The 118,840-nt window shown below is 42.6% G+C and overlaps 4 protein-coding genes across 10 annotated transcripts; 1 reads left to right on the top strand and 3 right to left on the bottom strand.

Moving 5' to 3' along the window:
- Positions 1 to 8,004: 8,004 nt before the first annotated feature.
- LOC125713506 (rab effector Noc2-like) lies at positions 8,005 to 79,886 on the bottom strand. Of its 4 annotated transcripts, XR_007383606.1 has the most exons (11): positions 79,661 to 79,886; positions 78,269 to 78,323; positions 73,431 to 73,515; positions 72,739 to 72,882; positions 71,848 to 71,977; positions 67,396 to 67,482; positions 47,288 to 47,453; positions 34,630 to 34,743; positions 33,897 to 34,052; positions 10,656 to 10,869; positions 8,006 to 9,543 (listed from the first exon to the last, which is right to left on the bottom strand). XR_007383606.1 is itself a non-coding variant. In XM_048984708.1 (10 exons), the coding sequence occupies exons 3-10, from the start codon at positions 73,493 to 73,495 to the stop codon at positions 10,739 to 10,741; spliced, it is 993 nt and encodes a 330-aa protein (XP_048840665.1). In that variant the 5' UTR covers positions 73,496 to 73,515; positions 78,269 to 78,323; positions 79,661 to 79,886; the 3' UTR covers positions 8,005 to 10,738. The 4 variants fall into 4 exon arrangements, 3 of the variants coding, with proteins under 3 accessions (XP_048840665.1, XP_048840666.1, XP_048840667.1); XM_048984708.1 differs by having other exon boundaries at positions 8,005 to 10,869; XM_048984709.1 differs by lacking the exons at positions 8,006 to 9,543; positions 10,656 to 10,869 and adding an exon at positions 12,697 to 14,295.
- A 2,821-nt stretch (positions 79,887 to 82,707) lies between these two features.
- Positions 82,708 to 92,799, bottom strand: tmem248 (transmembrane protein 248). 2 transcript variants are annotated; one of them, XM_048982650.1, is made up of 7 exons: positions 92,500 to 92,799; positions 88,855 to 89,013; positions 88,132 to 88,417; positions 87,610 to 87,760; positions 86,784 to 86,967; positions 86,171 to 86,314; positions 82,708 to 85,592 (listed from the first exon to the last, which is right to left on the bottom strand). In XM_048982650.1, exons 1-7 carry the CDS (start codon positions 92,500 to 92,502, stop codon positions 85,566 to 85,568), a joined length of 954 nt encoding a protein of 317 aa, XP_048838607.1. In that variant the 5' UTR covers positions 92,503 to 92,799; the 3' UTR covers positions 82,708 to 85,565. The 2 variants fall into 2 exon arrangements, with proteins under 2 accessions (XP_048838607.1, XP_048838605.1); XM_048982648.1 differs by lacking the exon at positions 92,500 to 92,799 and having other exon boundaries at positions 88,855 to 89,025.
- Positions 92,800 to 92,947: 148 nt separating this feature from the next.
- On the top strand, positions 92,948 to 98,395 carry rad51d (RAD51 paralog D). 2 transcript variants are annotated; one of them, XM_048982647.1, is made up of 11 exons: positions 92,948 to 93,362; positions 93,665 to 93,808; positions 94,038 to 94,099; positions 94,269 to 94,387; positions 94,801 to 94,882; positions 95,159 to 95,293; positions 95,612 to 95,707; positions 96,231 to 96,321; positions 96,410 to 96,480; positions 96,585 to 96,749; positions 97,079 to 98,395. In XM_048982647.1, exons 2-11 carry the CDS (start codon positions 93,727 to 93,729, stop codon positions 97,184 to 97,186), a joined length of 1,011 nt encoding a protein of 336 aa, XP_048838604.1. In that variant the 5' UTR covers positions 92,948 to 93,362; positions 93,665 to 93,726; the 3' UTR covers positions 97,187 to 98,395. The 2 variants fall into 2 exon arrangements, with proteins under 2 accessions (XP_048838604.1, XP_048838603.1); XM_048982646.1 differs by having other exon boundaries at positions 92,949 to 93,362; positions 93,712 to 93,808.
- lig3 (ligase III, DNA, ATP-dependent) lies at positions 98,188 to 112,772 on the bottom strand. 2 transcript variants are annotated; one of them, XM_048982645.1, is made up of 21 exons: positions 112,628 to 112,772; positions 111,321 to 111,902; positions 110,614 to 110,742; positions 107,345 to 107,554; positions 106,890 to 107,041; positions 106,583 to 106,749; positions 105,649 to 105,726; positions 104,889 to 105,057; positions 104,641 to 104,796; positions 104,301 to 104,432; positions 104,123 to 104,202; positions 103,751 to 103,838; positions 103,466 to 103,543; positions 101,682 to 101,805; positions 101,397 to 101,539; positions 101,086 to 101,160; positions 100,785 to 100,931; positions 99,827 to 99,977; positions 99,542 to 99,645; positions 99,305 to 99,394; positions 98,188 to 99,115 (listed from the first exon to the last, which is right to left on the bottom strand). In XM_048982645.1, the coding sequence occupies exons 2-21, from the start codon at positions 111,868 to 111,870 to the stop codon at positions 98,882 to 98,884; spliced, it is 3,057 nt and encodes a 1,018-aa protein (XP_048838602.1). In that variant the 5' UTR covers positions 111,871 to 111,902; positions 112,628 to 112,772; the 3' UTR covers positions 98,188 to 98,881. The 2 variants fall into 2 exon arrangements, with proteins under 2 accessions (XP_048838602.1, XP_048838600.1); XM_048982643.1 differs by having other exon boundaries at positions 112,525 to 112,744.
- Between the last annotated feature and the right edge of the window lie 6,068 nt (positions 112,773 to 118,840).

Raw genomic sequence — 118,840 nt, forward strand, 5'->3', positions numbered from 1 at the left:
TCACATTTCTCCTTGTTCTCAATGACATTTCCAAAAAAACTCGAAATAGCCCTTTGCCTGCTGATTTTATAATTAAAAATATAAATGTCAATTAATCAGATTCAGCCATTTCTCCAGAGAATTTCAAGTGACGAACATGGGTATCATGGCCCCAGGGCAGAAATTGAACATCTTAGATTTATTTGTCATGCTGGAATGAACTACTGTACAGATAGCGGTAAATAATGCTGATCACGTTGTCTTAATATATTAAAGTGAGAAACCTTTTCTCAGCAAATAAACACATCCTCTCCATTACTCTGAGTAGCTGACTGAAGTAACTCAGCATTCTCATCACATGACAGACCATAAGTTAATTATATAATGTAAAGGAATATTACAGTGATGATATATAGTCACACACCTCCTCAACAAATGGTAATGTTCAGATACTACGCCTGTCCCTCAGTAACCTGACATTTTAATATTGCTCCCCAATCTTAAGAGAACGAACTACAATACGGACACTCCTCACTTAACCAATGAGGTCCGCTCCTATGACTAGTCGTTCAGCGAATTGGTCGATAAATGACAAGCCTCTCCTTACTGATATTTCAAGCATACTGCCCTGGTAGTGGGCTTGTGTGAACCATCTTTAGATATGGTTATAATGTCACCTTTGCGCTATTTATAACGTTTTCAGTATATTTATAAATGCTTATACAGTAGTGTACTGTATGCTGTAATACGTAAACCGAATAGCGGGATTCAGCTGTGATATACATCACTGATGTTTGCGTACTGTAAATACAGGCAATCAGAGATCGCGAACGTTACTGTAGTGAATGCTGAGCTACTGCGGGAATGAGGCTGACGATGGGTGATGAGAAATAAGATGCTTGACGCTGAGACGTCGCGCCGCCGTTTCAACGGCCAAAGATCTCGTACAGCGTAGAATACGTACTGGTCGGAGAGTTGGCCGTAAGTCCGGACGGTCGTTAAACAGCTAGGTGAGGAGTGTCCGAGGAGTGTGTCTGATACATTCTGATGCATAGCTGTCGTCAAAATGCACGAATAAACACTGACAAACATTTTGGACCTCTTCTGGCAGTGATCTGTTCCAGCCAATGCACTGTACCTAACCACTGACCCAACAGCTGGAAGCTGTGGTTCGCTCGTTTGCTACTGGGGTCTCTAACGGCCTAACCTCACCATGCTGCTTCTACGCCTCTCACATTTGGCAAACTCCCCTAATCAACTAACAGAGAGCTTCATGCAATGTACCCTTTAACGTCGTCTCCAGGTATTCTAGCAGCTAGCTGACAAAGGTTATAATCTGCAGGGTTGCCAGCTGTCATGCAACTGGTGACACTTTCAGACTCTCATACTCACGCAAAAAATGTTTCGGCAAATCTATATTATTGGATTATGAACCGAAAAATGTTGACAACTCTGATTTTGTCGCACTGGCAGTGCTTGGTGTGGAGTTAAGGCTCTCTGTGTCCCCTCATACTTGGGTGAGTTATTCCACAGTATGATGAAAATGTCCTTCAGGTCTAACACAGAAGACAACACCACCAAAATACCACTGTAAATAATCGACAAATAACATTGGTCATGGTTCTGACCTTGCCACTGTGAGAAAGAGCCCGAGTCACAAATTACATGCTCTCTCCTCTTTCATCTTACTGCTGTACAGTCAGGGCCACATACAGGGCTGTGAAAAAGTAATCACGGCCCGCGAAGCGTTTTATTTTATTCAAAATAATTTGACATAAGGATATCTCATTTTCATTTCAACAATATTGGTAATTCAATCATTAGTAATCTAATTTGACAAATAACAATGAAAACTGTGCTTTGCAGTCATTTATATAAATCAGCAGGGATCCAATTTCCTTGAACAGAAAAAGTTAGTGCAGCCCTTCCTTAATGATCACATCAAATGCCGAAAATTGGATTCAGGTGCACCAATGCAGGTGCAAATGACTGTAAGATCATTAGAGGAAACTGTCTTATATAAACCCTCCATAATGAGCCACTGTGATTACTGTACACTTTTTATTAATAATTATTCAGTTAAATTTATTTTACTGTATATAGTGCCTTTCACAACACGGAGAAATGCATTGTCTGGCAATACATTATTAGTTTATGCATATTGAATGGTTCTTCATATAATGACAAATAGGGGAAAAAATGTTAGCGAAACATTTAATAGTATTTTGAGTGGTTCTGTTTTCTCCGTTTAAGAGAATCTTCACCCAGGAGCCCAGTACCTAACCTGTCAATGAGATATTGCCTGAAATAGATCCAAAGAGTTTCAAAGCAGTGCTATCTAAGTTTTATTAACATGTTCCTTTTTCAGGTTCCACATCTCCTGCTCAGTTTTGGTTTAATTTAATGGCTGCATTTCTGTACTCAGTCACTGGCAGCTCTTGCATATCCAAGACCTATGAATTATGGGTAATACTTACAGGGGAGCGGAATGTATTTCGCTGCTTACTATGCTGGGGACAGACTTCCAAACTTTTCTAGGCTGTTTTTAATTTGTATCCCTTTCTTTGTCCTTCAGAAGGAAGCATTTGAGACTGCGGCAGGAATCCGTGGAACGAGGGAAGGAACCGCAGCACAATGTCGCAAACACTGCGGCGACTGTTCCGACTACAGGTGCCCCGAGTGCCCGCAAATGGACTGGAGAAAATGCCAAGCACCCTCCCTTTGAGGTGTCCTGCTGCTCCTGCGATGTGAGCCGTCCTAATCTCATTTGTACGCACCGTTGTCAAGGCAGCGTCTCGCCAGGTCCCGGCGACCAGCGGCTCTCGGAGGTTAAGCGCAGTGACTGCTCTGTGAAGGTATGTCTCTGAGATTTAGGGAGAGCCTGTTTGCGTCCCCCCTCCGAACGCCCAGGGAAGGAGAGGCACTTCAGGGACTCCCAATGCTTGACAAACAGACGCTTGACACACAATTTGGGTTGTTTTTGCGCTGCTACCCTTACAGCCCCCCTCCGGAGATTAATCACCCATCACTCTGTTTCATTAATATAATTCCACAAATATGAGTAATTAGGTGTATTGTGTAAACGTGATAAATCCTAGCGTTTCCTGCTGCCCTCTAGCATACAGCATCCTACATATGGGAAACTGACTACATAAGATATGAATTATCAAAATATTACTCTGGTGAATTCTCTCCTGCCCCTTCACCACCTTAGTTACTCTGTGGTGAGCGTACCGTGGCATCATCCAGGTGGGGGCTACACAGTGGTGGTGGAAGTGGCTCCCCACTGCTTCAGTAAAGTGCTTTGGGTGTCTTGAAAAGAGCTATATAAATATATATGTAACATTCATTTATGCTTTGTGATGGGCAATATTGGTACATAAGTCGATCCAGAATAACGACTGAGTAGGGAGTGTTGGAAATCCACCATCCATACTCACCTGCCCTTTGATGGGTTGTGGGGGGTCCGGAGCCCATCACGGCAGAGGGAGAACATGCAAACTCCACACACATGGAGACATGGCGGAGACTCGAACCCGGGTCCCAGAGGTGTGAGGCAGCAGTGCTAACCACTGCACTACCATGAGATGGAGAGCAAATTTGATAAAATGGACTGCCCAATGAACACCGTGTTGAACATCTTTTAAGAATGAAAAGAAGTTAAATAATTTTTTTAAAACCCAACAGTATAGTATTTTCAAATACGTTCACATCATTGTCAAAACTATTAAAATAATACACCAAAACATGACACTGAGGTGATCATGACAGCAAGGACAACTGTAATGCCCAGAAGCACAGAACTATTACCATGTTAATTGCACTTTTATTTGTGATCTATCTGCAAGTCAAATGTTTTTCAGAATCAAAAGCAAGAAGTGATAATATACTTTTTCGCATGTTACCGTTACATAATCACATCACTGGCAATCAGAAAAAGCCATGTCCTTTACAATACTCTGACTAAATATTTTCTTAACGTAAGGCAACATTTAGGTAACATTGCTAAATTATTTCTTGGCTAATACATTCCTGTGAATGCAATGATGCATACAAATTAATATAACAGCCAAGCACATTATACAGTCTAAAACAGGGTATTGCTATATTGGGACTTGCATGTGTCATTTCTAGCAAATGGGACAATTACTGTAAGCAAATGCACTCTTATTACGCTGGATTCCTGCAGTCTTTGTCTTACTACTGCCTAGCTGTTACCATGGCGATGGACACTAGCTTCCACAGACATCGAACAGACCTTTAGAGGAAAACACGGCACAAAACGGATGGATTTCTTTTATCAGCACCTCTGCGAAAGGCATTTAATCTAATCACAGGCTGAAGGCTAAAAACCTGCCCCCTCATCTGCTTCTCAGTTTCAAATCCCACAGGCTAAATGGATTCTGACAATGTGAAAACAACTTAGTCGTGCTACTTTATTTTGGAGTAAATATCTGAGGCTCAACCTCCCATCCAGGGTGTACCTTAGTCTTGTTTTCTGTGCTGTCTGGGATAAGCTCCAGACTCCACTGCAACTCTGACCAGGAAAAGCCATCGGAAGATGGATGGGTGGATAGATGGGTTTTAGGGTGAAATTTAATTTGCAAATATAGCAAATATTCCCACAAAAAAACATGCCAACAAACAAAATTCATCCTCATTTCAAAAGCTCCACCTGCCACAGATGCAGTACATTTTTGCCAACAGTGCAGACAGTACAGTGTTGTTCTTGTGGTCTGACACACATTCTGTGGTCTTTCATCTCGACCCTCGAACGGATTTCAGAAAATCATCCTTTGTGGCATCAATCATTTCTGTGAAATTCTGTCCCACCCAGATTCGACACACTCAGTTTGCCTTCCCTGCCTAAATAACAGCAAAGAAGTGAACTCGACTTAAACAATGAAGACAAGAGCTCAAGGCAAACAGCGGCGAAGAAAGGGACGGATCAGCAGGCACAACATCTTAAAAGAGGAGATATTGCGGATAAACAGGGTAAAAAAAGGATGTGGCAGGATTTGAAGTCTCATACATTTATTAAACATAAGGACACGCTCAATTTATATAGATTACTAACTTTTGGGCGTCACAATATGCCCCTTGTTAATAATTTAGGTGCATCACTAATATGCTGACCAAATTGTGGGTGTAAGTAAAGGCCCGTATACAGTAGTACTGAAAAGCCGGCATCCAGGCAGAATTTGCTAGGTGTAAATATGCTGGTACCCCCATTATCTAAAGCCCTGCATATCAAGATTATATCGTTATCGTGAATTCTTTTGGCCACTATAATCATGTCGGAAAAATGTGATATCATGACAGCCCTAAGCAGAACCCGGTGGCTTGTGAAAGCTTCCACTGAAGCACATGTAAAATAAACAAAAAGTACAAATTACCTTACAAATATATATTTTAGCTTAATTATGGTGTGATTTTTGAAACGCCATTAAACTGTTAGTGATTGGCTACTTTTGGTCAAATGACCATTCATGCCAGGAAATTGCCTTTAGATGTCAAGGGCCTGATTATAACGGTCTGAAGCACATGGTACAGCCCAAAACCACTTTTTCTGTCATTTTGAATGATCAAATTCAGTAATAATGGATCTGTTTAAAAGCGGAATATCAATGTGACAATGGATAATGTAAGGAAAAAAGGATATCTATATGCATTAAAGTTAACATATTTAAATATAAAGACAAAGTTTAATATTAATACAATAGGGCAAGACCATTTACTGTAATGTCCCCTGTTAGGCAATTAGAGATACTATCAAAAAAACTCAGAGGGTGTGGAGATAAAACACTTAATTTTATATAAAATATTAGGATATTTACTGATACTGTAAATTAATACAACGCAAGTCTTAAACTAGAATAGGAAATTCTGCGCATTGTGCTTTCAAAATGAAAACTCTGTGCATTAAAAGGGCAGCACAGTTGACATCCGGGGTCACAGGGTTACATAACATAGCTGTGCAGAACAGACTAGATAATCATCAGAGGTGATAAAAATCTGAGGCAAATATGTTATTTTTGTTTAAATGTTACTTAAATCCGCCAATATGATTCATGATTTATTTTTTGTAATTATTACATAATGTCTTTATACATAATTATTTAATTTAATAAATGTATTTAAACAGGCATTTTTTATAAGACTGAAAAGTGATACATGCATGTCATACAACTTATAATTTGAAACCTGCAGTTGATTTAGTTCCACCTGATTTGGATACAGTCTGAGCTAAAACAGGATTCACAGTTATGTCACTATGTTTGCACTTTATAAAAAATATATAATAAAAATTCAGCAAGTGTAGGGTGTGAGCAGAAGGGAAAGTCATTTTAATTAGAGAAGATGGGTCTCTTCAGATCTTTGTGCTAGTCTTACCGCTCATTTAGTGTATAATTAACACAGCCGATTTTTTATGATTAAGTTGAGGTGATGTTATTATGAACCCTGTCTCATATTTTAATATTCATAACCATTCATCTTAAAGTATCCACTATGTAAAAATTCAACAGGTGAAACAAAATAACACAATTAATTCACTTGAGGTTAGTTACTCTGACTACTATAAATTACCTAGATTTGGTTTAGAAAAAGCAACTCCTTCTTTACATATATTTAATTTTGGAAGAACTGCTGGTAAAACTTTACTTAAGGCCAAGTTGTTAGTAATTTACAAACACATTCATAACACATAATGATGCATTCATAAAGCATTAGAAACATTACTATAAATATTTACCAAAAGGCATAAAACGTTACACCCATGTGCATTATGCATTATGAATGCATTATTATTAGTTATTAGTGTTTATGAATTACTAAAATATGGCCTATGTCACTGAACTATTATTGAAAGAAACTTTACAAACAATGGGAATAATTGTCTCTATACGTATTTCTTTGAGTAAATCGCTGTGGAAAAATTAATATGTGCTGAACATTCAAGAGTTTTCTGCACAGTTTTGCCAATGAGACCCTTGCAAAGGAAATTACTGATAACAAAAATCAGGGATTAAAAATGACAGACATGCGGTGTACGATTATCATGACCGGCACAGAGGGGCATTCATTAACACCTGAGCCTTACCTTCACTGAGTGGCACACAGTTTTTTTTTAATGTGCTGTGTGTAGGCAGTTCATACTCAGGGCATTAATTGGCATGGTGGTAAAACAACCCCCCCAACACCCTGTGAAAAATTCTGCTGGCTGTTTATCATCCTGGACCATGACAACCCAGGGCTCTGTCACATCTTCCTGTGACATGCTTTTAGAGTCCAGGTTCCCAAACTATTCAGCCTATGACCCCCCAAAATAAGTGCCATGGACCCATGACCCCCATTTGGGGTGGGGGGAGGGGCTTTGGTACATTTATCGCAATCAGCCAGTTGCGGTTACTGCTGATAGAATATTTAACACGTTTTTAAAATTTCATAATCACCTTGTGGAAATGCTCTCGTCTCCTGCACTTCGGAACCCGTTAGAGGATTATGAGCTTCGGTAAACAATGGCGCGCAGCGTCACGCCACACTGATTCCGGATTCCCGATGCGTGTCTCACTCAATGGGTCATTCACTAACAAATGCATCATGCTAGACCCATCCATCCATCCATTGTTCAAACCACTTTTCCTACTGGGTCGTGGGGGGTCCGGAGCCTATCCCGGAAGCAATGGGCACGAGGCAGGGAACAACCCAGGATGGGGGGGCCAGCCCATTGCAGGGCACACTCACACACCATTCACATCTACGGGCAATTTAGCAACTCCAATTAGCCTCAGCATGTTTTTGGACTGTGGGGGGAAACCGGAGTACCCGGAGGAAACCCCACGACGACATGGGGAGAACATGCAAACTCCACACACGTGTAACCCAGGGACGGATTATGGGTTGTGTGGGCCCCTGGGCAAAATGTTCGCGAGGCCCCCCCCCCACTACCACCAGCACCACCACCAGCACCACCACCACAACCACTACAATTCAAGGGCCCTTGGCAGCCAAACGCCCTCCCTATAGGGTCAGGGGCCCTTGTAGGCAGAGGATCAAAGAATGTAGGCCCTCTAAAATAGACAAACGAAAATACATTGTTGATAAGCGTTGCAAATTGTTTTGGGCTAGGGGCCCCACTGGCCCCCTGCACCCCAAGGGCCCCTGGGCAGCTGCCCCGCTGGCCCGGTCCGTAATCCATCCCTGCTCCTGGGCTAAGAGTACGTTTGGCAAATATGCATAAGAACCTTGTCACTGATGTTTGCTGTGCAACATAAAAAATACAAGAGGTATTTCATGCGAATAAAGAAATTAGTAAGAACTAAATGAATGTACACAGAAACCTTTTCATTTTTGTATTGTTTGTGTTATTCATCAAGTAGCAGAAAGTGTTAAAGTGTGGTATATCAGAAATCATGATATTGAGATATACGTGGTTATCATACCAAGAATTTTTCGTACTGTTGTAGCCGTACATCACACCATAACAATTTGGGAAGTAGTAAAGAATTACAGAAATAACACTTTTATTCGTAAATTCATGATGTGACAATAAATACTGAGAGCAATCGTGACAAGAATATGTCATTTTAAGATGGATGGATAGAGTGAAAAATAGACTCTGCACCAGTAATTTTCTAAACTTTCACGGTGTAACGAACATCACATACTAATCATTTGAAAGCAAATGGGTCTTTCAAAGACAGTGATCAAAAAGGCGTAATCAGCGAGGCAGCAAAAATGAGCTATTGAGCAATCAGTGGGAGGAGTAATGGACAGCGGGCTTCGTTGGGAAGTTTGGAGAAAATCCTAACAGTTGAATTTCACTAGCAGCAGAAATATGATTGCAGTGCCTGCCTCTGTGTTAAAACGCCCAGCATAGCGTTACCCGGGAAAACACTCATTCTTAGCTCTCTATCTCACCACCTCTGTTCTTCAGTCATATGTTCCTTCCTTGTTAGAAAGTTGGCTGCTAACCTCCTCATCTGTGCCTCATGTTCTTGTCCAAGTAATCCACAATCCCATCAACAATTTCCTCATTGTTATTGTTATTTAGAGCATTAAAGTTGTGTCCTGTGATGGCCTGCCCCCCCATCCTGGGTTGTTCCCTGCCTCGTGCCCATTGCTTCCGGGATAGGCTCCGGACCCCCCGCGACCCAGTAGGATAAGCGGTTTGGAAAATGGATGGATGGATGGAAGTTGGACTGTTCACTTACTGACAATTTGAGCTTCATTACCACCTGAATATTGCTGGCATTCTTACAGCAGTGAACAGATGCGTCACCAACCTACTTATGAAAAGATAATGACACCCGTCTGCTTCTCTGCCCCTGTTTCTTGCATTCAGCAATTCCCCCAAGTCCACATGTGGATCAGCTGACATGCATGGGCATCAGTTTCTTACAGCCATGTGATCAGGGGTGTCGTTAGTCTTGGGGCCCCATGAAAGCGTGTCAGACTGGCCCCCCCAAACCACACCAATCATATTTACTTCCCAGTTTGTTATGGTTCCTGTCACTCAGGGACCCTTGGAAACATCCGGACTTTTCTCCCTTAACGGCGTCCCTGCATGTGACGGACACATGGAGAAAAAGTTATTTTCATGCTCCCTGTAAATTAAGTTTCACCGCCAGTTGAATTTGCTAAGATTAAATATTTCTGTAATTCGTGCTAGTTAACGTGCGATAAGGTAAGAGCAAGTCTGGCTGGCCAAAACTATCTATATGTAAGCATATATGGAGGAGATTAGAGAAGTATAACAGCTACATGAATACATGCAAATTGACATGAAGTAGTAACTATAAAAAAAAATACTTCCGATTTAAATAAAGCAAACTGTGAAAATCGTTAACCCCAGGATTACATGCAAGCTGTCTGAGATAAACGGCGTCATTTTTGCACCCAAAAAATGACTAACAAGCCTCTGTGTAATTTCTCTTCACTTGTCTACTTACATAAACGCCTCCTTTCAGCAAAGCCGACAGATCTCACTACTTTCATCTGTCTTTACCACAGTGATTCTAGAGGCATGAGGATACAGACCTGCCTGTTAGATATTTCGGCTACGTTAGCACCCAACACTTCTCATCCTCTGTGTTTTTAACTCTCTGCTTTGTCTCCGGAAAATCGGCTCGCCGAAGGCCCGCTAATCCACTGAGTCACTGACGGCAGGAAAGTGCCGTAAAACGGCCGAGCCGCCAGGATGTGGTGCACGCAGGCGGGGCTCTCGTGATACATTTAATTGCTGGCTCTCACTGTTTACGAGAGGAGAGTAGGTGCCCTTCAGATCTGCGGCCTTCACCAAGCTGTACTGTCAGATAGCATTTGCCACGCTGTGCTGCTCCATACCGCGCCAGTGCCGGTTCAGCCATACAGAGCCCCCCCCCCACTCCTCCACAGCTCGACTTCATACTGTGTAACAGGTTTTGTACCCCTACTCTTCAATTCTCTCTCCCACTTCTGCCAGCTACAGCGTTTCCAAAGAAACGAACTTCTGAGAAGTTCGACTCACTAAATTTTGCTTCAAGAAATGACTTTAACCTATTCAAAGGGTTTGCGCCGTTTTTACGAAAAGGATCTTAACTGATGTCAGATCAGACTGAAGGCGGAGACGTGAAAATCACATTTTGCTGCCGATCCTGTGACTGTGCGGCCGAAAATGTTCACGCTTGATTTACCAGCCATGGGTTGACATCCTGTCAAGGATGCACCTTCCCTCACACTGAAGATTTTGCAGGGGGAAGCAGGACAGCCCGAGCCTTTAAAGTCCAGGCCTTCTGTACACTGCGGTGTGATTAAACGTGGCATGTGTTGCTCTCAGCTCCGTGCTCAGTGAGAGCTCGCTGAATGGAAACCCACAGCCGGCCACAGGTCTCTGGGATACCGAGGAGTCTGAGAAAAGGGAAGGAGAAACTGCTGAGCATTAATGATTCTGAAGGCCCCTTATCTGCAGCAGGAGCCAAGCCCGAGCAGCGGCCCACGGACTGAACCATTTTTGCATTTTTCAACTAAATCAAAAGACCTGTTCCATGCAGGAAACACCCATCTTACAGGTAAATGAAATGCATTAAAACAATTTCACCATATTCGATCCACAAGAAGCAGCTTTCGTTTTATGTAACATTGCATGAGAACACAAAAGTATATTTTCGGTAGTTTGTTCATCGATCCGTTATTCCAAATGGAGACGCCCAAAGCCGCCAGGCACGTGTTTGTGCTCAGTGGCAAATCTGTTTTCTGTAATACTCGTCCCATACTAACAAATCCGATTTACTCTTCAACACTGTTACAAATTAGCAATTAAGGTGGTCAAGCCTGAACAGATTAATTATATAGCACCACATTAAATAAGATTCTAACACATTTCATCATTATTTGTCAAAAAACTTTCCTGGTTAGTGAAACTGTTAGCTGTAACAGGCGGTCAAATGTGCACAATGCTTAGATCATTAAATTGTAGACACAAATGATAAAATATTCATAATTAGGCTCCAGTGTTGTTTAGTCATATTGGTTTCTGCAGGACGAAAGGACCACCTTCTGTTTGAAAGTTATTATGCAGAGGTGGAAACTCATGGTTCTCATAGACGCATGTGAATTTGGACTGAAAAAATTTAAATCCCTCTGTTCAGTAACAATGTTCCAGACAGAAAGAGCCATCAAAGCTCAGAATTGTTCTCTACGGAATTAGAATAACTAGGAAAGCTGGGGAAGGAAATAGGCATCCCTACAGTAGGTGGTTTTGAAAATGAATATACTGCCAAAGGGCTTTTATGTTTATTTTTTATTTTAGCTGTGGGAGAGAATCTTACCTTGGATACGTTACCCTGCATTATATGTCACTACTGTATTTACATCCATCCATTTTCCATACTCACTTGCACTTGTGGCTTCCGAGATGGAGTCCCCGGCCGTATTTACACACATACGTTTTTATGTAAGCAATGGTGATGCATCAGCAAGTTACGTTTAATTACAGATTACAAATAAAGCGTAAGTGAGCAAATGCAGACTATTAGGAAATTTCACTTGTTAAAGCAATCTTCTGATATAACACACCATTCTCTTCGTGGGGGCAGGAACTGACACATGCTCGCTCTTCTAATTGAACATTTGTTATCCTAATGACCAGTCTGATACCACATAATTTGGACTTTGGAGGTGCCACAGGAAAAGGATTCCTTCCCGGGATCAATGAAGCTTATCTTGATATAGCTACAGAATGGTGATATTAAGAAAATCATCATACTTTATCTAGAAGAGCAGAATTACTTTGACATCCTTAATTTTCACCATCTATAAGCAGCGAGTATTGTATTTACAGGACAAAAAACACTAAGATCATAAACCACTTGATCAGATATTTTTTAGCATATTATATTGTCAAGCTATGTTCTCTCTATTGTGTGATTACAATGGACATCAATTCTATTAAGCTTAATTTAAAACGAGAATTATAGCGCGACAGATTTTGGGGAATGCAGTGCTAAGTATCACAAGACGGTCGAGCTCTTAAAAGGGTTTGACTCCATTACCGTTCAACGTTACAAACAATCCTTTGGCCATATTTTACATGCAGCTCTATTTTCGAAACAGTACTGATATGCACTTGAACTGAAGACGATGGAATGAAAAGCTACCCCACAAACCAGGAGCCAAAATAGTTCTTAAAACACAATAACATGCTACACCTTACAGCCAAAAAGAACAAGGCCACCTTTAAGCCGGAAGGTGAGAGGTAGAATAAATACTTTGAAGGTTTCCATGGTGAGAACAGTCAATGGCTTCGGCGTCATCAACTGCGCTCCCATTGGCTGAGGGAAAATTTCAGAGCGGTCGAGTCACTCGCGGACCCGTGGCATGTGGACATCGAAATTGCAATGTGCCAAAAGAAAATCTCAAATAGCCACCATAAATAGGTAAATAGAGTTCTTCATGTGGGAGAAACTCAACGTTTTCACGATGACTAAGTGACTAAAGACCAATGGGATATGACTCGAGGCTTATTATCGATATGGTGTGATGAATTTTAAGTATGGACTGCATCTAAACAGGCCTTGAAACGCAGTGTATGCAAAAGGACCATGAAGTTGAGATTCAAGCCTGCGGACAAGAATAACAAGTGCTTGTCTTTTAATGAGCTCAAAAGCAACTATTATTCACTTAGATTTTTTTTTCCACCCCAAGAATATGTTTTAGATAGAGCAAATTAAATGGATGAAATGTTGCTGACCCACATAAATATAAATATGATCAGTCCCATGACCCCCCTCCTGGATGCATAACATGAGGATGGATAGATGATTAATGGTCTTTAATGGGGGTGATGCAATTAAAGGTGTTAATTTGAATTTGTACGTTAATTGCTTTCTCTACGTTAAAACATTTTTTTTTTGCAATGAAAAGAAACGGAAATGCAAATGCAAGTGAAGTTTAATTGTCCAGGACATTACTTTTCACTGTAAACAAAAAAAAAACAATTTTGATTAACAATTTAAAGTGGCATAGTCCTTTTCCTGTAGAACAGTCTAGTAACTAGAGTATATACTGCTTTGGAACAATGGCATGTTATATACTGAACTGCAACCATGACTAACATGTTCCATTTGAGCAGGCGTAAAAAACAGGCCTTATTTACTGCCTGATAAATTTCATTAGTGTCATAGTATGCAGTAAACAACAGAGTTTAGTCTGTTATTAATTTTCTCATGTTTGGGCCATACATGAAACAAACAATAAATATAATGTATTACAGCAAATTTACAAATAATTGCTCCACAATGTCACCATTCATGCATATTGAATATTTTTTTTAATACCCACCAATATCAGTTAATTTTTTTTAATAAGACATCTGATGTGGTTTAACACACGCTTTAGCAAATACTCACCACACGCTTTAGCAAATACTCACCACATGCTATAGCAAACATTTTTGGACACTTCCCTAACTTTACATGCGCAACTCTGTTTTTTATTTCACTCTAAATTAGTTTTTTTTATTCCAAAACTCTATAAACTGCAAATCTGTGTTAGATTCGCACAGGACTCAACATTCGCTGGAAGTCATTAATTCAAAATGTCCCCCTCTATAATTAGTAAATTAACTATAGGAAATGAGTCAACTTCTTTCTTATTTTCCTGGTATAACACTGCATTCCAGTTATTGGTTATGTGCTGAAGATGGCAGGGAATTTTAAACAAAACTAACAAACGTGCAAATGCAGCCCAGCAAATGAAACCAAAATGAGTCACTGGGCTCCTTGCCGTTTAGACCCTGCTGACTGAAATGCACCTTACAGCTGCCTCCTCTAAGAACTGAAATGAAAAAAAGAAAGCGAATTATATTTTATTTAGAGACAAGAGCACTGAAGCCTGAAGCCTGTAACTTAAAACAAGGTAAATATCATTTAAAATGGGATACTTTCATGTATGAAATAAACTTTAATTAATCATTTGAGGCAGCCATTTATTTGGATTTTTTTTTACCTTTATACATGGCTGCTCTGTGACAAGGTACAGTTTCCCCTGTGTCTCTACTCAGGATAAACAATTTAAAGATGCTCTTTGCCATTACTGACGGAACCACAGGCAGAATTCTGTTCTGTACCAGATTCTAAAGGAGAATATCGTGGTATCTTTCTGGGTACTGAAGCTGCACTGGACAACAGCTACAGGTAGTGATTCGACCCAGTCACTGCAGATAATAAGGCAGCTTTAAAATTCAATATAGCCCTGAACTGTCACAATGCATTGTTCAGTATAATGCTGGTGTGCAAGAAAGACCTTAATGGATCTCCTTCACATTGCTGTAGGATGAGCCTGTTGCTGAAAATTCCCCTCATGCTGAGAAGTATCGACTGGAAGATTTGGGAGACAGGCCTGCACGACATGTGATGTTACTATCGACATCGCATGTTATATACAGGAAGTCATCATATCGCCAGGACCGCGATGGTCAGCAGGGCTGATCAATAAGTTATGCTGAAATGGTTTTACTCTGTTATAGAAAACAAAACTTAACAGGCTCTGCAATTTAATTATTTTTCCTTTTCAAGATTATCTAATATATGCCGAGATATCAGGGGATGGGGCGGCATGGTGGTGCAGTGGTTAGCACTGTTGCCTCATGCCTCTGGGACATGGGTTTGAGTCTCCGCCTGGGTCACATGTGTGTGGAGTTTGCATGTTCTCCCCATGTCGTCGTGGGGTTTCCTCCAGGTACTCCGGTTTCCCCCCACAGTCCAAAAACATGCTGAGGCTAATCGGAATTGCTAAATTGCCCGTAGGTGTGCATGTGTGAGTAGATGGTGTGTGAGTGTGCCCTCGTACCCATTGCTTCCGGGATAGGCTCCGGACCCCCTGCAACCCAGTAGGATAAGCGGGTTGGAAAATGGATGGATGTCAGGGGATTAAGGCTGCAGACTCTGTTCTGTACATGATATGGACTGTGAAACATATGACTGCAATATTTTACTGCAGCACATACTCATTACACATTCTGTTTCTGGTTTTCCTACAGTGTTGCCTCTCTCTCCACACACACACACACACGCACATGTAGGGTATACCTATCCTTATGGGGCCCGCTCATTCACTTCTATGGGAAAAATGCTAACGCTAACTATGACAATCTTAACCCCCACCCTGCCCTAACCATAACCATAAGTAACCAAGCAAAATACAAGAGTTTTTGCATTTTTAGATTTTCATACTGTAGCAGTCACTGATTTTTATAAAATAGAGTTTTCCCTTATGGGGACCAGGAAACCAGTCCCCATAAGGGAAAAAACAGATATTTATCACGTTATGGGGACATTATGTCCCCATAATGATAGGTACTGTATACCCGCTCACACACACACACAGTCATGTAATCATATTTTTTTGGGGACCGCTCTTTCATTTCTATGGGAAAATGCTAATGCTAACTATGACAACCTTAACCCCTTAACACACACACACACGCAGAGTACTGTAATGTATCATGTTATCTGTCAACAGATAACTTCTTTACAACAGATAACTTTAACTGTTCCAGCCTTTATTAATTATTAATATTGTTGTTATTATTATTATTGAATCACTGTACTGCGTCTGGCTGCTGTAACACTACAGCATCCCTAATGGTATTAGTAAAGTACCTACCTTGCCACCCACCTACCTAGTAATGGTGTGTCGCTTTAGATTTTTGCTTATTATTCTTTTTTTTTAGGTTAGAACTGGTGCTAAAGCTACATAAATCAGTCTCTCTTTTTCAAATCCAAAGCAAAACACCATTAAAACTTGGACGACAGTTGAACTAATTATCTCCCAAAAAAATGTATCTTTCAGAAGCCAGCGTTTACCTGAATGTCCCCTTCCTTTCACAGCCTGTGTGGGTCGATACTAATGGCGGCAGGAGTTGTCTGCCTGTTGCATTTATGTAAGGTGTTGGATTTTGCTGCTATTACTCTTCTGAGAGTTTATCTGATTGTCTGAGGCATGCAATGCCCGCGACTTATACAGAACTGTGTGTTCCTTCTACCAAGAGCGGGTTATTGACAAGTCATTGTCTTTTTCCAGCCCAAGAATGTGTTTTAAATTGAGCAAATGAAAAAGTTACATTCGCCCTCTCAAAAATTTAGCAAACAAATAATGGAAAGTCGGGGGTGCAGTGGTTAGCACTGTTGCCTCACACGTCTGGGACCCGGGTTCAAGTCTCCGCCTGGGTCACATGTGTGTGGAGTTTGCATGTTCTCCCCATGTCGTCGTGGGGTTTCCTCCAGGTACTCCGGTTTTCCCCCACAGTCCAAAAACATGCTGAGGCTAATTGGAGTTGCTAAACTGCCCATAGGAGTGCATGTGTGAGTGAATGGTGTGTGAGTGTGCCTGTGATGGGCTGGCCTCCCATTCTGGGTTGTTCGCTGCCTCCTGCCCATTGCTTCCGGGATCCGGACCCCCCGCGACCCAGTAGGATAAGGAAAATGGATGGATGGATAACGGATAGTCGAGTACAGGGTCCTGACAATAGATCAAGGGCTAAATGCTGTTTAGTTGTGTCCTCTACGGGACCAAAACATTGTCAGAGGAGTTCCCTTGTCACCGTTGAGTTCTGGCAGAACCCTTTCACCATCCAACCATGATATCGTATTTGAACTGCTGCTGAAATGAAGTGGAAATGTCATAAGAAACTGTGCCATGGGCAATTTTAGCTGCAGGAAGTCCAGCAGAAGAGGGATGCACTATATCTAAAATAAACGATGTCAGAAAATGATCTGACGGAGCACTTTGTGGAGACTGATAGGTCATCCCAAAAATATATGATCAAATTTCATTACAGTTAGAAGCAGCGGTACAACTTCCATTTCAGTCAGATATGAGAAATTGTTTTTGCCCAGATATAAAATAAATATATATACACAAACACAAGATATATCACACACAAACAAAGGCACAATTTTCAATGGAGTGTGTTGAAAACAGCACTAAGGGGAGAGAAGCTCCTTGATATATAACAGTTCAAGATTCCTGAGGAACAGCTTCAGACATTTCGTGACACTTTACCATTTCATCCCAGGAATGCTCTCCTGCTCTCCTGCAGCTGCACAGGGCGCACTAATAACGTGCGGAGAGACATGTTTTCAGTCGGTTCTATTTTTGATCTCTACCGGGACTGCATGTACGGAACTTGGGGGGAAAAAAAAAAATCACATCAAAAGAGAAGCTGAGAGCGAATAGCGTCTGGTTTATGAGAATGTGATCACCTTCCAAGATGATTTTAGGGAGCAAAAACGGGTTTGCAAATTGAGAAATGGGTGCATGGGTTACTTGTCCTGTCAGAAGGCCTAACCAGAATGCAATGCGGTTTTTGCAGCAGTGAAAACGTGGTAGAATGCAGCGCCAATGGAGATTTTTAATATTAATGCGCATTTGACATGGTCTTCATATGTTTACATAAGCTACTTTATCATTTTAATGTATATGCAAATAAAAAGTGCACAGTGCTCCTAATTTTATTTGCGGTTATCAATATAAGATTTGGTGAAATTATTTCAGTTTGTGTAGCAGTACCTTTTGAGCCTCTCCAGTGCATTTTGATAATACCAGGAGGATAATGATAATCGTTATATTAAATTTCCATATTCTTTCTCTAAACTTGACTAAGATGTTCTAACAGGACTTAAACAGAGATGTTGATGCTTGAGAACTTTTCCTGGACTTACGAATGTTAGGCTTGGCCGTACGTGAAGCTAACTAATGGAATCGCCATAAGATTCCATCATTCATGCTTACGGAGATAGTTAGTTTGGTAATACTTCACTTAAGGTTATGTCTTTAGTAATTTATAAACACATTCATTACAAATAATAGTGCATTCATAAAGCAAGTAATGTAGTACAAAGCATCCTTAATTCTTATACCCAGCATTATAATGCATTATGAAGTAGTGTGTTATGCCTTTTTATAAATATTTATAATCATGTTTATAATGCTTTATGAATACATTATAATGCATTATGAAAGTGTTCAAATCACTAAAAACATGGCCGAGTGAAGTGTTACCATTAGTTTTAATACATATTCCTCACTTTAAAGTTGCTATTAAACTATGTTTATATTATAATTTAGTGTCTTATAATGTTTTCAATATTTTCTCAATATTTCTTAAATACATCAGCATTTAAAAAAAGCATACTGTATATACCTTCTCACAATAACATCCTGGGCTGGGAACTGACAGGCACTCATAGATGCCCATGGCGCTGAAGATGTCGGAGTGGACAGGGGTGCCACAGCATCACCATGAAGGCGAACCCCCCCCTTGCAGGTTTCCAGCACCTGTCTCTAAGCAACTGACTCCTCAGAACACGCTGAGCAACACTGAACATGATTAGGTACATTTCTGAACAACGCGGCAGGGGGTCAGAGGCACTCATCACCGTCCAAATAAAACACAGCACTGGGACGTCACTCAGAAGGCTCCCTAAACAGCTGAATTCATTGCAGCATGGTCCTTACTAGACTTCCAGCGGTAACAGGCACCATGTTGGACATTAAGCCATTAAGCTGTAAATCTAAGTGCTAAGAGGTACCACTGAGCAAGGTAATTACAACAGCTCTATAATGTATCCACCTGTATAAGGATTTTTAATAATAATAATAAATTTAATTTCTAATGCACTTTTCATTAAAACAAATCTTAAAGTGCTACAGAGTAAGACACATACTGTAAGAACAAAAAAAACATTTAAAAAAGTATCAACAGTTAAAATAAAATTTGCAGCAAACGTCTGTCGGTAAGCTGACGAAAACTTTCAACAGGATCAAGTTTATTTATTAGACACGCCTTGATAATAGCAATATGATTAAGTGTCACGTGGTCCCCATAATGTCCGTGGGACGTTGGTTTTACATTGGCCACAGGGAATTGCACACATTTGCTTATCACTACTTGGTTTACTGCACGTTGGGACAATGTGCATTTGACGTTCGCTGCAGACGTTGAGTTGACGTAAACCCGATGTGCAGATGCACGTCCGGCCAACGTCTGCTAATGACGTTGGGCCGACGTTATGTCCGGCGTTCTACCAACGTTGGGCCAACATTAAATGTTAGCTGGGGCGGGGAGTGGTAGAGCAGAAGGCCCGATCCCCCGCTCTGCGGAGCGTAGTCCAAGGGGTTCTAAGGAGGTAGGAGGAGGAAGAATGAAAGGAACGTGAAGAGGTCTGAACAGTGATGAGATCTTTGAGGTAAGAGGGGGCAGTTCCATGAACACATTTATGGGTGAGGAGTGAGACCTTATATTCAATGCGGAGTGATACGGGGAGCCAGTGAAGTGTCTTGAGAATAGGAATGATGGGGTTGAATTTTCAGACCCTCATCAAAATTCTAGTAGCGCTGTTCTGGATGTGCTGAAGTTTTTGAATGTTCTTGTTAGTTGTGCCACTGAGAAGTGAACTGCAGTAGTCCAGCCTGGAAGAGACAAAGGCGTGGACCAATCTTTCAGCATCTGCTAGGGTCAATGAGGGACGAATTTGTTGAGATGAAAAAATTAGGTCTTACAGAGCTGTTGGATGTGGGCTTCATAAGTGAGGTGGGGGTCCATTTTAACACGTTTAAAAAATAAAAATTAGCTACTGCAAATAATATTTTTATGAAAAATTATCAGAATACAGCATTAGAAACCATGAAAAATTACAAAACTAAAAACAGCAGGGTCTAGCTTGTACTTAGCCTTTCCTAAAATACACTGGATGTTTAATAATTAAAATAAAATTTAAAAAAATAAGGGGGCGGCATGGTGGTGCAGTGGTTAGCACTGTCGCCTCACACCTCTGGGACCTGGGTTCGAGTCTTTGCCTGGGTTACATAAATGTTTCCATGTGGAGTTTGCATGTTCTCCCCATGACGTCGTGTAGTTCCCTCCGGGTACTCCGGTTTCCCCCCACAGTCCAAAGACATACTAAGGCTACTTGGACTTGCTAAATTGCCTGTGTGCGTGAATGGTGTATGAGTGTGCCCTGCGATGGGCTGGCCCCCCATCCTGGGTTGTTCCCTGCCTCGTGCCCATTGCTTCCGGGATAGGCTCTGGACCCCCCGCGACCCAGTAGGATAAGCGGTTTGGAAAATGGATGGATGGATGGATTATACCACATCAATTCAGCATATGACTGAAATGACATGATAATACTTAATATGTTTTTAGAAGCATACAAGGTCAATGTAGCAGCTAGAGAAAGTTATGTAACATTCATCTAAAAGAAATTCACAGAACAGAGTCTTTCATTAAAAAAAGAAAAGGTTCATGGGTCTGTGTAAGCAGCTTGCAGCCCCCAGCCCAACCCACCTCCACCTACCGCCCTTGTTTCTGACGTCTACGTTATTGTAGACCTTGACGGCTGAAAGCAATGCTTTCCTCCCAGCAAAAAAAGAAAAAAAAAACTAATAAACCAGACATTTCTTGACAAAATGAGTTAGTTTGCAAAACTTACAAATGCAGACTGTTATAGAAGCCTAACAGAAACACAAAGGAACTGAACAGCTGTATTAAGCTTTTGAAAAGGCAGAGTCTAGCTATGGTTCAGGATTTTTTCTCTCAGATATTCCTACTCTGGCATACAGTAGGAATGAGCTGCATACAGATTTATTAAAAAATATTCCTTTATTTATGTTTCTAAACTGTGCAAAACGTGTCCTCTTCTTAACAGTGCAACTGATATTCAATAAAATACTGTTTTAAAAAAATCACGTCAAAATAAATCTTCAAATAAAAGGTAACGCTTTACATTCACTGCACCTTCAAAATGCTTTTATATTGCATTCATAAAACGTTCATAATGTACTCATTAAGTATTCAGAAATCATTCATAAACATCCTCACATCCCTTAACAGCTGTAATATACATTAACAACAAATATTATGTAATAACAAACATTATAATTGTATAATTATGAAATGTTTGTTATTAATGAATATTAAAGCTGTTAAGGGATGTTAGGATGTTAAAGTGTATTTGAATGCTGTTTATGAATGTTCTATGAATGCATTATGAAGGTGCATTTAATATAAAGTGTTACCAAATAAACTAAGGCTTGCATGTGCAGCTTTTTAGCGTGGTTTGCCCTTTTAATAATCTTCGCTCTGGCGGTGTTAAATTGAGCTCCCTGTGGTGCCGGTGGACATGCTGAAGCATGTTCGTTGTGCTATTTGTGTATGTTATCAGTCTTTTACAATGTTTGCACACAGTTTTTGTCTCATCTGTGCTTTTCTCACTGTTTTCCTTTGTGATTACCGGAAAGCTAAAATGCTGCCACACCACCGATTTGTGTCCTTTGAAATTCGCTCACCATCTCGTGTTCGGTCAAACCAAAAACTAACATATGACGTCGACGTGAATACGCAGTGACATCTGCTGTTAAGCAAAGTACTGTGAAGTACTTTTAAAGTAGCAAACGCTGAGACAGGGACGAGGCAGGACAGGACGGATGGGCCCCACGAAAGCAAACCCTGAGATGGGTCCCCCCCGAAGAGTGATCGCTGAGACCAGGACGAGGCAAGATGCGATGGAAACTTCCTGAAGAGCGAACGCTGAGACCAGGACAAGGTAGGACGGGATGGATACTTCCCGCGAGAGTGAACGCTGAGACCGAGACGAGGCAGGACAGGATAGAGACTTCCCGCGAGAGCGAACGCTGAGACCAGGACGAGGCAGGACAGGATAGAGACTTCCCACGAGAGCGAACGCTGAGACCAGGACGAGGCAGGAGGGGATGGAGACTTCCCGCGAGAGTGAACGCTGAGACCGGGACGAGGCAGGAGGGGATGGAGACTTCCCGCGAGAGTGAACGCTGAGACCGAGACGAGGCAGGACGGGATGGAGACTTCCTGCGAGAGCGAACGCTGAGACCGGAATGAGGCAGGACGGGATGGAGACTTCCCGCGAGAGCGAACGCTGAGACCGAGACGAGGCAGGACGGGATGAAGACTTCCCGCGAGAGTGAAAGCTGAGACCGGGATGAGGCAGGACGGGATGGAGACTTCCCGTAAGAGTGAAAGCTGAGACTGGGATGAGGCAGGACGGGATGGAGACTTCCCGCGAGAGCGAACGCTGAGACAGGGACGAGGTAGGACGGGATGGAGACTTCCCGCGAGAGCGAACGCTGAGACCGGGACGAGGCAGGACGGGATGGAGACTTCCCGCGAGAGTGAAAGCTGAGACCGGGACGAGGCAGGACGGGATGGAGACTTCCCGCGAGAGCGAACGCTGAGACCGGGACGAGGCAGGACGGGATGGAGACTTCCCGCGAGAGCGAACGCTGAGACCGGGACGAGGCAGGATGGGATGGAGACTTCCCGCGAGAGCGAACGCTGAGACCGGGACGAGGCAGGACGGGATGGAGACTTCCCACGAGAGCGAACGCTGAGACCGGGACGAGGCAGGAGGGAATGGAGACTTCCCGCGAGAGCGAACGCTGAGACCGGGACGAGGCAGGACGGGATGGAGACTTCCCGCGAGAGCGAACGCTGAGACCGGGACGAGGCAGGACGGGATGGAGACTTCCCGCGAGAGCGAACGCTGAGACCGGGACGAGGCAGGACGGGATGGAGACTTCCCGCGAGAGCGAACGCTGAGACCGGGACGAGGCAGGACGGGATGGAGACTTCCCACGAGAGCGAACGCTGAGACCGGGACGAGGCAGGATGGGATGGAAACTTCCCGCGAGAGTGAACGCTGAGACCGGGAGGAGGCAGGACGGGATGGAGACTTCCCACGAGAGCGAACGCTGAGACCGGGATGAGGCAGGACGGGATGGAGACTTCCCACGAGAGCGAACGCTGAGACCGGGACGAGGCAGGAGGGGATGGAGACTTCCCGCGAGAGCGAACGCTGAGACCGGGACGAGGCAGGACGGGATGGAGACTTCCCGCGAGAGCGAACGCTGAGACCGGGACGAGGCAGGACGGGATGTAGACTTCCCGCGAGAGCGAACGCTGAGACCAGGACGAGGCAGGACAGGACGGATGGGTCCCCTGAAAGCGAACACTAACTCAGTCACAGTAAATTCAATTCCTTCCTTAACACCCTAGTGGTGCCGACTGGAAACTCTCATTTTCTCCCTGACTTCCCGCATGACCATAATTTGCTAATTTAAGTGACGAATCAAGAACATTGGAGCATCTTTACCGTTTTTCCTTGCAAAGGAAAAACATTCCTGTGGACAGCATTCCTTCCTGCCCTCCTCTTCTCGGTCACTCTGACCTTGTCTCCTTGACGTGTCTCTACAGAGCATGACAGATGCATGTAATATGTCACTATGTTTTACAACTGCCATCTTAACCTGGAACGGGCTCTGGGGAGTTTGTATGTATGTTCGTAAAAAGCGTGAAGGAAGTGTCAGTGGGATGTTTATATCGTCCCTGGAATCTTCAGATTAATAGAATGCTTATTACTGTGCCTTTTGATTTTAAATCAAATGCATGCTGTAAAACAGTCCGAAAGTGCATCTATGGAGACGCTTTGTTAAATCTGAACTGCATGTGTCAAAAGCATGAACCGTGGATGCTGTCAGGGTGATCCCCTCAGTGCACACTCAACGCTGATAATAATCTTTCCTTCTCTAGACTGTCAATGAACTGTTAAAGAACAAAAAAGATTTCTGATACGGAAACATCTTGCCTCATTGGCTTTGTTATTCTGTTAGTGTAATTACGTGTTCTCTTTATCCAGGGGAGGAGCTGACCTGCAGAATCTGCTGAGAATGGCTATCTTCAGTTCTCTTTTTCATACTCAGGAACTCCATGAACGGATAATTATGAACTGCTATAATAAATATAGTCTATAAAGTATACAAACAGCTCTCTTTGCTCAGATTTCAGTTCATTATTCCATACACAAAGGATTATACATTGATACAAACATTCTACCAGTTCTCATTCATTTTTGCTTTCTGAAACTGCAAAATACATCTTTAATGCACAATCGCCCAGGAGAGCAGGTAGTCTCAAATTCCTTTATATGCCTATTTTATCTTCCTCTTTCTGCTTCATGGCCACTGGAATGTTTACTGAGGCATCATCTGATATGGTCTGAAATCAAAACTGCATGAAGAAGGTATTCTGAATGGTTCCTGGGGGTAGGGGGGATACCTATTTCCAAATTCTGAAGAACAAATAAAAAGGAAATAAGAAGCATGCATCCAAGGGTGGACTGGCAACAAAAAGCAGACCAGGAATTTGCCGCTGACCGGGAGGTGGGGGGTCCCGCTTGGTATATTTTGCTGGTAACCAGTTGACTGACAATGAAATGATGCATTATCCATTAATCATCTTCTGTGATCGACCTGGAAACAAGCTGATATTGACTGATGGGACGGACAGCCCTGGCATATAGGAAATATAATGGCAGTCAGGGGACGAGAGACTGACCCCCCCAGGAATATCCCCGAAATTCCTGATGGCCAGTCCATGCCTGGATGCAGCAAACCCTGCTGTCCTTGTGTTTTTCTCAGCCGGCCTCCATGTATTAACTACAGGCCACAAACAAAAGCGAGAGAGAGAAAGGTGTGGATTCGATGGAACTCTTGGAAAACCCACAGCTCAGTGATCCCCATCTGTCAGGTACCTGCGAGTCCCAGGCTGCTGGCGGGATGGGCGGCGCCAACTACTGCACGGCTGCCTGGTGCCGCAGCTGAGGTTCTGCAGTGTGAAAACCCAGCGGGGAGATGCCAGGGCAGACATCCATGGCGTGCACAGACAGTGCGTTCCACTGCAGCACACCGCTCCAGACATACAAACGGAAATTCATTAGACCGGAGAATGGGAATCGACTAAATTATAGTGGTCGCGGTTTAAATGGACAAATAAATATTCGCGAATGAATGAAAACATAGACACTTTATTTAAACATCTCACGGCATTGAATTCCACAACAACATAAAGACACGTGGACATTCTGTCGGCCTGAATGATTACTGACTAATGGTGCCTCGTTTGCTTGCTGCAGTAACCGAAATGGCGGGCTTTGGTGCAGAGGTTGATCACCGAGTTTCTAACCAGGACAGATTATTTAAATACAGATTAAAGATTATTGAAATATATATAAATCACCATTTACACAGCCTGACAGCTTATTTCCTACCACCACACAACATTAAAGCTTCCCTCGTCTCAGACATACTGGGGTTCTGCGACTCCATGGGGACGCTGCTGTCTCTAACTGAGCACCGGGGGAACCACAGAACAGCTTTTAATTTTCTCGCTCCAGTTCACTCACTTACTAGCTAATTGCCTAATTAGTAGAGAGTGCCTAATTAGGGCCCTGTTTTTAACTTTTTAAGTTGTAAGTGGAGCTGCACTTCTTGCTCAGTCTTAGGCTTGTCTACCTGAGGTTTTGAGCTCCATAGTGCTACGTGGAGGTACTGCTTTATCGCTTGACCTCCATTGAGGATCTCGTTCCTTCCATAAACTTCTGTTGTGTGGAACTCCTGCAAGAATCATTATAAATGGAAGTTTGACTAACAGCGAATCCTTCTTAGAGTGGCCCGTTGTATGCAGTGAGATTCTGCATAACACTGGGAAGAGAGAAGGGAGGGAAGAGAGATTGTCCTGAAAAGCACGTGGCATGCAGAGCGTGTGCAGCCGGTCTGCAGGCACATTTTGTAAATCACACACGCATTGCAACACTAACATGTTTTTAGCCTCCGAATAATTAGAGCATTATGTATTAATTATTCAAAATTAATATACAAAATCATGCATTCTTGGTAGGAGATTCATAGCTCTTCATTTATTTTCGGGGGGAATTTCTTACTTATCTTAGACAAAATACAGATAATTGGAATTTTTCCCTTTTGTACTGTATTTAAACTACAGGTAAGAGGAAGGAAACATTAGAAATGGTGCCTTAAGATGGCATCGTGCCACCACAATATCTTCAGCGCACCTATGTGTACATTCTACAAAGAACTTCGGAACTCATCCAACAGACGTCGCATTCTTTGCCGTTTTGTTTAACGGTGACAAAAAGTTTCCTGCAGTTTTTAATTGGGCTGAGATCTGACGGCTGAGACGAGCATGAAAGTGCCTGTTCTGTCTGGCATATTTAATGAAATCACATTAGGAATTTATGCACTTCTGCCCACAGACAATGTCAGTCCGTGACAATGCCATGCCAATGTCACCCCAGCCACTGGTCCCTGTGGTTGGGCACCCAATGACATGCCCTAGCAGCCTCATATGTGAAAATCATTGAAGGCCTCAAAATGAGGCACCTGAGCCTGCCCAGCAATTTCATACATGACCCAAAGTGCAATGGAATGTTAAATTAACTGAAGAACAATGGGAAACCACCTGCAATCCATCCATCCATCCATCCATCCAGGATGGGGCACCAACCCATTACAGGGTGAGCACACACCATTTACACACATATACACCGACGCACAATTTGGTAACTCCAGTTAACCTCAGCATGTTTTCGGACTGTGGGGGGGAAACTGGAGTACCCCGAGGAAACCCCACGACGACTTGGGGAGAACATGCAAACTCCACACACATGTGACCCAGGCGGAGACTCGAACCCGGGTCCCAGAGGTGCAAACCCGAAACATTGTATTTATTCCTCGTTTACACAAATGTTTCATTTATTTTCATAGTCACCTATAATTCTCTTCATGAAAACATTAATGATCCACTGGCCCCAGTTTGATTTGTAGAAAAATCCATACTATTCCCACAACAACAAGCGAGCAAAATCATCCCAGCTTTTACCGATTGTGTGACTGATACACTTAAGCCATTGACACCGCTGATGCAAAACACGCAGAGGCTTATTAATTTGTCATAGTCGGATATCAACAAGCAAAATTCTCAACATTCTCAACATGTATTTGTATTGTCATTTGTTATGATGAGCTTGGATCAAGCTAATCAGGAACGTCTGGACAGTTATTAATTACTGTGATTAATTACAATCCCTCATTATCAAACCACCACCACCGAGTAATCCCAAACTTAAAAAAAAACAGCCTTGATTCCTCAATAGGATTCTTTGCAAATCTGCTCTAAGGACAGGCGAGGTCTTTATTCCGAAGAGCAAAACCCTTCATATCCTTCAAAAACAACTTAAGGATTCTTCTAAAATACTTTTCTGAGCTCTGTAAAATGCATGGGCACTGAGGCTGCGTCCTTTGGCAGATCTTGTCAAAAAAATGGCCTCCTTCACTACTGCACTCCGGCGTGTCACCCTTGATACTCTCAGTTATACTCCAGCATCGGACTACCAAGCCAGTCACCTCGGTCAAAATGGCCCCCTTCTCCATAAATGATTATCTCCACTTGACATATACATGCAGACTCTCCTTGGTAATTATCCTTCACTGTCACTCAATTGATTGTGATTTTTGCCTCATCAAATCTATTTGTTCATCCACCCAAATCTATTAGTATCTACCTATGCTCCAATAGGATATTTCAGTAGATCGCTCGTAGATAAAATCCTGGTAACCTACTGCCCCTGTTCTTCAAAATCAGATTAGCAGTTCTCTAATGGCTTCTTGAGGGTTTTTCTACAATAAATGAGATTATGGAGTTTCATTTTTATCCAGGGTTTTTCAGAAATGCAAGTGTCTGCCTGGTATCTTTCTGGAAGCTTGTGGGAGTTTTACTTACACTAAAATGTTCCGAAGGCAGAACGAAAAAATAATTGGTTCAGAGAGATAACCAATCACATTGAAGAGGAGGTGAGTCAAAGCAACTAGAGGTGCGACCAAGACATCTGATTGGTTGGGCTTGTCTCCTCTAGTTGCTTGGACCCACCTCCTCTCTACAATCTGATTGGTTATCTCTCTGAACCACTCATTTTTTGTTTCCTGCCCTCAGAACATTTTTGTGTAAGGAAAACTCCCCCGGGAAAGCATCGAAGAATCTGAAAAATCTCTTAAATTCTTAAAAGCCCAAAAGCTCGTCATCATCCTCGAAAGCACTGTGCAAGCCTTCTCCAAGAGCACCAAGAGCCATGGACAGCTTGTTTTATGGGAACAAGGGTCTCAGTGCTGGAACACTGAATCAAGACCCTTGTTTTCCAGTAAATACTTAACTGAGCCACAGCGCTTACCAACAAAAAATGCAGCACCTTTCTAAGCTTGTGAGCACATAGTTCCATCCAAATAATTTCTGCCTGACTAGCAGACACCTACGCGCACAAGCGTGCCTCCTAATTTATCTTCTCTCACCTCTAGCTACTGCCCATATACACTTCAAAAGTCTTGTACGGTGAATATAATTAACTAAACCTCAAGCCACAAGAAAAAGGAAGGCAGAATTTCTAAGTGATTATATTAAGCGGTGAATTATAAAGAAACATATGAGAAAAGAGCCCCGTAGTTTCACTGGCGAGCTGTAGAGACAGTGTAATTAATTGCATGAATATAACTAAAGTCTGCCTCTGGGCAACACACTGAAAAGATAATCAGCACTGATGTGCTCTGTGTAGTGCCAAGATTTCCAGTTTTTAATATACACAATATATGACTACATGAAAAACACTGCAAAGGTTATTTTGAGGGATACAGGCACAACCACAAATAGGATTCCCTCCACTGGGATTCTTGTGTCTATAAGACAGTAGTCTGAGGCTCAAGAAACAGCCAGGATTTCTAGAGAAATATTATAGTCAAGCAATATCAGAAAAGCTTTATCCCTGTTTTTTTTAAATACAGTTTAGGTCCAGAATAGATGCTGAAACCAGTGTCTATAATGTATGAAATCTTTATTTCAGTTTTTGTGAAGTCCAGTTTTAGAGCTACTGTGAAGTCCAGCCAACTAAACACCAGATGTCTGTTTGCAATGGTTTTGTGGCATGTGTGTCAAAGAACAGCACTCACAAATATTTCAAAAATAAGAAAATAATTAAAAATGTATGCTATTCAATGTCCTTTGTAAAAACCCTTACCATCAGTATTGGAGAAAATTGCATTTTTCAAACATTGTTTTAGAGTGTAGAATAATGATTAAGACAACCTTTCGGGGAGAGAGGGATCGAAAAGACCTCTGGCTACATTCCTTAGTACATTGCTTCAAAGCAGTGTTTCCGAGTCCGGTGCATGTTTTTGCTCCCTCTGTGCTCCCAGCCCAACAGTCCACATTTTTGCTCCCTCCCAGGAGCTTTAAAGCAGTGTTTCCCAAAGCCCTGTTTCCTCTAGACTCACTGCACGTGCCTCACTGATTCTTGCAGGTAACCATGCAGCAAGGACCACTCATGGTCCGCGATGGCATACATCCTGTACTATCCCAGGTACAGTACTGCAACAGCAATAACATTTTTATATTACCTCTATATTGTGGCCATATTTCATCTGAATAGAGATTTCCATGTATGATAGTATGACGTAGAACTATTAAAAGCTAGTCTAAGAAAGAACTGAGATAAAAAAGAAAAAATAAATAGATTTCATATATATTACACACACACTCACACAGGGAGATCGGCTGAAACTGAATAAAATGGTTTGTTTTAATCTGCTTGGCAGCTAGTCTGCTAATTTGACTGTCTGCACGTCAGTGATGTACTGAGTGGTTGCCATGCAAGTTTGGAGAATGACAGAATAAAATGACCTCATTAGACAGACTGGAGAGCAGCGATGATTTCAGCACAGCGTTTAAGGCACAAAACATGGCAGGTACCTACTGATCACTGTAGACACCCCTCTACTGAACTCTCTGAATACTGACCTTGACGGAGGATAGAAAAGGAGGAGGAGGAGAGTAATGGCTGCATCAGAGGATGTGGCCACACTCAGTGAAGCTCAGCGTAAGTAGGTTCAGTACATGAAAATAAATATCAGCTCCACAAGAAAACACAATTGTGCTTTGATCTGACATGCTTCCCACTGAGATTCAAATGCTAGACTACCTATTCTATCTTATACCATATCCTATCCTATCCTATCCTATCCTATCCTATCCTATCCTATCCTATCCTATCCAATCTTATACCATATCCTATCCTATCCTATACCATATCCTATCCTATCCTATCAATCCTATCCAATCTTATACCATATCCTATCCTATCCTATCCTATCCTATCCTATCAATCCTATCCAATCTTATACCATATCCTATCCTATCCTATCAATCCTATCCTATCTCTTATTTCTATCAGCCAACTTCCTGTAAGCCATCCAATACCGGACAGCCAGCTGTATCATAACACAGGACTAACAGTCAGCTGCTCAGAGTACATGTTTGCCAGTGACGGCATCTCTGCCCATTGTCTGCCTGGCGCAGACAGCAATGAATAGGCGCCGGCACGCATTCCCATACACGTAGATGATTGAGCTGCAATTACGTAATCATGCTGTCAAAGAGGAGAGGGAGCCAACTTCGAAATGTCAAGGTAAGCTGAATAAAGGAGCAAGTGGGCAGGGCGAGAGTGGGAGACAAATGAGCGTAGATGTAGAAGCGGAGGTGGTTGTGGGGGGGGGGGGGGGGGGCTTGTCATACAAGCCCCTCTGAAAACAATTTAGCCCCCCTTTCAGAAAAACCTTTTGAAAAAAAATTACAAAACATAAGTGCACTACACAGTCCCCCCCACCCTCCCCAAGTTCATGACAGATATGGTCAGAAGTACATTGTAAGGGTTCCACACTGTGCATTACGTAAGTGAAAGTGCAGAATACCGAAACCTACCTAAGTTAACGGGAAAAAAAAGTCAGGCGCTAGTTTTTCTAGCATTTGATGAGAAACACAGAAGGAGCTGCATCGATGCATTTGTCCTTAAGACCAACCAATGCAGCAAGTTTCTGTATGATGGTCAACTCCTCAGTAACCACATCTTTGTAGTTCTTAAATGTAGGCTTTTTGAAGCTACTGTACTGTTTCATTCGTAAAAAGCATCATACGATGGCAGCGTTGACGAGCAACAAAAAGACAAGAATCAAATTCTGAGGTTTCATCAAGGTATAGTAATTACAGAGATTGGGCGCGGCAGGCCAACCGAAGTTGGACGTAGAAGAGAAAGCAGTACTAACTGCTCAACAAGACAAAGCAGTACGAACTGCTCAATTAAAGAGAGAAAGCAGTACTAACTGCTCAACAAGAGAAAGCAGTACAAACTGCTCAATTAAAGAGAGAAAGCAGCACTAACTGCTCAACAAGAGAAAGCAGTACAAACTGCTCAATTAAAGAGAGAAAGCAGTACTAACTGCTCAACGAGAGAAAGCAGTACTAACTGCTCAACGAGAGAAAGCAGTACTAACTGCTCAACAAGACAAAGCAGTACGAACTGCTCAATTAAGGAGAGAAAGCAGTACTAACTGCTCAACAAGAGAGAAACAGTACTAACTGCTCAATTAAAGAGAGAAAGCAGTACTAACTACTCAACAAGAGAAAGCAGTACAAACTGCTCAATTAAAGAGAGAAAGCAGTACTAACTGCTCAACAAGAGAAAGCAGTACTAACTGCTCAACAAGAGAAAGCAGTACTAACTGCTCAACAAGAGAAAGCAGTACTAACTGCTCAACAAGAGAAAGCAGTACTAACTGCTCAACAAGAGAGAAAGCAGTACTGTACTAACTGTTCAACAAGAGAGAAAGCAGTACTGTACTAACTGCTCGACAAGAGAGAAAGCAGTACTAACCGCGCAAAGAGAATGCAGTACTAACTACTAAACAAGAGAGAAAGCAGTACTAACTAATAAACAAGAGAGAAAGCAGTACTAACTGCTCAATCAAAGAGAAGGCAGTACGAACTGCTCAGTCAGACAGAAAGCAGTACTACCTAGTCAACCAAAACTGTATTTTCACAGAATCATATACATTAAACTGTGGTCAAATTTATGTCACTGGATGTTCTATTTGTAATACAAGTTTTAATGAATAACTCAGACTATTCACTGAAGGAGAAAAACACAGCAATCATTGCCTGTGAATAAAGTAAAATCCTCTAGCAGCAGACTGTGCTACAATAAAGCATGCAATGAAAAGTGTCTATCCACAAATTATATGTAGTTTGCATACTATACAGTACAGGAAGTGGGCACCATTAATCACCATTAAGCTAATCAATAAATGCCTGTGAATTCTTGTGTTAACATTCCATTGATAGAACATTTTTAAGTATGCTTGTAATATTCAATTGGCCAGCAAATTCATGTGGTAGACAAGTCAAAGACAAGTTGTATGATTAAAAGAGCTTTAAAAGTATTTCAAGTATTCTTAGAAGGGAAAATAAAACATCAGTTTGTGATAAAAGATGACTAGTCCCACGATTATATAATATATATAAATATATTATATAAATAAATATAAAATTATATAAAATTAGTAATTTAGTCATAATTGAATTAATAATGATTTACGTCCAAGAATCAATGCCTTTAAACATAGATGCCAAAAGTGTTGTTATTTCAAGGGGAGCTTGTTGAATGACTAACATGAATGAGTACCTCCCTCACACACTGCCATTGTGCAAATGGGGCCTAATTTGATCTTCCTACGAGACATAGCTGAGGGGGAGCTGGGGGGCTGTGGGGGGGACAGACTGCTCAGGCCTGTCATGCATAAACATTGTGGAGTAGGTGAAGAGCAGTAACAGGCAACACTGAGCAACAAACATCAATTTATTATTCTACTCGTTACGTGGTTATAGACAAATGAAATCCTAAAAATCACACTGTGAAAAATAGTTATTGTTTGTGTATGTATATATGAGGTAATGTGGAAAAATGTTAAATAAGTATAGCATTTTAATCTTCACACTAGGAAACAAATTGTATTTCATTTAAATTTAGATGCAGGGGGTTAATTATGGTCACCTTTTCAGAATATCGGTGTTAATAAACATGATCTGTCTTTATACATTCCTGCTATGCAAACATTTTCTACAAGGGGAAAACAATCCAATGAAATGTTTTTTATCATTAGGGGCCTTTGTGATGAGGGGAAAAAAGCAACAATCAGAGAAGAATGCAGAGAGATAACTCTCTGCCTAGTAAAGACTGATTAGCATAATTAAAATGAAGATCTTGTACAGTGCTAACTACACAGCCCAAAGGTTGTCCGTAACACCACCTAAGAAAATCTACGTTTAAAATTTAAAATGTCACATTCCTTAAAAAAAAAGTGCTGCTGTAAAGGATGACTAAATTTTGTTTTGATTATTACATAATGAAGAGATCGTGCGCCGATGAAACGGTCAACAATGTGTTCAAATCGCGCATCATGTAGTCATCAAACCTATACGTGGAAAAAATTATGTACTGTTAGGTGGCTGCTTGTGTTATAGATCAGCTTACCCAGCATCACCGGTGAGGGGTGAATCACATGTCAAGAGTCTCCTTATTCTATACGCCAAATAGAGGCCAATGAGATTTATTTACTGACCACCCCCCCCCTTCCCGGTCTTTAATGTGTGGAGTCAATTTTGCTGCACTCACTCAGTGAAGGCTGACTACAGTCCGTGTCAGCGAGTTCCGCGGCGATCGAGACACCGCCGCTGTGATCGCTGCCCAGGCTGGAGTGACTGCTGAACAGAGCACCACCCACCGGCTTGGATACGCAGCCGGCTGTTTGCACCAGAACCCCAGAGAACACTAGGATCAAAGAAAACAGCAGTTTTTACTTTGAACCCAAAGCCAGCATTTATATATAATGAAACCATCGTGTCACTATATTATCATATATACAGACAGACATAAATGCATAATACTGCATACCTATTGATGCTGAAACACAGAATGAAGTACAGATATTTATCAGAGAACACCACCAAAATGATCTTTTATTTACTGTCAAACTTCGCCTATGAATGTTGTTATCTAAGGAAAGGCAGAATTGTTTTTCTAAGAAAAAGGTCAGAAATTTGAAGGCGCATTTAAAATTTCCCATTTGTTTTCATTCAGTTTATTTACTATGAACTTTACAGTTCCCATAAAAGCAGGCAAACAGATGCCCAGTATTATTAAAATGGCAAATAAGCAGGATTAATGGCCATTTGTGAGTCGTCGTGGAAGTGATGGATGCTCCTGTTGTCGAATGGCATTTAAGAGTAATTATATCCTTGGCGAATGTGACAAGGCTGCAGTAGTCAATGCCACCTGTTATTCGCAAGGAAAGTCCTGGCGGAAAAGGTGGGAGAATGTCTGTAAGTGGCGTGTGGGAGAAGCTCACCTGAATTCCCCTGCTCTGCGGCCGCCGGGTCACTCAGAGACCTGGATGTGCAGGCCTTGTGCTCCTGGCTGGACTCACTGGTCTCCGACTCACTGTCACTGTCGCTGGAGATCACTGCACAGGCAGAGGGTCGGCCATCAGTTACCGGCACGTCCATTACAGAGGACCAGAAGCTCCCTTCATTTTTACAGAGCATGGGTAGGGCATTGCCGCTAACTGGATTTGGTGATGAGATTGAGTAAAGCAAAGGACAAATATAAACGGCAAAAAAAAAATAATGCTTTTATGAGCAATCTCCAGCCCTCTCTAGGTTATTTAGCCTACAGATGATCACATTTAGACAATTTAATAAATGGTTCCATTAAAATGATCCCAATATTCTGGACTTTCGTGCAGCAGTTACCTCAGTCAGGGGCCTGTTTCCCCCTGAGTATGGCATTTGGCTAACATGCACTCCACAAACAAAGTGGAAAGGTTACCGGACTCAAGCTGTGTCTGTTTCCTAACAGACTCCACCAAAAAAAAAACAAGTGGCACAGAACTGATTAGTCAAGCCTGTGGACGGACCCTAACTAACGACAGGTCCTTTTAACACGGTGCCCGATAACAGCTGCGGTTTACGTTCTGTCCTTAGCACGGAAATGGACGGACAGACGCCAAAGGGCCACACTGTGGGAACGGCCCCTCGCTAAGGGCAAGGGACACGCAGCCGTAGGTGGCCGCTCCATCTACAAGGGACCACCTTGGATGTCGTCAGCAGACGGGCACATGCTCGTCCCTATCAGTGGAGTGAGGCCAAGCTGAAAATGAATATTTTTATCTGGAGGGGAGTCAAGACCAGAGCCCAGCTTCCAATTTTCCATTCCCATCTGCCATGGTTTCAATCAGTCTGGGCGACTGGCACTGTCGCGCCGCTGTGATTTGCATCGACCCTTCTCTACCCACATATTCTTACTACCCTCGCCCGCTAAAAACTCCATCCGGCGCCCCAATGTGCCTCTCAATCTGTCCTGGTGAGCAGACCTCAAAGAGCACTGACTTCTGCCTCACAGCTGACTCACTCCTCTCAGATTTTACGCCAGTCACTGACAGGACCACCGGCCACGAAATTCATTTTAAGCTCGCGAATGTAACACAAACCAAAATAAAAATGTCATCTATGAGTAATCGGCACATTTTAAGGGAAAAAAGTTGCCTTTCACTGATTGGTTCCAGTTACGAGCATAAGGACTCTTCTAAACTTCCTTAAACTAGACTGTGAATCACTCTGAGCTCGTACTGGAATTACGTGAGTCACTCTGTATTAACAGGTACATATTGTGTTAAGCTAAATCTAATATTAGCAAGAACTGGCTACCAAAAAATAAAGCAGAAGCGTTTATTTGCCAGACCAATTTATAACGGCAGATTTGGTATAAACATGCCAGTTAAAGGGATTAGAGGGGGAAAAAACATAAATTTCTAAAGTACTCAGTTAATTCCATTTATTAATTTGAAACCATGCCTTCTACTTTCCATCTGTCTTTGCCACAACTCCACGTCTGGCAGGCGAGTCAGGTGTTTAGCTAGACTGCGGCTGCCCATTAATCCAACACACGAGGAAGTCGACAAAACCCTTTAATGACGGATCATTCAGTATGAACCAGATGAGCATTTCGGAATATAGGCTGTGCTGGTGTCCTGAAATACAGCTGAATCCAGCTAATTACGTGGAGCACATGACCAATTATTCACAACCAATTAATTTCAAAATATACTTAATGACAAAAAAAAGTTAACCACCCAGACGGACTGGTGGAAATGAAATGAATCTGCACATGGTGAAAGTCCATGTGACTGTATCGCAGTGATTATAAAGTGCAGGTCCCATGTCAGTAGGGTGTGGCAGCCCCCTGGGCCTGGATACATGAGGCAATACAGTGTGAGAGGGACTAGTACAGCTGTTGTATCCTCTCCTGAGGCCAATCGGCCCACAGCTGTTGTAACTGGCCCTCGAGATCCTGCAGATTGGCACTGGGTCTGAGTTGACGTCCAGGCTGGTCCCACACATGTTCCACTGGAGAAAGATCAGAGGACCTGGCTGGCCATGGGAGGCCCTCAACATGATCCAAGCAGTCCACAGACACACGTGCTATGTGTTATCTTGTCGAAAAGGTGCTGTCTCAGGAGGGGTAAGACATACGGATGCAGAATGTCACTGACGTAGTGCTGTGCTGTCAGGGGCACTACCAGAGATGAGCTGAAGTCAAACCCTATGGCTCCCCACACCATGATGTCATATCCTATGGCTCCCCACAACATGATGTCATATCCTATGGCTCCCCACAACATGATGTCATATCCTATGGCTCCCCACAACATGATGTCATATCCTATGGCTCCCCACACCATGATGTCATATCCTATGGCTCCCCACACCATGATGTCATATCCTATGGCTCCCCACACCATGATGTCATATCCTAGGGCTCCCCACACCATGATGTCATACCCCATGGCTCCCCACACCATGATGTCATATCCTATGGCTCCCCACACCATGATGTCATATCCTAGGGCTCCCCACACCATGATGTCATATCCTATGGCTCCCCACACCATGATGTCATATCCTATGGCTCCCCACACCATGATGTCATATCCTAGGGCTCCCCACACCATGATGTCATATCCTATGGCTCCCCACAACATGATGTCATACCCTATGGCTCCCCACACCATGATGTCATATCCTATGGCTCCCCACAACATGATGTCATACCCTATGGCTCCCCACACCATGATGTCATATCCTATGGCTCCCCACACCAGGATGCCAGGAGTAACACCAAGGTGTCTCTCCACATCATTGGCAGGATTGGGACACTTCCCTCGGCAGCAACATACACACACACACAATGGTCTGAAACTGCTTGTCCTATTCAAGGTCAGGAGGGGTCTAGAACCTATTCTGGAGGCTATGGGCAGAAGGCAGGGCGCACTCACACACACACACACACACCTGTGTGTAATTTGGCAACTCCAATTAGCCAGGACATGATTTTGTACTGCGGGGGGGACAATCAGAGTACCCAGCGAAAACTTCATAATGACAGAGGGAAAACATGCAAACTCCACACACAGGGCCATGGTGGAGACTCGAACCCGGGTCCCAGAGGTATGAGGCAACAGTGCTAACTGCTTCACCACCATGGCTCCCTAAGACTCCCAGCACGCTAAGAATCAATTATTAACCTTGTAGTCGTATCATCTAACATCAGGCATTGTGTTTTGGACTTGGCTGAAGAGCAGGCCAAGAGTTTTCAACTGATCACTACTTGATGGATTCGGGGCGCACAATTCAGAGGGGCAATCGTAGCTTGCGGGGAATGTCAAGCCAAAGCTTCAGTGCGAGAATAATTCAACTTACACGTCCAGAAAGACATAATGGATATCGAGGTTGGGGTAATTAAGACTGAATGTGCAAGGTGTCAATGATCACAATGGCTGCAGTGAGTAATGGTTAGAAGGCGATCAGTCCTTGACACTGCAGTAACCCTAGATCCTACTGCTGGACACCGGTGGTGAAGGAAAGAGGCAAGATTAAGAAAGAGACCATCAAGACAATGCTTGGACGGGGGTCTCCTGAGACAGCTGAAAAATGTTGACAGGCGAAAAAGTCTGCAGTGAAGGTAATTCAAAAAGGCTAACGTTTATTCTTGGAAGGAGTTTGGAGAAATTGCTCAAAAGATGGTCTAGAAAACCACTGGACGTTACAGGAGGGGGTGGCAGGACCTGGAATTTAGACTAAATCTCTGCATTTTGTCAAGCGGGGGAAAAAAATACTTTGAGGGATTAAAATCCTGAAATCTCTGATGCCAACTTTGATGCCAACTGTGACAGGAGAATCAGCAACTCCAAACCCAAAGTGATGGCACTTCCTTTAGTTTCAGGAGAGGGGGACAGTCTACCATTAGGGGAGGAGTGTAAGTACCTCAAGATCCTGTTCCATAATGACGCTAAGGAGGAGAATGACAGGCAGATTGCTTTGGGGACTGAACTTTCAGCACAGAGGGGGAGGCTAAAGCAGGATGAAGTCGCACTCCTTGGTCAATCTACATCCCGATCCTCGGCGATAACCATAAACTGAGGATAAAGACCAAAGGTCAAACCAAAGGGAAGAACTAGCAGCTGAAATGAGGTTTCTCTGTAGAGTAGCTGGTCCTGTTCCTCGTGAAAGGGGGAGGAGTTTGAAGATCTGGTAGGACAGAGTCGCCGCTCCTCTGGATTGAGAGGAGTCACGTGTGGTGGTTCAGGCATCGTCCCCAACGAAGACCAATGATGTACCGGATGGCTTGAGAATGTCTATAGGGATGCCCCGCTCTGTATTACATAAGTGGTTAGCAGATGGACAGATGGAATGTCAAATAGATTATTCTGGAATCTAGAGGTCAATTGAATCAATAGGCCAATAGTCAACTGAATCGCATCAGTTTCACTTTATGAACAACATCACTACAAAGCTGGAATTATCTAAATTTTTAAACATATTGTTTTATTACATTTGTCATAAAGTGAATCATGAAAAGCCACAGTGATAGCGCCGAATGCGTTTAAATACTTGTTGTATTGTCTGTTGCTTTTGTTTCATGTTTACTTTCTATTAAAGTGTTTCTTGTTTAAAGTGGGATTAATATTCAGCGTTAAGTTATTACTGGTTTTGTATGTTATTAATGTTAAATAAATATTTAGAATTAAGCAGTTGTGTGACATTTATTTTTCTACTTAAGTAAATTGCCGCCATATCAGCCATCACCACCCCCCCCCCCCCCCCCCCCCCCAAAAAAAAAGGCGGTTGACCTCTGCTGGAATCCCATACAAGGTATCTCCGTATCTCCTGCCTTGTGCCGTGTTTTATATTGGGTAAAGAGTTGTAGAAAAAGGATGGATGCATGGATGGATGGACATGCATTGCTATTTCTTTACTGAAACACATGCAGACCCATTTATCTACATGAATATACTAGCGGCTGAATTCCCAGTAGCCCTTAGTGCAGTCAGAACCTATTGCAGTGACCTGCCGAGCAAACGACACGCACTATTTCACCTGTACCATCTATTCGCAGCTGACTGGAGTCCATGGACAATTTAACAACACGCATCAAGAGGAGCGGCTTTGGCAGCGTCGCACTTTGTGGCGGAAGGCTGGGCCGAGAGCATGTCCAGACCACATTCAGGTGGGACTTTCACTGGAAGGTGGAGTTAGGGCGGGCAAACTGGAGGACAGCCTGCTCACACCAGGCCTCCTGGCTGCTTCATCTCGTTACTGTGGTGTTTTATTACTGCTACCTGTTCTAACTGTTATTAATGTCACACTGTCAGCCTACATGAGTCCCCATGGACCTGAGGCAGGGACTGGGAAGGGGGGGTTGCTCGCTGCTCTGTCTGAAAGCCTGTCACATCAGGTATAAGATTTTCTGCAAGTACCACAGGTCGTAGAGTATGTGTCACAGAATTGGGCTGTGCTGTAATCTTATAGATCAACACGACTTTGTCAATCCTCATACAATATGCTGCACCTTCAAATAAAAGCACCAGGTTACATTTTGTCTCTCGCAGCTGACAGCGAGAGGAGCCGTCGAGGAGCCCCTACAGCAGCTGAATGGCTGCCTTTATTTTGGGGACACGAGGGGCTGAGAGGGGAGAAGAAACCTATAGGGAGATCAGATTGCTGCCCCCCCCCCCCCCAGGTACATCACGTCAGGAAATTTGTGGACATGGACAGAAACACGAAAACAAAAAGCCTTACAGATGGGGGCTGGCCCAGCCCATCATAAAGTCAAAGTTATAAACAAATCAGTTCACTGTCAATCCTGACCTAGATCTCGCACTGATTTTACAGAGCAGAACACAAATATTCACAGATATTTTAGCTTTGTGAGGTTAAAAAAAAAACTTAAAAAAACCCATAAAAAGCCAAACAAAAACCAACAGAAAACAATCACTATTCTTTTCCTTCCTTCACTACATTCAGGCAAAGGTTAGCATCTCTGGAGATCTTATTGGTTAACCCTAATTAAGCTAAACTACTGACTTGAGTCTGACTTTTAATGCATTTACCAACAAAATCAAATCGTTTTCTGTTACCAGATCACCAGATGACCATCGATCACCTGCAAAAAATATCTGCATTATTAAGCAAGATTCCATACATATTTACAGAGGATCATGTACAGGTACAGTGTCCTACTGTAGCTTATGAATGAGATCAATTTGTAGGTAAGCGGGAAAAATAATAATACAGAACATAACAATAATCATTTTTATACCCTATTATGAACCATTTGCATTTAACCCGAATTATTAATTTAACAGGCTTTGTAGCAGTCTGTTTGTAAGTACATGTCAGGCATTCTTAACCCATACACACTGCCTGTATATGCCAGAATGGTGTTTTTCTCTGGTTGGTACAGTTTATCACAAGTGCACGTCACTCAGTGCCAGCTCCAAATGATACACCAAGGCTTGGGGGCGCTGCCTAAAAAGTCAAGAGCAGTTATTACTCACAGCCAATTAGAGCCCTTTGAGAAATTTCAGTATATTCCATTGGCAGAGGATTGATAAATGGCTCCCTTTTAACATGCTGCTTGTAAAAAACGAAATGCGACTGCGAAAGATCGAAAAATGTTAACTGACTTACTCCTGTACACGCAAGCAGGTAAGTATATGAACGTTTAATGCGGAAGATACGGCTTTTAACTCTGAACTTTGTTCATTAAAGGTGCTAATCAAGAAACAAGAGACATCATAACAAAAACTAACGAAGCAAAAGACGAAACACTACTTCTAATGGCTCTTATAAGTGCAGGTCGGAACTGGAGGGAGGGAAAATCAAATCAGCCTTAATGTCAGTGAGAATTCATTCCTCTGTGATACGGGGGTGCATCTGCACCAGTGAATGATCACTTCCTTAATGACTCATACCAGACGAGCCTGTTATTTTATACCTTAAACCGAGAGGTAGAACTGTATGCATCATTAAAGAATATGAAGTTCTGTCATACTTTTACGCACTTTTGTAAAAATCTCCACCATAGTTTGCATCTGATACTTTTGGGAATCGAAATGCTTGATGATCCACATAATTAGGTGGGAAAAAACACCACAATAATACATGAATCCTGGTCTGTTTTCATCTTGTCCAGAAGCTTCAGGGCTTTTTCAACAATCTCAGGGACCGTTTCGGGTGGCAGCTGGGTGACATTTAGCAACTGCAAGAGATATCAGATGCAGCGGCTGGGTGTGATGACTTCAGTTCAGCGGCCGGCTTCCAGTGTTTCTTGCCCATATACAAGGTAATACAAATGAGTTTAAAAACGGGTGGAAACCAAGTTCTGAGAGACAGGCTTGATCTGTAATGCTGGCACTATTGCTGCCTGTGCTATAGAAGGTCACATTAAAACAGTGCACACTGAAAGTGTCCTTGCTTAATCCAGTAAAAATATTGCAAATTTATTGGTTTTTAATAAAAATCTTTACTTCATTAATTTGTTTGACTGCAGACTTTTTCGCCTGTCGACATTTTTCAGCTAAAAGAGCTGTTTTGAGTAAAAAAAAAAGTTCATTGCCAAGCAGTGTCATTGGGTGCTTTTTAATTAGTAACAAGTTTGCAATAACATTAAACACCAAATATTTGTGTTTAGTATCCTGTTGAGTGTCAATGACCACAACTACAGTTAATATTAAAATGGCAAGAACAGAACTGAATGAGTCAGAAAGATCATGACACTTAATAAAAAGAAAATGTCTGTGCGGAAAATATATGCAGATACGTTAAACTTTTGAGTTTGCACTTCACTTCAGTCATACGTACCGAACCGATTAAATTAACTCAATAACCGAAACTAGAAACGGAGTGTTACTTTTCAGAAGGATAAAATGAGCCTGAACTGCATATTTGGAAACATCACATGCAATCACAGAATACAAATATCTTTGACTGTAACAAAATCTAAAACTTGCATCCACTGAACAGTAAACATGGCGCTTCTGAAAATGCTAAAAATACTGAACTGATCTCGTGAAACAAAATAGCGGCACATGGCAGACTCACATTCTCCTTGACAACTTGCCAGGTTTTACTCCAATGAGAAACAGCTAAGGAGGTCAGTTCATTAATTTGCTGGCCCACGACTCAGTTATGCACAATCAAAGTGCACAAATGGCACTTGAATCGCTCTATATTTACACTTAGTTTGATCCAAGACTGGATAAGAGGATCAGCGGCGAAAACCTTTTTTCAAATATCTCATAATTACATATACACGGACACTTACATAATGCTATTAAAGGCAAATTCTGTGGAATGCCTGCTTTCTGCATCCAACACTTCAGTGAACCACTAAGGAACAGATGGTTAAATATTCCGGCTTTGCTAAACTACGCAGCTGAAGCAGAAGGTTTAAAAAAAAAAAAAAAAAAACCAAAGGACGGCCTGTAATAAAACCACAATCCTGTAAGGTTCACGAATGCAAACACGGCTGAGACTGTCAGAGCAGCCGGTCAGGGCTGCAGTCCGCTGCAGTGTCTTACTTTGGAGGGCTCTGGAGTATAAAGAGTTTTCAGTGTTCTGGGACTTAACTTATCTGGGGGCCCTAGGCTGACACCAGCACAGACACTCAGGTGTTCAACTAACCATTCCATTTATCCGGTGGCGAGGCCCCGGACTGTAATCCAACCATAAACTCAACTCTTTAGCACAAGTACAGTTCCATGGAAGAAGCAAATCTACAATTTTAATTTCATTTCAAGAAACAAATGCAGTTATGGTTTCATTCATTCCTGGTCAAAAAAAAAAGTTGAATGAGTATTGTTATGAACAGGGGCATAGGAATTGGGGGGGGTTGATTTATAAAGAAACCTTTGAATATTTAAATGATTACGGGCCCTCCCCCCAATATAAAACTCTCTCCTACGCCAAGGTTATGAAGCAGAGTTTTATCTGTTTGTGAAACACCCAATAAACTGTGAGAACATAATCCACATTAGGCTATTATTATATAGATGTTTGGCTTGATATAGACTTGCCACTAGCAAAGTCTGGAGTAGATTAGCAGCTGGTATGGTATTATTCATAGCTGTCTGGAATAAACAGCTCATATGGAATGGTGTAATTTGTGGAATATCTAGATTTCGATCCACTTTTGTTCACCTCTGTCTTGTACAGACCTGATGTTCTATGCACGTGAAAAATCACACTCTGACCAACAGAACCGAAATATGTTTTGATCCCCTCTTGGCCATTTGGCGCTGTGCGCTTGCTCAGATGGCGGCCAGCAGCCGGCCTTTCTGGAGCTGTTTGCTAACCTTCACCAGGTAAAGCGGGGGCCACACGAGGCAAAGCTGCTGCCAGCAAGCCAGGCTGATTGTCCCGCGCCGGTGCTGAGCCCCCATTGGCCAGCCGTGAGTCACACGCGCCACTGAAAAGCTCACACTGTGTAAGCGCCGGTGTGACAACCACATTTTTCAGTTCTACTGCTCGTGTTTCTGATGCACGCAGATGAACTGAGGTCTTATCCATTATAGTCTGGGCAGCCGACTACATACAGAACATGTACTGTGGATTGCAGTTGCTAAATGTCACCAGCACTGCACTGCAAAATATTTGAGTGCCCTAAGAGACCCTGAAATTTTCAGGAATAACCTGCAGTGGACACGCTATGCTATTACCGTGATTATTGAACACTTTCAAATTTTAGCCCTTCGCGCCAAAGAAAAAAACAATGTTTAATGTTGATAATCATTGGAAATGGAGAATGATTTTGCACTTCTGTTACAAAAATGTCGGTAAAAAAAAATCAGGACAGTAGCCCATTCTTTACGCGGTCATGGTGGGCAATGATGCTGCTACTTGCTTTACTGATACAGCTTGTCTCACAAGTATCATCGATTGCTGGAAAAAAGCAAACAAAAATACATCCTGAAAAGGTGTATTAACTGGTCCCTCATATGCGTTTAAGAAGCCAGAATAAAGTGTAAATGACAATGTTGGTTTTCTGAGTCTAGGAAGACAGGGAAGGGATACGTCACATCACATACAAAGTTTCCTTTCCGTTTGGCAAACTGGTTCCAGCCTCTCGTTCTTTTGGGAAGCGTGTAAGAGGAGAGTGATGCTATCGCTCTGCTGCAGTGTTTTACTAAACCTGCCTTATAGGGACAGCAGAAGACTTACCAAGGATAAAGTTTCAAGTGGACTGAACGATGACATCTTTGTTAATGCATGTCGATACATTCCATTAAAAATAAAAAGTTTCCTAAATTAAGAGTGAGTTGTACTCAAATTACATTATGTATTTCCCAACATCTTTTAATCAGAATGTATTTTCCTTATCTGGGATATGAAAACAAACGTACAAACGTAACCCTAAAATGTATCTTTGCCAGCCTTTGGTGACAAGCAAGCATTGATTTTGCCAGATATTAATTCAGATAAATGATTCATTTTGATCAGCCTTCCCTGTTATTCCCAATTTCCAAATCAATATAAGCAGTTTGCCTAGCAGTAAATTTGATATATTTGAGAATTTGACCCTGTTTCAATCCTCCGGTGCTCATTTTTCACATAGCACATTAGTTTTCTGTCTGTTATTTGTAGCATATAAATCCATTAGATATAAATTACTGGACGGCTATATCAGAGGACACAGTGCTAATTAGGCTTTGGGGAAAAGGCTCTATTAGGTTGCAAGTACTGGATCTCCATTTACGACACCGCAAATACATAGCTAAAGGATACATAAAATTAGGTTTCCGCATCTGCAACTTGCCCATGCTGCCAGGATGCCATGGAGGGATATCCAGCGTTCAGCTACAGACCAGCAGTGCAAACAAATCAATAAACCAAAATACATACAGCTACTGGAATTAAAAGGCTGGGTATTTGATTGTCAGCTTCTTAACTATTTTACAGTGTCGCGAAAAGTGTTTAAAATCAGCCAGTTTCTTGCTGCAGTCAGATCAAATGTCAGAAATCTATCTTTCCATCCATCCTAAGTAGAAACATAGCCTCTATTTAGGTTATCATGCGGTTACGTTCCGATAAACCTTTCGCAAGTCAAAAATATCGTAAGGTGAAAATATCGCAGAGCAAAAACGCATTTCAATACAGCACTCCTAACCTAATATACATTGTAGCCTAGTCTAGCCTTCCATAAAACATGCTCAGAATGCTTACATTGGCCTACATTTGGCCATTTATTTAGTCATTAATGGGAAGTGCATTTCATAATAAATATGTTGAATAAATGTGTTGAACATCCCATGTAATTTACTGACTAATGAACTGAAAGTAAAAAAAACATTTATCCATCGTAAAATGTAAATATCGTAACACGGACTATCGTAACCCAGGAGCGTCGGTATCTAATTCCTGCTGCAGTGGCCCTTCAAAGTGTGTGGCATAAAGGCGGGAATGCACACTGTAAAACAGGCAGTTCAATACCCAAAAAATGCTGCAGCAGTAGATCACTGGCAAAGGCCCGTTCAGTTCCACTGTCTGCGGCATCTCCATGGGCTGCACCACGGCTCTCCTGTCTCCAGGCTTATAGGCTCTCTGTCCTGGTTTTGCATGCATGGAGTTTGCAGATATTCTTGTGGGTTGTGGGTTGTTTTTAGTGGATGTAAAACTATACTATTATTTATTTTTGGCTCAATTTTATTTTATAAAGGCAAGTTAATCTGTTCCTACTAATTTGCATCCATCTTCCAACCATTTATTCAGCACTGTGGGGGTTGGGGGGAGCATTATAGAGGCCCAGGATGGGTAGAGAGGAAGTCAGTCCGTTGAAGGGGCACAAACACACACAATAACCAATCACAGACTATAGACAGAAATCCCAATCAGCCCTACTGCACGCGTGTGCAGTGCCAGAAGAAGCCTGCACAGGTCTAAGGGACCAGGTCTAAGGGACCAGGTCTAAGGGACCAGGTCTAAGGGACCAGGTCTAAGGGATCAGGTCTAAGGGATCAGGTCTAAGGGACCAGGTCTAAGGGACCAGGTCTAAGGGATCAGGTCTAAGGGACCAGGTCTAAGCCCCCAGGCCATGGAGGTGTGAGGCAACAATTTTGCCTATTTACCCATCATGCTGTTTTTATACTTCTTCATCGTTAATATTGACATTTTTGCACCCCATACCACTACACACTTGTGGCTAAAACTGTGGAAACACTTCAGTTTTTAACTTCATCCAACTGTTGCTCCAGTTACTTATTTAATCATCTGATGTATGATATTTGTAACATTCTTTGATTGTTTATAAACATTACCGCCAATATTCGTGTCGAATTTTTTTCAAGCGTAATGCCAAAATCACTAGATGTTTCCACAATTTTGCGCAATAGTGCATACCTGGACATGTATTTTCTACATGTGACATTCGGGCTGCAGTATAACGTATTTTTAACGTTAAGTTTAACGCTCTAAACGGGAAGTTTTCGTTAGTGAGGTGCCAGCTATGAAAAATACCTGAAATGCAGAGCCCTGCATGGCAGACTGAACACGCAATAAGTCTGAGGTTTATATGCTCTCGTCAAACAGAAAGTAATATTTCGGTAGCGCACTGTACAAGGCGCCAAGTGCCCCTCTGTCCTTGCCTCAAAGCGCACGCAAGGTGTGACTGACCTTTACCGTGTGCCCAGCTGCACACGCGACCAGGGGTGGCAGTCACCGGAGGCCCCCCCCTCTCGGCACTGCGCGGCATGGCTCCAGGCCCCCACGTCGCCTCCTTGGTGGGGCACACGTACTTAGGCAGTGACTTGTAAAACCAGGCTCCTGAACGCTTCCATACCTGATAAAAGATGAGTAGAAAGAGGAAAAAAGGGTTAAATAAAAGACATTCGTAGTCGAGAATCGGACTGTCACCTCTGGTCAACAAAATATATAAAGCCCCCCCCCCCCCCCCACCCACTGCTGGGAAAAATCTTGGCAGCTCCCCAGAAAATCTTCTTTTTTCCATCAGGGACTATTGCCAGACATAAGGAGAACTAGAAAACAATTAACCCAAAACCACCATTTTACAATTATTGCATGATTTTTACATAAGAGAACATTAGTTGGATGTATGACGGTTTCCATTTTTAAAAACTGTAACGATAAGTAAAAATTGGGCTGATTTCACTACATGGAAAAAAAAATGAGTCCAGCTATTACATAATGGACAGCTATTCACATAACCAACTGTCAGTGTCCATAGCTGGTTACATAGCCTAAAGGAGAGATTGAAATATCACGAAAGAACCATTCGTCTCACTTAAAGCAAGAAAACTTAAACTTGCGCTAAATTCAGAAACGTATTCATCCCCCACATGCAGTGATTTTCCTTTACAGGAAAAGACCCTCTTTGGAAAATGCAAATGATTTGACTCAGCAGCAAAGATTAGTTGCTTTTCAAAGAATAAACTCCATTTTAAAAAGTAATGGTTTATCCTGGAGAGTTCTCAGTAGAATATCTCATTAAGTATGGAATTAACATGTACGAGTTTATTTATTCATAAGCAGTCGGCGGGTGTGATGACCTGAAGTTTGCCAAGAACATGTATCATGTTTAATTATTTAGCAGAAGCTTAAGTTAAGGGTCTTACTCAAGGGCCCACTGGTGACATCACTGTACCAGCTATGAGATTTGAAACGTCAACTGCCAAGAGTGCACTGCATGCACAGGCACCCCTAATAACACTGAAACCAACAATGACCTGTAACGTAAGAAGTATCGATGTTAAAGGAAACGAAGACGACAACCAAATAAAAAAGGAAAACAATCCAGAACTACAGCAAGCGTCAGACACCACGTCACGGCTGCCTGGTGTTTGTCTCCCTCTAAGCACCTTCAAGAAATTTTTTGGTTTTTCAATTCCGTCCGTCTCTTTTCTCTACCCACTTGTCCTACACAGTGTCACGGGGGGGTGCGCAGCTTATATCGGCAAGATATGGGCACAAGGCAAGGAATAACCCAGCATGGGGTGCTAACTCATCACAGGGCATGCACAAAACATTCATGCAGACATTCATATACGGGAAAGCTGACAACTCTAATTCACCTTATGTTTTTGAATTGTGGGTGGGGGGGACTGGAAGAATCTCCACAATGACATGGGGGAGAACAAGGAACCTCCACACATGAAGTCAGGGCGGAGACTTGAACGCTGGTCCCAGAGGTACGAGGCAACGACACTAACCGCTGCGCCGCCCCTGTCTACAGAACATCTAACTTAATTGTGTGTGTTCTGCAGGTTAAAGGCTCATAAATGAGCTTTATAACGACATTTCTTCTTGAAGGAAATCGCACCTTTGAAATCTGGTGCAGCTGGGTCACTGAAATGCCTGGGCAGGTCTGCTGCACATCTGTAGATTTAAGTTGCAGCTTAGAGGCATGCGACGACTCCTATTGGAAATGCATTTGCTGGATGAGCGGGTAATTAGCAGGCACGTTAATTCACAGCCCGCAAGCCCCGTAAAGGTGACACTTAAATGAAACATACCCTGCAGAGCCCAGTCAATGCATCTGCACCATGTGACTCGGTCCGTGGTCCGTGAACAGACGTAATTTCTTTGTACTTCATAAAATAATGAAGATAAAAAAAGGTTCTTCGTGTCAAGCAGTGAAGCTTTAATTTGGCCAGTGAAAAAGAAATTGAAAAGGAACTTAAATCTGGATTCTGACTGGTTTAAAACTTGCAAGCTACATTAGGAAGAAAAAACAAATGGGGTAATCAATGCAAATACAGGAGGTTAATACTACGGGTTTGAGTTAAGCATTTCGATCGGCACGTGTGGTGCATATGCATGTGACGAGTCATGTGACCTGATCCAAACACTGAAGATCCATCCTCACATCACACAGCCACTAAGCACATTATTTTGATGTATAAAATAAGAATGAAAAAAATATGTGCCGGAGGAGCTGTAAATCAGAAAACAATTAAATATTTCTTTTTGTTTCAGAACTAAGAATATGCGGAAACATTTTGGCCTCATCTTCCTTAATACTTTCTCTGCGCCGGCTGGCGTGCAGTGATTGCGTCGGTACTTTGTACCCTATCATGAAAACGGCAGTTGATTCTACCAAAATGAGAAATCCAACACATTTTGATTGGTTCTTTGTCTGCCTGAATGGAGAAGCCTTGATATTTGTTATGCACGGCACAAAAGACATTTCCGAGCACGGTATTTGTTTGCTAGTTTAATTTTAGTTTAATTTTAGATTCCCTGAAACCAGATTTATCAAAGATGTAGTATGAAATAAAGAGATAAAAATTACTAAAATCTCATGACCTTGACCAGGATAAACAATTAGAATATCGATGGATGGATGGATGGATGGATTCTACAGTAAGGGGTTCATGACATCACCGTGACTCATGTTACTCAGCGACACCTCTGCTCCACCCCCTGGCCACCTCACAGCAAGGAATTTATAACTGCCAGGCAACAGGCTCCGAAATGTCAGGACTGGCAGCACCAGCTCCGAAGCTGGCTGATGGTACCATCCGCTTGCCCTTCAGCATCTCTTGGCCCCCGGTTCCTCCCTTCACGACCCCAGCAGCTCGAAGGGCAGCGCTGCCGCCATTTTCAACACGCTAATTATTTCCCCCCAGTACCAGAAGATGACTCATTCTCTCAGTCGCATTACATTGTGTGGGACGGTACACCTGGAATTCTGAGCTGAAGCCAACACGTTCGCACTGATGTGAAAATAGACAATTTCTCTCAGAAATACACTGATTAGATAGGACAGAAGGTACAGTTTGACTGGGCAGAAATCAATGTACTCACTGAGTGACATGCTGACATACTTGCTGTTGATGCATTGGCCCTCATGAAAACAGTAATGCAGTCATATGCAGGGACTTCGTTTGGGGACACGAGGAAAAAAGGCAGCAAGGGTAAAGATTTTCTGATATATTTCACCTAAAAAATGATTATAAACTCAGAGGCAGGTTTCCCAACCCAACAAAGATTGGCAAATAAATAACACAAATGTTCATCTCATTCTGACCATGATGTACTGCTGGGATATCAGAAACATGAATGCAACTCAAAACAGCAATTAGGTCATTTTAATTAAAAGCATTTTAAATTTAATGTCAATTAGGGATCGGTCAATCAAAGCATGTGCACTCTTAGCTTACCTACCGTTTGTTAAAATGATAACAAAGAAACCATGCCAAGGTATGGAAATCAGGGTAAATGTTCAACAGTGACTTAACCTTTGCAGGATATTCACACAGATATCTGTACATGCTCACAGTGCAAACCCTAGTAAGTGAAATGAAAGCACACTTTCATGCTTGGTTTTGCCAGAAGGCCTGATTTATATGTCAGAAATACATGCATGCTAGTGCCGATAGTAAGCTATGATTGTTATGAACAAATGACCCAAAGCTTTTTAATGAGGCCGCTCTGCTTGTTTTGTAAATGTCCCTGTTCATGCTGATTATGGCTCAGGACATAAAGATCTGATCTTCTCTTTAGAAGGGCATCAGCTACAAGCATCACAGGTACACTTTTTTATGGGGATAAAATCTATGTTTTTAAATAAAAATGTCCCAGCTGTACATCACTATATCCATTCATCCCTCCATCCATCCATCCATCCATCCATCTTCTGCTGCTTATCTGGAGTCGGGTCACAGGAACAGCAGTCTAAGCAGGGATTCCCAGACCTCCTTCCCCCCATCACCTCCTCCAGCTCCTCCATGGGGGGGGGATACCAAGATGTTCCCAGGCCAGGTGAGAGATATAATCTCTCCAGGGTGTCCTGGGTTTGCCCCGGCGTCTCCTCCTGGTTGGACCTGCCTGAAACACCTCCCCGGGGATAGATGTCCAAACCGCCTCAACTGGCTCCTTTCGATGCGGAGGAGCAGCAGCTCTCCTTTGAGCTCCTCCTGAATGTCCGAGCTCCTCATCCTCTCTCTAAGGCTGAACCCAGCCACTCTGCAGAGGAAGCTCATTTCCACCGAACTAGAAAATTGTGCAAATTATCATGCACATTCATTTACGCCTTCTGCATTCAATGTGCGTAAAATGTAAACAATAAACACTAAGCAATAAACAATGCAGATCTGATTAATCATTCGATCATCATGTGTCTTCTCAGCATGGAAGCATGGAGAGTCTTTGCTGCAGAATATCTGAGCATTTGGCCAGAACACCGCGTGAGTACATGCCTGGCCATGAGGTTTCCATATCTGTGGAAGGTTTCTTCAACACCAGTCAAAACAACCCTTCGCCACAGTAAATCTTTGAGACGGGACTTATTACATAGGGCCTGGTGATATTACTTACCAAGAGAAAACACTGCAAATGCTAAAGACGGGTCACTTTCTGACTATTAAGTGGAGTCTGGAGGGGAATGAAATGTGCTGGAACTTTGTGATTTATGGGTGAAGACTGAGTGACTTTAAATCTGCCTCCCCCCCCCCCCAACACACACACACACACACACACACACACACAACCACACCAGAAAGAAACGTTGTTCTCTCATCGAACACTTGTGCCTGCTTTGACATTCTGGTATAAATGTCTAATCCAGCCCTGCTTCTTGTGGGTTTTCAGATTAACCACAGACGTCCACCTTCGGCTGGAGGTGCGAGGTGACTTTTTAATTTTCATATATAAACGAGATGAACAAGAAAATGGCGTGCTTGCTTGATCTTGCATGGAGGTGAAGCTGCATCAGGTATCATTGTCGTCCAAGATAAAGCTGTACCGTACATCTTACTCTGAAATACAAGGAGAGGAAAGGCAAATACTTTTCTCTTTTCTGCGTGCAGTAAGGCAGTACAGAGTGTTACGAAGTCTGCTCAGAAGATCACAAGCACTAAGCTACCCTCCACTGACTAGCTGTACCTTAGCTGCTGCTGTAACAAGGTTTGGGCTATAATTCAGGACGACAGCCTCCCCCATCCACAAAATCTTCACGCACCTGCAGACTGGTAGGAGGGTTCGCAGCATCAGAATACTGACTATCAGATTCAAGACCAGCTTCTGTTTCAAAGGCATTTTAATTTCCAACAGCCACATTTCTCACTGCAGCCACATCCGCGGCACCTGCGCTTTATACATGTTACTGCACTTTATACAAGTCACTGTCTTGAATTGTTTTTCACTGTTTGTATTGTCTGCCACTGTCCTGTATTGATTTTGCACTGTCGATTTTTCACACTGTCTGTGTTGTCTCGCACTGTCCTTAGAGTTCCAATACAGAGTCAAGCCGAATGCCTGAGCATTCCAGTGCATCCACTGCACACTGTCTGTATTGTTTCGCACTGTCTGTGTGTTTAGAGTTCTGTAACTGAGTCGAGCTGCATGTCTGAGCGTTGAAAAAAACTTAATACAGCATACGAGAGACGGAATTAAAAAGCCCATCGCATCCTGCTTGACTGAACTTCCAAAACAAGCAACATTGGCCCTTATCAGCAAGACATCAAATGGAAACGCAAAATTCAAATACTCCTTAGCTTTACTGATGGCAGATGGCTTGAAATGCCACTTGGGAAACTCCATTGTTCTGTACAGCCGTTGTTGGACTTGACTCGCCTGACCTTATCCCACTTCCCACTGGAGGCTGAGCAAAGGCCTTAGCGTACAGAGAAAAGCACATATGTAAATGGCCCCCTTTGAATCAGCTTAAATGGTTTTGTGTGACCAACTTTTTTGCTCATGTTTTCCCAATTTAATTAATCCAGGTAGAACTAATTATTATCATACCATCTGTTTTTACATGTCTAAAAACATATGCAATGACAATGGCAACAGACACTCTCCTGCACCAAGTTTAGCAATAGAGAATGACTTACAAGACAAAAATGGAGTGAAATAAATACAAATTACTGCTGTTGATTCTAACTCTAGCCTGGATATGGGCAGCGGCGGTTAATTGAGATGTAAACAGCAGGTCTGGAATCAAGTGACATTTTATAGCATGGATTTAAGATCCTGGTTGTAAAAAATGTTTTGGCTTTCATGAGTGATATTAAAGCTCAATGCCTCTTCAGACATCCAAACAATCTGCCGTCTGAGGGTGAGATCTGAGACAGTACGGTGACCCCCCCCCCCCCGCCCCCCGCCCTGCACGTGCTCGCTCATTCAACAAGAATGCGCCGACATGCCGACCAGTGCAGCTTTAAAAGTATCACATCCTAGTTACTGACTCACATATGAATAACAGCTCGCAAGATAAGCTGCATACATGGTGCAAAAAATCATTCATAAATAAGGACCGCAGGTGCGACTGCATACAAATGCATCATAATTATGGATATTAGCGTGTTGGGAATATTGTGTAAGAAGATGCATTCATTTTCCGTAATTACTGCAGCAGCACAGGGAGCCTGGAACCTATCCGAGGAAGTGCAGGGTACAAGGTACTCGGACACCCTGGATGGAATGCCAGTCTATGACAGGGCATGCACAAACACACGCGCTCAAACACACACACACACACATGCATGCGTGTCCGACATATGAGAATGTGTGCAAAAAACATGCAAACTGCACAAACACTGACCCCCTTCGTGATTTAGTGAAGGTCCAAGCCTCACGTGTCGCCCCAGTGTCTGTGCAGCAGTTTCATTTCGCATGTTAGTAACAGAAATGTTACACATTTCATATCTGAGAATGAGTCTATATGAAGCGCTACTTATTTATTTAACCCTGTGTCTACCACATTTAACATAAAACATACGTCAAACAGATATAGCTTGAAAAAACAGGTATCTTAGGTTTTTTTTATACCAAATTGCTAAGCTCTAAACACATACTGTGAATGTTCACAGTTAATTTTTATTATCTTTCACACCAGTGATAAGAGCAATTATTTTAATTGCACATATACAAAGTGAGCGATTTTGCAAACACCTAGGATGTAAACAGAAATAATGGGCCATTTGTAGAGAGATGCCACACAATCAGGTGGGTAACAATGAAACTGTAAGGAAAATTCATGTTTAAACTGGATTTCCAGCTAAACTGGAACTGGATTTCTTTTGCCGTAACACCGATTCCATCAGAGAAGGTTATACATACTGGCTTATATCATTTACATTTTACCTTTTCGTAGATCTGCTAATTAAACTAATCTAACTAAAGCAGGGATGGTCAGTCTTATCCGCAAAGGGTCGGTGTGTATGCAGTTTTTCGCTGCAACTCCCTAATCGGATTATTAATTAGAGGACTGATGGGCTGAAAAGTCGTCACACCTGGGTTTGAACAGCTGACCTACAGGTTACCCCCAAAAACCTGCACACACACCAGCCCTTTGCGGATAAGACTGGCTACTCCTGACCTAAAGTAAAAAAAGTCCAAAGACAGGCACCATTCCCTCCTACACAGTATGTTGTCTGTGATCTTAGTATCTTCAGTTGGTTTGCTCCCCCATTTCAGAGTAAACCCCATAGCAAGGCTGTAAGAGACACAGTGTGCGTATGGTCCTGCCTGCATGAGTAAAGATGCCCTTCACTGAGAGCATGTATGGAACAGCCTGCAGCTGCAACGGTGGGCTCTGAATATGTTACCTTTCCAAGTAGTTGCTTGAAGCTTAATAAAATAAATCATTTTCCAACGTTGTCCAATGCTGAATAAAATCAGGATCTGCCGTCCGAGGGCTGTGAACCGTGCTGCATTTGCACCTGTTAGCCTGTTTTAATTAGTCAAATTAGTGGCCAACTTCACAATGCCCATCATAGCATTCTGGCACTAATGTATAGCTCAAAAACTGCTTTACTAACTCGGGAGCATTCTGGGTGAACCCTCCCTGTCTGTAAAACATTCACAGGCAACATGTGTTTGTAATTATTCCGGAATATGGATCAGTTACTTGTTTTACCTTATCAGTTAATAAACTTCAAAAACCTTATTTATGAATAGTATTTTAAACAGCTTGCTATAATTACATAGGCAATGTTTGTTCTTTTAGTCGGAACACATCAACCAATCATTATCAGACTTGGTTTATTGCACAAACATTTCATTTCATTGGGTGATGATTCAAAGGTTTATATAACAAAAGCGTATACATAACTATATTTAAATTGCTTGCGTTCATTTTTAATGCACTGGAGTCTCGACATTTTTTTCCCCTCTTTGATAAATGAATGTTAGATTTACCTGCCAGTTTCACCCACAGCCTGTTGCCACAGTGTCCAGATAAGCAAAGAAATGTAGGACTTCCTTCTAGTAGAGTATTAAAGGAATTTATCCTGCAGCACCAAAAGTATCTGCGATATGCTCAGTTCTCTTTCATTAAGAATCTGCTTTATATATTTCTTTGGGTAGCCTGTGTCTTTGTGTGCGATGGAGCAAGAATTTCAGCTAAGAGGAAGCGCGCATGGTTTCATGAACAAGTTCACTTTAAGAGTTCAGCTGCAATTACACAATACAATCAAAGATTTTAACCTGGAAACACCACGCATTTGAGTATCAACTGCATTGTCTTACCAAATGTAGACAGTTATCCAAACCATTTTATATTATGCTTATCCATGGGAGGGTCGTGCTGTACACAATTATCATTAGACTAATTACAATAGCAATTACAATTGCGTAACTAGATCTAGTTTAAGCTTTTCCTGGCTGGATTTTGTCTACCTACACGCCTTCACAGATCTTCGAAAGTAGCAATTGAAATGGAAATTTCTCTATACAAAGTTCCTCCGCCATTTTAATTATCGGAACGATAAAATTTATATGTGAGAGCCAGTGTCTCGTGAAATTAGTTTTGACGGCAGTCTGCACAGACTGTGGGAGAAACCTGTGCAGCAACAGATCGTCCAGGCTCCATGAGAGCCACCAAACGCAGAATCTGCCAAGGAGAGGACGCTTCTGGGTAAAGGACATACCTGGAGGTGTAATGGAATATCGGAAGCCAATTAATTTTGTCCAAATTCTTTCTTGCACTTAAGACACAATCTTTCAGCTTTAATTAAGATGCATTCTTTCATTTTTTTTCTTTACAGAGCAGTAAAAGAGCTACATGTATGTTACATGAATCTTATTGAGAGTTCAGTATCATGCAATATTCTGGATTGGCATCTCATCCAAGGAGTCCTCAGTCTTGCGTTCCACGTTTCCTGAGACAGGTATTAAGGGTAAGTGCAGCTCAGAAGAGATCTTTACTGACCCAAGCTGAACTGGAGGCTGTTTATGCTTAATTAATGGTCTGGATTTGCCTGTAGTCTCTACCTGTATGACCTTCAACTCTGTTCCCAGTGACCTACTCTGTTTTTCAGGATATTAGCCTGGTTGCCCAGCCATATTAGCGATACTTTTCATTTTATATTTTTAAAATAAATCCGGGGATTAACAATGGAGGGGTCAGTTAGGTCTGGGAACTTTGAAGGCAAATAGCACTATACCCACAGCACACAGGCTGCCTGGATATTCCCTCTGAATAGAAAGAATTCACAGGAATCCTAATTGAATCTCTCTAGGCAGGCTGTGGGACATAAGTATAGTATTAATATTGTCAATCAGTTATAATATAGCTTGATTAAATATTACTGGAGACCTAACGTTTTGCAGAGCATTTGTACCATTCCGACCAGCAATGCTTGCTTAGTATTTTGGACGAGCAACAACGCTGAAATCAAAGTAACACGCAGTAAATATCCTGCTCCTTATTTCATATTTACTGTATTGTTCTTTCCGTTTTCTGTCTCCTGGTAACAGCATTAATAAGACCGGTATTTAATTCGCAGCTAAACAAGAATCACAAATCTATTTCCTGGCTTTGCATTCCAATACTTGATTATACTCAAATAAAAACAATTTTAGAGACATAACTTAATGCACCCAGAGTTTTATTGCCTAGCTGACAGTGCAGCTCATGTCTCTCTCGGGCATTACATTTGCATTGTCAAACAGGAACTTCTTTCCAAAATATGATCGCTAAAAACGGTCTGGCCACCAGCACTAACATCCTTAAGTGATACTGATTTGCACTGGAATGATAAGCAAATTACTTCGGAAATATTGTGAGTCTTCATCCCATCCATCCATCCATCCATCCATCTTATGCTACTCAGGGTTGCAGGGGTTCCGGGACCTATCCCAGAGGCTGTGGGCACAAGGCAGGGGATGACCCAGGATGGGGCGCTAAACCAACCCAGGGCACACTCACACTCACACATCATTCACTCATACACCATTCACACCAATTGGCCATTTGATAACTCAAATTAACCTCAGCATGTTTTTGGACTGTGGGGGGGGGGGGGGGGGGACAGGAGTACCTGGGGGAAACCCCATGATGACACGAGGGGAAGATGCGCATGGAGATCTTGGTAATTAAACAGATTTTGTTTCATTAGGTAGAAAAATCACAAAAGCTGGCCAGACTTGAACTAAGATTAAATTACATACATGATAAGGTAGTATATTATAGTATAGCATAGTATATAATTCATAGACCTAATAAAATTTGATGCAGTATTAATAAGCAGGCTAGCATGTCCTGTGACCGGAGCCACGACTCTAGCGAAACTTTGTGGTCTTTGTCCGACACTGGAAATTTGTCTGCGACAGTAAAATCACTAGAAAAGTTGTTTGCTGTAAGGCCAGCTTAAGGCAGCTTATGGTTCAGCTCCATTTTTGAAAAAAATCTCAAAATCAAAATGGTTTTCGCTGAATTAACTAACACTTCCAATAATTCTGGAAGCTTCTTTTCTTCCGGAATCACTGGCTCTGAGCTTCTGCAGCTCCGATCCATTTACAGCATCCTTCTGTCAGGAGACGCCCGAGCATCACCAAGGACGCCAGCCACCCGGCTCCTGCCCTCTTCATACCCACTGCCCTCCGCTAAACGCTACAGGAGCATCTCCACCTGCACCACGCGCTTCAGGGACGGCATCTTCCCACAAGCGATCAGGACTGTAAACACCCTGTGACTGACACCTAACCCCGAAAACAGCAGAGGGGTAATGAGTCAGTCGCAGGTCCTGAAACGCCTACAAAACCTTGCTGAGAACATGAGATGCATTTTTAAGAATAAATGTAATAAAACTAATAAAGGATGTGAAATTGCGTGGAACTGAAATTATACTTATTTAATTTTTTATCTCATGTTATTGCTTTTGGTTTTTTTTTTTTTTTAACCAGAGAGCTGATGGATCCAGACAAATAGGTACCACAATGCAGACAGCGAAACCAGGATCTGACAGGATCCTGCAGAAATTAAGAGCTGATTATATCGTAACAAACAGCACAGTACTGCACTGGTCTCCTCCCATATGACACCCCACAATACTGTGTCGTAATAGGAACGACTCCACACCATCCACAGCATGAATTTCATACAATATTATATACACATGCAGTGTGCTTACAAACAACTAACAACTGAAATTAAACTGCAAGCAAAACAAATATAAAAGACAATTGCGGATAGAAAACATCCATTAGGCAACGGCCTTGCATTGGGTGGAAAACAGCTAAACTCAGATCAGTGCAAAGAAGCGAAAATCACACTGACATAAACAAACACGGGGGTGAAGTGAGCTATTGCAGTGCAGTGTCATGTCAGTGATCACTCTAAATGGAACGGCATGATGCTCATAAGGAAATGGCAGTTACTTCCAGGCCAAATCTGCACACACGGAATTGGATCACATATATTACTGACAAACCTAGTTAGCGAGGGAGGCAACCCTCAATCACACCCTGCTTATTATTCAAACCAGGGCTGCAAAATTGCCGCAAAAAAAAAACAAACAAAATAAATATTAGGGAAATAATACGAAGTCATTATCACTGGATGATTTCCAGCAGTGGGTGTAAATGGCCCCGTTCGATCTTACAGATCCATGCTGGCAGGAGTACCTTGAGCAGTCACTGAACCGGGAGCCACACTGAGTACCTGCACGATATCGCGGTCCCTGGGTGACACACGTGCAGCCCCCTACAAATGGGGCTATTTGTCATGTACAGGCCCCGTGTGACACGCCGAGTCCAATGCAGGGCTGGCAGAGGGAGAACACATAGAGCCTTCGAGGCGTGGGTGCGATAGTGTTGGTGGTGTGGGGGGGGGATGCGCCCTTTACTAAACCAAATAAACAATTATAACGGATCCTAAGGCGATACGCATCCGGTATCTCAGGATGTTATGAACAGAAGGGCCTGCTTGCAAAAACGCAGCTATGTTCGGTTAAGAAGGGAATGGAAAGAAATAAGAAGATGAGAGAATAGCATGTCCACCTTGCATGTGCACCCCAAACACAGCACGGCCAACAATCACACTATTGATCTCTCTGCCAGCTAAAAAGAAAAAAAAACGCTGGCTGTTAACGAATCAAAAACTAACAGGATCTTCAGATGTGAGGCACAAAGCACAGGACTGATAAACCGTAGCGCCGTGTGCTACACTGAAGTGGGCAGGCATAGCGTACAGGCCTGACTTCCCATCATCCCTTGTGGCAAACTGTCAGTGTAAAAATAGTCCAACCGCGAGCAGGACTGGGTGCGTGTATGGGTAAGGCGTGAGTGTGTTGGGGCTGTGAAGGAACAAAAGCTCTGCTTTGTGATGGAGCTAGTGCTGGAGAGCGAGGTGAACAATCATGATTGTCTTTTTAAAGACAATAAAGAGCACTGTTCCATTTTTAAACCTTGTCTCTGCCTCCATTCATTCTGCCACCTGCCGCTCCTTCCCACCCGCAATGCTACAATTCTTTTTTTCAAGGTAGAGTGCCCTGAAAGGATATACACTCTTTGGCTCTGACAGTGGAAGCTTTTCCTGAACATACAGTGGGTGAAAGGCATGCTCTCAGAAAAGGCGATTGCATGAAAGGTCAAAATCCTGAAGAACATGTTTCTGAGGAACATCAGGACATAACAGAACCTGATAACAAAGCTGCAGCACAACAAACTTCTAATGCTATCTCGCTGGGCAGAAAAGCAGCCCAGCTTAACTGGATTTCCTTAGCATGCACATGGTGCATAATTAGGTCAATAACATTAGGCTGTCGTTCGATTTCACATTTCTGCAAAGGAGATAAAGCCTGGAGCAGCAGCGTTCGATAAGGCATGGAAGACACACTTCAGCTCTACAACATGAATACACTCCCATTCTTTTGCATGTATATGTTACACTGTTTAAGCACACAAGGGCACAGATTAGGGTATAAATGGTAGGAAGAAGGGCGGCATGATGGTGCAGTGGTTAGCACTGTTGCCTCACACCCCTGGGACCCGGGTTCGAGTCTCCGCCTGGGTTACATGTGTGTGGAGTTTGCATGTTCTCCCCATGTCGTCATGGGGTTTCCTCCGGGTACTCCGGTTTCCCCCCACAGTCCAAAAACATGCTGAGGCTAATTGGAGTTACTTAGTTGCCCGTAGGTGTGCGTGTGTGAGTGAATGGTGTGTGAGTGTGCCCTGCGATGGGCTGGCCCCCCATCCTGGGTTGTTCCCTGCCTCATGCCCATTGCTTCCGGGATAGGCTCCGGACCCCCCGCAACCCAGTAGGATAAGCGGTTTGGAAAATGGATGGATGGTAGGAAGAAATCCCCACCCATATTCTAGGTGTTCCATACGTGTTTATGGAGGGCAGATTTGATTCCTACTTGAAACCAAAATTACACCCTTGGAATGATCCAACTGAGCACAAATTCTGTTTCGTCATTTTTCTTTCTTACAACTGACATCAGGGTATAGATTATTCAAGATTTTGCACACATGCAAAATGAATGAATGTTACATTTATATAGCGCTTTTCAAGACATCAAAAGCGCTTCATAGAACCAATGGGGAACCACTACAACCACCAGGGGGCCCCCACCTGGATGATGCGACGGCAGCCATTCTGCACCAGTACGCTCACCACAGAGTAGCTGAGGTGGTGAGGGGGCAGGAGAGAATTCACCAGTTACATACAGGAGATGATTTGGAGGCCAGATCCGATAAGGCCACATTAGGACGGCACCATTATTACAGCCCAGTGTCCCCATGACAACACTAGGGCATTGGGATCCACAAAGACCACAGGACAGGTTAACCCGCTGGCCACACCAACACCTCTTCCAGCAGAAACCCAGCTTTCCCAGTTGGTCTACTATCTAAATACTGGCCAAAGTCAAACCTGCCTGGCTTCAGGTGGATTACCTGGGCTAGACTGCAGTTGGTTTGGCTGTTAATAATGATCAACAAATTTATATTATGCAATAAAAGGAAACAAAATGCAAAAAATGAAATACGGAACATTTTTTTCTTTACTCTTTACTTGGTCTTTAATTGGGATTGACGTGGAGCCTCCGACATCAAACTCCAGGAAGTGCACAACTTCGAGAACTTCCCCCAGTCTATTACCTTCTCCGCCCTAGCCAGGAAGACACAGCAGTGTCTTTACTTCCCTAGGAGACTAAAGAAAGCCTATCACCTCAGATCCTGACCACCTACTGCTGATGTATAACCGAGAGCATCTAAACCTCCTGTGTCATGGTGTAGTATAACAGCTGTTCTGTCTCCAGCAACCCTACATCAAGAACCTTCGGCATAAACAATCCTTGAATAGGGCACGCAACATCATTGGAGACTCCTCCCACCCAAGCCATAGACTGGTTACCCTACTCCCACCCAGGAGGAGGAACACAAGCCGCTGGTCCCATACCAGCTGGCTGCTTCTTCTCCCAGCTGTCTCCCAACACCATCACTAATGTACAACTAATCCTCCTAATTTCACAATTATTTAAATTCACTGTATAAATACATACATAACTTTTAGCATTCTTAATTTTTGATTGCATTCACAGATGAAAAATGGTCCCCACATCAAAAAAAAAAAAACAGGTTTTTACAACACTGTGGGGAACATTAGGTCCCCACAATGTAATACTAACCTAACCCACACACACACAGAACTCTCATTCTTCTTTACTGCAATCATAGATGCTGCATATACTCATTATTTACACCACGCCAAGTATAGATGCATAGTTTTCTATTTATTTATCAGACAAGTATATATTGTAAGCTCTTTCTAGCACTTCTGCACTATTTCACACTTTCAGATTAGATGCCAAACTGCATTGTGTTGTACATTTCCAGTACTTCGGGCAAAAACAATAAAGTTGAATTTAATCTAATCTCTGTCACTTTCAAAGTAGAGTAAAATTCATGGCTGAGCCGGAACATGTAGCTGCTCGTTTCTCTCTGTTGCAGAAGCTTTATAAATCTGCCTGTGACTTTTTAAACACTTTTGTAGTTTTTTTTTTCCCGACGTTACATCATATTGTAGCAGACAGAATGGAACACCCCATTGCACTCCATTACTATGATGATCTAGCGGGAGAATCTCCGGAAAAACAAATCTCCGCAACTTCGCCATGACTCACGGAGCATGTGAGGCCGTTTTCAATAAGACCGATCATCTTGATAAGGAGTCACACTTAACTTGGGGGCGACAGTGATGAAGAGAGACCCCTCCCCCCCAGCTCCCAGCACTAATGGCATGGAATGCACTGATAACATCAATACAATCGGTAACTGGTGGGCTAGGGATGGATCGGTCTTTCTTCCAGCTTGTTTAAGGAAAGTGTAATAAGGAAAGCACTTCCAGTGCTTCTGGAAGTGAGCGTGATAGTTCACAAGAGGCCAGTGGTCGTGCCGTCAGAATCAATCAGAGAGTCAGCGAGCTGAGGGCTGCAGATCAGCACGAATCTGGAGCTGATGCTTAACCAGCAGCTAAACTCAAAAATCAATTACGCAATATGCGAGAGAAAAAAGCTACGCTTAATCAGGCCCAAGAAACACCTTCTACTTACAGTGATTCCCGAAGGTTTATTTTTCCAGCACACTTAGGTGCGGGCGGCGCTTGCAAGAACAACATATGTTAATCACAGGCAATCATAAGCAATCACGAAACAAGCATTTAAATCAGTAACCAAAAAAAAAAACAGAGGCTGACTTGTTCTTGACTCACCCATAATTTGTTCTAAATTTTGCTAGAGGGCAGAACTCCATACACTTAGCGGAACACATTTTAATTTCCTGCGTATTTTTTCCTTCGTCTAGGTTTCCCTCATACCAAAGGACCAACGATTCCCCAGAGCAACGGTCCCTCTCTTTCACATAAAAGCAATTTTAATATTAGAAATTTCAAAATCTTAAAATTAATACTAACAATAACATGTTAATGCTCAGAAAGACAAATTTTGCAGATGAGTTTGGTGATAAACAGGTTAGATATTATTTAAAGCGAAGGTTTAACGTTTCCAATGCGAGTCTGCTTTGATGAGTATTCACGATTGACGATGGAGTATTTGATGACTGAGATTAGCGCAGTAAGAAACACATAATCATTCCTTTCTTTTAGGATTCCCTTACCAGCAATGGAGATCATCACCAGCACTTTGCTCTTGTGAGCCTGACTGAAGAATAATACTAAGGGAAGGTTCACAAAACGCATCACCGGAAATGTCTTAAAGCGAAGGTGGTATGAGGAATAATGAAAATGAGCAGACGCACACCTCTGCGAATCTCTGCGCATCTCTGCGCGCCTTTCACTCCCTGACCTTTCCGACTGCCTGACAAAGGAAGGCGTCTGGTTGTATTAAAGGGCTCTACCAACACGTAGCCATACTAATCCAGGGGACGGACTACAAACGACCCCTCAGACGAAGACAAACTTCCAGGTAGTTCCTGGAACTGAAATACAAATACGCAATATTAAATGCTAGCTCAAATACTTACGGCACAGCCCTTTAGAAGCACGAATTCTGATCTTTTCAGACTACTGCCTGCTTGTGAAAAAGTGTCAGAATTTCACAGTGATTTTCTCAAACCAGTCATGGTCAAGTTAACAGCACTGAACCAAACCGAACTGAACCATGCATTGCTGCAGAAGAACTATACATATAAGAATATATGCCTGAATCACATGTAGACCAGGCTGCGGATTTCACGTCCAGTTCAAGAAATCCATCTTCATGCAATTTGGATGCACCCTGCATTTTACTCCACTTCTGCACATTAACGCAAAAAAAAAAAAAATCACTAATTTGCACGAAAATGGATGAAATGATATTCTAAAAAACCTCCATGATTGACATTTTTTAAGATCCTTTCAATTAAAAAAAAAAAAAAACAACATCATTGTCTCTACTACCACGCAAGGTGTCGACACGAATAATGAATTTTTGTTGTTCTGGCGCAAACTACTTTTTTGAGCTGTGGACGTGCATGAAGACAACGTCAAAAGAACGTTCCAAACAAAGCTGGTCAGTATCGGCCGGTCGTTCTCTAATCACCCTTCAACAGCCTCAATGCCACTGCAAACATGACACTTCAAATTGCTTCCTGAACTGCAAAGGCATTGGCTGTCTGTGTGGCAGCTAATGAGAGCAAAGGTCACTGAAAGGACACACATCCACCAATTAAAAGCTTCACACGCAAATATAACTGTATAATAGCCTATGATATTTAAAAAGTCATATTTAACCTTTTTTCCCCTTACATTTCAGACCCACTTTTTAATATTATCATCCAACACAGCCTAGACACATGCAGGGAGATCGTCGGAATGCATCCCATCATGCTGTGTGGCGCTAATGCGTCGCTCAACTTTTGCTTAAGTTTTGTCAAACACTTAAATTCAGGGTAAAGGGAATGAAATCTGTATCATCCGTGCTGGATGCATAAAATTCTGCAGTCCGCATTTACACAGCACCTTCCCCACGTCCTTTACTTTCAAATTTATATACAAATGAGTTTTCTGTGTACATCCAAATCTCGCCAGATCTTGTGATTTATAAGCAATAATGAACTAAGACTGCATATGAAAAGGGCCTTTCTTTGTGCCAAAACAGGGGAAGATCCTCAGCTGTGGATGCTACTGGTTAGACATGCTTGGTTAATGGACTGTGAACCTGCAGAAGCCTTTCTTATCTGTGTCTATTCAAACAGCACAAATTCATTGTGAGAATCAGAATATTTGCTAGCTTATACAATCAGAAAAAAACAGCGGAAAACCAAGACCTTCTTTTGAGGGGGGATGTTCCAAATGTGCCTTTGAACATATTCCAAACATCCAGGCTGCATATTGTAATATAAACCTATTGAATATTTAGTAGACGTATAACACACGCTCATGAGAGTATTATTTACACAAAAATGTTCTGAGGGCAGAACAAAATATAATTGTTTTAGAGCGATAACCAATCAGATTATAGAGGAGGTGGGACCAACCACCTCCTCTAATTGCCTGGACCCACCTCCTCTACAAAATGATTATCTCTCTGAACCAATCATATTTCGTCAGTGACATCGTGTGTCCGCATGTGTTACCCCTTCTGAGACCCTGGTACAGTCTTTCAACAAGTCAGCGTGAAACCTTCAGTACATGAGTCTATGGACTGCCTACGTCAGGTTGAGGTCCTCCTGTGACCAGCCAGATCCCCCAATCTTTCCCCAATCAAACACATGTGTGAAATCAGCCTGGACGTCAACTCAGACCCAGTGCCAATGTGCAGGATCTCGAGGGCCAGTTACAACAGCTGTGAGCCGATTCGCCTCAGGAGAGGATACAACAGCTGTACTAGTCCCTCTCACACTGTATCGCCTCATGTATCCAGGCCCAGGGGGCTGCCACACCCTACTGACCTGGGATCAGCACTGTGCCCATACTGCCAACTCTGTTGCCCGTTTGATCTGATATTATAGTCATTGCGATGCAGTCACATGACCTTTCACCATGTGCAGATTCATGTCATTTCCACCACTCCGTCTGGGTGCTTACCTTTGTTACTGAGTGTACATCCACATCATGTCTTGAATGTAAGGTAATAGGGCCTTGGTTAATGACCCATGGCCAGGTTATCATCAATAATGGGCCAAAATCTCCAGCATATTCCAAATGGGCATCACTTTGATGCACAATGTGCAGAGATTGGTTTATAGAAAGACAAATTATGCCGTTCAAACGGAATAGCTCTACAGGTAAATTGTAAAGCAGCTACAGGGATTTGGTTTTTACAAAGAATACCTTCATTAGTGGCATACAAACATATAAATGAAATCAGAAATGTAAAATGAATGGATTTACTATTCTGGGAATTACTTACTAGAAATACAAGACCTTTCTTCGATGTCAGAAAATAAGGATAATGTTCACACCCAATGTTTACTTGGAATAAAAAGAACCAATCCCGTTCATGGACTGGAAAATTGAAACTATGGCAATCATTTGTTTGGCCTAAGCAACTGTTTGGTGTATAAAAGAAATTAAACTTTGTTCCACTGGCTTTATTATTTGTAAAGCAAGACAGACCCTAAGATTACATAACTCTGAGCATGATCCAAACCAAAAAATGAATTAGAGAGAATTCCAGATTAATTTACCATTAATATTTCTGAAATGTCCAGGCAATTCCTCCCAGATTTAGGTATATCTTAAACGTACCACAATACAATCCAAATCATATAATATCCATATCAAAGTTTACCTTAAAATACATAAATTTTGAAAACAGTTTCATATAATGCTGCAAAGTTTTACATTACAATTATGGAAAGTAGTTTTCTAAAACAAACTTTCAAACCACTTTGTGAAAGTGGGCATTTAACATCCGACATTACTTTATAAACAGTGTTGCCAGACCCTTTCAAACACCTCTCAGAAAATCACCCGACCACAGCATGTTTGTTTAGGTTTTTTTTTAACAGCACTGCGTCATATGGCGTGAAGATGCATGTTTTTCATGTACTGATTACTGGGGTGCTGTTGGCTGCACTGCAGTGACACTCACCTCTCTTTGCTCACTGCAAATCTTGCACAGCCACTGCGGTCTCTTCTGACCACGCAGACTCTCTACTCCACACTTGGTGCAGACTTTCTGAAGGTAGAGTGGTAACAGGGACAGGAAATCTGAGCAAAATACTAAAATGCAGTGAAGTCATACAGTGAAGAGAACTCAAATACAGTGAAGTCATATAATGAAGACACAGACAAATACAGTGTATTTGTGTATAGTGAAGACATACAAATACAGTGAGGTCATATAGTGAAGACGTACTCAAATGCAGTGAATTTCACAGAAATACAAACTGACATGTTGATCTTTCTGATAACACTATGGGAAATTTAGATACCAGTTTGTTTAACTGTGGGAGGGGACCCAACAACCTGGAGGAGACCTGTAATGTGAGGGGAGATCACTCGAAATCCACAAACGCAGAGCAGAGGTGTGATTCAAACCCACCAGTGCTTCCATAAATCCATATTAATTAACAAATGAATGAGGTGGGGTTGGGCCATTAGCCTAACAATTTCTAATCAGACACAAATAAACCTAGATTGTTTATGGCATAAAGACTCATTTTTTTCTAAGGCCAAAGAAGAACAAACAACATCATGACAGCAATTAACTTCGACAAAACACAACTGTTCTCACAGAACTGGATACATTAAAACAGCTGGATTCCAATGACAGGCTGTCAAAATAGGGACAAATGCGATTTTTCTAGGAAAAATACACCAAAGGGTTCATAATTATGTCTTTTAAGTCTGGAAAAATCGCCGGGAACCCACGGAACCCTTTCCTAGGATTTCCCACTATCTCACATCTCTTTGTCAGGCGAGCTCCGACTGCAATTAAATGCTACGAAGAGACTTTGCTGGAGAATTCCATTTAATCTCAAAGCTGCCAAAAACAGAAGTCGCCAGCTTGCCCTGCTCCACTGTAAATGCACTAGAAAGGCTGGAAAATACTGACATGCCATTCTCAGACATGCTGTCAGATAAAAAGAGCATCAGCCGATAGTCAACATCGCAAACTACAGTAAAAATCCATTTTCGGGCAACAAGGTATCATCGGTTATCAAAAAAAAAATTAAAAAAAAATTAACCGACATATTACTGCATCCATGTCATGAATCTAAAGACGCGTAATTTAGTGTTGGAGGCGAGTCGTGGTGCTATAACGTGAAACGGATTTTAACATACTAAACGTGGCTGTATTTTACACGACACGCAGCTAGTTGTATATGTCGTCTTTTACTTTGCTAGCTGTTTATCACTTCGTCAAACTTACAACCTGAACGAATCAAGTCTGATCATGAAAAACGGGGCTCGCAGGTAAGAAATTCAGCATTGAACAGAACGTCACCTAATGCGGGAAAACAATATAAATCATCTAACACAAACTAATTCACTACTGCTTGTTTACCTAAATAGATGCCATTTCCCCCCTTGAATTTCCAGTGGCCCCTGGCGATCACAGTTTATTTCCAGGGCCTGGTCTCTCACCTGTCTCCAAACTCTGCTCCTAAACACGAGGGCACCATATGTCCCACACTGCCCTCTGATTACACACGGCGACCTGGGGAGTCCCAGTGATTCACCTCCAGCCATCTGGGCTCAGTGAGACCAGGAAGGCGGCAGGTAATCACACTTCTGCCAGCGGGAATGCTTGCAAACATCCCTTTTGCTCAAAACCTTCAGCTGTGCAGCAGTGAATTTTGATAGTTGTGATCTACTGCCATCTTGTGGCGATCATAAGATAATAATTTAAGGGCTTTCAAATGGTTTTTTAACATAAGAGGAACACTCATACGGTAACATGCCAGTTTCTATAGCACGGTAAGACGAAGTTTTGCATTAAAACTAAAGTGTTTAACATTGAAAAATATGACACTGGCGAGCTTAATGCGCGTTTTACTAACGTGAATTCATTTTTAATTTCTATGGTTAACAGATATATTTTTATGATGGGGGGGTAAAAAACTGTGCTTTACAACCTTGGTGAAAGATTTATGTGAGCCATACAAACTGAAGATCAGAAGCTCAATAGTATAGACACAAACTGACACGGTGGCTAATGGAGCATGTCTCACTGACCAAGAGCTTTGATCCGTGAGCGAAAAGGTCACTTCAGCCAATATTAAAGAGGTCAACCTTCTCTAAATGTTGTGAGTGCAGAAACTGATGAGCTTCAGCTAGTGCGAAATAACAGAAACACACTACATGATTGTCATTTGACTGCTCCGCGAAGCCAAGGCAGACATGTACATGTCATCGCTCTCTGACACGCTATATGATCAAAAGTATGCAGACACCAGCTTGTCCAACATCTCATTCTGAAACCAAGAGTATTAATGTGAAGCTGGTTTTTTAGTCTGTACTTTTCAGGGACCGCTTTCCATTAGAGGTTGCAGCATTGCTGGTGGGATTTACTGCCATGCAGGTTGGGCATCGATACTGGGTGATCAGGTCCCTCTCACTGAGCTTGTGTGATGTACCACTTCATTACTGAACTTCCTCCCAGACATTTGATCTTCACGATCACTGCACTTGCGGCTGACCAGGGCAGCTCTAGCAGGACAGAAATGTGGCAGGGAAACCTGTCGGAAAGACGGTGATCTATGATGGTGCCAAGCGGAAAGTCGCTATCGTCTACTGTCCAACCACCCATCCTGCTGCAGATGTTTGCTGCGTAAACGATGCGTAACCGTGTGCTTTATTATACACCCATGTCAGTGGTGTGTCAGCAATGGGTGTAGCTTAGTAAGGAATTAATCTAATTAATAGGGGCATCCTCATACCTTTGGCCATATTATAAAGGTGGTTCTCCAGACGGCCACAAAATAAAACTTAAAAAATGTATTAGGGCAAATACATAAAAAGATTTTGCCACTGAGTTCCTAATTTCCTTATTTATATCCGTCTTCCACAGGCACACCGATAGTGAAAGGTTCCCGAGCAAACATCCATTAAGGCTGGTTCACAAAGCTGGAATGATAAGTTATAAAACAGGATCATAATACATGAAGACTTCAAAAAAAAAGTAATCTGGGAGTTACACATGTTGGTAAGCGTGGCGTTTAGAATTCGAACATCCTGTTAGCAAAATTTGGTTCCTGGGTCTGTGGTGATTAAATTTAGAGGAACTGGAGCAGAATGTATCTATTTACTGAAGTAACACGACTGAAAAAGGAAAATTCTTTTGAAAATTCCAGGTGGCAGCTTTGCCAGGTTGAGCTTTAACTGCACCACAGCTACAGCCGGGCCAGTGTTTCCCAGTCAGGTTCTCAGGGACCCACAGTCAGTCCACATGCAAAAAATGTGGGTTGTCTGACAGGGAGCTCGGGGGAGCAAAAATATGGACCTTCAGTGGGTCTCCAAGGACTGGACTGGGAAACACAGATCTAGTATGCCCTTGCACATGTTTAGATCTAGATATTGCATGGTGCCGTATGTTGCTTTTCTATAACAGATTTTAGTAGAGCAGTCTCTTTGTGCCTGCGCTTTCAGACAGTAAGTTCAGGAATCTAATTCATTCCTACCATATACTTATCTTCCATTTAACAGCCAATCTAACCAACTTGTAAACAACAAACCATTAGCATTCAATTAAATAAATCACACTCGTGTTACAGAATGTTATCTTAAAATGTGTTTTTTATTTATTCCGTTCCCCACCATTTCTAAACATTCCCAGACTGCACACTGGCTTTTCAATGGTAAATTATTACCAGGACTGATAACATGACCAAGGAACACAAGGTCAACTAAAATGTAATCGGGACACTTTCGGTTTTCCGTTCTGAAACTGCTCCCTTACTGGGCATTTGGCCACACTGCCAACGAAAGGCCAGCCAATCCCCTTCTGCTGTCAGTGTATTCATCGCATTTCTTCTTGGACGCACTGCGTTCTCATGCACTTTAATTTCCTCTTACTTGATTTCATTAAATGTAAGTGCCAGGGATCTTTGTCACGCTTTGCCACAGTGGACAGGGAGTGAGCAGGGAAACAAGAGCTATGAATATTAAAATCACATTTCACGTTACGCAGCAACTCCGGCTGAGCGTTAATCCATCCCTTTGCAGGACACACAAGCACACAACATGAGAAGATCAGGCTAACAGCACAGATGAGCATGAAGAAAATATAAATATATATTCCGAAGTTAGATTCATCCGTTGCTTATGATTAACTTGGAGTTCAGATTCCAGAGTTTCCAAAAACTTTCCTTTTTCTGTCGTGTGAATTTATCCATTGCTATTTCTAAACCAGTCAGCAGACAGACAGAGGGAACATCCGGAGCCTCTGGCGGCACCAGAGGGTGACCTGTGTGTTGACAGGACTGCAATAACCTTGTTTGAGGGAAGCCAAGAGGAATATTTTTGAGTTTTTCGGGAGCTCTGTTTACAGAGTTTTGGTAGGAGGGGCGTTTGGCAGAGGGTTTTGACAAATACACACCTTGCAGCAGTCTTGACAGATTACGGATGACAAGCCCAGAAGTCCGAGAAACTCGCCACAGAGGAGACACTGGGTCAGTCCGTTCCCCACTGCGCTCTTTCTCATGTTATCCAAGCGATCCACGAGTCTCCTGGGGGACACAAAGGCAAAGGCCTTCACTGATCTACCACAGGTCAAGGGAGTATCACTCTCAGCCACGATGGAGATAAGAACATCCCAAGCAGACACCCCTCCCCCCGCCTGCTACTGACCAATGGGCTCTTTGTATTCTGGTACATCTTTCTTAGCTCGATTTTTTTTGGCATATATAAATGAGAAAATGTAGCAGCTCCAGGCGACTGGTGAGAAAAGAGGTCAATCACAAAATCTAAATTAAAATCACGCAAAGCCGAAGAGTCTGAAACAGTTAGAGTGCAGTGAGCAAAATGTGTGTTAATACTTTTAAAACTATAGATTCTGTGCTTTGTAATACCTGTTATATTTGGTTATAACACTTATTTCGTTCTAACGGTTTGAAAATCTGGTGGATACTGAGGTGCTCTCATCCCGATACACCAGCGTTTAACTAGGTACTGGCCAGTAAAGAGGCTATAAAAAGCCTTTCAAACAGGCCTGAAATCCTTACTGAGGCTTTTACAGAGACCCATCACCAGATGCGACCATTCTGAAAGGTCACATTTAATGTCAAGAAACTACATTATTACAGAGGTCTCCCTGGAAACTATTGTGACTGCTGATCTTTTCACCAGCTGACCACAGAGTGATTGATTGGAACTGTGCTTGTGTTTTTGCCTCTTAGCAGATGCCTGATAAACAGCAGTCATGGGACAGAGCAGGTAGGGTCTGGGCTGCTGTGATAAATGTCAGGCCTGCGCATTCGGTGGGCCCTACCCAACCCTGCACTGTTCTCTGTGCTCCAGCTGCTCAGCCCTGCGCATCACGCCCACGATGACGTCCAGCTCCCTGGCGTCCAGGGCCTGGCTCTTCCTCTGCCGCTCCGTGCGGAACGTGTGCACCGACCAGCCCGTCTGCAGCCTTGGAGACAAACGTGAAAAATGCACCGAGGCGGTCTGACTAGGAACAAAAAAATAAATAAATAAAATCACCACAACAGCCCACCTAGCTAGGGAGAGATTTTTCGCATTTTTGGCAGGTCAAACTGCTAACTGCTGACCTCAAAACCTACAATCCGCTGGCCTTGGAGGACTGAGGCTGAGTACGCACTGCCTTACGCAAACTAATCGTCGACCCTGTTTTCTCTTTGAACTCAATTTCCTGAAAATAGGGCCAACTGCTAAAAGAAAATAAACAGCTTGTTCTGAAATCTTTAGTCTACCATCCCCCGGCCACCGAAGGCATCACATGACACGTGGGTCTCGTTAAAAGAGATAAACTTAATAAGTTAATAACGACACCTGAAAGGCTCATTGTGAGTCAGAATCAGACTGTCTGGACGCACAGCTGCGTTTCGGTAGCAGCAAACCCAATGCGCTCAAGATGCTTTGGAGCGCCGACATCAAGGGGACGAACAGACATGGAGAGGCTGAAAATAAAACCCAGACCAAGGAGGGAGGTTGCCTTACTTGGCTCGAAGGGCCAGCTGTCTGTCGTTAGGACACACCCACTGGTCAGCGCTGTTCCCAAACATGGTTCCTCTCCTGCACCGACCTGGGGAAGGCAAGGAAGCCGCAGTGAAATGCAGAATTAAAGGATTCCAGCACTTTAATATGTAATATTAATTTCTGCTTTTTCAGTAGTTTTCCATTCAGAAACTATATCACCGTGAGAGATCTATGCTTTTTCAGAACTGCATACATTTGATATTACACTGAGAAAAGCCTTTAAAATGCATCATTTGTCAAGCCAAAATGTTTAGCCTTGAAATTATAGATCATATTATAAATTTTGCTGCTTTGTTTTAGCAAAAGTAGGACATATCAATGTATTTAGAAATCATTTTTATAACTATTCCTCCTTTTACTTCCATCCATCCATTGTTCAAACCTCTTATCCTACTGGGTCGTGGGGGGTGCGGAGCCTATCCCGGAAGCAATGGGCACGAGGCAGGGAACAACCCAGGATGGGGGGCCAGCCCATCACAGGGCACACTCACACACCATTCACTCTCACACGCACTCCTACGGGCAATTTAGCAAGTCCAATTAGCCTCAGCATGTTTTTGGACTGTGGGGGGAAACCGGAGTACCCGGAGGAAACCCCATGACGACATGGGGAGAACATGCAAACTCCACATGCATGTGACCCAAGCGGAGACTCAAACCCAGGTCCCAGCGGTGTGAGGCAATAGTGCCAACCACTGCACCACCATGCCACCGCCGCCGCCTCCTCCTTTTACATATATATATTATATATGTAAAATGTTATATGTAAATTTCACCAGTAAAACCATCCATTCCCAAGGCAGGGAATAGCCCAGGATGAGGCGCCAACACATCACAGGACACACTCACACACCATTCACTCCTACGGGTAATTTGGTAACTCCAGTTAGCCTCAGCATGTTTTTGGGCTCTGGTGGGAAAACCAGAGTGTCCATAGGAAACCCCACGACGACATGGGGAGAACATGCAAACTCCACACACATGTGACCCAGGCGGAGACTCGAACCCAGGTCCTAGCGGTGTGAGGCAGCAGTGCTAACCACTGCCTACCGTGCCACACCTGCTAAATTAACTGGCTTTAATAGTTGAATAATTCAATAAGGTATAGATTAGCGATAGAAGGTAGGGCGTATTGGATAGCTGCTGTAAATACCGGGGTGACTTTAGCAGAGGTTCTGAAATGGCTAAGCTGACAGACTTTGACAGACATAATATCATAGTGTTACACCGACATGAAGACAGACCATGCATTATTTCAAAGACAAGTGAATCAGAAACTGTTAAACCAATTTATTTAAACAGAATCTCTTCACACTGACTATTTCAGGCACTTATCACAAGGGTGGTATTTATTTCCACATGCTAATATGTCACATTGTTTTATCGCTGCCTCACCTGGAGGCAAAGGTCAACCGGCATAAACGTGATGACTGGCCGCTACAGCCAATCGCGCTTTATGTCAAGGCACTGGTAGGCGCAACCAACAATGCTGACAGGGGAATCGATTGTTCAGCCACTGAGCACCGACTCCCTCTGGCCCTGCATGGCTGCCAGCAGGTCAAATTAAAGGCCCGTGCAACAATAAACCTGGCTGCCTTTCCAGTTAAAACTGCATTAAAAACCGGTCGCCTGGTGACAGCTTGAGAGCAGAGGCCCGCCTCAGGCCACAGACAGCCACGTTTCTCACTCCATTCGTATCTTTTCTGGTGGAAAAAAAAAAACAGATGTCCGATGGGTGAAGCTCGGTATATTTTCAAATGGAACATCTGATGCAATTCTTCTTTGGCAAAAATGCATGACCTTGGAAGATTTTCCAGTACAGCTGAACATAATATGAAAGAAGCAGTTGCGTTCAGAGAACGTTGATGATACCAACTCTATTGTTACAAATGATTGTGCAAGTGGATCAAAGAGGAGTAATTAAAGGGAAAACCTCATAGATCTAAGAGCAGTCTGCTCTCGCTTACATTCGCTGATGGAGCTCAGCTTCAAATGCTGAAGTTATTTCCTGCAAAATAACAGCCTTTTTCTCCAACTTCACTCCCATACAAACGATGCCTTTTTCTCCATCCACTGACTTGGTTTGGATTATGTGACAGCCCCCATACCGCCCCCCCACCCCCCCAAACAAAGCCTGCCCGTCAAAAATTTCACAAATCCCTCACTTAGTACCTATTAACGAGCACCGGCACATATGCCATTAATTATTCAAAAAACAGTTAGGAATGGGAAGAGACTCGGTGGATAGTCTCGGGCCGGGCTGTGGATGTCGTTTCTGCCCTGGCTCTGGGCATGCAGTGTTCACATGGGCCCCCCTGTTTCCCCCCACAGCTCAGAGACGTGCAGCTTAACTGAACTGGTTTCTCTAAATTACTGCTGGGGTGTGATTGTATGTTATTAAGGATGGATGAAAAAAAACAAACCATACAAAGGAGACGGTAATGAAGTTGTACATAAAAAAATGATTCATACCGCAGTGAATTCTAAAGGACAAATGCGAATGCACAGGGACACAAAAGAATAAGCCTTTTAACGGCACATTAAATTAAAAATGCTTTATTTTCAATCGAGCAAGTTTTCTGAATTCTGCAAAATTAAAGAAAAAAGTGCAGGAGCCAATTCTGGATGTACGATTCGCTAATAAAGTTTGAATGTGATTTGATTGAGCATGTAAACGCAAATCACTGTACTAACAATCATATCAATATGAGGGGAACAAAGCGGTGGGAAATATTTACAGCAATGCAATTAATTGTATATTTTCAAACAGCCCTGTACTCAACATTCAGCCCTGATATCATCTCTTTAATTACAATTATTAAACTTCAGTTTTTAAACCCCATTCTGTCTGTTTGCATCTTCATGTTTACAACCATCACACAAGATAATAATTCAATAAGAATAATAATTACTGTATCTCTCCAGATCCTCCCGAAAGCTACGTGTTTAACACCGCCCCTCCCCCCTCCTCCCCGGACTCCCTCCACGGGCTATCGGGTTCGAGACATTTTTACAGGCCTATGAAGTTGCCACGGAAACAGCCCAGCATATCATCACAATCTCATTAAACCCTCCACCCTCCCAGCTGGTAACCGTGTCCCCATACATGGCACAGACCGTTTGCCATCCAGCAGGCTCAAAATCAAAACCGACCTTCTGAAACAAAGCCCCTCTGTGGTTAAAGAAAAGAATATCCCTCCAGCTTCTTACTATGGGACGCACAATTCATGCCCTGGGGCTGTGCTTCAGCCTTGAAGTACATCCTGAGTGTGGCTAAAGAGGCCTAATTCTTATTGCCAGTGCTAATGTACAGTATCGTGGAGCCTAAGAAAATGATGCTCAAATAATCTTCATACTGCTGTCAAACTATGATGTCAGCTAAGTTTGTCAGCTTAGCCATTGAAGAACCTCTCCCCTTATTTACAGCAACCATCCAAGCCACCCGTGTATTTTCTGCTTCAACCACTAGCATACCTCATTGACTTTAAACTAATTAAATTGATTAATTAATTGAGCTGCGTGTGAAATGTGAAATGTAACAAATACTTGGAATGGCTGAGGTGGCCCTGAGGAGAGGTTTGGCAACTGAAGTGATGTTCATTTAGACATCCAACAAGTTATCAGTAACTTTTTGCAGAATGGAGGTAATTCATATGTTCTAACTTTTAATTGTGTTTTCTGTTCTGAGCACATAAACCCTTCCTACTTTAAACAGCTTTAAACATTTCCTTTGACTGTGTAAGACTTTTGCACAGTACTGTACACACGCGGTTAGCATTTGATCCTGGCTACAAGTTCTTTGCATATAAAGTTTTAAAGAATCAGCTCCAATAAAATGAATGATTTAAAACTGCCACATTATGCAATGTTTTCTACTGTACCATCCATCCATCCATCCATCCATCCATCCATCCATCCATCCATCCAGCACAGGGTCACAGTAGGTCTGGAGCCAATTCCAGGTAGCACAGGCCAATAAGTGTGGGACGCCTCAAAGAGGATATACCGCACTCATATATTATACATATTTATTATACATAAATAATATTTTTATTTCCCACATAGGCTGTGATGATGCACAGGAGGCCCTGTGTGACTGTCCACTGAACAGATAAATGCAAATGCCAATCTTTTCATTACCACGATGAATGTTACTGATAATACTGAATGGATGTTACCCACAAAACATAAACGCAAGGAAAAAATAAATTTTTTTATCCATCATTCTAACCTCTAAATTTCATTTTATGCACTTTGTGCATAATAGCAACTTGCCTGTTATTTTGTACTGGGACAGCTGCTGAACAGAATCCGAAAATGCTAATAAGGTATAAGAAAATCAGTGTAAAGATATATGTATTTTAAAAATAAAGCACTTCAGACTTACAAATTGTTAAAAAAAAAAAACACATAGTATGGTATTCGGCAAATATTTGAAAACATACAGTGTATTAACCCTAGTTAAGTAATGGACAAAATGAGCAGGGCAAGGTTTTACCCATGATGATTGAAGGAATTTAAGACAGGGGGATCTTTTTTGAAATATCATGCAATAAAAACAAGAAATGCTCAATCGTCGGCAGGCTTGTGTTCCCAGCCAACAGAGTTTAGCAGAATTAATTGTACCAGAGCACTTCAGAAGCGACACATGTTGCTTCCTCAGGTGTCTTTTGCTGGCCAGTCAAAAAGCCTCTTGGAAAAGATTCGGTGTCGTCCGTTCTGGGCTCAGCAAGCTGCAACAACACACAAAAAAACAAGCCCTTGTGTGCAGAGAGGAAAAGAGAAAGAGAAGTTTTTACCTTGTGAGCCGTCTGTCGCAAGATGGATTTGAGGCTCGTGCTTTAATTAGGGAAGCTGAGAAACAAGAGCAAAGACAGGAAATAAACCGGATGCTTAGGAGAGAAATTCTGGAATCTGGAGCTCCTGCATTGTCTGGGAAATGGATCACATGACAAGGAGAACAATTACCCTTAAACATCCTGTTCCGCAGTAGCCAGCAATCATTGACTGGAATGGAAAAGTTGTGAGCAGTGAAGCTGGAATCCGTAACTAGCCGCAGCGATGCACAAACTACACTCATGCAATCAGCAATGACCTCTATTCACAGCTCTACGCTGATTCATTAAACGAAAGCAATTCTGTTCCAGCTGTCAGAAAATAATCAGTTTTCTGACGTGACCTATTTCGAGACAAACCAGCACAGATGTGACCACTCTCTCTTAGACGTTTTGTCACACACTAAAGATTATAAAGGACGATAAACCAATCATATATGAAAGAAACCAGAAAAAAAGAACATACACAATCAAGTAATAGGGTTAGAATAACACTTTATTGACAAGTCTTATTTTTTTTCCAAAAATGAACCGCATCCTTTTAAATCGTTAATCAATATATAGCCAATTAGTGTCTTTGATTGGTATTGAATGGGACATCCCCTTGACACAAGTGCCCCCCAGCATCTCATGAGCGACAGGACTCCCTTAGACACACGTCCACGGCACAGATTTTTAAGAAAAGCAAAACACCTCAGATTGAAAAACACCCTCCCTCTGACTTCAGCATCTGGAGCGACAGTTCAGTGTGACTCAGAAAGTTCCAGCCTCTGCCTGGATAAACAAGGCCGACCCTACGTTCTGTACAATGCCGTCATTTCTGCCCGATCCAGACAGCTCACCCTCCCGTGCCAACAGTCCTCTGGGCTGGTAGACTGGGACCTTCCCAAGAATTACTCCTCACTCCGCCAAAACATCACATCACAGAAGGAAGGCGTGCCATTAATCGAGGGCACCGTCCACCTTTGGAGTCAGCGGCGTGTGCGGTAAATGTGCCCATGTGTGCATGGGCGAGCCTGACTTTTTAAGCTTTCTTCCGGAAACCAGTGAGCTGTGATGCAGCAAACACCAAAGACCACACATGCAAAAGCAGAGAACAGCTTTTAAAAATTCTGAAGGAATGGGAAACATGGATATATTAACAGCAAATAATAGAAGCTTGTCAAAACAAATTGCATTTCTTTGCTGGATTTCCTATCTGAAAGATAAAAAGAATAGCCTGTTTTTATACATGATCAAATAAGATGCTCCCCATTGTACAGAAGAATTTCAACAATAATACACCACATTTTCATAAAACACTATTAAATGTCTATGAAGAGCTTTAAATGATACACCCGTCACTATCACGCCTACCTTAGTGCAATCTGACGTCTGAGCCGGGTACTCCCTTACACAGGTGAGGCAGGTCGCCCATACAGCTGCCGCACTGCTAAAGGGGAAACTGCACGATGATTTTTAAAGAGGGACGCTGATCGCCCTCCGCAGCTGGTGGGTGATGGCAGGGTCTGCTGCTGACTCGCCACTTTCTCCCCCAAGTACGCTTCCAAACCACAGTCCAGGCGTCCCTTTCCCCTGAGTAAACACCCCCCCCCCCCCCACTCCGGTCACTACCTCGCTTCTCCGGATAAGCCAGCGGCTGAGGTCATTCACTCCCCCTTCCCACCTCCCCCTGTCGATACAGCAGCGACCCACGTGTCTCAGTCTGCTTACATGGGAGAAAGAAAAGTACCGAGTAAATACCGTCTGCTGCACCATATGTCCTATTTTTACGCCCTCCTGCTTTTTATCAGTTGGTCACGTAAAGAAATATTGTACCACAGCTACATTAACTTGTAAACACACCTGCTTCAAGGCCCCTGAAGCCAAACAAACAAGGAAAACAATAAAAACGCGTAGAGAGCAGTTAAAACCAGGAAATAACTGCCATTTAAACTTTTTTTCTTAACAAATCCGACCAAAGGAGTCGCAATGCAAGCATTCAGCATTACACTGACAAAAGTGAACGTGTCAGGTCACTTGAAATATACTGATATCTGCATTCAGGGCTTTTCCACTCTATGACTTGCTTGGGCAGTTTTTATCTATTGACCTAGAAATAGATTCATTGTCAATATACCATTATCAATGCAAGACAAAGGAAACCAGCTACATTATGCGAATACAGTACAGTTATATAAACCATGCAGTGGTAGTTATAAATAAATTTTAAAAAAATCAAAACGAAGGTTTAGTAACGATTTCATTTCTTTTAATCGCACGATCACATAAAATTAATATAAGTACGCTTGATAAGTGACATAAATAGTTTCGATAACGGCAAGCTTATTCAACATTATATACCTTTAACGGGCGCCTGCAATATTACCTTGGGTAAATAAAGGTGGAAGAGTTCGAGTAGATATAGCTTGTTATTTTTAATGCAAAATACGGTCTAAAGGAGCGCAGATCGTGGGCCATTTCTTCCTTTAACCAAAAGCCATTCTTTTTTATTTCGGAAGTGTAATTTGCAGGAATACATTGCAGAGGTTTCTGAGCCCGGCGGTAACGCGTCCACACAGGCGCAGAACCGAGCGGAGAAACGCGTCGCTCTGCGCAACTAATGCAGCTGATGACTGACCAAGTGACTTAATATTTAATCTATTTATTGCCACTTTGTGCAAGTGATAGTGTAGCAAGACATCTAAATTAAAACTTTTGTTTAAGGACTTGCATACTTAGTTTTTAACCTCTAGTGATAGTTTCGTATAGGTCTGTATTGTGGTGCATCACTATTGAAATATCTGCGGTAGCGTCTGCTAATATATGCTAATATGCTTCCTTTTATTTTTATAAATATTATGATCAATTATTCAAGTCTGTAGTTTAACCCGGCGTAGTAAAAAGACACAAATAAACATAGTAAAACAAGTGGAGTTCTGTTACATTGTACTGTAGTTATTTAATGTATTTATTAATTTAGCCTTAGAATGTCTGACCTAATCATTACAATTATCTTATTATTAGAACAAACTAAAGGTAACCTACTCAAAATGTCTGCAGAATGTTTCAAGCATGAAACTAAAGTTAAAAAGAAATCGTTTTAAGGATTTTGGCAATGCTTATTTTGAATCAAATGGGAGGAGGCATTTAACAAACTATATATTTTAAATGAATGTAGTCAGGCTGTTGAGAGTTACAATCTCCAGGCCCAAAGACCGATACACCTGCGCTGTAAAGTCTCGCGTCAGCTGGTGAGCTGAACTGCCATTCGGGAACTAAGGAATCAGAGAATTCAGTGAAAATGTCACTTCACCTGGTTCTTAGGTAAACCAGCCGAAGCTGCAGTAAAATTCTTTACGGAGTGAAGCGGAATTAGCCACACACAGATGATCAGGAACACTGTACACCTCACAGGGTTTCATTCCTCTGCAAGTCACTGGCAGAGTAATTTAAACCTGTTAATGGCTCCGTGTCCATGCAGGAGCACAGCTGCAGTCTCAGATCCTTTGCTTGATCTGAAAGGGCTCACGTGACACTTCTACGTTTATTTTTCCAAAGTCAGTGTTCTGTAGTTACGTCGAACGCTTAGACTCTTCTCTAACTGCTGTACCTGTAGAGTTGTTAAAACAACATGCTCACTTCACTATAAAAAGAGGTATTATACACATTGTTCAGTATTGATTTAAAAAAATAATTTATTTGGTGCAGTTCTCTATATTTTAGTGTTTTGTTCAGTGTGATGTAGTTCTATTTAAGAACGAAGAACAAGGGAACGGCCAAATTGTCACTGTGTTTTTGGCTGGGGGCATTTTCAACCTTGTAGCGAGACAGGTGGAAAATTTGCTGTGTCATCTCCGTGGCAGTCGCGACCAAAACATTGGAAACAATAATGGATCCTTTCATGAGCCAGTACACTTGGGGATAATGGAGGAAATGTGAACACGAGAAACTAGTACACAGTTCATAAACAGAGTAAGGGACGACATCGTTTTAAACAATGAAAAATACTTTGTGGCATATTTGGATTGGTGTTTAATTACTAATGCAGTGTTACATCGAGAGGGTTTAACTAACAGCTTGTGGGCGAAAATGTACCATAGTGCCTTGCAACATGAACACAATTTTCCACATTCCCGTTTAACTATGTATTTTACATTTAGCCAGTTGTTTATACTTTGAGAAACTATACACCAACTTTAAAGATTATAAATGGTTATATAGCACTGTTTGCAGTGTTGCATTAGCCGTGCTTAGTGTATTTTATGTTCGTCAAAATGATATTGAAATGATACTGAACCTAAAAAGTACAATTTATGGTCAAAAACAACTTATCGTGAAGACAGATTGCACGTATTACAAGTTTATATTTTTAAAATGCAATAAATTTCCATGCGAGCAACAGAGATAGACACCAGAATGTGTCAGATTATTTATTTGTTTATTTCAACTTGGGTAACTTACAGCTGTTTTACTGAAGGGAAAAACAAAAAAAAATTGGTCACTGGAAGGCTGACCTTCGTCATCACAACTTGAAATGGAAGAGCTATTTACAATGGTGACACTGTGGTTTAGTGCACAAGGCACGTACACGGTAGCTGTCTGCGTACTCGTACTGCTAGAGAGATCGGAAGAAAGTGGAGGGGAGGGGGGGCAAACAGGGGTAGCGTGTTGGCCCACTGTTCAGTCATATGTAGAGATTATGATAGACTGACACAAACAAATGCCCTCTAGGATTTATATCAGGACAAGCAATGGATCTTCAACCTCCAAGTGCACATGCATACATGCATAAGTAACAGTCTCTCTGTCCCAGCTTTCAGCGCCGAACTTCACTAGTGTACTTGGGATTTGTAAGCGTAGATGTAACGCACCGACACATCATGGGGCGACAGCAAAGTAAGGGGGAAAATGAGCAACGACTAAAATGATATCTAGAGCCTGACACTGCCCAAGTCGGTCACCATACGTACGATGCATTCCAGACCCATAAAGAAGAAACTGAGTATCCCGCTTGGGGATACGTGCAGACACCACCCCAGAAACCACACTGCACATGCTTGAGGTGGAGGTGGCATGTCACTTGAAGGCAGGCAGGGCCCAAAACGCGGCAGCATCACAGATGTAAGAGTGAATGATTTTTGTTTTGGTCCATCGAAATTAAATGCACAAAAGTGCGGCTTTTTAAATAATATGCATCCGGAGATCAGAAGGTATACAGACAAAACTGATACAAGTATTTCCTCCTTCGTGTAAAGGAAACGGAACTAAAGCCACAGCAAATGTACGGCAATGTGTAAAAATGGCCATAAAGCTATACAAAAAAAAAAATTAAATAAATCTCACCGTGTACTATAAGCAGAAAGGTTCAGCATACAGACAGCAGTCAAATGAATTTAAAGAATTAGCAAGTAATGGACTGGCAATTAACTGTCTATATACAAAAAAAAAAGGTTTGCTTTGCAGACATGCTGTTCTGACAGGTAATACCATAGTTCCTTAAAGTAAAAACTTTCCCCATTACGCTATAAAGTACAGCAGAATTATGCTTGTTTTCCTAATCAATATCCTTTGGGGGGGGGGGGGGCAAGATTAACAACTGATATAATACAAACCTGCAGCTACAAATTACATGCAGGTAAAAACAAATTAGACAGTTGAGTTGACATTACATGCATGTTCTTTAGTTGTTCTGCTGCTATTATTCAAAACAAAAACATATCAGCGTGTAGCATACAAGTCCGCTAATGGTTTTGTTGGAGCCTTGAAGCTTTTCTATAAGCCTCCTGAGCTATCAGCAGTTTAATACATTTCACACCTTATATGAGCTGCAGATAAGACAGACAGGAAATGCTTATTTTAAAAGGGAAGCTATGAATTCTATTTCTTAGGATTGATTTATTTCATTAACATAACTTCATAATAGCATGTGTTTGCCAAGTGAGGCAAGGATGGCTAGATGAAACATGGAAATGTGCATGTATAATCAACCTTTAAGTAAGAAAGAGGCTTTTGAGCCTAATTACATTAAACATTTACATGATTGGAGAGGTGAGGGGAAAAAACAAACTTCCGATAATCTGTAACAAAGTAGGGTTTACACTCCAAAGCTGCAATTTTGCTGGAAGAAAATACATTCATGAAGTATTTGTTAAAAAAAAAGATCAGAGGTAAATTAAAAATCTTCAACCATTACAAGTGAATTCAGTTAGCTATAATATACAGTACATTTCACCATTAAACAAATCCAAACATGAAGGGTGGAGAAATGCAATCCATTCTTAAGCCACATTTCTAAAATGTAGTTCTGCAAACTATACTGGATGGTTATAAGATCGTAAACAATGATATTCTAGCTCCGAGCTGGACATTAGCAGAAGTCATAAATGGCCGTGCCTGGGAGCATGTTCAGTTCATGCCTAGAATTCATCCTTCTTTCTTATACAAGTAGCGCACGTTTGTATTCAAATGGCATGCAGCTTGCTTTGATGCACATCCTTTAATAGAAATGCAATAGTTCGAATGACTGAGGGACATGAGCTTAACATCTGCAATAAAAGGGTGACAGAAAAGAATTCTACAACAGCTGGACATGGTTTATTTTAATGGTACTGTGACTGAGTCACCTCATATGATCAATTTTGAGGCTGAAAAAACCAGACTGGGGTCATAACTTCCTGTTTTATAGTGGAAATGGAAAGTTCACTGAAGACAGACCTCATTTTTAAACTTGTATCTTTAGAAGACCACTTTCAAAAAGCAAATGAGGTGATATTCAAAAACAGGCGATAAGGAACACACTCATCAGGGAGGAGTTCTCAAACCTAAAATCGAACAAAAGGGCATTGACCTTAGGCAGCCGTTGCCAAGGAAACCAAAGGCTGGTTTTCACCAGACAAACAGAAATGTAATGAGAGAGCTGGGAGGGTCCACAGGTGGAGGACGCGTGCGGCGTCGCCGGACGCAGATGACGAAATGCAACGGAAGTCGGATGGAAGTGCAATTCTCATTGGCAAACTCAAAATCGCATCCTCAGCTTCTCCAGTATTGCGTCAGACTTCATTACGGACTCAGGCTGACTTCTGTACTGAATTCAAGAATCCTACAAATATTTACACAGTAGATACAGGCACTTAAAATGTCTTTGGTTGGAGTGACCCAACATTTCAGAAAAAAATGCATTCACAGGGCTGTGCACCCATTCATGGGTTCAGTAGGCAACTAGTAAAATCAGTTTTCCCCCCTCCTCCTTTTAAGTTAAGGTTCATTTAAGTCGTCGATCTCAAACGCATCCTTCTGACAAGGCCACCTAGATGGGGGGGAAATTTGAAAAAGCATTAAAAATAACAGTCAATCATCCCAAAACCAAAGTACAATAAGTTACAAGGGCAAATCCACCATGCTTCACCAGTCTGAACGCAGCACATGCCGCTTTTCCTGGAGTTAATCCACATCAAATTAATTATGCTCAATTCACCTTTCAGAAGGTAAAAAAAACCTTTGCTGTTTCTTAGGTGGTATAAGGCAGGTGAATACAAATCCCAGTGAATGATCACCACATCTTACTCACCCCCCTCCTTAAAACTGAATATCAGAAAAAAAAGTTTATTTCTTTTGAATATACATGAAATCCTGGTGATTGCTTTTTGTATTTAGTAGTCTATTCTCCAGTACTATATTCAGGTGGAGTTCCCCTTTAAGAGTAGATTTATGGAAGACTGGATTCTGCCTGAAGCTTCACCATGTGACTGAGCAGCTAAACTGAAGAGACAGAGACTGATGTACATTATGGTATGAAATTATGCTTCCAAGCTCTGGTCTAGACACCAAGGCTGCCAAATTGTAGCTCGACTATGCCGGCTTGTAATCTTACGCGCAGACGTTTACCTTTTCTGGGCAGAAATCTGCGTTATTCTGCCGTATTTTGCCTGGTCGGCCCTTGATGACTGCATAGCAGAACATTGTGATCACCATCACAAAGAGGAAGTAGCTGGTGTGCATTAGATGAAGGTTTATAAGAGAACGATCATCCTACGGAAAAAATAAAACATTTAAAATTGTTAACCTGAAGAAAATAGGGTCGATAGATAAGCAGCCTTTTGTGGATGCACCATCTTAACTTATATTCAATTTCCTACGAGACCTTGTGGGTGGTTTAAATGCCAGCTGTGTATCCTTTTGTCATGGTATCTAAAAAAGCATAACTGAGGAGAGCAAATTATTTTGGGCGAAGTGCAGTGAGCGATTTTAACTTGCTCCACAAAGAGATTAAAATAGTTCCTTAACACAGTAAGCAGTGTATGGCGAGAGCCGCATGCCAGCTTACCCAGCAGATTCCTAAACTGACCTGAATACATATTATATTTGCAATTGATGCAAATACAAAATGCAAATCATACAAATGAAAATAAAATATTCCTGCATAAATAAATTAGTGGCCATTTGCCTTGCTCTTGGCGAGTAAGGGTCACCCACACAAAGGCGTCAAATGCACACTCACGTCTGGAACGATGACTGTGAGCTTGGGATTGAGTGCGTGGTACACTTTGCCGATGGCTCCTTTATAACACCAGAACGGGTTGTAGTCCTGCGTATACTTTGTGTCAGAATCTCTCGCGGTGGTGAATATTTTATACCAGGATGTGGCGTTGGTGTACGTCTCAGGAACGCAGTGTGGTGGTTGCCTGGAACCAGAAGAGAGAAAAATAGTTATGAGCAATCAAGCCAGATAAATACTGAACGGAAGGTCTGCAATACAGATCGGGAACTCTGGAAAATGGAACGATATAACATCACAGAACCTACAAGAAGAATCTTCTTCTAAGCAGCCGAAGCACTTCGTTTTGAGAAATTAAGCATATCTATGACAGACTGCTATGTAATGCAGTGCGTCGCGAACTGGACAAGGGGGTCACTGGAAAGATGGATAGATGAAAGTTTATTCCTCTGAAATGTTTCAGAATACAATCGCAATTAAATTAGCCATTGAAAACCAAATAAAAATGTAACAATTCATTTTCAAATGATGTTTAAACAAAACACATGGTAACGAAAGGTATAAAACAGAATATATAAATGCACACGAGACAGGATGAACTAGTCCACTGCACTATTGCACATATATGCATTTATCGGTATACTATTATTTGTTCTTTGTATTTTGTGTGCTGGTGCAAGTAAGTATTCCAATGCACTTGTTTTACTTGGCCAATACTACATCATGCATGTTGAAAGCAAACTATTCAACCACACCCAGGGTGCAAAATAGGCAGAAAAAAAAATAAGAATATTTTTTGGACGAGTACTGTGAGGGTTCTGTAACTTACACTGTGACTGGGAAGACATTGCTTGCTGCAGTAATTGTCATACAGGTACTGAAGACGCCCTGCTCACACCGTCCATGCAGGACGCAGTCGTCCGAGTTCCAGGATGCAGGCAGGGTAAAGGTGATGTTAATTTCCTCATGGGCTTCCCTCCCTTAATCACATACAAGGAAAAAACACACACACACCAATAACAGTTGACAATGTGCCAGCAATGAGGTGGAAACAGGTCCACCGTTTTCAAATATCACTTTCATTGCAATAGTCAAATGTCACTGTTAAAGCAAGTCAGCCCACTCTGCACACAGGATGTCTACTATCGTACCACCATCATACAGCGAGGTTTTTGCTTTTCAGACGACTGATCGACACAACTTCCCATTTCATGGCTACACATTAAGACAGAGGCAGCGTTTACTTCATGCTCTCTGGCTAATGCTAACATGTTTGCTAATGCTAAGTGTTGCACTGTCTCCGGCATGAGCATCAATTTCCTCATCCTTCACGAGGCACTGCCTTCCGTACCTGCTAGGCCGACTTGCTGACCCAAAATCGTAGCATACAAGTGGGTGATGTTGCGGGAGTAGCCTCCAAAGGGGCGCAACGGATCCAGGGTGAGGGTGATGGGAACGGAGATATTGATGGGCCCAGGGTCCTCCAGCAGAGAAGGGGCCTGCGTGCTTGGGCGAGCCTGGCCACTGGTGACCGTGCTCTCGGGGGTGGTGGATTCATTCAAGCTATGCTTCAGGGTCTCGTTCTCCGAAATGCAGAAGTCCAACTCATTAAAGCGCAGCAAGAAGGTGTTCCAGTCCTGTGAAGAGATGAATAAACCCCACAAAACCACAGGCTTGAATAACAAGGTAGCAAATGTGAACCATGTTACTGTAGCCTTCATGTGCTGAAAGGAAAACCAGACAAAAAAAAATGCAAAACATGCTCTTTGTTATACGTGATGTTAAAAAATTTACCAACGTGCCTCTGAGGCCAATTTGTAAATTGACCTGAATGCAGAGATGTGACTGACCTGAAATGCTCCTACTACTGAAGTAAGTTTCAGCTTCAAAGCTGAAGCCCTACTGTGAAAGGCGAGAAGAACGCAAGGCTTGTTGCAATGCTAATTTTAAAGACAAAATCACATGACCAGTACAATTGGTCTCAGAATGAATGTCTGAAGGCAGCAGCTGGACACGCCACAGTGCATTCATCTCTTTTAAAAGAGAAAGAAAACAATGCCATGAAGCCTCATACCTCCGTCAACTCTGGGGATTTTATTTCCTTTATCTTGAAGAAGTAGCCAATGGTGAGGAAGGCTATGGCTACGGTGCTCACACTGACCATAAAGATGACCAGTGGCGGACGGCTGCTGATGTAGGTCTTCAGGTTCTCCAGAGGGTTGATTAGGTAGACCTGGAATGACATGCAGTCCCTTTACAGATTACCACCCAGCATTCCTGGACCTGCTGTCATTTATGTGCACAAGACTAAGACTTAGGGCTTCCAGACTAAAGCATAACAAGGTTAGATTTCACAATGAAACATATCTCTGATTAAAAGCAAGTATAGTCTTTAAATGGCACCGTGATCTTTGAAAAGCTGAGTATACATGCTACAAACCACTGCTATGCTTTAAACGGTATACTTGTGAACAACCCCCTTTCCAAAAACATTGTGAATTCGATGCCAGCAACATCAGGGGTCAGCATGTGGCTCACTGGGCTAAGCCTCTGTACCTGTGACTGGCCTTGTCACATTTGGGAAGTCGTAAAAAGAATTTTTAATGGAAATCGTCTGTAAATCTCTGTTCCCATCACCCTGGATCCGTTGTGCCCCTTTGGAGGATACTCCCGCAACATCACCCACTTGTATGCTACGTAAAGAAGACCTGAAATCCAGATCAATAGAATACCAATAATAAGGTGTTTCAAAAAAGTTGAGATGGGGCCAACTGGAAAAGTTGTGTAATGCTAAAACAAAACACCTGACTGAATATCTCATAAAGAGATCCTCCCAGAAAGGCAGAGTCTCTGTGCAGTGATGACAGGGAGAGGGTCACCACTCTAAGAAAGATGCTGTGGGCAAATACTGCAACAATTTAAGAATAATGTTCCTCAATGTAATACTGCAAAAAGGGACTTTAATCATCCACAGTACATGATATCATTAAAAGATTCAGAGAAATCTCTGCACAAGGGACAAGGCCGAAAACCAACATTGGATAGCAGTGCTCTTCCGGTCCTCCAGTGGCACCGCATTAAAAAGACACAATTCTATAGCGGGAATCGCTACATGGGCTCAGGAACACTTCCAAAACCCACTGTCTATGAATGTAGTTTGTCACTGCATCCAGAAATGCAGGATGAAATTCTACCATGCAAAGAAGAAACCATATCTAAACATGATCCAGAAACACTGCCGACTTCTCTGGGCCCGAGCTCATTTAAGATGGACTGAGGCAAAATGGAAAACTGTCCTGTGGGCTGACGAATCAAAATTTCTGATTCTTTTTGTAAATCATGGACGCCACATCTTGCGGGCTAAAGAGGAGAGGGACCATCCAGCTTGTTGTCAGCGGACAGTTCAAAAGCCAGCATCCGTGACTGTATGGGGGTGCATTAGTGTATTAGTAGCTTGGACATCTGGGAAGGCAACATTGATGCTGAGGGATATATAAAGGTATTGGAGCAACTTATGCTGCCATCCAGACAATGTCTTTTTCAGAGAAAGCCTTGTGTATTTCAGTAAGACAATGGCAAACCACATACTATGTGTATTACACCAGCATGGCTCTGAAGTAGAGGAGTCCGGACGCTAGACTGGCCTGCCTGAAGTCCAGACCTGTCACCCACTGAAAACATTTGAAGCATCATGAAATGAAATACAACAAAGATGACCATGAACTGTTGAGAAGTTGAAATCCTATATCAGGCAAGAATGGGACAACATTTCACTTTCAAAACTCCAGCAATTGTTCTCCTCAGTTCACAAACATCTACAGTGTTGTTAACAGAAGAGGTGATGCAACACAGTGGTAAACATGCCCCTGTCACAACTTTTTTGAAACATGTTCTTGCCATCAAATTCAAATTGAGCATATAAAACAAAATTTCTCAGTTAAAACAATTTAACTATTTTCAATTAAATATGGGTTTATATGATTTGTAAATTATTGCATTCTGTCTGTTTATATTTCATACAACATCCCAACTGTTTTGGAAGAGGGGTTGCACAAAGAAGAGTGAAAGTTGATCAAAATGTATAAATTTACAAATATTAAAAATGTATAGGGTAGGTGAGCACATGAACCTGAGGGGTTCCCACTGTCAAGCATGGACATATCCTTTTGGGAGGGACTGCTTCACTGGTTAAAAAAAAAAGGTAATCCTTCCAAATTCATAATGTCAACCAGCACGCATCAAAGGATTTCCATTCGGATTACGGTTGGTTATGCAATAATACAAACCCCAAACACACCTCAACATTGTTCAAGAACTATCTGGGAAAGAGGGAAAATGAAGGACAACTAATTAATTGCTTGGGAAGAGTGCAACATGTTCCTTTAATAACATGCCAAATATCTTTGGGCAATCCCTCATTCTATCAAAACTCAATCAAAATCTGTTTTACGCTAATTAAATCCATTACAAAAGGTGTGTTGTCCCTCCACATAAAATGCATGTTCATGAGAGGTTGAACATCATCAGAATTATTAATAAACAGATCCAGACATGGAGGATGCATATTTGTACAAGACGGTTCCTTTAGCTAATGATATTCTCTAGCATACAAAACACCGTTGTCCATCTGCGTAGAACAACAGCTCTACACATCAGCGTCCCTCGCAGGGAAGGAGGAGAAAAATGCTACAGCGTGCATCTGTTCCAAAGCCGATTGCAGACTGCTGCTTCGGCTGCGTTTCAAATCTTAAATGATCAGACTGACCCTGGATATCTTTCTTTAAGGGAACAAGCGTCAAACCTACCCATGCCTATGAGGCTCCAGAAGAGAAACACTGTACAACCGGCGTCCAATGTACAACTATTCTACCGCTCCTTTCATCTCACTATCTGCAGGTGCCCTTAAAAACCACTAAAAATAATTTCAGAATTATCCAGCAGCACTTGACATTGTTTCACGTTTCTGAATGGGCGGAGGCCGACGTAACTCAAAGCGCATAAACCCCTGACTGCAGATTCCGTATCTTCCGCATCTTTTAATTGCATCGCAGCTCTGCCTTGACTGCACACACATCTGCATTAAATACTTTTATTAACTTCCAAAGATCACCACTTGCGAATGCACGACCATGACCTGCGTCCTGAAACACACCAACCCCTTGAAAATGACTATCTCGTGTTATTAACAGCTCCGAAATCGACTTTCCCATGCCCTCCACGTCACACCCACCAAAGCTGCTACGCTACAGTTACAAATTAACCTATATTAACTAACTTCTGGAAAATTCATTTAAGTTGACGGCTTGCAAAGCACCATCTCATCTTACCGACTTGTCTATTTTAACCATAACAACGACTAAGCCAGTTAGATACTGTACGAACTACGGTAGTATGGATTTAAAGCCACCGAAGCATATTAATACGACAATTAGTAAACGTATTCAGATGATACTCAATTAATAAATTAAAAACCGATTTATCGTCTATACATTTAATCTATTTCCCAGTTTTTTTATTAGCGAGACTGAAAGCAAAGCAGCACAGCAGAGGCCTTTGCTAGTGTCACCAGTGTAACTCTCATGTTATTTAGCTAGATAAATCGGCGAATATAAGAAAAGTAAACATACGTGTTTATAGTTCTTCACAATAAATCCCCGGTGTGGTACGTTATGGACAAAAGACATCAAAATCTTAATGTGAGCGCACAAGGAGGGCTTACCATTTTCTCTGTTTTCGGGACGACGGCGGGTCGTAAGTTGTCGTTGGCTGGCTAGCTAGCTAGCTCCACGGCTAGCCAACTAGTTATATCTGTTTGGTACTGCAAAGAAAGGCCAGCGTCTGAGGGCAACCGTGATTAACAATGTTGGGACGGTTGTTCGCTTTCTTTCCCATCATCTGCCTGCCCCCACCGCCCTCGGTGGTGACTACAGCCTTGGTTTTTTTTCACGGTATTTATATTTTCGATCTTCAGTAACCGGACTGCCTCTTCAGTAGTATTCGCTTGTTTCGCTCCGTCCGTATTGCGCAGCCTTTGCGTCCGAGCTCCTATTCTGTAAGCCTTTTAGGGCACGTACTCAAGAGCTTTCCGCCGTCTTTTCGTCTGTGTACGCAAACAGCGTAAACGATAGCAGCGACAAGCCTTCTCGATGGCCGGATTCTCTATTCCGGGATGACGTCGAAGTAAATGTTACATGGAAGTAAAAGCGTGGATGACACCAGATTTTGTCAGCTTCCAGAAGGAATTGCATGCATGTGTTGAGAATGCACCAGATGCAAAGAATATAGCAAGCTTGCCTGTGAAGATGAGATTAAGTGCCTAATAACAAGAGAAAACACCTTATCTGGCGAGTTATTTTAAGAGCGGGAAAAAGCCGGCATTGTTCTTCCGTGAGTTAAAGCATAGCTAATCGCGGTTGATAAGAAACAACACAGTACTCTCTCATCCTGCTTACTATCTAGCATTATATATAGCATTATATCTTTTTAAAATAGATTGTAATTTTGATCACGTCTATAAATAAACGAACAATAATGGCTGATTAAAATATATACATTAACAGGCGGATAACCTTTATGAACAAGGTATGTAAGTTTATATCTCCGGTCTAAGAGATGTCTGAAATATATCACAGTATTGAACATGTTCGATTTTCTAAAGATTTATGCTAGTCATCTCACATATCCCCCGATAATCGAAACATTACTAGACGTAAAAGTCGCACTGGGTTGTTTGAATTGCATTGCATTGTTTTATTTAAATGTCCATACACGTTTTTATTGTTTTTATTAACGTAATCACGTAATAGCATTATAACAGCATCTAATTCATCTATGAAATCTTTATTTAAAGTAACCAATTACTAATTTGGACACATTTTCACCAGGTCACTACAGAATATTTCTAGTATAAATGTGAGTATTTTATGATCAGGCGTCGTCAGCTGCCATGGTGTTTCTGAGAGAGGGCCTGTGTCCTGGATTGACTGATGAAGTGGTTCAAGCACTGCGTGCCAAAAACATTAGGACAGGTATTGGACTTGCATGATAATGGATTTCAGATTTACCAAATTTGGTAACGGTTTATCGCGAAAAAGTGTACAAAGTATTTTTTTCGTAGCATTTAGTTATATATCTAGATGGAGTCTGACAAACTCTTACAGTAAGAGTTCGTGAGTGGCAGATGTGGAAATGCCATGTAAAGGCACCGAAACCTGCACAACGCTATTTTTATTTATTTTATTGCTCTTTCGATTTTAGTTGTGGACCTTGTCTCTTCAGACGTCGAAGATCTTGCACAGAAATGTTCTGTGTCTTACAAGGTAAGTGACTGTCACAATGATTTTAAAGCTCATTATCTTTATTTGAACACTTGATAAATAATGGGCAGTTTGAAGCAGAGCTTGGTGGAAATAAGTGATTGAGGAGTTGTATAGCGCTTTTGTTGGGGCTCTTGGTTGGGATCTTACCTACTGCAGCGCTGTCTTTCAGTCGCTGTTGGCCGTGCGCCGGGTGCTCTTGGCCCAGAACTCGGCTTTTCCCGTTACCGGGGCCGACCTCTATGAGGAGCTGCTGAGCTCCACCGCCATCCTCTCCACGGGAAATGCCAGGTGAGACCCTGTGCAGTAAAAGCTGTCACCCAGGACACTCTCCACGAATTAAACGCAGCATGATTCAGGAACGGGTGATGGTTCTGAGATTGAAAAAAAAACGTGATTTACGAGCAGAATATTCACTGGCACTGATTCCCCGTGGCTATAAAGCTTGTAAATGTATGTGTGCCTGAAATTCATAATTTCAATACAAAAGATCATTTTCATAGTAATTAGTCATTAGAGAAGATTAGTAATTAGAGAGGAACAGAGGATTTTAAGGTCACATCTTGTTTTACATATGGTATTTAATAAAGTGCATGACTTTTGTAATTGACAAAGTGAATCCTCTGTGTGTGAATTACATCCGTTTTTGTTTTGTACTTTTAATGTCGGTTAATGCATGTTATCTTGTGCATGATTAATCCCAGTTTGGATAAGCTTCTAGACTCTGGCTTGTATACTGGAGAACTGTCAGAGCTGGTTGGTGGCCCTGGGACTGGGAAGACTCAGGTAAACAATGTTAATATACAGAATATGTCTAACCACCTCTGAGGAGTCGCTCATTCATGGTTGGCACTTAATTAATAGATGTGGGGGATTCGTTCTTTTCAAACAGCTTAGGGGGACAGTGATTTTGAATCAGTTTGTTTATGAAATACACAACAATACAGCAATCAGCTATAAATGCAGTTAATGACATTAGGTCAGAATTGTACTGTTTGTGATGTAATTGAACCTATGAATTTCCACCTTCATTTCATCTCGCTTTTTTTCCCCTCATTTCAGATATGTCTTGGTGTGGCAGTAAATATATCATGTGAACTGAAGCAGAGTGTTCTATATATTGATTCCACGGGGGGACTGTCTGCTAACCGTTTGCTGCAGATGATAAAAGCCAAAATTAGTAATGCAGAAGAGCAGGTACATAAGTGCTGGTAATGTTGTTGGCTAAGCAGACTAAGCAATGATTAATAAATTAGGCTGTTTTTTGCTCAGCAAGCTATTTATGATTACAGCTGCTATTTAAGGGCTTATATTGAGAACAGGGTTGCAAAGAGGCAGAACATTTCCGGAAACTTTCCATTCAATGGGACGTTAAGCTGGGGGAATTTTGGAGATATTCCAAGTTTGAAACTTTCCAGGGGAATTAGCAGGAATGTATGGGAATTAATGGGAAAATTCCCAGAATTTTGCAACCCTAATCGAGAATGTGCGTTATGCTTATCGTTGTGTCTATAGATGGAAGCTCTTCGAAGAATCCAAGTATGTCCAGTGTTTGATGTGTTTTCCTTGTTTGAGTGTCTGCACCATTTCAGGAGTACTGGCCATCAACAAGTGAGGATGATTCGCACTTAATTCTAATGCCAGTGATGCATATTTAATAATTTACGTTAAACATATTTCTGAAAGCAGTCTGATAGACTGGGGAGGGTCAAAGTTGGATATAAATCCCTCTAAGAATGAAACTCATTTAAAATAAGTTATACGTATGTTAGGCTCATGAGGTTTATGTTTTGCTTATTAGAGAGCAAGACATGCATTCGTTTTATTTTCCATTTGTCTCCCCATCAAACCACCAAATAAAATTGCTCGTTTCATCCTCCTCTGGATTTGTCTGCCGTAACTGGGGTTCTTACACACTTCTGACTGAATATCTCAAAATACAAATTGCAGGCCTTATCATCGTGCATGAACTTGCAAATGTAAAATCCACGTCAAATACCATTATACTAACCACTGAGTTTATTTCCCAGACACAGCACACTGTTACTTCGTAATAACATTAAACGTGAATAAATATCAGTTTGTGGTTCTTTACTAATAAATTCAAGGAAGTTGTGCTATTTCTTCCTCGTAGTTCCTGGCTGGCGGCAGTTCTGTAAAGGCGGTAATAGTGGACTCTGTGTCAGCTGTTCTGGCTCATATGCTGGGAGGCAGACAGACAGAGGGTAAGTACCCAGTTAAAGAGAATTAAAATAATCTACTATGACTCATAGTCTTTTATAGCTCTCCTGTCTAAGAGATGTCTTGTTTTAGGCATGTCACTGATGATGCAAGTTGCAGGGGAACTGAGGACACTCGCCAAAGACCTTAACGTAGCCGTTCTAGTAAGGGGAGGTGCAATATAATCTAAATATCATTTTAAGTTTGAAAGTGTTCTTAAACAGATCACACTAGTGTTGTTTCAGTACAAATGTATTGCATTTGACAGGTGACCAACCATGTGACCAGGGACGGCAATGGGATGATTAAGGCTGGATTAGGACAGTCTTGGAGCCACACCCCTCGAACCCGGGTTCTCCTGCAGCGCATAGAGCGTCCCGGGTCCACGTGCAGCAGCTTGCGGACTGCAACCCTGATCAAGTCTTCTCGACAGGTAAGATCTTATGTAGGCTGTAATTCAATTTATACTTGGATCTATAGAGCAGTGTTTCGCAGCCCGGTCTTTGTGGATCCCCAGACGGTCCACGTTTCCGCTCCCTTCCAGCTCCTTGCCAGACATGGCTGCTGGGAGGGAGCAAAAACATGGACCGTCTGGGGGTCCCCAAGGAGCGGGCTGAGAAACCCTGCTATAGAGCATGATTAAATGTTAAAAATGACTGCTGAAGACAAATATTTAAAACTCGTATACCTAATTACAGCCTGAAACTTTTTTTTTTACTGTAGCAGAACATTCGGTTCTACAAATGGTCTCTCTTGTTGTAGCCATGTTACAGTATGGAGGAGTTTGACCTCAGATACTGGGAACAATGTGAAGAAAAGCTACACGGACTCCAGGGAAAGAGGAAACAAGTCAGCAACAGTCCCGGCTGAGGCCTGAATGTTTAAAGTTTACGGACTAAAGGAAGCATTTCAGGTTTTGCGCTAATGACTCACCGCGGCTTTTAAAACCCTTTATCTGTACAACAGCTGTATCCTATAATGGCGAGGTGGTGCAGTCATGCGCACACTGCTGGAAAAGGCCGCTCGAAAGAAAAACAGCTGAGCACAGAACTGCAATTGTGAAATGGCCAGACTGTGTATATTCGTGCCTTAAATTTTACAGGAGTTAGGCAAGCGAATTACTTTGGTGGTGGCTTGCTTGATTTTTTTTTTTTGAACACGCTGCCTAGATTTTGCTTGAAGTTGCAAATATTTTCTCATTTATTTTTGATTGTGAACTAGCACACTTTATAAAAAGAAGTCTCATTTCTCGCACTAGATGAAGTGATGTCGGTGTTTTAGTTTTAATGGTGGCATGTTGCATAGCACCATTGCTTACACCTCCAAGGTGTGGCAGTTTGAATCTGGCCTCTGCTCTTTGGGCAGTTTGGGCTGCAGTGAGAACACGCAAAGATATACAGTTACATTGGTGTGTCTGACCTGTGTGCAGTGTGTGTGAGAGAGTGTATGCATGTGCCCTATACTGCCTGGCCTAGGATTTGTGGGCCCCATCACCCTGGCAAGGATAAGCAGCTAGTAGACGGATAGTTTATGTAGCAACAGATATGTAGCCATTTGAATATCGTTATTCATCACTAATATAATTTGAAATTGTCATGTTTATTTCGCATCACATTTTTTTCCCCCCAAAGCAGCCACCATAGCATACTAGAGGAGACATACCTCACAGAGTAAGGCTAGGGTAGGTGTCATACCTATCCCTGTAGCCAGGGGGCACCATATAAGCACAACAGTTCTATAGGAGGTGTTTGCAGTACAGGAAACAGACTTCCTGATCAACCAGGACCATGAGGAATATGTCAAGTCAAGGCTCCATTTTTGTTACATTTTTAACTATATCACCAGTTAAAGAGCAGCCACAAAACCAACCATTAAATTCTAAACTTCTTTATTGACTCGTTTCACCTTTAAGTCAATATGTTTGTTTCTTTTATGTCCCAAGTGAAAGTGAGCGCTGTATAAAAAGCACCGGGAGGACTTCCTGCATTCGTTTAAAAAGCTGGAGCTCTTATTTCAACAGTTCATTTTTGAAAAGCTGTTCCATCAGTACTTGAATAAAAAGCTACCAAGCCACACCCATCCCTGCTATTACCTCACTTCACATTATTTCTCTGCTCAGTATAACCAGCAAAATAGAACATATATTAAAAAAAACAAAAATCATAAAATGGGCTGGTTCACCATGGAAATGGTTGAATACAAAAGAAAAGTACATCCTTTAGCTATTTGGCTTAGGGGAAAAAAAAATATGTAAATACATACATATAAAGAAAATGAAATTGGTAGTGTGCTGATGTACTTTTTTAAAAATGCAACAAAGAAAAAAATAAAAAACAAATATGATCCAGCTGTATGTCACGCAAGAAACTATGGCTGTTTTATGCCTCACAAGAGCTAAAATGTCACAAATATGGTTTATACCTGTCTGGGTGAGACAACCCACATGGACCATTTAGTGTGAAACCAACCTGATTGGCGTGTGAATTGCATAATTATTTAAAGGGGGGGTGGGGGATAAAAATCAACTGCATGCATTTCCCTGATCTAGCTGCAAAAGAAATGCGCTCAACAGGATGGCACCACCCTGCGTTTCCGAATGCATTCCCAGATCCAGCCAGCACTGACTTTCTGGGCTGCACCGTCTCCCTCGGGCTCCACGAGGGTGTGTGTGGCTGAAGAGGCGTCGTAATCCGGCACCAGGTCCCCGTCGTAGGCCACAAAGTACCGCCGGAGTTTCTCATAGTCCTCCACTGAATCGGGCATGAAAAGCTTCACTCCAGTGAAGATGTCAAGTAAGGTCTGATGTATGCAAAGCACATATTCAGAATTAGACCGGAATGGTTTACAGCCATCTCTGTAAAAACTACTATTTTTAAATAAGCTATTAGGGTGCATTGTTGTGCACTTGGAGGAAATACGCAGCCGATTAAACGCGCAACAAAATCCATGCATTAAGTACATTTCAAAATGCATTAGTTTCCACGATACCTTTTCTTTCGTAGGTCCTGACAATTGCAAAGGAGTGGTCTTCACTGACTGGCTTTGTCCGTTGCTGTGTACGGTTTCAGTTTTTTTTAGCTGAAAGCAGAGAAGTGGCATAAGATTCCGAGTTTATCTGAACATAAGTTTACAGTGCGGGAGAACCTTTGTTCCCCGTCTACTGCTTAAAGTCTTGTGGTTTGTTGTTGCGTAATGTTTTGGACAGCGCTAGGTTGACAAACGTACCTTTTTCCCAACACGCTCCCCTTCAGGCATTTTCCTCTTGGCCGCTGCCACGGGAGGAGGCGTTTCGGGTTTCACTTGTTTTGCTTTAGGTGTACTGCTGTTCCCTGAGTATAGGAGAAGCCACGAGACGTGAGCCTAAGCCTGAACACTTAGGTATACAAGCATGCCGCATTTATGCATAAAAACTGTTTGATAATCGACTCGCAGGCTGCCTTGGCAGCTTTATCTGTGAAAATGTTCTAAGTCAGAATGATGAAAATGAAAGATGACTTGAGAGAGGCTCACCAGCCTTTCTGGAGGTGGCAGCTTCGTGGGATGAGGGTGACGGAGAGTTCTCACCACTGTCTCCCCCTGAGGAGCCCTTGTCGCCATTACCCTTTGATGGTCCTGCTGTCACCTCAAAATCACTATTTTCCTTGGAAATTCTATACAGTTCCTGCGAGAGAAGCGAGAAGTAGCAGTAATAAGCTCCCATTTCAGACTGAACAATCAGTCTAGGAAGCAAAATCTCATATAAAGAAGTAGTTGGGTGGGTTCTGATGGACTGACTAGCTGAAGTTCATGTAGAACTTCTTCAGTGTGCAACTTATACTAATTACACTCAACAGCCACTTCGATAGAGGCATCCATCTAGAACCTAGCAGAACCTCCTTTTGTGAGCAGAACCACCTGATTTCAAGAAGTTGCTGGATCCTCATTTTTAGCTTTAAATGGTCTAGCTATTCCCCTCTGACCTCTCATTAAGGTACAAATAAGCATGTGAAAATGGGTTCTTTTTTTTCTTATTACACAACTATCTGTAAACTACAGACATTGTAGCACCCAAAAATACTAGAAGAGTGGCTGTTTCTGAGACCCTTGGATCACCATGTTAGAAATTATTGATCACGCGCATCGCCAGATACTCTAGGACAGGAGTCTCCAATTCCGGTCCTGGAGAGCTACAATCCAGTAGGTTTTCTATCCTACTTGGCTTCTGATGAGCCACACCTGCTCTCAGGCAAATACCAGGAACAAGTGTGGCTCATCAGAGGCCGGGTAGGATAGAAAACCTACTGGATATTAGATGTAGGCATACGTGAGCAGGCACCAAAAAAGTGGATGCTGATAAACAGTAAACTGTAAAATCTACAGTATAAGGGCAAGTTTAGCATTTACAAAACAGTAATGAAGCCGCCCGTATATATTTGTTCATGTTAATGAGGCAGAAGGCTGCACGGCATGGTGCCGTGTCACACTGCACTTTTAGCTGAGGAAGGTTGGTGGCGCTCTTCCAGTCTTTGTCGTCCCGGATGCGGGTGCAGCGGGGGAAGCGGATGGAGATGCCGTCAGCCGTGTGCATCTCGGACTTTGAGAACTCGGCTCCTGTGATCTCCCAGACCGGAGCTTTCTAACCATGACAGGGACACAGGACACAGGAGCACCATCAGGAACATGCTGCCAGCAGATAGAGCACTCCTCTCCATTAACATGGCACTATCAGCATATCTTAAGAGGAAATCCACTTTGCTAAATTGAATGAACGCAATCTGTTGAATACTTACTTCAGGATCCCGGATAAGGAAATCTGGATGATAGTTCTTGACTATTTTCAGCCAGCTTGGGATTTTGCTTGGATCCTAGGAGACAAAGATATTTCCTCTCTTTGTGAAGTTGATGCATGGGATAGCGTGTCCCAACCCAGGCCTTGGGGACCCACAGAAGGTCCATGTTTTTGCTTCCTCCCAGCTTCCAAAATAAGCAAAAATGTGGCCTGTGTGCAGGTCTCCGAGGACTGGATTGGGAAACACTGACATAGGAAAACAGGGGAAGGTGCATCATCCCAGAATTCCATGCCGGTTAGGTCATGCTCTACCTTGCTGATCTTGATGACATCCAGCTCTTTCTGCAGCCTGGCCAGGGTTGCGTCATCATACCCTCCAGAGCACTTGGTCACCGTGCACCACTTCTTTGACTCAGGATCATAACAACCCATTAAGAAGCTGGACATGATCCCTCCTGTAGAAGGACACAGTTATACGAAAGCTGAGTCACCCTCTTCAAACTGAATCAATGTTTGTTTACAAGCCACGACATGCAGGCTGACATCTGAAAAATGCTTAGTGACTGAGCTCTCAGTGCCCGCACTGGATGGCCTTACCATTTGAGCCTTTTCCATAGAAAGCGCCCAAAACCACAAGGTCTGCAGTATCAGCCATGGCACCTTCATTCAGATAGTCCTTCTTTACTTTCAGCCAATGTCTCTTTCCAGGCTCATAGAGACCCTTTTAACAAAACAATATATATTTTTTTTCAGTTTGAGTGTCTTTCTGAGTGTAATACAGACATTACATTTGACTGGTGACAGACCCCACAGTTTCAGTCAAACTAATTAGATGCTGTCGGAATGGCATTGTATAAAGGATATGCAAAGGATGTCACAGCGGGTGGCAGTCACTGCGCTCACACCCACTGAGTGGCAAATAAACCCGAGTGGCAGCATTAGCACCCAGCTTGAGTGCTGCAAAAACACATCTAACATGGGAAAGAGCTGTCCGGTGATTGATTGCACAAATCGATTTAACAAGAAATTGGAGCTGTCTTTTTACAGGCGAAAACTAAAGAAAATGGATCGCTGCAATCTGCAGAAACAACTGGAATCCGAGAAATGTTGATTAGCGGTAAACATTTTGTGTCAGTTATGTAGGATTTTTGGGTAAAATCATACCTTACAATGCACATTCTATTGACTACTCATGGATTAAATATTTAGCATCATTCATTTATATTGTGGGTGACTGTAAGGATTCCATGATGATGAACCTTGTGTTCCACAAACAATGTGGGGGAATATTAGATGTGTTAGCTAACCAAAAAAACCCCAGTTTATCCTTATAAGGGGCTTTTCCACAGAAACAATTTAGACAGTTTCTCATGTTGCAGTGCGTTTTGCTACTTAGTCCATATGAGGCGGCATGTTCTAGTAGGAAAGTGACGTCAATGCATACCCTCTATTCCCCAGATACCCCCCCCCCCCCCCCAAATCTAATCCTCCTCTTTCAATCTCTATGATCTCTAGCCTCCCGACACACTTTCTCCAGCAGGGACCCCTCCCTTTGCCGTCACTAAGAGGCAATTCTGGTGCGATATGTCTCCAAATAGACCCAGACCACCAATGCAATGAAGGAAGTGTGAAAAAGATCAAATACTTTTACAGTTAGTGTTCACAAAATGGTGCCTTCTGCAGCTGCCCTCACCTTCCTCCTTGCTGCTACACAGTGCTGCTGCTTCTAATTTGCTGAAAGCTGCCACAACATTAAATGAAGTGTATATCTCCATCCATAAGTGGCAATAAGATCCAACAAATACTTTTCAGTTATCGCGCTACCGACATCAAGCGTCTGAGGCTGCCCTCCTCTTTGCTATCGCTATGCGGAGGTGCTTCAGTTTCGGTGTGATTTGTTTCGGAATGTGATCAGTTCCATATCATCTCCCAAACAGTGTGTCTGCAAAGTATGAAAGTGGAAATCTCTATGGGAATAGTGGACTGGCCCCCAAACCATATGTATTCCCCATCCTCATTTAAAACTACCTATAACCTCTGATATTATAAAGGAGAGGTGTGTGCATCAGTCAGTTAAGACTCTGTGCAAGGCCCTTAACTTCCTACTGCTGGAGGATCACTACATGCCTGCCAAAACTGCACTCAGACACCAAGCTTCACTTCCACCTGCGAGTGTGTGTGTGCGTGTCTCAAAAGGATGGGATGTGTGAGAAGTATTCCAAAGTACCTGCACTCATACTTGTACAAATGGCAAATAAATCACCATTTCATAAGCCGGTAAGAGAAATGGTGATGTTTTATATTCAGGCCATGATTCTTAGAGGCACAGAAAGGGCTCTAGGCCCGTATAACCAGCCAAGGAGAAGGAGGAAGCCATTTACCTTTATGTCCTTCAACACCAACCCCTCAAGACCCTCTCTGATGACCCGTGTGATCATCTCAGCTAGATCTGCTGCTTTCTGTCATTCAGAAAATGAATAATTTTTCAATACACCACAAAAAAAATGGAAAATATATCTTAGCTGCAACACATCCTAGTTTTTGCACCTAGCAAAATATATTTTACACAATACCAATGAAGAAAAGACATTTCCGCAGCAAAGGAAATCCCTCAAAAAGAAAAGCAGGTACAGTGATTAATGTATGTATAGAATGTTTCTACTCACAGTGACGTGTTTCATTTCAGAGAACAGTATTCTGTTGGGAACTTCTACCATGTTATCGTGGAGGAACTTCCTTCTTTCACAAAGTGGTCTGGAAAATACAAATACATACTGTCTATTCATCGGTGTTTCCCAATCCGGTCCTCGGGGATCCATAGACCGTCCACAATTTTGCTCCCTCCCAGCAGGTGAACACTGGTCTACTTAAGCTAGTTGATTATATACTTATCATTGGCTGAGTGTTGTATTGTCAAATATGAACTGATCTTAGGACTCATCCAAAACTAGCGAGTTTGTAATTTAAAACCTCAGATTCTGCCTGAATGTTTTTTAGTCTATTTCTTTCAAGTCAGAAAGCATACAAGTATTACATACTTGTCCATTAGGCTTATGCCATTGAAATAAATGCAATCGAACACAAATAAGCACACTTTGGCATCCTGGAAGGCTGCTTTCTGAAATTAAACAGAAAAAGAAGAAAAATCAATTACTATTTCTTAGAAATTACTCACTGATAGACAGGCTTAACATCATGTACAGCCATGAATATTACCTTGTGCACACCCAGGGTTCCAAAAGGCAAGGGTTTACTGGTGTTGGTGTCAATCAGAAGCACCTCAGCATCCAAAATCATACTATGGCCCCCAGGAAAAGCCTGGGGGATGAATTCTTTAAAATGGGCCACCTGAAATGAATGAAAGCGAGTCAGTCAGTGACTGATTTTTAGAGCACATTTTACAACAACCAAGGTTGACCAAAGTGCTGTACAGGAATAATTCATAAGAGCAATAAACTGATTTAACACAGGAGATCAAGAATACCGCGCAAGTACAAAACTTAAAACTGAGCAGTAGCCATAAATGCTTACGTACGGCAAATCTGCTACTGCTTACCTTGTGTGGCAGGACAGGTTTGAGACTGCGGCTAAAGTAACTGAAGTGGTCTCCATTTTTGTGGACCTGAACTCTCTCCCCGTCGTATTTGATCTCGGAGTACATGCCATTAGGGCACTTCTTCATTGCATGCTCGATCGATTTACACGCCTCTGCCTGCGTGTAAATATGAAGCGTATTCAGAACCTCACTCCCACGCAGCAACACGCAGTTAATTTCATTTCAGTGATTTATAGGGCAATAGCCACCAGCATGGGCTGCACGGGAGTCATGAGAGAGGCCTCCACGCTCAGGATCTTCCTGGGGCCCGAGCCAGTGGATGACTCCTGTTGATTTTTCAGCACTCGGTCGATGACGTCTCCAAGGTTACGGGAGGCTTTGAAGGCATCATAGGCGTTGGGGTCGACGGCATCCAGCCTGCAAGGAATACAGGAAGCACATGTAAGCAGTGTAAAGGTAAGCAGATGACATGCAAAAATTAGTGCTTCAAACAACACTTCACAATGACTGAGCTTCATAATGCATTCATAGAACATTCAGTGCGCCTTCATAATGCATTCATAGAACATTCATAAGTAGCAAACAAGAATACCTAAATGTGTCAAAGGATTGCATTCCTAACACTTTCAATGAACAATGCAAGAGCTTTAATATAAATATTAATAAACATTATATGATTAATAACAAACATAATTGTATAATGTATATTACAACTATAATGTCTTGTTCATCGAAAGCATTACGAATGTAGTATTATAAGGTATGTTGAGGTGCATTTACATGCAGGATGAGGACATGTGCACTGAATGTTCTACGAATGCATTATGAAGATGCACTGAATGTTCTACGAATGCATTATGAAGATGCACTGAATGTTCTACGAATGCATTATGAAGATGCACTGAATGTTCTACGAATGCATTATGATGGCATTACGAAGGTGCAGGTTACGTATTGAGTTACCTTGCTTTATTTCTATAAATAACTTTAAGATGTAAGTAAACTCACACATGCTTGGCTCCAGAGTTCATTTTCAAATCATGCTTAATGAGTCTTATGATGCATTTCAGGTCGTTCCCAGTACATCTGAAACACAGAAAATACAGAAATACTGTCACCTGAGAACAGTATATGGTTACTTTTATAATAGAATGCTCCAAAACACACAGAAAAATAGCTCTGCTTACTACTGGTAATTTAATAAACATTAATAGACAACATGGTGGTTTTGCCTCTCCTGGCAACACATCATCCAGAATAGCACCTCTGCCTTTCCTCTTCAGGTGTTCGTGCATGACCCTAGCGCTGCTGTGGCATGCCAGCGAAATTCTGTGCAGCGTAAAACCACCTTTTCCTCTTGTGATAATCTGAAATACCCCCATAATTACGTACTGATATTAAAGGAAAACATGTGTGCTAATGAATTGAAGAGCTTTAGAAACCATAAAGGTAATCATTAAAGTGATTTTTAAAAAAAGAATGCGTCAATTTAAAAAATTGATGGATGCATTTTCTGTGTCGGCGTCATCTACTGCGTCGACTAATCACAGCAGCCCTAGCAAAGGGGTTTTCTTAAATTTATACTTATCTAAAAAAAATAATAAAGCACTACCCCCACATACAACATAAACGTCATCATACAACTACAGGATAACCTCACAGGCGAACATTTATAGCTTAGAATTAGCTTATACTCAGCTAAAAGCATGAAGTATTATTTTAGTCGGCAAATGGTTGGCTTTCAATTAAACGTCTCAAAGTGCATTATATCTATGAATCATGTCAGTTAAAATGAGTCAAACCTACCAAACATAGACGGGAATCGTGCAGCATGTAACCTATATTCCTAAAAACTGACCAAAAGACGGACCACTGTGTTCCAAGAAGCACCGCATAATTGTGTTTTTTTTTTTTTTTTTTTACCAGCAATACGGAGACTCACTTTTTAGCAATGTCTTCCAGTTCCTTCTGCTGCTCATCCTCTTTGGTGAGCTGGGCTAGGCGTGTCAGTGAGGCATCCACCTCTTGGATAGTCAGAAGACTTTTAGGGGCAGGCGGGAAGGACTTGCTCTCTTCAAAAAAGATCCGCACAGTCTCCGACACGTCGCCCTGCGTTTGAGAAGGGGAGGAAATGCACAAGAAAAAACAGTCATTCAATTGCCTAAATCAATGGCCACCCACAAATTTGACGCAACTGATACCATTGGTGACAATCCATCGGGGACAAAGAAAAATTTGCAAACACTGACCTTTTCTAGATCTTGCACCATCTCTTCCTGGTTACAGTTGAAGACACGACTGAACAGCTTGACAATCTGCTTGTCATTTAAGTTGTACACACTCTTGATCACACCGGGGAGAAGCAACTTCACCGTCAGATACAGGTCTCCCCTGAATTTATCTGTGGAATGCCCAAAGGTTGTGTGTGACCAAAATGCCATGCATTTGCTGAATGGTGCAGTGCAATCCATTATGTAGTTTAATTTGATATCAGGGATGCAACAGCAGAGAACTGATGATATTTCAAGCAAGGCAAGTCAGACCTTTTGAAACTGTAACCAGATTCCCTTACTGTAGAACTAGCCTATTCCTTGCCTTAATAGCTAAATGAAGATCTCAATATCATCTGAAAATACAATCAACCATCAAATGTGGTACCCAAATCTAAGCTTACAAGATTCAACTGAGGATAACAATTACTCACCTCCACTAGTCCCTTTCCTTAGGAAGTCCTTGATGATCTGAGTTTTCACATTGTAGCTGTTCTTCTCCGCTACCATAGCGCACAGCTTGCGGAATTCACGCAAAAGGCAGTCCTTGTGGCTGGGGTCAGACAGCTCGGTTGACAGCTTGCTGCCTTGATTAGCTTTGGCCGGGGAGGGACCAGGGCTGGTTGATGTGCCCGCCTTAGTCGCTGACAAGATACAACGCAACACAGGTTAACACATGAGCCGAATGCGGTCAGATTCTAGACAGTGATGCTTTGAGAGAGAGACTTGTGAGCCAAAAGCAGTGCGGCACTGAACAGACCGTATTGAAAAGGTTATACACTCCAAAGTTAAGAAGCTGTTCAAGTAAATAATGTCCTCGTATGACGAGATGATTGGGCTAGTGTGACATGATGTGTTAATCTATTAGTTCTGCTGCAGAATTGTTTAGGACCACAATCCGATGGGCTGGTGTCCTGCCCGGGTTGTACCCCCACTGTCGGCCCTGTGATGGACTGGTGTCCTGCCCGGGTTGTACCCCCACTGTGGGCCCTGTGATGGACTGGTGTCCTGCCCGGGTTGTACCCCCACTGTGGGCCCTGTGATGGACTGGTGTCCTGCCCGGGTTGTACCCCCACTGTGTGCCCTGTGATGGGCTGGTGTCCTGCCCGGGCTGTACCCCCACTGCGTGCCCTGTGATGGGCTGGTGTCCTGCCCAGGCTGTACCCCCACTGTGTGCCCTGTGATGGACTGGTGTCCTGCCCGGGTTGTACCCCCACTGTGTGCCCTGTGATGGGCTGGTGTCCTGCCCGGGCTGTACCCCCACCGAGTGCCCAGTGATGGGCTGGTGTCCTGCCCGGGCTGTACCCCCACTGCGTGCCCTGTGATGGGCTGGTGTCCTGCCCAGGCTGTACCCCCACTGTGTGCCCTGTGATGGGCTGGTGTCCTGCCCGGGCTGTACCCCCACCGAGTGCCCAGTGATGGGCTGGTGTCCTGCCTGGGCTGTACCCCCACTGCGTGCCCTGTGATGGGCTGGTGTCCTGCCCGGGTTGTACCCCCACTGCGTGCCCTGTGATGGGCTGGTGTCCTGCCCAGGCTGTACCCCCACTGTGTGCCCTGTGATGGGCTGGTGTCCTGCCCGGGCTGTACCCCCACTGCGTGCCCTGTGATGGGCTGGTGTCCTGCCCAGGCTGTACCCCCACTGTGTGCCCTGTGATGGGCTGGTGTCCTGCCCGGGCTGTACCCCCACCGAGTGCCCAGTGATGGACTGGTGTCCTGCCCAGGCTGTACCCCCACTGCGTGCCCTGTGATGGGCTGGTGTCCTGCCCGGGTTGTACCCCCACTGCGTGCCCTGTGATGGGCTGGTGTCCTGCCCGGGTTGTACCCCCACTGCGTGCCCTGTGATGGGCTGGTGTCCTGCCCGGGTTGTACCCCCACTGCGTGCCCTGTGATGGGCTGGTGTCCTGCCCGGGCTGTACCCCCACTGCGTGCCCTGTGATGGACTGGTGTCCTGCCCGGGCTGTACCCCCACTGCGTGCCCTGTGATGGGCTGGTGTCCTGCCCGGGTTGTACCCCCACTGCGTGCCCTGTGATGGGCTGGTGTCCTGCCCGGGTTGTACCCCCACTGTGGGCCCTGTGATGGACTGGTGTCCTGCCCGGGTTGTACCCCCACCGTGTGCCCTGTGATGGACTGGTGTCCTGCCCGGGTTGTACCCCCACTGTGGGCCCTGTGATGGACTGGTGTCCTGCCTGGGCTGTACCCCCACTGCGTGCCCTGTGATGGACTGGTGTCCTGCCCAGGCTGTACCCCCACCGAGTGCCCTGTGATGGACTGGTGTCCTGCCCGGGTTGTACCCCCACTGTGGGCCCTGTGATGGGCTGGTGTCCTGCCCGGGCTGTACCCCCACCGTGTGCCCTGTGATGGACTGGTGTCCTGCCCGGGCTGTACCCCCACCGAGTGCCCTGTGATGGACTGGTGTCCTGCCCGGGTTGTACCCCCACTGTGGGCCCTGTGATGGACTGGTGTCCTGCCCGGGTTGTACCCCCACCGTGTGCCCTGTGATGGACTGGTGTCCTGCCCGGGTTGTACCCCCACTGTGGGCCCTGTGATGGACTGGTGTCCTGCCTGGGCTGTACCCCCACTGCGTGCCCTGTGATGGACTGGTGTCCTGCCCGGGTTGTACCCCCACTGTGGGCCCTGTGATGGACTGGTGTCCTGCCTGGGCTGTACCCCCACTGTGTGCCCTGTGATGGACTGGTGTCCTGCCCGGGTTGTACCCCCACTGTGGGCCCTGTGATGGACTGGTGTCCTGCCTGGGCTGTACCCCCACTGTGTGCCCTGTGATGGACTGGTGTCCTGCCTGGGCTGTACCCCCACTGTGTGCCCTGTGATGGACTGGTGTCCTGCCCGGGTTGTACCCCCACTGTGGGCCCTGTGATGGACTGGTGTCCTGCCTGGGCTGTACCCCCACCGTGTGCCCTGTGATGGACTGGTGTCCTGCCCGGGTTGTACCCCCACCGTGTGCCCAGTGATGGACTGGTGTCCTGCCCAGGCTGTACCCCCACTGCGTGCCCTGTGATGGGCTGGTGTCCTGCCCGGGTTGTACCCCCACTGTGTGCCCTGTGATGGGCTGGTGTCCTGCCCGGGTTGTACCCCCACTGCGTGCCCTGTGATGGGCTGGTGTCCTGCCCGGGCTGTACCCCCACTGCGTGCCCTGTGATGGACTGGTGTCCTGCCTGGGCTGTACCCCCACTGTGGGCCCTGTGATGGGCTGGTGTCCTGCCCAGGCTGTACCCCCACTGTGTGCCCTGTGATGGGCTGGTGTCCTGCCCGGGTTGTACCCCCACCGTGTGCCCTGTGATGGACTGGTGTCCTGCCCGGGCTGTACCCCCACCGTGTGCCCTGTGATGGACTGGTGTCCTGCCCAGGCTGTACCCCCACCGTGTGCCCTGTGGTGCCTGGAAGAGGCCCTAAGCCTCCAGTCTCCCATCTCAGGATAACCAGCTGGAAGACGGATGAATACATATTGCTGTATTCATTAATACTTATTATTTCCACATGATACATGTTCTGATCATAGCACTTGTAGACAACCTAAGAGTTTTTCATCCAGAAATAAATGTAAAGGGTGTCCCCCCGACAGAGACAGACAGACACATACACAGACAGATGGACAGACAAACAGACAGACAGACAGGCCTACTCTATGGGAGCATGAGACACCAACTGGCCAAACTGCCTCATGAGTAAGAGTCGCAGCCTCACCAGTGAAACCCGAAAACTTCCTGGGGGCATTGATGGAAGGGTCAGCCAGAGGTGCTGCAAACTGTCCACTGTTGTTCAGCTTGGCTTGTACTTTCTTCTTTGGGCTTGCATTCGTTTTGCTAGCCAAATCTATAGAAACAGGAAACAAGGAACACAACAAACAACTTTTCACTTTAAAACACTCAATTGTTTACCTTCCAAAGTTGTTAATACATCAAATTAGGGGAAGGGACTAACAAAGCATATATAAACTAACACTATTATTTTAATGAGAAGGATAAACAAATGGGAGTTGCATCACAATATAAAATGCATGCCTATAAAATTCTTAACTGTTATGACAATACAGAGGCTCCTCTACTTATGAACTTTCAACTTACGAACTTTCAGACATACGAACGAAGAGGACTGCAAGTCCAAATTGTATTCCTTAGGCTCCCGTTTCTTGTCAACATCAATTTTTTTTTTTGCGTTCCAGTTCCATCTAGTACGACTTCTGGCTGCTACTCCTGCTGCGCAGCAGCGTAGCGTGCGAACTCCCAGCATACTAGTTCTTTGAACATGGGTATACCCATAAAATGATGTTTAATAACGACTTACGAACATTTCAAGTTACGAACGGCTGTTTGGAACGTATCTCATTCGTAAGTAGAGGAGCGTCTGTATTAACAGATCTACTGACAATACTTGTCCCCAGTTCAAAATACCTGCAATGTGCTTGTTGATGAGCTCTTTGTCCTCGTCCTGCAGTTCCTCCCAGCCCTCCAGGTCTGTCATATCTTCGATCTTCTTTGTCGTAGGCCGAGAGCGTTCCAGCTTCTCGAAGATGCATTTCACATGATACCATTCCTTCATCTCCCCGGCGGACTCACTGAAGGGGTTGGGCACGATCTTGCCAATGCGGACCAACCCTTTCATTATTTTGTCCTTGCACTTCTTGCAGCCGGCAGTTCCGCGCTTGGCATATTCCACGCAGTACCTCTGCTCAGCCATGCTTGCTGGTACACTGGCACTCTTGGGCCAAATCACACGGGTAAGGCAACAGGCGGAGACACTGAATGTCCGAGATGCTTCGCTCCACTCAGAGCTGATCCAGGGCTTGCAAAAACCAGTTTGGGAGTGCTGAGGCAGTATTTGGGAATACAAGCAAAAATGGTAGGTGCGTGCAGATCCTGAAGTAAGGTGGATTCTGTGCAGGTCTCTTAAAGGAGCACGGTAGAATCTTTGTAAGATGAAGCTGATGAAAAATTTCTGCATGCAGATTTTTTTCTTTCACACTTTTCATACATCTTGAAGAAAAGGAATATGAAACAACTATGAAAAAGCAAGCAGTTAAGTTCATGAGAATGTACATTTTTGACTGCTTGCCCGTTAGAAAGTTGTTACACTTGGTGGTACTAGACCTTATCAACACAAATGACCTTTCACCTGCAACTCATCCATCAGCTGATATTAACTAGTATTAACTGAAGAGAGATTTTATTTGTCGCGGCGATATCTATTTCTTACAAAGACCATTTCAGCTGATCGAGACTTTTGGAGCAATATTAAAACCCCTATGCTTATTACATAGCCCCAAACATGGAATATTCATTTGCTTCTTTTCAGCACTGCCAAACCAAAAAGTTCACTCTCGGTGAGTGACTTTTAATACATTGTCGACGATACCAATATGCGTTTCCACATGATGTTAAAACAGGCATGCAACGTCCCGCAGTGCCAGTTTATCAGGTTAGCGGTACTGTTTGTTATTTGGCAGAAAATAAGATGAAGTTGTTCGTAAAATGTTAGCTAACACAACCATGAGAATATTTCATTTAACAGCGTGCTTAATTTCCTCAATAATGATACAGAGAGGAGTATCCTTTCTTTTCCACACTGCTAGCACATCTACCGACATCCAGCACTTACCCACACTTGCCATTAGCCCTTTGTTTACTTCATACAGGTTTCTTTACCTGACTTCATTCATCAGATACCAAACTCGTAACGCTTCTTCTTAAATAATACCGACCTGCTTGTTAACGAATTCCTTTACTTTTCACTGTGTTTACAAAATTATGTAGCAACATTTTTAACCTACTGATCCAGCTCAGCTTTCCCTTTAAATATCACGCTTCCTCTTTTGTTTCACGGAGTTTCCTGTGTTACTGCGCAGGCGCGAAACACATCTTCTTATTTTATTTTTTGCCGACAGAAATGTGTTCTCCGAGAAGACGTATTTGACGAAATGGGACTGGACAGTGCAGGCGGCAGGGGGGAGTCGCCATGCGAGATCAGCCAATCACAATGTCCGTGAATACGTGTCAGTAGCAGCTGGGATACATGACCGCTGCACACAATATTTGAGAAGCAAATCAACAATTTTCCAAAATGTATCAATATAAAGATAAAAATGGCAACAATGATGATGTAATTAATGCTAGCAACTATAATTCATGACTACTATGTTGGAAATTAGGCAACCTGAACGCATTATATGAAAACACATTACAAAACTGGAATTTGGAGTGAATTGTGTTACACTGCAAATATAAATTTTTATGTTAATTTAAATATGAGGTGATATAAAACATTTTTTGTTGTATATCAAACTCCTGTTGCATTTAAAACTGTTGTGTGTGTTTGTTTGTGTATCAGTATATATACAGAATTTCTCAATAGAATTCCTTGAAAAAATTAATAATCTATAGAGCCCTTTCTCTGCGTAATTAAAAAACAACAGTGATATTATCTCAGGTGAAATGGTAGAATTAGTGCTTAAACGCTGTCAAGTGACAATTTCTGTAATGGCTTATCTTCATACCACTGCCACATATTTGATAACAATTTATCTATAGAAATTCATTCGTTTTGTTCAGCGCATGTTTTGACTAATAAAACAGGGCTTTTTTTTCCACACCATAACTTTGTGGTCATCATGTAGGACATGTTCTGATAGAGGTGTTAGCTAATGAGTCTACAGAAGCAGGATAAGCTCATACTCACAGGCCACGTTACCACTTACACAGAACAGAGTCACTGTCACACAGGAAGTGTGCCGCCACAGTGCAACTTCACTGACCCAAAATATGCTGACATTCTGCACATTTTATTTGTTTTACAATCATATATACTGTAGGTATCACGATGCATTGCAACAGTTAGCTATAGTACAGTACATGAATTACCCCTAGGTGGCAGAAAGCATTTAGAAATATTTATAAAATCATTTCAAAGACTCTTTAACAATATGATAGAGTTGGGTAGTTTGACTGGAGAGGATTGAAGATTAATGGTAACAAAATTGGCTTCCTCATCTAGACTTTTACTGGATTCCTCATTTGTCTTTTGTATCTATAAATGATGGCATGCAATACAATGAATCTGGCTATGCATGAATTTTTAAAAGGCAAACAATTCCAAAAGAATGAGTATTATCACAACCCACAGAACACTCAGTATATGTTGTTTTTTGTATAATAATGCAAGCAATTATGAGAGTAATTAATGGGCTTTTTAATAATATTATTGTGTGTGTCTGTACTGTAGGCTAAATGTGGTAATACTTAATGGAAATCAGTTCTACGGGGCACAGTGACCAAAAATGTATTAAAGATTAAATAGCTACATTTTTTTCGGTGAAGCTAAGAATGAATTGCTCTACATGGTTAAAGAGCCTACACTGGAGCACGCAAAACAAAGTTCAAAGACGGACAAGCAGACAAATGATTGTGTGACTCTTGCATAATTGCCTCCAGCCTCATGCAGCATGCTACTCTTACTGATTTCCAGTTGGATCTATTAGACCTAAAAGAACCTTAAAATAAAAAAATAGTCTGCTCGACTGCAAAAAGGAAGGGGAGTAGAAAAGACACATTGATCTGTTTTAGAAGCTTATCTGGCTAATTTTCTTATTGCAGTTTTTGAGGATTTAAAACTTTTTCCCTCTTCTGGTGACATCATTGAGAGTATAAATATATTTACATTATATTAACCCTAATGGCCAACTGTGGTGATCTTGTTAAGTCTTTCTCAGGCACTTGAGGGCAACTATGTTAGGAAGGACGCTATAAGAATGCTTCGAACATAAATGACTTATATCAGCAATTGTCCAAAATATCACAATAGCATATATAAAACAATCTGTACAAAAAAAAACAGCTGTTAGATTTCTTTGTTCGACAAGTGTTCTTCTAAACATGACACAGTCACAGAGCCAATAAGTCTGAATACACTGTAGAAATTTTAAACTGTGTGATCTGCTGAGAAATAATTAGCTTGCAGCTGTTTTGACAGCATAATTCATCAGCCCAGCATGGCTGATATATCAGATAATTGTTATTCTCGGGACTTTACAAATAATGAGCAGATGTCATCTAAATAGAATATGTGGACTCTCACAGGGACCCCTACTGCAAAGTAAATAGATTTCTAACCCAACCCTGCACAGAAAATTCCCCTTGCTTGGTACACAAATTAAACCAGCAGATGTCATGGAAGTATTGCAGAAATGCATATCACCTATTCTCAATCTAATTAAATTTTATTGCTAACAACTGCACAATTATACGCACAACCATTCAAACATCCTCAGGTTTATATGTATATTTTTCCATTTACCAGGTTCAGCTCTGCGATTAATATGTATATCCCCCTAAATAGATATGCAGTTTTATATGAAATATTTAAATTAATAGACCCCATAGAGACCAGGTTTGTTTTTATACCATCTTCCTGTAACTTGGTGCAGATATTCCCTGAATTGAACAAATTAACTGGCATATTTTGGAATAAAGGTGGAAACCATGGGGTAATTAAACAAAGAATTTTATCACTGAAGGAAAAAAAAACCACAATAGGTGCGAATGGGCTTTTCTCATACCTTCTCCATATCTCCTCCAACATTCCTCCCTCATCCACCCAGCTGACCCTATTAAAACACTATCAGGCCAATTAGGACATTCAGGCTTAGCTAGGTTTCATTAATTGAAGAGTCTGATGGCATGGGGCTTGTTGCCATAGAAATCCCAAAGATCATCTATATCGAGCCCCTTGCCATTCTGGGTCTCCCACCACGTCCGCTAATAAGGACATACATCTGAGTTCGTCAATAACATATTTACTTTGGCTTCTACCTTTGTTCAAAAAAAAAGAAAAAAGAGAGAGAGTAAGGAAATGAAGGATGAGACCAGTGATACATCCCAAAAGATCCTGCAGTTTTGCAGTAACCAATTGATTTAATAATATCACATGATTGTTCATTCTGCATGACTGTTTTGTTTGTGATTCTGTTGCTATATCAAGAAAACCAGAGCAAACAAAACCTAACAGCTCTGCTCGAAATGAGAAGCTGAGTCCCCATTCTCCTGCTCACTTAAGACGAAATGAACACCATACTGGGTTATTGCATTTATGTTTTAACCAGAATAAAGTACCGGGAACAATGACAGTTTAGTGATGTAAGCAAGTGAAAACACTAGCAAGGTACAGACCCTGCCACAGAAACAACATTTGGTGTGTGGAAAATCACTACTCCTAAACGGTACAATCAACATCCATTTTAAGAAGAGACTGGATCACGCTAAGGCGCCACGTCGATGGTATCACAATAAAATTAGGACACAGACTAGCGGGATCGCAGAAAGGGTAATGACTGCAAAATTGCAGACTGTTGCTGTCAGAAAATCTGATCGATCTGCACTCTGACGTTAGAAAGGTATCTGACGTATCTGTCCAATATTAGCAAATAACAATGTGTATTGTAAAGGCTGGTGCCAAATTAACAATAGCACCATCGTTTGCTTTAACTTCTTTTCTATCACTTAAAACTGTAGGTAATATTATCACGTATGCACACACACACCAATTGGATATATTCCCATGTAGATGTATCAGTTAACATATGTCAACAGAATGTTAGTAGAAGTCAACACTTTTTGGCTTGGACCATGGGTGGTGCCCTGTTGTCTCACACCTCTGGGACCAGGATTCTAGTTTCTGCTATTGCTCCACGTATGTGGAGTTTGCATATTCAATCCATGTAATTGTGGGCTTTCTTCCAGGTCCACCCCACCTCCCCACAGTTCAAAAACATGCTGAGGCTAATTGGAGTTACCAAATTACCCATAAGTATGTCTGTGTGAGTGAATGTTGTTGTGTGTTTGTGCCCCGTGATTGGTTGGCACCCCGCCCTGGGTTGCTTCCTGCCTTGCATCTATAGGCTCTGGACACTGAAACCTCTGAATAGCCATTACAGAAAATAGCTGGTTAGAAGCACGTTTTATTGTACAAATACAGTGCAAGAATAACATTAATAAATTAAATATTCCTAGTTATTACGCAAAAGGAGAATGCAATAGAACACACCGGAAAACTTTGCAAGACATCACCTACCATTCAGCAGTATATTTGTGCAGACCATGCAGATTCACATTATAAAAACCAGAATCCCAGATTATCTAAAGGAGAAGAAACTGGTGTTACTATTTCTAAACGGTACCTGCTACACAAGAGGGCTCAGAGTACAAAGAAGTTTCTGGAGCATTCCATAATGTAGATATGGACAATAATGTGCATCTTTGATCGATGGATCGTTTGAAATGCAGAAGGAAAAATGTGATTGCAGGTGCATCCAGGAGTGGACACACAACAAGCCCATTAATTCACTAAAGATTCACACCCTGTCTTTTCCTTGCATGTTTTCCTTGTGCATAGGCGTAAATTCCCTAACCCCGAATAGGGTACACAGCAGGGGAACATCCTGGACAGGATTCCAGAGCCTCACAGGGCAAGCACACACTATCTTTGGACAACTTGGACATGCAAATTTGCCTAACAGAGTGCAGGAAAAACAAACAGAGTACCTGGAGAAAAACCTCGATATTTTGCATATTTTTTGCATATACTTGGGTAAAATGGTAATGAACGTTAATTAATTTTCAATATTTTCTGGGTGACTATTTGCAAAACTCAAAAGTGAGAAGGCCAGACACATAGGCCAAAGAAGCTTGTCCATAAGAAAGCAACAAATAAATGGATAATATTTAACAAGGATTGTAAATGTAACATAGTCGTCACAGCTGTGTATGGTGTCATGTCCTAGCATGTGCCAGGATGATGACTTGTAGTGTATGAAGGCAGCAAACAGAAATGATGGCAGTAACATGTCATGAGGTGGAATGAGCCAGCTGCTAAACAATTAGCTAAAGATCCAGAAGAGCACTCCATGGAGCAGATGGGCAGAACTATTCATGATGTTCTTCAGTTTCGCCACCATCCTCTCTTCTGCAACTGCTTCCATTGCTTCCAGGGTCAGTCCTGTGATGGATCTGGCTTTCCTGATGAGTTTGCCCAGACGTTTGGCATCACCTGAACGTATTTTGTTTCCACAGCAGACCACAGCATATGGAATTGCATGGGCTACTATAGACTGGTACAATAACATCTCCGGAGACTTGCCACACACTTCAGAAAGATGGATATTCAGCCTGAGAATATGCTCAGACCTTTTTGTGCAACGTTACAAGTGTGGACCACCCAGTCCAGTCTGCTGTTCAAATGAAGCCCCAAATACACATAACACTGAACCACCTCCGCTTCTCTTCTTGTGTAGTAAGTGGTCTCAGGAGCTTTTTAGAATTGTGAAAATTCACCACCAACTCCTTTGTCTTGCTATTGTTCAGCAGCAAGTCATTCTCATTGCACCATAAAATGAGGTCCTCCACTACTGTCCTATACTCCTGACTCATCTCCATTTTTGATACGCCACAGAGTGGAGGAGACAATGGAGAACCTTTGTGGGTAACATGAGCTGATGTTGTAGTGGAAGTCCATCGTGTAGAAGGTGAAGAGGAGGAGAGAGAGAGGACAGCTCCCTGATGAGCCCCACCCTTAAAAAAGTAGCAATAATGAGTGATTTTAATTATCTCGTAAACATATTCTTTCAGTTTTTTGGATTTCATACCTGTTAGCTATATTATCTTGGGCATATTATGAGTCGACTTCCTACAGTATAAGACAATAATACTTGGAGAAGTTGAAGGTTAAAGAGGAGCCGGATGGCCAGCAAGAAGGTAGATGTGATCATCAACAATGAACATGCCTCTGGGAAGTCTGAAGGCCTGGAGAGAAGACAAATGTGTGGAGAAATTCTGTCTGTATGGCGTTGATATTAACTAAAAGACGCCTAATAACAATAATAATCGTCATCATTTTCTTCTTCTTCTGCTCTTCATCATCACTGTCA

The sequence above is a fragment of the Brienomyrus brachyistius genome, chromosome 18 (assembly GCF_023856365.1).
Source record: "Brienomyrus brachyistius isolate T26 chromosome 18, BBRACH_0.4, whole genome shotgun sequence".
Taxonomy (NCBI): Eukaryota; Metazoa; Chordata; class Actinopteri; order Osteoglossiformes; family Mormyridae; genus Brienomyrus; species Brienomyrus brachyistius.

What these genes read in the sequence shown, in the direction of transcription:
- tmem248 (XM_048982648.1), bottom strand. Translation starts at nt 89,025, where the DNA reads ATGTCATTCCAGGTCTACCTAATCAACCCTCTGGAGAACCTGAAGACC. An exon ending in AATCCCCAGAGTTGACGGAG is followed by an intron (nt 88,418 to 88,854) that starts GTATGAGGCTTC and finishes ATCTCTTCACAG; the next exon opens with GACTGGAACACCTTCTTGCT. An exon ending in CAGATTTCTGCCCAGAAAAG is followed by an intron (nt 85,593 to 86,170) that starts GTAAACGTCTGC and finishes CCCCCCATCTAG; the next exon opens with GTGGCCTTGTCAGAAGGATG.
- lig3 (XM_048982645.1), bottom strand. Translation starts at nt 111,870, where the DNA reads ATGCAGAAATTTTTCATCAGCTTCATCTTACAAAGATTCTACCGTGCT. An exon ending in CTGAAATGAAACACGTCACT is followed by an intron (nt 103,544 to 103,750) that starts GTGAGTAGAAAC and finishes TCTGAATGACAG; the next exon opens with AAAGCAGCAGATCTAGCTGA. An exon ending in CCAACCTTCCTCAGCTAAAA is followed by an intron (nt 99,978 to 100,784) that starts GTGCAGTGTGAC and finishes CTTCTCTCGCAG; the next exon opens with GAACTGTATAGAATTTCCAA.
- rad51d (XM_048982646.1), top strand. An exon ending in CTCTCCACGGGAAATGCCAG is followed by an intron (nt 94,388 to 94,800) that starts GTGAGACCCTGT and finishes GATTAATCCCAG; the next exon opens with TTTGGATAAGCTTCTAGACT. An exon ending in TGATCAAGTCTTCTCGACAG is followed by an intron (nt 96,750 to 97,078) that starts GTAAGATCTTAT and finishes CTCTTGTTGTAG; the next exon opens with CCATGTTACAGTATGGAGGA.
- LOC125713506 (XM_048984708.1), bottom strand. Translation starts at nt 73,495, where the DNA reads ATGTTTGGGAACAGCGCTGACCAGTGGGTGTGTCCTAACGACAGACAG. An exon ending in CAGCTGGCCCTTCGAGCCAA is followed by an intron (nt 72,883 to 73,430) that starts GTAAGGCAACCT and finishes TTTGTCTCCAAG; the next exon opens with GCTGCAGACGGGCTGGTCGG. An exon ending in TTTGCAGTGAGCAAAGAGAG is followed by an intron (nt 47,454 to 67,395) that starts GTGAGTGTCACT and finishes ATCTTTTATCAG; the next exon opens with GTATGGAAGCGTTCAGGAGC.